The sequence below is a fragment of the Triticum aestivum genome, chromosome 4B (assembly GCF_018294505.1).
Source record: "Triticum aestivum cultivar Chinese Spring chromosome 4B, IWGSC CS RefSeq v2.1, whole genome shotgun sequence".
Classification (NCBI taxonomy): Eukaryota; Viridiplantae; Streptophyta; class Magnoliopsida; order Poales; family Poaceae; genus Triticum; species Triticum aestivum.
The window spans coordinates 79,336,712-79,480,890 of NC_057804.1; positions in this window are offsets into that span (position 1 = coordinate 79,336,712).

Here is a 144,179-nt window from a genome sequence, read left to right on the forward strand (position 1 = left end):
TCTCGATTCGTGCCAACCCAACAGACACTTTCGTAGATACCCGTACTGCACCTTTATAGCCACCCAGTTACATTGTGACGTTTGGTACACCCAAAGCATTCCTACGTTATCCGGGAGTTGCACAATCTCATGGTCTAAGGAAATGATACTTGACATTAGAAAAGCTTTAGCATATGAACTACACGATCTTTGTGCTAGGCTTAGGATTGGGTCTTGTCCATCACATCATTCTCCTAATGATGTGATCCCGTTATCAACGACATCCAATGTCCATGGTCAGGAAACCATAACCATCTATTGATCAACGAGCTAGTCAACTAGAGGCTTACTAGGGACATGGTGTTGTCTATGTACCCACACATGTATCCGGGTTTCCCATCAATACAATTATAGCATGGATAATAAACGATTATCATGAACAAGGAAATATAATAATAATAACTAATTTATTATTGCCTCTAGGGCATATTTCCAACAGTCTCCCACTTGCACTAGAGTCAATAATCTAGTTCACATCGCCATGTGATTAACACTCATAGGTCACATCTCCATGTTACCAACATCCAAAGAGTTTACTAGTGTCACTAAACTAGTTCACATCATCATGTGATTAAGACTCAATGAGTTCTGGGGTTTGATCATGTTTTGCTTGTGAGAGAGGTTTTAGTCAACGGGTCTGCAACATTCAGATCCGTATGTACTTTGCAAATCTCTAGGTCATATTGTAAATGCTGCTTCCACGCTCCACTTGGTGCTATTCCAAATGGTTGTTCCACTATACGTATCTGGTTTTCTACTCAGAGTCATTCGGATAGGTGTTAAAGCTTGCATCGACGCAACTCTTTACGTCGAAGTCTTTATCACCTCCATAACCGAGAAACATATCCTTATTTACTCCAAGGACAATTTTGACTGCTGTCCAATGATCCATTCCTGGATCACTCTTGTACCCCTTGCCAGACTCATGGCAAGGCACACTTCCGGTGCGGTACACAACACATCATACTATAGAGCCTATGTCTGAAGCATAGGGGACGACCTTCGTCCTTTCTCTCTCTTTTGCCGTGGTCGAGCTTTAACTCTTAACTTCATACCTTACAACTAAGGCAAGAACTCCTTCTTTGATTGATCCATCTTGCACACCTTCAAGATCATGTCAAGGTATTTGCTCATTTGAAAGTACCATTTAGCGTTTTTAATCTATCCTCATAGATCTTGATGCTCAATGTTCAAGTAGCTTAATCCAGGTCTTTCATTGAAAAACATTTTTCAAATAACCCTATATGCTTTCCAAAAATTCTACATCATTTCCGATCAACAATATGTCAACAACATATACTCATCAGAAATGCTATAGTGCTCCCACTCACTTCTTTGGAAATACAAGTTTCTCATAAACTTTGTATAAACCCAAAATCTTTGATCGTCTCATCAAAGCGTATATTCCAACTCCGAGATGCTTACTCCAGTCCTTAGAAGGATTGCTTGAGCTTCGCGCACTTGTTAGCATCTTTCAGGATTGACAAAACCTTCTCGTTGTATCACATACAACCTTTCCTCAAGAAAATTGTCGAGGAAACAATGTTTTGACATCCTATCTGCAAGATTTCATAAATAATGCAGTAACCGCTAATCCAAATCCAACAGACTCTTAGCATCGCTACGAGTGAGAAAGCCTCATTGTAGTCAACTCCTTGAACTTGTCGGAAATCATCTTAACGACAAGTCGAGCTTTCTTAATGGTGATACTTACCATCATTGTCCTTCTTCCTTTTAAAATCCATCTGTACCCAACAGCCTTACGACCATCAAGTGTTTCTTCCAAAGTCCACACTTTGTTTTCTTACATGGATCCTCTCTCGGATTTTATGCCTCTAGCCATTTGTCAGAATACAGGCCCACCATCACTTCTCCATAGCTCATAGGTTCATTTTTGTCTAGCAACATGACTTCCAAGATAGGATTTCATACCACTCTGAAGTAGTACGCATCCTTGTCGACCTACGAGGTTCGGTAGTGACTTGATCCGAATCATTATGATCACTATCATCAGCTTCCACTTCAATTGGTGTAGGTGCCACATGAACAACTTCCTGTGCCCTGCTACACACTGGTTGAAGTGATGGTTCATTAACCTCATCAAGTCTCCACCATCCTCCCACTCAATTCTTTCGAGACAAACTTTTCCTCGAGAAAGGACCCAATTCAAGAAACAGTCCCTATTGCTTTTGGATCTGAATTAGGAGGTATACCCAACTATTTTGGGTGTCCTATGAAGATGCATTTTATCCGCTTTGGGTTCGAGCTTATCAACCTGAAACTTTTTCACATAAGCGTCGCAGCCCCAAACTTTTAAGAAACGACAACTTAGGTTTCTCCAAACCATAGTTCAAACGGTGTCGTCTCAACGGAATTACGTGGTGCCCTATTAAAGTGAGTGCGGTTGTCTCTAATGCCTAACCCATGAACAATAGTGGTAATTCGATAAGAGACATCATGGTATGCAGCATATCCAATAGGGTGCAACTAGGATGTTCAGACACATCATCACACTATGGTGTTCCAGGCGGTATTAATTGTGAAACAATTTCCACAATGTCTTAATTGCGTGCCAAAGCTCGTAACTCAGATACTCATCTCTATGATCATATCATAGACATTTTATCCTCTTGTCACAATGACCTTCAACTTCACTCTGAAATTACTTGAACCATTCAATAATTCAGACTTGTGTTTCATCAAGTAAATATACTCATTATCTACTCAAATCATCCGTGAAGTAAGTACATAACGATATCCACTGCGTGCCTCAGCACTCATTGGACTGCACACATCAAAATGTATTACTTCCAACAAGTTGCTTTCTTGTTCCATTTTACTGAAAATGAGGCTTTCAATCATCTTGCCCATGTGGTATGATTTGCATATCTCAAGTGATTCAAAATCAAGTGAGTCCAAACGATCCATCTGCATGGAGTTTCTTCATGCGTATACACCAATAGACATGGTTCGCATGTCTCAAACTTTTCAAAAACGAGTGAGTTCAAAGACCCATCAACATGGAGCTTCTTCATGCGTTTTATTACCAATATGACTTACATGGCAGTGCCACAAGTAAGTGGTACTATCATTACTATCTTATATCTTTTGGCATGAAAACGTGTATCAATACGATCGAGATTTAATAAACCATTCTTTTAGGTGCAAGACCATTGAAGGTATTATTCAAATAAATAGAGTAACCATTATTCTCCTTAAATGAATAACCGTATTGCGATAGGCATAATCCAATCATGTCTATGCTCAACGCAAACACCAAATAACAATTGTTTAGGTTTAACACCAATCTCGATGGTAGAGAGAGCGTGCGATGCTTGATCACATCAATCTTGGAAGCACTTCCAACACTTATCGTCAGCTCACCTTTAGCTAGTCTCCGTTTATAGCTTTTATTTCGAGTTACTAACACTTAGCAACCGAACCGGTATCTAATACCCTGGTGCTACTAGGAGTACTAGTAAAGTACACATTAACATAATGTATATCCAATATACTTCTATCGACCTTGCCAGCCTTCTCATCTACTAAGTATCTAGGGTAATTCTGCTCCAGTGGCTGTTCCCCTTATTACAGAAGCACTTAGTCTTGGGTTTGGCTTCAACCTTGGGTTTCTTCACTAGAGCAGCTGATTTGCCGTTTCATGAAGTATCCCTTCTTGCCCTTGCCCTTCTTGAAACTAGTGGTTTCACCAACCATCAACAATTGATGCCCCTTCTTGATTTCTACTTTCGCGGTGTCAAACATCGCGAATATCTCAAGGATCATCTTATCTATCCCTGATATGTTATAGTTCATCATGAAGCTCTATCAGCTTGGTGGCAATGACTTTGAAGAAAAATCACTATCTCACCTGGAAGATCAACTCCCACTCGATTCAAGTGATTGTTGTACTCAGACAATCTGAGTACAAGCTCAACGGTTGAGCTTTTCTCCCTTAGTTTGCAGTCTAAGAAAATCGTCGGAGGTCTAATACCTCTTAACGTGGGCACGAGCCTGAAATCCCAATTTCAGCTCTTGGAACATCTCATATGTTCTGCGACATTTCAAAAATGTCTTCGGTGCCTCAATTCTAAACCATTTAACATTACCGAACTATCATGTAGTCACCAAAACGTGTATATCAGATGTTCGCAACATCCACAAACCACGTTCGAGGTCCAGCACACCGAGCGGTGCATTAAGGACATAAGTCTTCTACTGTCCGCATAATTGCTACTGTCAACTTTCAACTATTTTTTTCTCTAGGAACATATCTAAAATAGTAGAACTAAAGCACGAGCTATGACATAATTTGCAAAGGGCTTTTGACTATGTTCAGGATAATTAAGTTCATCTAATGAACTCCCACTCAGATAGACATCCCTCTAGTCATCTAAGTGTTTACATGATCCGAGTCAACTAGGCCATGTCCGATCATCACGTGAGACGGACTAGTCATCATCGGTGAACATCTTTATGTTGATCGTATCTACCATACGACTCATGCTTGACCTTTCGGTCTCTTGTGTTCCGAGGCCATGTCTGTACATGCTAGGCTCGTCAAGTCAACCTAAGTGTTTCGTGTGTGTAAATCTGGCTTACACCCGTTGTATGTGAACGTTAGAATCTATCACACCCGATCATCACGTGGTGCTTCGAAACGACGAACTTTCGCAATGGTGCACAGTTAGGGGGAACACTTTCTTGAAATTTTAATGAGGGATCATCTTATTTACTACCGTCATTCTAAGCAAATAAGATGCATAAACATGATAAACATCACATGCAATCAAAAAGTGACATGATATGGCCAACATCATTTTGCTCCTTTTGATCTCCATCTTCGGGGCTCCATGATCACCATCGTCACCGGCATGACACCATGATCTCCATCATCGTATCTCCATGAAGTTGTCTCGCCAACTATTACTTCTACTACTATGGCTAACGGTTTAGCAATAAAGTAAAGTAATTACATGGCGTTGTTCAGTGACACGCAGGTCATACAATAAATTAAGACAACTCCTTTGGCTCCTGCCAGTTGTCATACTCATCGACATGCAAGTCGTGATTCCTATTACAAGAACAGGATCAAACTCATACATCACATATCATTCATCACATTCTTTTTGGCCATATCACATCACATAGCATACCCTGCAAAAACAAGTTAGACGTCATCTAATTGTTGTTTGCATGTTTTACGTGGCTGCTATGGGTTTCTAGCAAGAATGTTTCTTACCTACGCGAAATCCACAACGTGATATGCCAATTGCTATTTACCCTTCATAAGGACCCTTTTCATCGAATCCGTCCAACTAAAGTGGGAGAGACTGGCACCCGCTAGCCACCTTATGCAACAAGTGCATGTCAGTCGGTGGAACCTATCTCATGTAAGTGTACGTGTAAGGTCGGTCCGGGCCGCTTCATCCCACAATACTGTCGAAACAAGATTGGACTAGTAACGGTAAGCATATTGAACAAAATCAACGCCCACAACTACTTTGTGTTCTACTTGTGCAAAGAATCTACGCAATAAACCTGGCTCATGATGCCACTGTTGGGGAACGTAGCAGAAATTCAAAATTTTCCTACGAGTCACCAAGATCTATCTATGGAGAAACTAGAAACGAGAGAGAGGAGAGTGCATCTACATACCCTTGTAGATCGCTAAGCGGAAGCGTTCAAGAGAACGGGGTTGAAGGAGTCGTACTCGTCATGATCCAAATCACCGGAGATCCTAGTGCCGAACGGACGGCACCTCCGCGTTCAACACACGTGCAGCCCGGTGACGTCTCCCATGCCTTGATCCAGCAAGGAGAGAGGGAGAGGTTGGCGAAGACTCCATCCAGCAGCAGCACAATGGCGTGGTGGTGATGGAGGAGCGTGGTAATCCAGCAGGGCTTCACCAAGCACCACGAGAGACGAGGAGAAAGAGAGGTAGGGCTGCGCCAGGGAGAGGTGGAAACTCTTGTGTTGGAAGCCCCAAATACCTCAAGTATATATAGGGGAGAGGGAGGGGGTGCGCCCCCCTTTAGGGTTCCCATCCCAAGGGGTGCGGCAGCCCTAGATCCCATCTAGGGTGCGGCCAAGGGGGGAGAGGGGGGAAACTTGCCCCCCAAGTAAGGTGGAGGCGCCCTCTCCCCAAACCCTAGGCGCCTTGGGCCTTGGTGGGGGGGCGCACCAGCCCACCTGGGGCTGGTCTCCTCCCACACTTGGCCCATGCAGCCCTCTGGGGCCGGTGGCCCCACCTGGTGGACCCCCGGGATCCTCCCGGTGGTCCCGGTACGTTACCGATAACACTCGAAACTTTTCCGGTGACCAAAACATGACTTCCCATATATAAATCTTTACCTCCAGATCATTCCGGAACTCCTCATGACGTCCGGGATCTCATCCGGGACTCCTAACAACATTCTATAACCAGGTATATCTATTCCCTATAACCCTAGCGTCATTGAACCTTAAGTGTGTAGACCCTACGGGTTCGGGAACCATGTAGACATGACCGAGACGTTCTCCGGTCAATAACCAACAGCGGGATCTGGATACCCATGTTGACCCCCACATGTTCCATGATGATCTCATCGGATGAACCACGATGTCAAGGACTCAATCAATCCGGTATACAATTCCCTTTGTCTAGCGGTATGGTACTTGCCCGAGATTCGATCGTCGGTATGTCGATACCTTGTTCAATCTCGTTACCGGCAAGTCTCTTTACTCGTTCCGTAACACATCATCCCGTGATCAACCCCTTGGTCACATTGTGCACATTATGATGATGTCCTACCGAGTGGGCCCAGAGATACCTCTCCGTCACACGGAGTGACAAATCCCAGTCTCGATTCGTGCCAACCCAACAGACACTTTCAGAGATACCCGTAGTGCACCTTTATAGCCACCCAGTTATGTTGTGACGTTTGGTACACCCAAAGCATTCCTACGGTATCCGGGAGTTGCACAATCTCATGGTCTAAGGAAATGATACTTGACATTAGAAAAGCTTTAGCATACGAACTACACGATCTTTGTGCTAGGCTTAGGATTGGGTCTTGTCCATCACATCATTCTCCTAATGATGTGATCCCGTTATCAACGACATCCAATGTCCATGGTCAGGAAACTGTAACCATCTATTAATCAACGAGCTAGTCAACTAGAGGCTTACTAGGGACATGGTGTTGTCTATGTACCCACACATGTATCTGAGTTTCCCATCAATACAATTATAGCATGGATAATAAACGATTATCATGAACAAGGAAATATAATAATAATAACTAATTTATTATTGCCTCTAGGGCATATTTCCAACACATAAAATGGCAGAAACAATAGACTCTACGGACAAAAGGACCTCTGGAAGCTTTGTAATAAAATGCTTCTTTCAAAGGAAGCCCCCATGTATGGTGGGATGTATACATTTAAAGATGCGTATCCCCAATGATGCAATTTATCCGGGCATACGAAAGAGGATAAAAAGAAAGAAAAAATGAAAAAAAACTAATTTTAAACCTAGACATAAGGGGGCTGAATTTATGCGTAAAATCTTCAAAGCCGGGCAGCGTTCCATGGCTTCGGCTCATGGCGATTATCCTCCGCCTTACGAAGGCGATAGGCTCCTCCAGTAAGGACTTCATCAATAATGAAGGGGCCCTCCCATTTGGGTTTGAGCTTATCCTTTTTCTTCTCCGGGAGGCGTAGGACAAGTTCTCCGACGTTATATGTTTTAGTCCGCACTTCTCTGCTTTGGTAACGCTTAGCCAGTTGTTGATAGAATGCGGAATGGGCCTTGGCTACATTGCGCTCCTCTTCCAGTCCATCTAGGTCATCCTGCCGATCAAGTTCGGCTTCTTTCTCTTCATACATGTGCACTCTAGGTGAGTCATGAATGATATCGCAGGGTAGTATGGCTTGAGCGTCGTACACCATAAAGAAAGGTGTGTATCCGGTCGTTCGATTGGGCGCCGTCCGGAGTCCCCAGAGTATGGAATCGAGTTCCTCAACCCATTGCTTATTCGATTCTCGTAAAGAGCGTTTGAGTCTTGGTTTAATACCACTCATGATCAGACCATTGGCCCGTTCGACTTGGCCATTTGTTTGGGGGGTGGTATACGGATGCATAGTCGAGTTTAATGCCCAACTTAGCGCACCAGGTTTTCACCTCATCAGCCGTGAAGTTAGAGCCATTGTCAGTGATGATACTGTGCGGGGGGTCCTACCATGTCAAGCCCCTAGACCGCAAAGGGCCAAGTAATGGGGCTTGTTCTTAATGCGGTGGGAGGCATGTGGCTCTGATTGGCAAAGAGTTGACAGTCCACACAACGTTGGACAAGGTCTTGAGCGTCAGCTCAAGACGTAGCCTAAAAAAACCTGTCCGGAATGCCTTGCTTACAAGGACGCGGGCTGCAACATGATGACCGCCCAGACCGACATGTATCTCTGCCAAGAGCTGCCATCCCTCATCTTCGGAGATACACCTTTGAATGACTCCGGTTGTACTTCTTTTATATAGTTCACCTTCGTGTACTTTGAAGGCTTTGGAGCGCCGGACTATGCATCACGCTTCATTTTGATCGTCGGGGAGCTATTGCCTATTAAGGTAGGACAAGTAAGGTTCGGTCCAAGGGGCGATAACCGCCATGATCTCATGAGCGGAGGGTGTTACCTTGATATCCGAACCCCCGACGTTGTCCGCATTGTGTTTGGCGGATGGGGGTGTGATTAGTTCTGCATTACCCTCGCCGCTCTCTCCTTGCTGTACCACAGATGGCTTAAAGAGCCGCTCCATGAAGGTGTTGGGTGGCACAGGGTCGCGTTTAGCGCCCATGCGAGCAAGGATGTCGGCTGCCTGATTACTTTCCCGGGCGACATGATGGAACTCAAGTCCATCGAACCGAGCTGACATTTTCAATATGGTGTTTCGGTATGCCATCATTTTTGGGTACTTCGCATCGAATTCTCCGTTGACCTGTGAAATTGTGAGGTTCGAATCCTCGTGTACCTGCAAGTGTTGTATGCCCATGGAGACGGCCATACGAAGACTGTGCAGTAGCGCCTCGTATTCGGCTGCATTATTAGAGTCCGTATACATGATTTGTAACACATAGCGGACTGTGTCCCCAGTGGGGGATGTGAGGATAATGCCAACCCCCAGCCCGGCCAGGATTTTGGAGCCATCGAAATACATGACCCAATTAGAATAGGAGACGTACTCTTTAGGGAGTTCGGCTTCCATCCATTTGGCTATGAAGTCGGCCAACACCTGTGATTTAATAGCCCGGCGTGGCTTGTATATGATTTCGAATGGTAATAGCTCAATGGCCCACTTTGCTATACGGCCCGTGGCGTCCCTGTTATTAATGATGTCATTTAGTGGCACCTTGGATGCCACAATGATCGAACACTCCTGAAAGTAGTGTCGAAGTTTGCGAGACGCCATAAAGACTGTGTAGGCTATCTTCTGATAGTGCGGCTATGTGGGTATCGTGATTTGCAAGGTGTAAGGACCTCTGATAAATAGTAAACGGGTTTTTGGGTGGGGAATTTATGTCCCTCCTCCCCTCGCTCGACGACGAGGACGACGCTTGCTACTTGGTTAGTTGCCAAAACATATAATAACATAGGTTGTCCAACGCTGGGTGCAGCCAAGATTGGGTTGCTTGTGAGAAGGGCCTTTATTTCTTCCAATTAGGTTGTGGCTACGTCCGTCCATTTGAAGCTATCAGTATGGCGCAGTAGTTTGTATAATGGCAATGCCTTTTCTCCTAATTTGGGGATAAATCGGCTTAAATCCGCCGCACACCCAGCTAATTTCTAGACCTGCTTTAGGTGTGTTGTCGTGGCCAATTGTGATAGAGCTCGGATTTTTGCTGGGTTCACCTCAATTCCTCTATGGGAAACAATGAACCCTAGCAACTTTCCAGCTGGAACTACGAAGACACATTTTTCTGGATTAAGCCGGATGTTGTATGTTCAGATATTGTCGAAGGTAAGGCGAAGATCATCCACCAGTGACTCGACGTGTTTTGTCTTAATGACCACGTCGTCCATGTATGCTTCGACTATTTTTCCTATTTGATTTTCCAGGCATGTTTGAATCATGCGTTGGTAGGTAGCCCCGACATTTTTAAGTCCAAAGGGCATAGTGTTGAAGCAGAAGGGACCGTAAGGGGTGATGAATGCGGTTGCAGCCTGGTCCGATTCCTTCATCTTGATTTGATGATATCCGGAATAGGCATTGAGGAAACACTACGAATTGTGTCCTGAAGTTGCATCGATAATTTTGTCAAGGCGGGGCAATGAGAAAGGATCTTTGGGCAAGCCTTGTTGAGGTCTTTGAAGTCGACACACATGCGCCATGATTTGTCCTTTTTAAGGACAATCACCAGATTGGCTAACCAATCTGGATGTTTGATTTCCCTAATGAACCCAGCCTCTAGCAACCTGGCTAGCTCTTCTCCCATTGCTTGACGCGTGGGTTCGGAGAATCTCTGTAGTGTCTGCTTTACGGGCTTAAACCCCTTGATTATATTGAGACTGTGTTCGGCCAGTCTTCATGGGATGTCAGGCATATGTGAAGGATGCCAGGCAAAGATATCCCAATTCTCGTGTAATAATGCCCATAGGGCAGCATCCACTGTCGGATCCAGCTGTGCCCCGATGGATGCTATTTTATTGGGGTCCGTCGGGTGCACTTGGAATTTTACTATTTCCTCAGCTGGTTTGAAAGAGGTGGACTTGGATCTCTTATCAATGATTACGTCATCCCTATCCACCGTAGCTCGTAGGGTGGTTAATTCTTCTACCGCTAGGGCTTCAGACAGTGCTTCGAGGGCCAAGGATGCGGTCTTGTTTTCGGCATAGAGAGCTTTGTCCGGGTCGCTTGAGATTGTAATGATTCCATTCACTACAAAAAAACACACTTCCGTGATGATACGTGTTTGTCACAGTAGGTCGCATTTTTTGTCATGCATGTACATCCATGACAATTTTATGACAAAATCAAGATAGTCATACCTGTGCTGTCGTAGAAGTGTTCCATGACATTACCAAAATTATCATCACGGAAGTGTCCACATCCATGACGATAAATCGCACGTCACAGAAGTGCTTTCGTCAAGGGTGACCGACACGTGGCATCCACCATAACGGAACGCCGTTAAGCTATCGGGTCGGGTTTTAGATCCGATAACCCGTTAACAGCCCCGACCAATGGGGATTTTCCACGTGTAAAATCATCATTGGCTGGAGGAAACACGTGTCGGCTCATCGTTGGGACAGATGTCATCCACTCATTGGACAGAAGGCGCCTATGATACGTCGACACGTGGCACGACCAATCAAGTTTAAATGGGCCGGCCCAACTAAAGGCCCACAAGATTTTGCGGCCCTTAATGGGCCGGCCCAGTTAAAGGCCCACGAGATTTTGCGGACTATAATGGGCTGGCCCAGCTAAAGGCCCACAAGATTTCACGGGCCATAATAGGCCGGCCCAGGTAAAGGCCCACAAGATTTTTGTGTGCCATAATGGGCCGGCCCAGGTAAAGGCCCACAAAATTCTTGCGGATCATAATGGGCCGGTCCAGCTAAAGGCCCACGAGATTGCATCGACATTAATGGGCTGGCCCAGCTGTAGGCCCACAAGATTTTGAGGACCCTAGTAGGCCGGCCCATTAACTGGCTGCCATGTTTTGGGCCAAATGCCGACCCATAATTGATCCGGTCCATTAATGGCCTGCCACGTTCCGGGCCTAATAATGGCCCATATAAGATCCGGCCCGTTAAAAGCCTCCCACTTTCTGGGCCAAATCACGGCCCAGATCAGGTCCGGCCCTTTAAGAGGCTTTGGGCTCAATTATGGCCCATATCAGATTCGGCCCGTTGACTGGACGCTATGCTTTTGGGCCCACTTGCTAAAGGCCCATTTAGTAATTCGGCCTGATATTAGTTTCGGCCTGTTAAGGGCCCATTTAACATTTCGGCCCTATATTAATTTCGGCCTGTTAAAAGCCCGTCATATAGTTGGGCCTAACTACGGCCCGGTTTGCATCCAGCCTGCTCGCAGCCGATATCTGATTGGGCCAAACAAGGACCGAGACAACTTTGGCCTGTTAAAAGCCCGTGAATTGATTCGCACAATCATGGGCCGGGGTCCATTTCGGGCTGCCGCCGGCCCGTGAGCTATTCGGCACGTTTCAGGCCCAGCCTACTTCTCAGCCTCCTAAAAGCCCATTGAGTTTTCTTGCGAAAAGAGGGCCGGGGGTTACTCGGCCTATTAAAGGCCCGAATCTACTAGTGGGCCAGTTTGACGGGGCCCATGATACGGATTATACATCGTGATTGCATGACGGCCTGATTATGTACCGTAATTTTACGGTTTGGCCGGTTTACTACGAAGACAGGACATATATACAGTAAAATAACTGCAGCATCGTGAATAAGAAAAAACCTAGACTATACAATAAAGAAATTACGGCATATTACATCCACTGGGCATCAAAGTTCGCCACTATGATAATAAAGCACAAGCAGACAGCATATTACATACACTGGGCATCAAAGATCGCCACCAGTGCAAATAAACATGCCGATAAAATAATATACAAAACCGACAACACTTCAATAGAGTTCAAGAAAGGTTAGCCCTGCTGGGGAGCTGCAGCGCAAGCAGCTGAGCAAGATGATGAGACTGCGCTTGTTCAACACTTATATCTTCCTCACTCTGAAAGATAAACAAGCAGACAGATGACAGGTTTCGCACATAAAAGTATCAGTGCTGACAATTCATCACATTTCTTACTGACGAATAAAGTGACACAGTTTAAAATTGCATTAACACAATATGGTATTGTTCAGGTCAAGACATGGCAGGAAATGACATTGTGAAGGAGTTGGCAGCTTCACGACACCACTGGATTACAGATCAAGAACTCATAAGTATCAATGGTTAGTGTGCTGTCAATTTATCCCATTTCAGATTGGCAAATAAAGAGACGGTTTAAATAATAGTAGAATGATATGACATTGTTCATAGTTAAGACATTGCAGAATATGACATTGTGCTGTAGTGGGTAGGTTCACCACACCACTGGATTACGGATGAAGAACAGAAGCATACATGCAGTGCAAAAGAAGATCACTTGCTCTGAATAGTTTAATTTACATGGTATGAAGAAGGAACTTGGTTGTACAACTGAAAACTTAAATTGAGAAGGACAAACTTTTGTTTATGAACTACATAATAAACTTTAAACATGCAATTTGATGCAAACACCAAAAATAAACAGCTGTTGCAGTCATGCCTAACCAAATATACACAACAAAGTTTGAAGGCTTGAGAAGGACAAACTTACATTACTGGTGAAGACAGGCTCTATAAAGCCCTTGTCCATGCTGATGGGGGGGGGCAATTCAAGAAGTTTAGCACAGAATCTTCTTCATAAGCATTGCCTTTATTCTACATTTTGTTAAGAGTAAATATAGATGTGATAATATACGAAAAAATGGAGAATATTTAAGATAAGATGAAGAGTGATGCTACATAACCAAGTAGCTATAAATGTATGTGCAGCGATACAGGCAAAAGGCACAGCCAAGAGCAATGCACAGCTAAACTTCTTCAGTACCAACCTTATGGTAAGAGTAAATATAGATCTGATGTGTAGAAAATGGAGGGCAAAGGAAAATAAGCTGCAGAGTGATGGTACATGAACAACTACCTGTCAATATAAGTACACTGATAAAGGACAACATGTACTTACAAGAACAATGCAGAGCTAAAAAAATTCATTGGCATTGGATATATTCTACACTAATGTAACCATTCATACAGATCAGATAATTTGGAGCGAACAATTGATAAGCAAGCTATCATGCATACTGCTGTCACATAATGAACCAGGTATGTATGCAAGTACAGTGATACAGGACAACAGGTACTAACAAGAGCAAAGCAGCGGGCAGCATATTTGCGATATCCTGTCGTTCTTTTCAAACCGGAATTCTTCTTCGAGCTGATTTCCTGCAAAAAAGATCCGTAAGGCACATGCGGAAAAGTAGAAGTTCAAATTGTCATGTGATTTCATAGACAGTACCTCATCCTGGGAACGAGACCAGTGCATAACAAGGTTTTTCCATTCAATGTCTTCTAAATTTAGCACAGGAGACTTCACCGGAAATTCGTTTATAGACTTGCCATCAAAGTGTGATTTCCTCAGGTAACACCGATACTGCTGCAATGCTTCCTTGAAAAGCACAAGCAAGCTTTGCTCGTCATGACTATCCAGATTGACCCTCACCTAGTTACAACAATGTAATGTAAATCATTGATGTGTTCGATCAGCAGAAAACAGGAAAATAATAACCATGAATAATAGCACTTACACGTAAGTTGGACAGGAAGATGTGAAAATGGTGTTTGTCTTCACTATAATCTTCCCATGATGGGAATATATGCACGTAGTCCCTAACAACATTGAAAGCATTGTCTTTTAAACTGGGAATAAATGGAATGGGGTTCCAATCTGCAGGAATTGGCCGTCTCTGCAGTTGGGATAGGTCTTCGGCCGGTGGACTTGCTGTACTTTTTGCTGGAGTGGGATTTTTCTGTGGTACGGCTGGTGCTATGGCAAATGAAATCGGTATACCTTTTGCTGGAGTGCAGGTCCTGTGTGGTGGGGCTAGTGGTGTGGCCAGTGAAGTATGGGTACAGTCTGCTGGAGTCGGTCCTATGTTTTGTGTCACTGGTTGTACAACCAATATAAGTGGGGCGCTGTCTGATTTCTCCGGCACCACCACGTTTTTCAAGGACTTTGCTGGTGCTCCTTCAGGTTCGGCAATCACCCTCTTCCTTTTTGATGTCTGATGCACAAGAACAACATTTGAGTGGAAAAACATGGTATGACGACAGATGGAATATGTATTGATAATGGATGGGCATGGCATCTCGAGTTATATGATGAGTAAACTAAGCAGATGGTGGTGCAACAAAGTAGAAGAAATGCAAGACAACATATGCAAGATACGCGCAATCAATAAAACCTTGCCAAATTAGAACAGGCACCTTGATGGGTGAACAGGACAGGCCATCTGCCTTTGACTCCTCGAGGTTAGAATAGTCATTAGGATGATATTCTGAACAAGAATCAACAGGTGGGGAGCGTACGAGTTTCATTGCTTCCAGAATGGCACTCAATGCCTTGGTGCCAATTTTGTAAGTCATTGCAGTGTTCCACAATATTCTTCTGATGCGCGGATTCTGATATTCACTGTAATTGCGTATAATATCTGAGAACCATGAAAACATAAATAGTTGTGAGATTATCTTTGTAATGCAGATGATATTCTAATATAGGGGCGCCCCTGTAAACACTTATGTGCTATCACTGGATTCTGATGAGAGAGCTCATGTGTGCTGTAATATCGTGCGTGCATTTATATAATCTGGCACAAGTACACAAAAAATAGGCTCCAGAAGTAAGGATAGCTGGCAGATGATAGGTTCATAATATACTGTATAGAGAGTTTATTGCCAAACCAAGATAACAAGAGCACACAACAACTAGGCAGATCATAGTGTACATAACAGGGGTACACCATAACCACGATATATAAATCGGGAAAGTGGAACTGGCTTGAAAATACGGTGTTGTATTGCCGCTAGTAATTGAAAGCCTATCGATCACGTACAGGCCAGCACTATCGAACATGGTAAAGAAGAGCAAGCAGATTTTGGATAATAAAATGTTGGTTGCGCAGTGCCCACACATGATGAACCAGAGCGCATTAAGAATGCAACTCCCAGCTGTCTCTCGACCATTTCAGGCGGTTGGATGAAGATCCTATGTCTCCTAACCCTTCTTCTTCCTCGTCTCTAATTCTTCCCATACAGAACACCGCACGGGCCGCCGGCCGGACCACCGGCCCCCACCGCCTGTGTTCCTCCGCCACCCCCACCCCCACCCGCGTCGAGTTTTCTTCGTTCGGCGAGGCCCCACAACCACCCGAGCCCCTTGGATCGCACCGGCGAACTCCGGCGAGCTCTGAAAAATCGACTGACCCAATTTTGAAATTTAGTCTACTGTGATTTAACTGGTGTGGAATATAAAAGGGGAAAACCATAAGCATTGGGAGTATAATGTTGAGCGTGCCATGGAGGATCTGAAGGTGCAAACCGAACAAAGGAAACTTCGCAACCAACACAAGAAATCAGAGTAAAGCAGTGGCGATCTATTTTCTTGCTACGATAAATAAGTTGAGCAGATACAAAAGAGTACCGCCTCTGGTGCGGCGCCGTGTACGCATCTGCTGAGAATTTGACGGTGCCGCGGTAGAGATGGCTGTCGGCGGCGTGGAAGCAGATCTAGGAGGGTAGACGATGGCGGTAGGCCGCGGTGGACGAGACGGTCATAGGAGCGGCGCCAGCAAGGTGGACGACAGCGGGGATGAAGCGAGAGGACGGGATGCAAGGATCCCGGTCCAAAGGCGTGGATGAGAGAGGTCGATCTCTTGTAATGGACGGCGGCGTTGGGGTATCAGCTCCGGCATGGTGGAGGAGGACGGCGGTGGATGGGGTGGCGGACCACGGTGGACGGAGGAGGGTGGGGTGGAGAGGGTGTTTTGGCACCCACGGAGTACGAATGGGGAAAAGGGAGGTAGAGAGGAAGGGGGGAACCATGTATTCAGGGCGCGCTTGTCTCAAATGCTAGGAAATTTACAAACTTAGCCCCGGTTTCAAATTTCTACTACATCACAGCAACATTAGTCGGTTGGGGATAGGACGGTAATCTCGCATACACCAAATATTTGTCGACGAGAGTTTGTTTTTGGCGCCCACCGTGTATGAATATGAATCGGGGATTGAGTCGATTTCGACCGAGAGCACACTGTGTTTTGGCGCCCACCGTGTATGAATCCGGGTGAGAGGTGGTTACGTCACGTTTGGGTGAAATTACAAACCTACCCCTATCGAAACCTATAGATATCCAGCAGATAGGCTTTGCGTGGCAGGGATAGGCAGTAGTGATTTCCATCTCGCAGATTTTGGTTTCGGGCGGTTACTGCGACTTTCCCCGCTTCGTTCAAATTTTGCACAGTGCACGTTTACCGTGCCAACTCAATTCGAATCCCGTTTGTATTCTACTATTTTTTTCCGGGCGGGATCCATTTTCAATTGGAATTACATTCTATATACATCATTTTTTATATATACTTTCAAAAGCACAACACCATTTATACATAAATATGGTTTACAAATGGCATGATCTCAGATTCATAAGGTTGTATCCATCAATTTGGATTTTCAAATATTTGAAACCACTTTATGTTGAAATCCAATGTATGCATTCCTCGCTAACTGTCTCCAATTAATGTGTGTTTCATGCGGGTTTTTTTAACTTCTCAAACATGTATAATGTGTTTCACACACGCAACATATAGTGTAATCCCGTTTAGACATTAATTGCATATAAACCATGCATTGTTTGTAATTGAAGAATCTATGGATCACCAATATTGATAAACTATATAACATTACACGTGTGCCCAAATTCAAATGAATATGCATGTTTGATACACCAATTTGCGTTATGATATTATCGATGTCGTGATCTCCAGTTTAAATATTTGAATCCCCTTTAATCCAGATATTCGTCTCATATAGCTATCACTCATGCTTATATAGGACTATCTCTCTGGACCTATACGCGTTCATCGTCTCTCAGGCATCTCTCGTGCTACCTGTATGTCGACAATGATCTTTTATCTTCGTAACACACTGACGGTACTCTCTCCCTCGACCTTCATCACTCTATCTCTCTCTAAGTATATCTCGCTCCCTGCTATGTGTCTCTAGCTATGATTCTCCATGTGGAATCTCTTTCTCTCACACAAACACAAAACTTTGTCTCCCGGGGTCTCATTTCTCTCAACTATTCCCATGTGTGCCACTCGCACACCCCTCATACAGAGATGTCTTTCGCTCCTTAGATATGAGAACCTACGACTCTTCCTCTTCAATATCTCTTTCTCACACACAAACACAAACTCTGTCTCCCAGGGTCTCATATTTCTCCATTGTTCTCTTGTATGTCGCTCAAACACACCCTCTCTCCCTAGAGATATCTTGCGTTCCCTCATATGTCTTTCTAGCTATCACTCTCGTTGTGAAATATCTTTCTCTCTCGCAGACACAAAACTCCGTCTCTCTGGATCTCATTTCTCTCTGATATCTGTTTGTATGTGACTCACATGCACCCTCTCTCTATCTCTCTCACACCCACACACATAACCCAGCCTTCTGATCCACTCGACTCCTATCTCCAGCGCACACTAGCTAGCATCTTTATCTTTCTATTTATCTGTTTCTCCATCAACCTTCTTTCTCGCCCTCACTCTTGATTCCTATCACGCACACTACATATGTTTCTCTCTACATGCAGTCAAGTGCCCTCTCACACACATATATAACTTCACCCTTTGAACCACCCGACGGTCATCTCCGACACCCAAACTAACGGATGTCTCTCTAGCTAGCATCTCCATCTCTGTATCTATCTGTAGTTTCTCCGTCAACATTTCTTTCTCGCACGGAGTCTTGCTTCCTATCACCCACACTATATATGTCTATCCATACATATGCATTTATAGGTTGATCTCTTTTTCACAATCGTTGCGCCTCACCCCCTCTGCTCGCCATAGATGCATGCTCCAGCCCACGCCACTATCTCTTAAAGACAAAAACACATGCTCAATTGTCGGGCCTTCTTCCCTGCATTCTCACATGCATGCATATTGTCATACCGATCCGTCTCTCCCATGTCGTTGATCTTAGGACTTATGTCTTCTTTCTTTTATCTCGATCATGCGCGCGCGCACACACACACATCCCACGTATACATGTATACCTCTCACACATGCACGTTCAAGGTCTCTATGTCTCCATACGTAGTTAATTACCCTCAATCCTAACGCCACATCGAATCGTTCTCCTCTTTTGTGCACATAACTTCCGCCTGGATGGGCAAAACACACACTCACACTTAACAATCTCCTTCTAGCTACCCCCCCCCCCCCGCGCGCCTCTCACTCTTCCCCTATATCCCCGAAACCAATAAGACCATCCCTTTGTTTAATTCCCGCCTACATGCACCATCGATATATAGTAGTCTTCCTTGGTGTCTCTCGAACAAACACGTTCTCTCGATGTCGACTCCTCTCACACGCACGCACCTTCTCTTCCCTCCCTACGGGCATTTTCTCTCTCGCACCCCATCGTTGGTGGCCTCTGCCATACACATCACCTCTCTATGATGAAGCCATGCACACTTAAATTACATCCGCCACAGGGGACCCCGCGACACACACACACACACACACACACGCACCAACACACACGCACGCACACACGCACCCCCCACACACACACTAAGACTCCATCTCTCTCTCTCTCTCTCTCTCACACACACACACACAAACACACACACACACACACACGCCCCCCCCACACACTTAGACTCTATCTCTCTCTCTCTCTCTCACACACACACAAACTAAGACTCCATCTCTCTCTCTCCTCTCTCTCTCTCTCTCTCACATACACACACACACACCACACACACACTAAGACTCCATCTCACACACACATGCTCTAGGGGGAGCATTTGTTCCTACCACCCTTCATGCAACCTTACCCGTATGATAAACAATCACCTTTATTTACTTACATAACATGGACAGATTCCACTTTACTTTAGTAGTCAGCAAACTTCTCATCTATACCCTTATAAAAAAACGAGTTGGCGATGATGGTGTGCCTGCCATCTTGTAATAAAGACCGTATGATCTATATCTGACGGATAGGAAGCAAACTATGATAATTTTACAAAAGATACCCGCACCTCTCTCCACATCATTATCTCCCACAACCTCATTGCTTAGCAATTAAAAAAGGAATAAGTCTCTGGAACAATCTAGCATGCATGGTGGCCGCTGCCTCCTGCCGGCGCCGTCCATCCCCATGCCTCCGCCCATTCCGACCACCAGTCACCACCACACTCCACTCCTCCTCGCCTTATCTCTCATCTTTCATTTTTTCGATGACATTCTCGAGATACCAGTTTTCCGATAAAATTCTCGAGATATCATTAGTTTTTACACATGGGATTACTCCTGCATGGGTCAATCACAACAGGTGTTTTGTAAAAAAATGCATATTGATGTTCCGTGCAATGCACGAGAATCTTGCTTGTAATTATATAACGCAAATCACGAGCAGGAAGTGACATTTTTTTGACACAACCACGTTAACATGGCCACGTAAATCACGAGCAGGAAGGAGAAGGGAAGCGGGCTGTGGAGTAACGTTTTTTACCACAATTTCTTAGGAAACTGAGTGCAATAATTGAGTAGTTTTGCAAACTACCATTACTACTACACCTGAAACGGTTCAAAACCTATACTCCCTTGCCAGCGCGCGCTTCCCGCGTGAAACGGTCAGCGTCGCCCTGGAGCGTCAGTGCCGCATTAATGCCCGGCCAGAGCGGAGGCGACCTCTCACTGGCGCCGGCTTTGAAGTGGCGCGACGGCCGAGAGAGCGCCGCTTCCCGGTGCACGCGACTGCTCCGCGTCGAGACTGGCCATAGGCCCTGTTTGGATCCATGGGTTAGAGTTAGTTTGAGCTAGTTGGGGCTCAAATAGCCCTAAAGTATCCAAGCATGAGGGTTTAAATTGGAGCAAGTTGCACCGAACCCACCAAAAAAAACTATCCCACCCAAGAGGTGCTAACTGGAGATAGTTCTCATTGGGACCACTGAAAAATCACTTTTCTCTCTCCATGAAGTGCATTTATTGTCAATCTAACCCTGTCACCCAAACACCTCTTTGGCTACAGTTAGTTCAGGGTTAGTCATGAGTTAGTCTAACCTCTAGCTAAGTTAGAGTATCAAACAGGAGCAGTATAGGACATGCAAGTTGCTCAAAGCATACAGGCAAATTCGTACGTGAAAGGATTTTTTTCTTTTTGAAAACGGAACGTGAAAGGAATTTTTTTAGAATGCTCTTGGCATGTCGCTAACATGTGATAGTTAACCGACCTCAATAGACGGCAGAAACGCCAGCCCGCCGCACTTTGATAGAGACGAGGAGGGAGAAGCGATACAGGCTGCTGGATTACTAGAGATAGGTGTCGCACGGAAGCCAAGAAATATGGTGATAGCGTGGGTTAGCCATGTACTAGTATGATGTAACTACACTGGGCTGCCGTGTTTCGTACTCTTCCAGTCCACTGTGGAGATGATTGGTTAATTTTATATCGCTGAATAATATTAAATATTATGAGTGCAGACGCTCCACCACGAGGTTCCTTGCTCCTTCTCGGTCGTCCGGAATCTATGTTCTTCCACTCTATTTTTTTACGTGAGCTTTGTTCATCCTTTTGCCAACACGCGAGACATCTAGCATCAAGGCGCACGTGTTATGCAACGATCGTTCCATCTATATGAAGAACACGTGGCACTGGAACTACGAGACGGACATGTACCCAGGAGTGGACGTACGAACCTGAGTAATGTAGCGCAGTAAGTGAAGTAGAAAGGCACAAATGGTATGAACATGCGTGGCATACAGGGTGTGTTTGGTTGCATTCTCGTCTCAACATAGTTGTTCCCTCTTCATGCATGCTCAACTCAACACCCCTCTTCAGGCATGCTCTCTTCATGCATGCTTCTAGTGTATTTGTGCTAAACTAGTGTCGACTCATGCACCCTCCATACACTCTACCAAACACCCAAAAGTAGGTCGAGAAGGGAACTCTTGGGCGACATTTGTCTCTTACTACGTACTACCACTAAATGTTGTACGTGCAATGCACGATGATGTTATGGAGTACGTGCCTAAGTACTATACTACTACTATATTAGTTGGAGGCACATATTAACTTTTATATTTGTTTATGTGTATGGCCCGAGACCTTCCAACTAGAGTGTCTTTCTCTCCAGGTCGCACTTTGTATCGTTCATACCACTAAGTACTACTACGTGTGGTCTCCGACCCAGAAGTGGAAGAAGTGGAGATGCTCTACCACGCTGTTTTTTTACGCTGGGCTCTACCACGCTGTTCATGTCCCACTCCTTTCACTGACGTGTGGGACATCTAGCACGTGCCATGTTTGGCACCCTTCGTCGTAAGAGTTGAAACGCTAGCATTCATCAGAAATAAAAAATAATTATAAATCAGCAGTGATACTATTTTTTGCGAACCAATCAGCAGTGATACTATACCATGCGGTTTCCTTGCTCCTCGATATCGGAAATAATACTTCCGTTCGCCAACATGTGGGACGTCGATCATCCTGGTCCACTTGCCATGCACGTAGAACTCCAAGGGAGAGTCACCCAGGTCATCGCACCGCAGTAACAATGACTAATGATGTCACATCCCTAGTCTGGTATGACTTAGACTAGCTAGCCATTTGTGCATCATATTTAAATTTCATTTAAATTTGAAATGAGGATTGGTGGAACCCTCAGAATCATTTTGAAAATGACCCAAATAAAAATTTCTCCAAAAGGGTCCAAGAAAATGCTCATGTTGCTCTCTGAAAATATTGGACAGAGATAAAAATCAAACCAATATTTTTAGGAGCTCATGGATATTTAATTTTGGCCATTTGGATTAATCCGATAATTATTTGCTTTGGATATATATTGTTATATATATGAAATATGGTCCAAAAATTATGCCATTTATAAAGGAGCTCTGGAATAATACCATTAGCCCCTGCAAAAATTGGCATAAGTAAATAAATTGATTTAGTATTATTACTAAATCAAAACAAATGTCAGAAAAATTAGAAAACAGAATAAAAGAGGGAAACCTTACCTGGGCTTCTTACCTGGCGCCTCTGGCCCAGCAAGGCAGCCCAGCCCACCACCGCCGTCGTCCTCCTGGCGCCAGTCGGCCAGGCGTGTGGCCGACACGCGCGCACGGGCGGAGCGCCACGCCACCAGCTCGCCTGCCTGCCTACCCCGCCAGCGCGACGCCGCGTTGCTTCTTCTCGGTGCCGCCCCGATCCCCTGGCCTCACCCCCCTCTCTCCCGAACTCTTCCCCCTCTTCTGCTCCCCCTCCCTCTCGAGCCCGAGCGCAGCCGCCGCCGCGCCACCGTAACGCCGCGGCCACCGTCTCCCCCTCGACCCCTCGCTGTGCCTGCGAGCTCCGCCTCGACCCCCTCTTCCTCTCCACCGAGCCACGAGGTCCCGGACGCGCTGCAACGCCGCCACCATCGCCGTTTCCGTCGCCGGCCACCGAAGATCGCCGCGGTCGATTCGCTGCCTCCGACGCCTCCCCGAGACCACCGAGCTGCTCATCGACCTCGCTGTGAGCTCCTCTTCCATTTCCCCTCCTCCCCGCGCTCGTTCCCGCACTCTAGCCGCCTTTCTCACCGGAGCCGATTGCTCCTCGCCGCCGGCCATGGCGCTGCCGTGGCCAGGGTCACCCCAGCTAGCGCCCGAGCATGTTACCAAGTTCGCCGCCCTCCCAGGAGCCCACAGAGCCCTTCCGTTTCCCCTCTAGTGCACCGCAGCGCCGCGTTCGACCTTGGTCGAACTCCGGCGGTCACCTAGGTCGACGCCGGCGCCGATTCCGGCCGCCTCGACCCCAACCGACTCCACAGGAAGACGCGGCGCCCTTCCAGCTATCCGTAGAGCCCCTCCTCCGTCCGTTTGGTCGCCGGAGCAAGAAACACGAAGGCCTCCGCCGCCTCGGCCTCGCCGGCGACTCTCCGCCGGCGGGTTAGGCCCTGTTGACCAGGGGTTTGACCCCCCTGGATCGATGACAGGTGGGGCCAGCCCCTGTTAATTAGTTTAGTTTTTCTAATTTTTTTAGCCACTCACTCACTGACATGCGGGCCCGACCCGGCTAATTAAACTAGGTTAGGTTTAAATTATATTAGGATTAGCCGTAGTCACTGACCAGTGGGCCCCACTGGTCAGGTTTGACCCGGACCAGCCCAGTTGACTCTGCTGACGTCGTGCTGACGTCATGCTGGCGCAATATATAATTTCTGGATTTAAATTAATTCAGGAAATTCCATAAATTGTTTTAAACTTCAAAAATTCATAACAATTCAACCGTAGCTCAGATTAAAATAATTTATATATGAAAAATTATCAGAAAAATGCAATCTTTCCATCTGTACTAGTTTCATGCATGACAAACCAACTTATACTTGCTGTATATGAGAAAACACGTTATGGCATATATAGGAGCTTAATTTGGAGATGCATTTGAACCTTTGGTTCAAATGGACTTCAAACCAAATGATTCTAGTTGCATTAGCTCAAACAACATCACATCTTCATGCCATGTTCATGCATCATATTGTTGCATATGTTTGTGTATTGATTGCCGGCACCGTTCCTTCTCGATAGGTCTTGCTCCGGAGACCGTTCCAGAGTACCTGTCTGTGAAGCAGTGCCTCCTCTGTTGATTTACCAGGCAAGCAAACCCCCTTGTTCATTTCGATAAAACCCTACTCTCTCGCTCCCGCTCTCAGTTATTGCATTAGGAAAACAACGATTCATCTGCTACTTTGTGCTGCGGTAGTTGAACCCATTCCTCTGCATGACCTGTCATTGCCAGAGTAAATAGTTGAAACCCACTAGCATGTGTAGGAGTTGATTGAAGCCACTGATGTGTTCCTACCATGCTATGCCTGCTATTGCTTAGAGTTGTGTCAGGTCTGATTCATTGGGAATGAATTGGAGTGTCACGATATGTTCTGATGCTGAGAGTGAAGTGTGTGAACACGATTTGGTAAAGGTAGCGATGAGAGGCCATGTAGGAGTACATGGTGGGTTGTCTCATTGGAACCGTCCTTAAGCACTGAGTTCTATGTATGTTATCCAATGACTCGATACTACCACACATTGGGTTCCGGTAACTCGACCCCTCTCGACTTATTAGCCAACTTGATCTCTGTCCAGGAGTCGCAACTAGTTTCTGGTGTTTGTAGGTAGTGTTAGTAGTCTACCAAGTGGCACCCGGCCAGGTGGGCTTGGGACAGACTAGGCACTAGTGGCACGGTGTACCAAGCGTAGATCCATCCGGCGAGGTGGGCTTGGGAACCCTGCACACATCGTTTGGGGCCGTGAGTGAAACCCCGGCCGGATCTCCTTGCGGATGGAACCCGAATAGGCGATAAACCTGGGCTAGAGTCTTGTGTGGTTAGTCAGGTCGTGGCCGACACCCTCGCCAGGCTTCCGCTTGAAGGTTGCCGAGATACATGACGTGTACATGGCGGTAAGTGGCGAGAGCGTGTGTGAAGAAGTACACCCCTGCAGGGTTAACATGATCTATTCAAATAGCCGGGTCCGCGGTTATGGACTTCTTGGATGCTTACATGGTACATAGACAACTTGAAGTGGATACCATAAAATGCTCAAGACAAGTGTGAGTGCTATGGATGGCCTTCTCGTAGGGAGACGGGGATGAATCCATAGTAGTGTATTGTATGATGATTAGTGGACTCGTGTACGTTGTTTCACCTCAAGAGTTTCTGGTAGTCGTAGAACAGGATAGCCACAGAGTCAAAGCTGGCTTGCTGCAACTAAACCCCACATTACCTCTTGATACAAATGCATGTATGATAGGATCTGATGTAAGTCTTGCTGAGTACCTTTGTACTCATGTTGCTTTATTTATGTTTTTGCAGCGGAGACTTCGGTCTTACTAGTGTTCTCATGGACTTCGACTAGTAGCTAGTACCTCAGCTACGATCTTGATCGGATGTTGTAGATAGTCAGGCTCTTCAGCCTTTTTCTTTTGTAGATGTCTATACCCAGACATGTAATGCTTCCGCTTGTTGCTTGTATGCTCTGTATGATGGGTCTTGTGACCCCTGTTTGCAATAATTGCTATGATGGCTCTTCTGAGCCTTTATCTATATGAGTTGTTGAGTTATGCTGTGATGCCATGTTGTACAGCACATACTTGCATGTTATGCGTACGTGTAATGTGTATTGCTATGTGTGGGATCTGACTATCTAGTTGTTTATCCTTAGTAGTCTCTCTTACCGGGAAATGTCTCCTAGTGCTTCCACTGAGCCCTGGTAGCTTGCTACTGCTCCGGAACACTTAGGCAGGCCGGCATGTGTCCCTCTTCGATCCTGTGTCTGTCCCTTCGGGGAAATGTCACGCGATGAATACCGGAGTCCTGTTAGCCTGCTACAGCCCGGTTCACCGGAGTCCTGTTAGCCCAGTGCTACAGCCTGGATTCACTCGTTGATGACCGACACGTTCGATGCTGGGTCATGGATGCCTGTCCCTGTAAGTTAGTGCCACTTTGGGTTTACGACTAGCCATGTCAGCTCGGGCTCTTTATCATATGGATGCTAGTGACACCATCATATACGTGTGCCAAAAGGCGCAAACGGTCCCGGGCAAAGGTAAGGCAACACCCGTGGGGATACCGTGCGTGAGGCCACAAAGTAATATGAGGTGTTACATGCTAGATCGATGTGGCATTGAGTCGGGGTCCTGACAAATGAGCCGTCAAATCACAGGCCCACTTCCCACTTTGAAGTTGCTCGGACGAAGGAACCATCATGACTTCGTTGAATTCCGCTTCTTGAAGAAAACTACTGTACTAGCAGTACTGCTAGCTACAGTATTTACTCCAGCAAAGGCCTCCTTTCGTTCATAGGATAGGCATATGAAAATCATTGGAAGTGAGATGACATGCATCTCAATTCCTATAGAGAAAGAGATGCCATTTGATGCATAGGATAGGAATTTTTCCATTTAGTCTAGGCTCATGTACTGGTAATTTGCTCAAAAAACTACAGTAGTAACTAGTAGTACTGGTACATGCTCGTACTCAGACACAGACACACACACTAACTACTAGTACTACTACTTCTCACATGCTGGCCAGACGCCGTCGTTCTCCTTCCCGGCTTTGTCGGTGACACCCCACCGTGCTGGGATCTTCGCCGACCTGTCCACAGCAGCGCGTGCATCCTTTTCTTTCTTTCGGTGTCGGGCTCTCTTTTCTTGAGTGTTTTCTGACTTTTCCGCTCCCTCTGTGCGTCTTTGGCCGCCTCTTGCTCTACCGCCCATTCGTCCTTGGCATCTTCAAATTCCTCCCACATAGTTGTGAGGTCGCGAGCGGCGATGAACTCGGCACAGCGGGATGCCATTGCTTCGCTACCATTTTGTGTGTGTTCGTGGGCGGTGAGGAACTCGGCGCGACGGGATGCCATCTCTGCCTTACCGGTTAGTGTGCGGCGTGGTGGCATGAACGACGCTTGGTGAGAGCTCTGGGGTGGAGTGGCCGGACAACCATATAATGCATTGGTTTGTCAAGAGCTCAAGGACAGAAGACAAAGCAAATTAGGATTCCCCTTCAATCCTGGTCATTTATTACCGAGTAAAATGCATTGGCGGTCATCGAACTTGTCTTGATAGCTCACTTTGATCATTGTATACGAGATATGGCGATTATACGGCCGCTGGCTCAGCGTATAGCTTCGTATTTGTATGGTTGACCAGTCAAACAGTCCGCATGCGCCTCATCAGCTCGTGTTCTTTATCTATCTACGCGGGCCTACCTGTGAATGGAGAAAGAAATACTGTAAAAACCAAAATTATGCGTATGTGGGGAATCAAACCATGGACTCGTCGCTGCAACGCACCCTCGTCAGCAAAATGAAAATGAAATACTTTGCATCAGACACTCACACTCACGCTATCAAAGCATGCTAATGCATGCACGTCGCCCTCTAAATCAAAGTCTTGCTCATGGCGCAACGCAAACGGTGAGCCCATCACCTGCGCGCCCCGGCGGTGCCTGACATTACTGTTTAGACGTTTGATGGAGCCTACATGAACGCCGAGCATGTATTCACCTAGCTCAACACCAATGGTCATACTCGGACCGCCTTGCTCATGTATATCGTCCATCACAACGACAATCTATAAAACAACCTAAGCTAGAGAGGGTACTATGGTAGTATGGTATGGAGTATGTACTATCGTGAGCGACCGATCTTAGTGCCACTGCACACTGAAACCCCTTCCATCGCTAGTGCGCGCTTCCCGCCTGAAACGGTCACCGTCTCTCTAGAATGTCAATGCCGCATTCACCGGACTTAACTGCAGGTGCAATTGGTGTGTCACTGACATGCGGCCAGACGCCCGTTGGGCCCACATGTCAGTAACCCAAACGCATCTGCAGTTAAGTCACTGAAGCAGCGTTCGCATTCATGCCCGACGAACCTACTCCAGCGCTAGTTGTCCATCCGTCTGCCGCGGCTCATTACCATTCGCCCGCTATATTAACTTGAGCCCCAGCTCCCAGCCATAGCCAAAGACCCACACTTATTCTCCTCCGGTCCCTTCCTTCTATCGGCACCACTTCAACCATGGCCTCCTGGCACTCCGAAGCTCTCTTGGACGTACTGTCGCAGGGAGCAGACGAGGGACATCGGAGGCTCCACTCCGGGCGGGCTCCAAAGCTCTCTTCGACGTACTATCGCAGGAGCAAACGAAGGAGATCACCGGCACCCCCCAGGCCGCCCTCCGCCGCCACGACCATGAAGCCAGCGCGCGTGCGCGGGCGCAACCGGCAGCAAGGAAGAGTAGTACATGGTAGGTGTCGGTGTCAAAACCGGCGGATCTCGGGTAGGGGGTCCCGAACTGTGCGTCTAGGCGGATGGTAACAGGAGACAAGGGACATGATGTTTTTACCCAGGTTCGGGCCCTCTCGATGGAGGTAAAAACCCTACTCCTGCTTGATTAATATTGATGATATGGATAGTACAAGAGTAGATCTACCAGGAGATCAGAGAGGCTAAACCCTAGAAGCTAGCCTATGGTATCATTGTTGTTCGTCCTACGGACTAAAACCCTCCGGTTTATATAGACACCGGAGAGGGCTAGGGTTAAAGAGAGCCGGTTACAATGGGAGGAGATCTACACATCCGTATCGCCAAGCTTGCCTTCCACGCCAAGGAAAGTCCCATCCGAACACGGGTCAAAGTCTTCAATCTTGTATCTACATAGTCCAGGAGTCCGGCCAAAGGTCATAGTCCGGCCATCCGGACACCCCCTAATCCAGGATTCCCTCTGTAGCCCCTGAACCAGGCTTCAATGACGACGAGTCCGGCGCGCAAATTGTCTTCGACATTGCAAGGCGGGTTCCTCCTCCGAATACTTCATAGAAGATGTTGAACACAAGGATAGTGTTCGGCTCTGCAAAATAAGTTCCACATATCACCGTAGAGAGAATAATATCTGTACAAATCTAATCTGCTGATGTATTCTGCAGCTTGACATCATGCCACATCCAAGACTTTATTCGAATCGTTTTACTGTTCCACCTCAGCACGTTTAGCGAGGCGGTTTCCTTGGCACGTCTTGTCAAAGACAAGATCATGTCCCCTTATTCTGGGATTCTCATCAATACGGGCATGGGTAACCCAACCGTGCCATTGGTAAGTCTCTTTAATCGAAAGTGAGTCCCAAACGGTCACGGGGAGGGCTCTTAGTGTTCAACCTCTTTATAAAGAGACCAAGGCTCGACTCCTTTCTTTCACTCCAATCAAATCCGCCTCTCGCCTCGAGTTCCAACACTCAAAGCTCCAGATTCAGGCGCTTCGAACCTTCGATGATGTCCGGCTCCGACCTCCAGGGCCGGTGGATGCCTTCCTCCGTCACGGAAGAAGACGTGCGAAAGCTGAGAGATGCCAGGTATCTAACCGGCGAAATCTCGCATAGGCTACCTGCTCAAGGGCAGGCTATTCCCAGTCCCAAGCCCGGTGAGAGCGTGGTGTTCACATCTCACTTCCTTCGGGGGCTAGGCTTCCCGATTGATCCCTTCGTGAGGGGGCTCATGTTTTATTACGGGCTGGAATTTCATGACTTAGCTCCGGAGTCCATCCTCCAAATCTCATCGTTAATCATCGTGTGTGAGGCCTTCCTCCATATTACTCCTCACTTCGGACTGTGGCTTAAGACCTTCAAGGTAGAACCAAAGATGATCGAGGGGCAACACGCTAAGTGCAGAGGTGCTATTATAAGCAAGATTGCCGACGCTCCATGGCCCGAGGGCTCTTTTCAAGAGGAGTTCGGCTTATGGCAACGAGAGTGGTTTTACATCACAGCTCCGAGGGGCACCACATGGGTGGCGTCGCCTGCTTTTCGCTCGGGCCCCCCCACCACGGCTAGCGTCATGGGTCAATGAAGGACTTAACTGGGGGCCGTCCAAGGACGTGCCCTTGTTGCAGGGCCGAGTCCGGGATCTCCTAGAAAGAGATATCACTCTGGCTGTAGTGACACAGGTTATGTTGATTCGCCGCATCCTGCCCTGCAAACGTCGCCCCCTCCGCCTGTGGGAGTTTAATCCGGAAGGACCGCGAGCCCTCCAGCACTTTGTGGGCATGACGCCCATGGAGATGTACAAATTGTTCTTCGGATCACAAGCAATGTGTCTGGATTCGTCCGAGGACGCAGGTCCGAGCTGCAATCGTCCGGATACTCAAGTAAGTAGTCCTGTACCCGGACACACCATCCATATATTATAAAATTGCCCTTTAAAGAGCCGTCCATTTAAACAGGAGTGGATAGCGAAAGCAAAGCTTATCAGGTGTCCGACCCCCCTCCCTGAAACTACGCCGGATCCCATGTTAATCAGGATGCTGGAAGTTGCGCCTTTGGAAGAAGGCGAAGAGGGGAACAAGGAAGGTACCGCCTCCCCGAAGGAGGCTATAAGGAAAGGAGGAACCGAGAATTCCTCTAACCAGGGGAAGAAGAGGACCGCCTCTGAAGACCCGGAGACCATGGTCTCAAAGCGGGGAAGGAAATCTTCGCCAGAGGGTCCGGCGCCGGGGGGTGCCCCGGTCGCATTGCGCCCTCAAGGGGATCAGCTCTCCACCGAGCCGTAAGTAAAGAAAGGAGTTTTGAAATGAAAAACATCCCTATTCTATTTCTGAGGAAGATAACCAAAATTTTACCTTGTAGTTCGGATCTCAGCCCTTCTTAGCAGAGCTCATCTTCAGGGGATCTTCGTCTGGAGATGATGGAGAGCGGAACGCCTCCCCCAGCTATACCATCTTGCGAGGCGGGCGACCCCGAGGTGTCGCCACAGAGGGTTTCTCCGAATTCGGCCTTCGAAAAAGGCCATAAGACGAGTCCGGCACCGTCCGGTGCGCGGTCGGAGGAGCTGAAGGATCTGCTCGGGCGAGCGTCTATCTCATAAGAACATCGTGCGTTGATGGATATGGTGATTGGAAGGATTTCATCCGCAGAGAGCGGGTTGTACGAGGCCGCCAAGAGTTTACTGACGGGTTTCGAGGTACGCGAAATGACGTACCTTCTGACAGCTCCGCATATATGAGATGCGCCCTGTATAGATAGTAGCCCCTGAGACTCTGTGTGTTGTCAAAAATGACGGCGCACAGAGAATCATAATCCCAGGTATAATATGTTGCCTTTCCTATGTAGGTGGCGAAGTGTTCCGTGGCTAGCCGGACTGACGAATTTGCCAGGCTAAAGCGGCAACTTGACGTGGCAGATGCCGACATCGCGCTTGTCAACAAGCGGCTGGACAAGGCACAAGGTATGTAATGTCTTCGAAGACTTCTAGTAAGAGGAGCTGGATGCCTGTACCTTATAACATATGTGCTTACTGCAGATGGTGCCGCTGCCATGGAAAACCTTCGGGCGGAACTTGCCCGAGCCAAGGAGCAGCCAGGAAAAGCGATGCGGCTGCTTTAAAGGCGGCTGAAGAGCTAAAAGCCGAACACGCTGCTCACTGCCAGAGCAAGAAGGAAATGGCCGAGATGGCTGTAAAATTGAAGAATGCTGCCGACCGTTGCAAGCTTCTTGAAAAATAAGATGGGGTGGCACAGAAGGACCTAGAGAAGGTCACTGCCGAGGCCAAGGATACTCGCTCTGCGATGAGAGCTTTGAAGGAGGAGCTACGTCAGGCCGGAGATATCACGGCTGGAAAGCCCTATATGCTGCGAATGAAGTTCGGGGATCCCAAACATGCTCCGTTGGACCGGAAGTGGAGTGCGGCGAACACTTATCTTGATTTGGCGGCGAGTGCCGCGGACGCGACCGAACACTTCCGTGATCAAAATGACCACGAAGTGGAAAATCTTTTTTGGTCGCAGTTCCACAATCCAGAGCGCCCACTTTCTGTATCCGATCGTGTGGCCGCATGGGCGGAGCTGAATAGGTTATCCGGACTCTCCATGAATCATGTTGTGAGTCATCTGTGGCCGAAAAGTCCCGAGCCGAAGAGTTATTTTAGCTTGGTGCAGCAGTTCCTCGGTGCGGTGCCGCAGATTGATGCAATGAAGAGGTCAGCGTGCATAGAGGGTGCGCAGATGGCTCTTGCCCGTGTCAAGACATACTGGGCGGAGATGAAGGCCACTGCTATTGCATCCCAAGATTCGGACGAGAGCCGAGTACCCGCCGAGCACTATTTTTAGGAAGTTCTGCAGGGTGCTTGTTTAATAGAGACGCAGTGCTCGAAGGATGTTATGTTCGAATAACATGTATTATTGTAAAATAATGTTTCGATGAAATATAAGAGCTTTTTATACTTGTGCCTTCAAGAATTTAGAGTGCCTCTTGTGCGGCCGTTAATGTATATGTGTATATAACCTGAAAGATGGCAGTCGTTGGCTTTAGCCCCCACGCATATAATGCGGGGGTGTTCGTAGAAGGCGCATTTTCACACTTGATCCAACGTCTTGGTCCTATAAAGGAGGTGATAGCGTAGCGAACTAGGAAAATGGACTATAATGCTTTATCACATTAACTTAGCCATAGGAGTTTGATAGTGGGGCTACTATATAGCCCCTAGGGGCACCGCGCTCACCCGAATTCGGGGCGCGTGTGTGCCTGACCGGGAAACGGCCCTTCGTTAATGCGGAGGAATCCTAAAGATTCTGGCAAGTCATCGAGTGGTTGACCAGTCTCACGCTATATCATGACAGTCAGTTTTCAGCTTTCTCTACTGAGGTGCTCGCCTGGCCGAACTGGGGCACAATCGCAGTAGTTCTCCTGGTGCCGCCTTAGCCGATAGAGCGGAACATAAGGCAGCAAAACACAGGAGCCGGGCAAACCAAGATTTGACCAAAGACATGATTCAGAGCTGATGCATATAAGGCCTAACTCATGACGCCGAACACTCCCTAAGGTATTCGGTCTTTATGAAAACGGGCTAAACAAAGCCCTGGGTAAGAAGCCCCTGGTGTTCAGGTACGCGCAAAATTCTGACGTGGCCACATGCCAAGACGCCAGCCTCCTCCTCGGTTATAGTAAGAAACCGGGGGATGTTATCAACAAGAGACAGTAAAAAAGGTTTACGCAGGGTCTTAATCTTAAAGGAATCCTTAGAATGGGTCCCTACTGCACGTCTGCGCCTGTGTCTCCGTTGTGCCGTATGCTGGACGGGTGTAGCACGGTGTTCATCTGTAAAAAAGAGGAACTTAGTTCAAAACAAGCGTGCGAAAAATCTACATTATTAAATAGACAAAGTATGATTCAAAAAATGGGTAGGATTGAGCTTTATTGTCTCGTGTTGTATACGCGCGGAGCCCCTTGTATAGGGGTATGTGGCTAGTAAGCCTTTGTATGTTTACGCCGGACTCGTCTAGCCATGTCCGGGGTCTGAACGACCTGTTTGGGTGCTTTGGCTAGCAAAGCTGGTTTAGTGTGCGGCTGTCAAGGCAGCCGCACAATCCTTCGCGCTCGAGGAACACTCGATATTTCCCTTTAATGAGATGATCCCTCGCGGACCGGGCATTTTAAGCGTAACGGATGCATAATGAGGTATTGCGTTAAAGCGGGCGAAAGCTTCCCGTCCCAGTAGTGCTTGATGGCTACTTTTGAATGGGGCGATGTGGAAGGTTAGCTTTTCGCGGCGGAAGTTGTCCGGGGAGCCGAACATAACTTCTAGCCGAAGAGAACCCGTACAATGGGTTTCTGGGCCTGGCATTACCCCTTGAAAGGAAGTGTTGCCGTGGCGATTTTTTTTGGGTTTATCCTCATTTTGTGGATGGGGTCCTGATATAGCAGGTTTAGACCACTGCCGCCGTCCATTAGGACTTGTGTAAAGTGGAGTCCGTCAATTATCGGATCTAATATCAAGGCAGTCCAACATGCGTTCCGGATACTTCTAGAGTAATCCTGATGGTCGAAGATAATTGGTTGTGACAACCAGTGATGGGACTCCGCTGGGGCAGGCCATATGGCGTGTGCCACTCTGTTTTTCCCTTTTGTCACGTGAAGTGAATTTACTGTTTTGACTTTTTGCGTGAACTTCTTTTGTTCTCCGGTGCTCTGCTTGTGGGGTTCGTCGTCCTCGCTTGGTATGTCGAGCCCCTTGTGTTCGATGTTGAGTTTGCCGGATTGCTTGAAGACCCAACAGTCCCTGTGGGTATGGTTTGCAGGCCTCCCAGGAGTACTGTGAATTTGGCATATTTTGTCCAAGATTTTGTTGAGGATAGATAGCTCGTCCCTGTTATCCTGTGGGGGCAGTTTTTTTGATTATGCCGAGGGCTTTTGAATCCGGCGTTGACTGCCATGCTCTTCGAACTGCCTCCCTTGGTCTGGCGCTGGTCCTTGCTACGTCTTGGTTTCCCGTTTCCATCCCTAGATTCGGATGTACTTGGGTCGCTGGTGCTGCTCCTTGCCAACCAGCTATCTTCTCCTGCGCAAAAGCAGGTCATGATGCTTGTTAATGCGGCCATTGTTCTTGGCTTTTCTTGGCCGAGGTGTCTGGCGAGCCATTCGTCTCGAACATTGTGTTTGAAAGCTGCTAAGGCTTCGGCGTCCGGACAGTCGACTATCTGGTTCTTTTTAGTAAGAAATCTGTTCCAGAGTTTCCAGGCTGACTCTCCGGGTTGTTGAGTTATATGACTTAGATCATCTGCATCCGGAGGTCGGACATAAGTTCCTTGAAAATTTGCCCGAAAAGCATCCTTGAGCTCTTCCCAACTTCCTATGGTGTTTTCGGGAAGGCTTTTAAGCCAATGCCGGGCTGGCCCTTTGAGCTTGAGGGGTAAATATTTTGTGGCGTGGAGGTCATCTCCTCTAGCCATGTGTATGTGGAGGATATAATCCTCAATCCAGACTCCAGGGTCTGTTGTTCCGTCGTATGCCTCTATGTTTATGGGCTTGAATCCTGCTGGAAATTCATGGTCTAGCACCTCATCGGTGAAACATAAGGGGTGTGCGGCGCCCCTTTATTTGGGTGTGCCGCGATGTTCGGATATTTGTTGCGTTGCATTGCTTACTAGAGCTTGCTTTCTTGGCCCATAGATAGATCTTGCTGGGCCGTCTTTTTGATGCGAATCCATGTGCGGATCGCGTGCCGGCTTGAGTGCGGCGCCCTTTGCCGCTCTATATTGGCCATGGGGTCGTCTATCCGGCCTGGTGGCTTCCTTATTCTTTGATTGCGGGGGCTCTAAGGCCTCCTCATCGAATTCCAGTAGTAATTTTTGCTTCGGATAGCTCTTTGTGTGGCGACTGTCACCGTAATTGTCTGCGGTGTTGAGTACTTTGCCCCATCTGATTCTGAGTGCATCTTCCGCTGTCTTGAGCTTCCGCTTCTGCTTTTTTAGGCTACGCGCAGTGGCGACGAGCCTTTTGTTGAGATCTCTCTGCTCCAGAAACTTGTCCGGCATGAGGTCGTCCGGACTATTATCTTCGCCGGGGACGGGTTGTTCGGTTTGTTTACACAAGTTTCCCTATTCGGCCGGTTTCTCAATGGCATGTTCGTCGTCCGCCGGTTTGCCCTGCTCTATGGCTGGGTCTCTGTCGAGGTGGGGTTTGGCGTGGCACTTACGCCGCCGCTTTGATTGCTTTTAGAGGGGACGATCCCTCGTTGCGCCCCTTTGTTCCTCGTCGTTGTTTCTTTTAGGTGTGTCCACCATGTATACATCATGAGATGTGGTGGCTTTCTAGTGCCCTACAGGTGCTGGTTCTTGGTCGTCTCCTTCATCGGCGTCCATACCGTCGATGTCTTCGGAGTCGAAGTCGAGCATGCGGTGAAATCATCTACAATGGCTACAAAGTGGGTGGTGGGTGGGCTTCGAATTTCTTCATCGTCCGCGTACCAACCTTGCTGACCGTAGTCCGGCCAGGGCTCTCCTGATAAAGAGAGAGACTTTAATGAATTTAGGATGTCGCCAAAGGGCGAGTGCTGAAAGATGTCCGCGGCGGTGAACTCCATGATCGGCGCCCAATTGGGTTCGATCGGCAGGGGAGCGGAAGGTTCGGAGTCCGGAAGGGAGTCCGGCACCTTGGAGTCACGAGCTTCGCAAAGGACAGGGCTGGTGTTCGGCTTGATCGCCGTAGAGATTGCAGCCCCCGAGGCGGTGTCCAGCCACCCGTCCTCGATCGGCGCAGTCGGCTCCGAGCAAAAGGTCGGAGCGGACACTGGGGCGGCCTCCAGGGCACTGTTCGGCGGCAGAGCTAGATCAAGCCTGTCGTGACAGTGCGGCGCGCCTGGTTGTGGCTCGAATCCGTCAAAGATTAAGTCTCCGCGGATGTCAGCCGTGTAATTTAAGCTTCCAAATCCTGATGGCCAGGGGCGTAGCTTTCGATCTGCTCCAGATGGCCAAGCGAATTGGCCCGCAATGCAAAGCCGCCGAATACGAAGATCTGTCCGGGGAGAAAAGTATCACCCTGGACCGCATCGTTGTTGATGATCGGAGGAGCCATCGGGCCTAAAACTGACAGCACAGAGGAACTCTCAATGAAAGCACCAATGTCGGTGTCAAAACCGGCGGAGCTCGGGTAGGGGGTCCCGAACTGTGCGTCTAGGCGGATAGTAACAGGAGACAAGGGACACGATGTTTTTACCCAGGTTCGGGCCCTCTCGATGGAGGTAAAACCCTACTCCTGCTTGATTAATATTTATGATATGGATAGTACAAGAGTAGATCTACCACGAGATCAGAGAGGCTAAACCCTAGAAGCTAGCCTATGTTATCATTGTTGTTCGTCCTACGGACTAAAACCCTCCGGTTTATATAGACATCGGAGAGGGCTAGGGTTACACAGAGTCGGTTACAATGGGAGGAGATCTACACATCCGTATCGCCAAGCTTGCCTTCCACGCCAAGGAAAGTCCCACCCGGACACAGGACGAAGTCTTCAATCTTGTATCTTCATAGTCCAGGAGTCCGGCCAAAGGTCATAGTCCGGCCATCCGGACACCCCCTAATCCGGGATTCCCTCAGTAGGTCTCCGCCGCTCTGGTCCCGGGAAGGCCACCGCTACTCCACTCAGTCGACGCCAAGCTTGGTGGGGTAAACATCGGCGGCCGATTAGCCGCTTGAAGGCAACGTGGAGGCAAAAATCTTCATAACCTTGTGCTCCGGCAGGAGGAGGAGGTTATCGAGGCGGATGAGGAGGAGGCAAAGGCAATGGCCAGCTTTCTTGGGTTCATGGCCGGACATGGTGGTCGGGCGCCGAGGATCGTGATTAGGTTTACAGTAGGTTTAGTACGGTTTGTGCGAAATATGTAATGAATTTCATCCAGTTTGTAGGAAAAGTTTTCGAAATGTAATGAATTTCATCTGGTTAATTTCATCCGATTAATTTGAAATTTGCTTTGTTTGCACGAATTTCGTCCGGTTAGTTCATATAGTTGTCGAAAGGTATGGGGGCAGCATCGGATAGCATCCATCAGTGTCCTCGGATAGATGCTGGTGTAAATTTGTGGGATAGCGCTGGAGATGCCCTAACTATCATGCTATAATCGCTAACAATCCTCCATTATTTGGCAGGGAACAATTATCCCTCGATCAAAATCAGATCCACGGTGTTTCACACTCCTCCCGCGTAAGAGTGTAAACTCTTGCTTACATAAAAATGGAGCAAGTGGACGGCACTGTAGCACGTCATATCACTCGAACTAGCCTGCCTAACGAGTGGGAAAGCACCGCCCTCGTCATTTTGTTATGGATTTCTATCGATCGATCACGCGAAAATGTTACGCTTCGCAAGTTCTAAAGCAAAAGGAGGCACACTTACGACTCGTACGCGTCGCAACCCCGACAGTCCAGCTCGCACAACGCTCACCAGAGGGGACACACGTTGTCTTGCAATTTCACTGACATGTGGGACCGTAATTGAATAAACCATCGATTCCTCAAAAAAGAATAAACCGTCGATAGCCGAAATCTAATCGCTCGGTGGGCGTCGGCTTAGAAGAGAGAAATGGGGGAGGGAGAAGAGATCGCCCGCCCGCCACGCACGGACTCCAAGAAATATATGGTGGTGAGGTGGGCCATGCTGGAGTGCGGACCGCTTCCGAAGCCCGCTGTCACCGCCCCGACCCCTCAAGACGCCAGCTGCCCGCTGCATGCACAACAAGTAGTCCCCGCTTATGTGGAGGAGAGAGAGGCATTGGTGAAGTCAAGGAGTAACAGTGGAGACAATAGCTTTCATCAAAAATAAACAATGAATACTCGTTGCTCGTCCTCTATATCGGAAAGAATACTTTCATTCGCCGACATGTGGGACGTCGACCATCCTGGTCCACCTGCCATGCACAAAATTATTCTGGTCTACCCCGGTCGTATCACAGGCCCAACCTTTCCCACTGTAAGTTGTTCGGATGAAGGAACCATCATGACTTCGTTGAATTCCGCTTCTTCAAGAAAACTTACTGTACCCACAATACTGCTACTACACGCGAAGACTGGACGACATTGTACCACATCATATCACTGAAACCCACTAGGCCAAACTAGCCCACCTAGGTCATCTATTTTGGAACTTAGGGAGTATGTCTCTGCACTGCTATGATTTTGTGTTGCATGTTCTCTGTACTTTTGCTATGATTTTCCTACCCTATGAACCAAATGAGGCCTGAATGTATGTCGACTATTGTCTGATCGATCGCTAAGCCTACAATTTTAGGAGCTAGGGCTATTGGTCGATCGACGAGGGATAAGTATAAGCGTACCACGAGCTCATCAGCCCCAACATTTCTCTTTGGTGAGTGTTTTGCAAGTACTATATCTCGCACATTAGCTAGCCTACTAACACCAAGAATCATCAAACAAGCCCTGCTGATATGATAAACAGTTCAAACTTACATCTAAGCATGCCATATATTACATCAAAAGCTGGTGAGGATACATCTGTTTCCATAACTCGGAGAGGGTTCGCATGATTCATCGCATGATTCACTATCAAATAAAAGTAGCAAGATCCGCCCACACAAGACAGTGCACTAGCCCTAAGATGGTTTGATAACACGCATCGTTCTGGTAATTAAACACAGGGCAATGCAAACTACCCTGAAGGATTAGTGCGTCCAACTATTTATTGTCATCGATCTCTCGGGCAATGACCACAGCACGAACAGCGGCATGGGGATCGATTTCTGGGGCAATGTCCACAGGACTGACCACGACATCGGAATCGATCTCTGGGGCGATGTCCACAGGATGGACAATGGCATCGGAATCGATCTCCGGGGCGATGCCAACAGGACGTGCCACGACATCGGAATCATCAAGGACAACCATCGGCACTTGCACAACCCTAACATATTAGCAAGTACATTGCAAATAATCAAAAAGCAAGCACATTGCAAGTAATCAAAAACCACAACTATGGTAATAAGCCATTATTTTTTACGTTGTGCAGCTCACCGGGGGATCTCATCCCTCCGGGGGCCATCTCCTCGTCCTCGATGGGGGCCATCACCTTGGTAGGGGAATACTGCTTCTCAACGGCGACTATCTCCTCAAACTCGGTCTTGAGCCTCACATAGGTGGCAATCAGAGTTCCTGGGGTAGGCACGGTGGGGCGCTTGCTATTCTTCCAACTTTCTTTGAGGAGTTCGTCCGCCAACGTTCTCAACTCTTTGGCCAGTGCTTGTTTCTTGGAGTTCTTCGTCTCCATGGGTTGGCCCGCCAACATGGTCAACTCGTTGGTCGGTGCTCGCTTCCTGGAGATCGCTGTCTCCAGTGGGTTGTCCGCCGGCAACTCTTTGCCTAGTGCTCCAGGATCCATCAATGAACTGACAAACAAAAAGCAATCGAAAGGAAACCACAATCGCAATGAAAACGGGAAAAGAATAGGATGTGAGAATCGGTTGGTGCTTCGCAAAAAGAAGATTATTGGAATGAAAATATAGCAGCATAACTGATTCTCCCACCTTTCCTTCGTCGGTAGAGAAGAAAAATGGCAGAAGTGAGTAGCCTGGAGTGAGGTTTTCTTCAAGAAAGGGAAGAAAGGGCTTGAACGAGCGTTCCAATGAAATGATGGTTGCTTCGTCCAGTCCAACTTGGAGGCCACCTTACCACTGCTGGTAAAGGTGTGGGTTTTGTGATATGACGGGTCATGACGGCCACACCGGGGTGACAGGTGAGTCTCGACTGTAGCACCTCGCTGTGATTTGGTGGATGGCACGCGGGCCCGGATGCTTTGAAATGTCCCGCATGTAGATAGAGCGGCTAGTCATATAGGAGTGCTCAATATTGTGCACCGCGACCAAGGCGGAGAGGAAAACGAGAGAACTACGTAATTAATGCATGATTTTAATTAGGGTAGTTTTGTAAAGTACGAGATACATTCCTCCAATAGCAAAATGCCTTGGTTCATGAGATTTGAGATTTGAGCCCTATAAACCGGAAGGGAGGGGGTACTGCACACGGTGTAGTCTAGTCACTTGTTTTTTTGAGCCGAAGTCTAGTCACTTGTTGAAATCTCTAGAAAGGCAAATACTCCTTTCCGGTTTACAGGTCTATACTACTCCCTCCGTCTAGGTGTGTAAGTCATCTTACGAAAACCAAATAGTCCCAAAACACTTAGGCGCGGTGCATTAACTTCTACCTTGTTTCTTGTTTCTTGACATACGTATCAACCAATAAGAGATGAGAGGTGTGCATGCTTTTAATGACTTGCAATGGCTAGTTCATTGCATGGAATGCTATTAATTAGCAAATAAACATTGGTGACCCCAGGAGGAAACGGTGCTAAGCGCGTGGACCTATGCAGAATGAGTATCAACCAATGGATAATGGAGTTTAATTGTTAAACAATAGCAATTTTGTCTCATGCAAGAGCCTGGCTAGTACTCCAAGGAACCGCACCACGCGAGCGTTCGCAACTGCCACGTTCGGTTTGCGCTTGGCTCTTCGCCTCTTCGAGAAGACGAACAATGATGTTACTCCTACTTCTACAGTATCGAATCCACTGCTGCATGTCCGTCCACCTCGTGCGGGAGGGATAGCGTGTAGCGAAAGCTTCTACTTACTGCTCCTGCCTTTGCGTCCATGACAGGTGGGCCCAACAGGTGGTTGGCCCACCTGTCATGCAGCCAAAGGCAGGTGCAGTTAAGGCACCGGAGCTCAGTCCGCGAGGGAGAGGGCGTCGTAGTAATCAAATTTCTCGGTCTTGTACGAGTTGACGCGACACATCAAAGCACTGCACTCGATAAAAGTCTTTTTACACATTTCAAATGGGCTACTTCGTATGTAGGAGTAGACATATTCTGCTTCGTATGTACTCCCTCCGTTCCAAAATATAAGTCTTTTTAGAGATTTCACTATGAACTACATACGAAACAAAATGAGTGAATCTACACTCTAAAATATGTCTATATACATCCGTATGTAGTTTGTAGTGGAATCCCTAAAAAGACTTACATTTAGGAACGGAGGGAGTAGTCAGTTGTTGCAATCTCTAAAAAGACTTATATTTGGAAACGGAGGGAGTACAACGCATGCATGCATGCCGTGACTTTCCTTTTGATACTTGCATGTGTTGATTTGATGCACCTTGCCAAATTTTGACTATAAATTTAACTAACCAAATTTTCATGCATGTCACAAAAAATCACGGGGCTGTTTGGATTGTGACTATGTTTGTCTTATGTTGCCACATTATTTTTCCCACACTTGCCACACTTGCCTAACCTGAGTTGCTCAAATTGTTAGACACACTTTGGCTTGCCTAAGGGAATCTTGCCACAATTTTTGTGTCTATGACATGTGGGGTTCACTGCTAATAAAAAAATTCTTGTCTTAGGTGTGGCTAATAAAAAAGACTTATATTTAGGAACGGAGGGAGTAGAAAATATAAATAATAATGCATGTTGGGGCAACCCACGTTTCCGCTAATTTTAGCCGTGGGCTTGTTCACAATTTTTACGAGGGGGTGGTTGTTCATTTAATGGAGGGACTTGTAGTACCAGACTTGAACGATACAAAGTGCGACCTGGCACACCGTAACACCAGTTGGAACAAGCGGGTAGCTATCTCAAAAAACAATCAACAACTAAAAAAACCGTGACCTGGCATGTAGTAGTACACAATTTTAAACGATTGTTTTGATGGAGTGAAAAAGGAAAACTACCCCACTACTTATATATAGGCCGGAGCCTCCGCGCTTGCTTGCTAGGGCTGCTCTATTCACACACTCTCATCCTCTCCAGATCTAAACAAGATAGGGGTAGTAACACTGTCTTTCTCCCTTCAAAAAACACTGGCTTTCTATCCTCACCGCTGGTTACAGATCCGGACGTATCCCCCTCCGCCGGTGAAGGGGAGGAGGGGCAGCGTTTAGGCCGTCGTCGACAGCGAGGGAGGAGACCCACTGCCGGCCGCACCGTTATCTCTGGCCGAGCGCCGGCGCGGGAGGTCCTCCGATCCCTTCGTCGTTGCCTGTGGGCGGATCCGGCCTCCCGCCGCCCACCTATCCACATCCCGACGACCTTCAGGTATATCTTCGTTCGAAACCGCCTTAGCTCTACTTCCCCAGCTCGCTACGTCGCTGCATGTGCATCATTTTCTACCTCTCAGCCCCTCTCGATCGGATGGTCCAACGTCACCTATTTTTTCTTCTATTGTTAGAGGTAAAGCTACTTCATGGAGTCGAATCTTGTACTCCCTCCGTCCGAAAATACTTGTCATTGAAATAAAGTGGGGGTGGGGGAATTTAGTATGTACATCGGACTTGGTACAAACAGGAAGGAAAGGGGATGAAAGTAGTACAGACTGGTCATCCAACCGGTCTCTTGGTCGAAAAGGGAAATATAGGGGTAACGCTGTACACAGTGGTATGACCAGGACTAGATTTGCTATCCACACATAGGAGTAGGTGGCTAGAGTGAACAAAAATGGGACCAACCCAGATATGTTTCTTGGATGTTTGTTTCTCGGGGCAACAAACTATGAATCACCACTTTATGCCCCTGTTTACGTACATGGTGCTGTACTGCTGGTGCACCCACTGTCCCATGCCCTTATACCAAATATTTAGGCTCCGGTCGGAATAAAGGGGCAGAAAACATAGGTCTTGATGAAAATAGAGGAATAGGAAAGGAATGTAGGTATAAAACTATGGAACAGCGAACCGGAGGAAACTCTCAAGAGAATGTGTTCGGATGGACTACGAAATGTACAGATTTGTTTTTTTAGAGTAGCATGCTTGGCAGTATGAGATGCTATTTGTTTATTCAGCTGCACAGTGACTACTCTTGTCCTCACCTCACGTACCACACATAGGTTGATTTTTTATTCCGGCAAACACAGCACAACAACCTGTCTAACGCATGGCAGCGAGCGCCTGCCTCGGGCTTCCGCCCAAAAAATGAGCAGCGCGTGGATGTTTCTAATCCGATGGAATCAGTACTACCAGACCAGCTTTCCTATGAAACACTATTCACCTTTAACGTGTTCCGAACAGTTGGAAGGGAAAGAATACCGTAGGAATTGTGTTCCTACGAAAATCCTGCACCAAACCTGTGAACCGAACGCAGCCTTAGTTGTTCTTAATATAATGTCCCTGGTAAAAATGAAGCCATGCCACTGTTTTTGCCTGTAATTGTTTGAGACTCTGACAAGTTTAGCCAAATGTTTTTGCCTGTAATTGTTTGAGACTCTGACTGTTTCCTCTGTGCCTTTTTGTGCAAACAGGGATATCCAATTCACCTGGTTGCTGTTGTGACCTTTTGGTGCACTGCACAAAACTCTTCTTAAAAGAAGTGACTTTTGTGCTGTTTAACTGGAATGTCAGATGGAACAGTTGGTTCATTTTGGTGGAACTGCACAAAGGGAGATCTGTGTTCCAATCCTCATCATCCATATTGGCGCCATAACCTTCCTTTAGGTAAGAATGATATTTAATGCATGTGTTCATCTCTATTTTCCGACTGCCATGAGAAAATAATGCTGTTTTTTACTAGTACACTTGTACTCCCTCACTGACAAAACCAATTCTGAATTAGAAGGCCAATCATGTACTTGGTTTCACCAACTGGTGAGGAGAAAGAGAAACAGAGCATGAAGAGGAAGAAGAAGAAGAATAAACAGTGCCAAGGCGATCTTGCTGAAGCCAGAGGCCTCAGTCGAGGCTATTCAAGGGCTCCGGCAACGACTACCTTACATGTGAGACGATCCTCCAGGGAGCCCTTCCACTTCTGCTGTCTCACTTAATTAATTAGGAGTACTTAAGTACCACTAATTTATTACTGCCTAATTTTCCTGTTGGAGTTAAACAAATCTTTAGTAGGACCCTATGCTGAATCATGTACGTGTGAATGTTTGTCTATGGAGGTGAATCATGTGGTGGAGCAGGGAGGGAATATTATTAGTGTCATGACATAATAGTGCTATTGTTTTGCATGTCAATTTATTGCCATTGGTTCAATGAGGCAATGTTTTGCGTATTGTCCATCATGAATTTGATGCTACTGTTTGAGTAATATGCTAATGTCTTCCTATCCTTTCTCACTAAGCTAATGAAGGTTTCACCTTGTTCCTACTTGTGCAAACAGGGATCATGTTGTGCCAATCATACATTTTAGTGGAACTACACAAGACAATACAATGAACTGTATCCCAGCCAGTGCTTTAACTCTGCTGGAAGTTCTTGATAATCTTTCGATATAATCTCAGCACTGGTAAACAAGAGTGATTTCAACCATACATTTGAAGTGCACAAAAATATATACTATTGTGTGATTCCAGTGAGTGCTTTATCATCTCTTATGGGACTACATGAATAAGCTTTTTTTCTCAGGTTGGTACGGGCCTAAGGCCTTCATCCATATTAGTTTGCTGTCATCTCTATTTGTATCGTGCTACTGTCATGAGAAACTCCTTTATCTTTGCACTTTTAAGTTTTGCAACCTATGATAAATGGCAATGCTTTGAGTGTTGAGTTGAGCTAATTGGCACTGATTAAATAAACTAATACCTCTCTTTAAGCAAGACTACTATGTTGCTAACTTTACCCATTAAGATAATGAGGGTGCTTCTATTTGTTAGTGTATGTTTCATCAACTAGTCCCACTATTACAGTAATCTCACTCTCTCAATATATGTGCCAACAGGGATGCTCGATTTTGGTGGAACTGCACAAAAACTTTGGGTGCTTCATTGCCTCGACAGCTTCCGTCCTTTCCTGTCAGTCGCTAATCTCCGCTTGCTTTCTTCCTTTGCTGTCAGTCGCTTGGCTTATCTCGGCTTCCAGTCAAAGGAAATAGTAATTGATATGCTACCTCACACAGGTTGGTACTGGTCTTTATCCTGATTATTGTGCCTGTCATATGTATTGGTAATTTGGTATTGTGCTACTGTTTGCCGATTTCATAAAGGAGTAATTTGGAGCCTGAACTCGCAGGCAAATCATTACATCGGGTGATTTCAGTAGAACTGCACAAAATGATCAGATGGACAGGTACTTATGCTGCTGCTATGTACTCCAAAGTTCACTCAGACAAGCATCGATGTTGACAAGAAGTGCCTATATTCATTCGAGTATCAACCGGCGTCAACCAATTGTCAAACTCCAAGTATTAGGAGAGTGAACGCCAAAAATATTGCTTGGTGCATAGCCCAGAAAAACGCAGTCCAGTCTTTGGTCCCAACTTGTGCCTTTTGGTTATCGGCACATATGGTAGCGAACTATATGGCATGGAGTCTAAAGATTCCAGACAAGTTGGTTGACGCGTATATTCATCTGGCACTTAATCAGTCTGCACGCCAAGGATGCTCCATTTCAGTTGAACTGCACAAAAAATTTGGGTGGTTCATTTTCTCAACCGCCTCCTTTCTCGTCTGCAATGTAGAATTTTGGCGAGATACAGGACCAAGATGAGCCAGTAAACTAGTTGGATGAAAGTAGTGGCCAAGTTGCTCAAACCTCCCTCGGCACGAGGCCACTATTTGAGGATAAACCTACAAGCAAAGTTCAGATTGTCTGTGCTGCCTCTTATGTACTCGAAAGTTTACTCGTACAAGAACTAATTTTAGCAAGAAGTACCTCTGATTGAACACCATTTACCAGTCTGTACCCTAGGTAATTAAAGTTCGTCCATGGATCATATTGGCTGTGATCTCAATCATTTGGATGCATAAACATACTGAACATGTGTATATCTGAATCTTTTTGTGAATTATGTATGAATATTGTCGTGTGATCTATCAATCATTTGGATGCATAGATATGCTGAGCTTGTGTATATATGAATCTTTTGAGTTGTTGATAGTGAATGTTGGCTATGAATATGAAGTGTCTTGTGAACCTGAGTTTGATATGAATTGCAACAGAACCAGTTATAACCCTTCTCCTCCTCTCAATCTGCGACTCCACTGCCGCGTTTTCCCATCTCCGAGTCGTTCCCGTCCGGGGCCTCGCCGTCGTCCACCGCCTCGCTGTGTTCGGTGCGGTGTGGTCAACAAACGAGAGTCATCGGAAGAGGACTGTACGTGGAGAGCCTGACGGCTGGGACCCACGAGGTCCATGGTCGCACGCAAGGAAAGTTCCTCCTTATTAAGCTGAAAAAAATGTTTCCTCCACCTGACAGCTGGGACCCACCGGCTGTATCTTCGCACGGAAGGAAGTGCCTCCTTGTTTTGCGAAAAAAATTATTCATCCCGTTGACAGCTGGGACCCGTCAGATTTGGTGACTGACTTGTGGGCCTGCTAAGCGGACGTGTACGCACGGCTTTGTCAACTTAATCAACAAATGATTCTAGCAGCTGGACCGTTGGATGTTAATCCAACAGCCGTGCTCCTTCTTCAACCTCTGTTCTTGCTCCTGTCTCCCGTGGGCGGCACCGCGGCTGTGCTGCCGCGCACCCGAACCAGTGAAGTTTCCCACTCCTCTCCATCTGCGACTCCACTGCCCCGTCTTCCCCATCTCCGGGTCGTTCCAGTCTGGGTGCGCTCGGCACGGTGTGGTCAACGTGGTCAACAACCGAGAGTCATCGGAAGATGACTGTACGTGAGAGGCTGACAGTGGGGACGCACCACGCCCATGGACGCATGCATGCAACGGAACGCGGCGAGGTCAACGTGGTCAAGGAACGACTTCCATCGGAAGTATACTGTACGTGGAGAGTCTCAGCTGGGTCCACGGCCGCAGCAAGTAAGTGCCTCCTTATTACGCGGAAAATAATGATTCCTCCAACTGACAGCAGGGACCCACTGGACGGGCCACCGTATTTTGCGAAAAAAAACGTTTGCCCCCTGACTGCTGGGACCCACCTGACGGGCCACCGTATTTCGCGAAAAAACGCCCCCCCCCCGCTGTCAGCTCGGACCCACCGGAAGTGCCTCCTTATTACGCACAAAAAAATGAATACTCCCCCTGCTAGCTGGGACCCACCTTGGTGGGAGGCTGACTTGTGGGCCTACTAAGTTGACGGGGACGAAGGGCTTTGTCAACTTAGTCAATATGAACGATTCTAGCTCCAGTGACCGTACGATGTCCATCCAACGGTCGTAGTGCTTCTTCAACCTCAGGTCTTCTTGCTCTAGCCGCCCAAACCAGTGCCGGTCGTGCCTCATGCTCCTGCCTCCCGTGGCCGGCTGTGCTGCCGCGGAGGACTCACCGCCCCCTACTATTCCCACCGCTGGCCAGGCCCTGCGGCGACGGCAGCCTCACACCGCAGCCGAACCAGTGAACCCTCGTACTCCTCTCCGCGCGGGCTTCCACTGCCGCGTCTTCCCCGGCTCCGCGTCGTCCCCTTCCTAGGCCTCGCCGTCGTCCACCGCCGTGGTGCTCTCCGCGCGGCGTGGTCAACGTGGTCAAGGAACGACTTCCATCGGAAGAGTACTGTACGTGGAGAGGCTGACAGCTGGGTCCACGGCCACAGCCCAGTTTTTTTGTGATTTGCCAAGTAAGTCGCTTTGTCAGGCCTGTTGGGCTGCAAATCTTTCAAGACGAGGAGAGCTTTCATTCGGCTGGCCGAGAAAATGGCCCATCAGTAATGAGAAATGGGTTGTACATTTTTAAAACACATCAAACCGGCAATTAGTTTCAAATATCTTTTTTTTCATTTCGAGATTTTAAATTACATTAATTTTTATGCGTGGAGAATTTGTTGGATTTTATATTGATATACATTTATTTTTAAAATCAGTTTGAATGTGAGTCGAAATTTCGGGATTAAAAACAGTTCGGACCGCACCGAAATATGCAAAATTTCGTATAATTTTTTAACCGTGGCCACAGTATGGGCTGTAATGCTAACAAAAAGAATATGGGCTCCAAAAAAACCTTAAGAATTAGCAAATGGGCTGTAAATTATTAGAAATAATGGCAGATGGGTTGTATGCTGTTTTCCACAGATTTGAGGCTTTCCTAAAAAAAGGTTGACGCACAAGCAGTGACTGTTGGATTGCCATCCAACGGCCGTCGTGCTTCTTCAATCTCTGCTCTTCCTGCTCCAGCCGCTCAAACAAGCGCCGGCGGGACTGCCTGCTCCCTCCTCCCCGCGGCCGGCTCTGCTGCCGCGCAGGCCTCACCGCCCCACCGTACTCCCATCGCTGGCCTAGCCATCCCTCTACTCACCCACACCTGCTGTTATTCTCCGGCGACGGCAGACGAACCAGTAAACCCTCGTACAGTCGTACTCCCCTCCGCGTGGGAAACAACTGCCGAGTCTTCCCTGCCTCCGTGTCGTTCCTTTCCTAGGCCTCGTCGTCGTCCACCGCCCTGGTGCTCTCGGTGCGGCCTGGTCAACGTTGACCTGGTCAACGTGGTCAACGACCGACATGCATCTGAAGTGGACTGTACGTGGAGAGGCCGACAGCTGGGTCCACGGCCGCACGCAAGGAAATGCCTCCTTATTACGTGCAAAATAATGATTCCTCCACCTGACATCAGGGACCCATCGAAAGGGCCTCTGTATTTCGCGAAAAAAACGTTACCGCCGCTGACAGCTCGGACCCACCAGCTATATCTTCGCACACAAGGAAGTGCCTCCTTATTACGCACAAAAAAATGAATACTCCGCCTGTTAGCTGGGACCCAGTATAGTGGCAGGCTGACTTGTGGGCCTACTAAGTTGATGGGGACGGAGGGCTTTGTCAACTTAGTCAATAATATGCACGATTCTAGCTCCAGTGACCGTACGATGTCCAACCAACGGACGTACTGCTTCTTCAACCTCTGGTCTTCTTGCTCCAGCCACCCAAACCAGCGCCGGTCGTGCCTCATGCTCCTGCCTCCCATGGCCGGCTGCAATGTGGCAGAGGCCTTACCTCCCCTACTACTCCCACCGCTGGCCAGGCCATCCCTCTACTCACCCACACCCCCTGTTATTCTGTGGCGACGACAGCCTCACCCTCGTACTCCTCTTTGCGTGGGCATCCACTGCTGCATCTTCCCCGGCTCCGCGTCGTCCCCTTCCTAGGCCTCGCCGTCGTCCACCTCCGTGGTGCTCTCGGCGTGGCGTTGTCAATGTGGATAACGACTGACTTCCATCGGAAGAGTACTGTGCGTGGAGAGCCTGACAGCTGGGTCCATGGCGGCTGCAAGGAAGTGCCTCCTTATTACACGCAAAATAATTATTCCTCCACCTAACAGCAGGGACCCACCGGACGGGCCACCAATATTTCGCGAAAAAAGCATTTCCCCCCTAACTGCTGGGACCCACCAGCTACATCTTCGCACGCAAGGAAGTGCGTCTGGGCAAAAAAAAACCCAAAATGATTCGCCCCCCTGACTGCTGGGACCCACCAGCTACATCTTCGCACGCAAGGAAGTGCCTGACAGTCAGGACCCACCTGGTTGAAGCATACATAGCGTTGTTGTAACGCCCCGGATTCGATGCGCCAGGTGTCTGCCAGTTATTCGCCGTCGTTGCCATGTCATTTGCTTGCGTGTTGCATTTTGCCATGTCATCATCTGCATTTCATCTCCATGTTTTTCAAAACTTGCATCCGTTCGGGTTCTCCCGGTTCTCTCCGTTGTCCGTTTGGAATCCGGACCATTCGCCCGCGCCCGCCGCCCCCTCTCAGACCTTGTTTCATGTGCGGGTGTTAAACTTTCTTGGAATGGCCCGAGGTTTGCCAAGCGGCGTTGGTATAGCATCGGTAGACCGCCTGTCAAGTTTTGTACCATTTGGAGTCCGTTTGATACTCCAACGGTTAATCGAGGGACCGAAAAGGCCTCGTGTGTGTTGCAGCCCAACACCCCTCCAAAGTGGCCCAAAACATATCCTAACCCCCTCCATGCTCTCGGACGTTCGATCATGATCGCGTGGCCAAAAACCGCTCCTCATTTGGACTCTCCTAGCTCCCAGAAACTATAAATAGGTCCTTCCCCTTCTTTTTCGCGGATGAATTCCCTAACCCTAGCTCCTTCCTCCCTCCGCGTCGCCGGACATGTCCGGACCGGGCCAGACACGTCCAGCCACCGCCGCCTCAGCCAATCGGACGCCGCCGCGTGTCCCTCTCTCTCTCCCATCGCCGCCGCGGCCCGTTGGGCCCAGGCGCGGCCCGCCCAGGCCCGCGCGCGCCGACCCCTGCCCCGCGGCCCCACGCCGCCGCCCCGCCTCTCCGCCGCCGCCGGCCGCGGCTCCGTGCCGCCCCGGCTCTCGCCGCCGTCCTGCCGTCGCACACCCGCCGCCGGATCTCCTCTGCCCCGCCGCCGGTCGCCCCCGACCGCGCCCGTCGCCGCCAACCGCCGCCCGGCTCCCTGCCGCGGACACCGACCGTGCCAGCTTGCTCCGCCGTCGCCGGATCTGGCACCCCTTGCCGGAGCCCCGCCGGACTCCGCCGCCGCCCCTCGGTTTCTCCGCCGCCGGAGCGCCTCATCCGCCGCCGCCTTCGTCCGGCGCCGCCGTGCGCCCGCGCCGCCCCGTCTCCTCGCCGGCGCCTCGCCCTCCCCTCGCCGGAGTCCGCCACCTCGCCGGAGGCCGCCGACCTCGCCGGAGTTCGGATCCATCCCGCCTGGACTAGATCCACCGGGAGACGAACCAAACGCCGCCCCGTCCCGGATCTGGTCATCCCCGAACCGTCCCGTCCAGCTTTCCACGAGGGTATATTTTGGCTAAGTCCCCGGAATATTTTGACATTATCATGCCATGTTCACCGCATCATATCTCTGCATTCGTAGCTCCGTTTCGTGCGTGTAATATGTCAAAAAGTTCGTTGTGAGATGCTCTACAATTCATTCCATTGCACCATGTTCTTTTGAGTTCATCTTGATGCCTGAATCATCGTTTCAAGAGTGCTATATAATGTTGTCTGCTGTCTGTTAACAGAACATGCTCATTTGTCATTTTTGACATGTTTGATGTGTGCATCCTATGAGGTTGATGTCTAGATGTGTTTTGAACTATGCCATGCATCTTTACAGTGGTGTATGCCATGTATTTTTGTGATCAATGTGGTGACTAGAACAAGCATGCAAACTAGGCTTTGTGATGTTGCTGATTTTAGTCCCTGTTCTGCTATTATTTTGATGCCATGTAAACATGATGCTACAGAGAGATCCAAGCATATTTTGAGATACTTCAGTAAGGATGTTTTGAACATATGGTTGTTCTCTATCCATTCATGCCCCTGTTTGCAATTATGGAGTAGTCTAGCATGTCATTTTCGTGCTCTACTTTTGCTCTAAAATGTTTCCTGGCAGATTGTTTACATGTTATTCAACTTTGCCAAGGTTGTTGTAGTTGATCCTTGCATGCTATGAACTTGTTCTTGCCTTGGTTAGCTTCATAAACATGTCTTCTTGCTGATGCTATGCTTATCTTGTCATGCAATGACTTGTGGGAGTGAATCAAGCTTGTTTAGTAGGGTACTTGGTGTTGCTGTTTTGCTAGGCTAAATCTGTTATTTCGTGATGCTATGTAAACCTGCTGCTACAAGTCATTCTACGCATAATCTGGAGATGTTCACTAAGGGTGTTTTGTTATACATGTCATGCCCTATCCATCCATGCCCCTGGTTGCATTTATGGCTTTGCTCTCAATTTGCTAAATAATGTTGCTGTCAGCCTGTTAACATTAAGTTCAGTTGTTGCCATGATTGTTGTTAGTGATCCATGCACCCTATGAACTTGCTCTTGCCATGCTTAGCTTCATAATCATGTCTTCTTACTGTTGGTTGCCTTGCCATACCATGTATTGCTCTGTGGTTAGTGGTACAAGCTCACCAACATGCCTACTTATCGTTGTTTCTGCCATGTATGAATCTGTCATATAACTTGCCATGTTTATATGGGTGCCATCATATTTTCTGATCCTTTTTGGCTCTTGTTCAGTAAGGGACTTTTGTTCTATGCATTTAGTAAGTTCATGCCATGCCTTTGTTTGCCATAATAAGTTCCTATAACATGTTGTTTGATAGCTCTAAACATTGCAACCTGATTTTATTTCTGCAAAGTCTGAAACTGTTATTATTTGCAATCTTGCCATGTGTGTTTGAGCATGTTCTAGTGATTTCTGGAGATAGCTCAGTGTTCATGTTTTGTTATGCTCTACCTGTACATCATGTCCATGCCTTTTGTTCTCATGTTGTGGTGCTGTAGCATATAGTTTTGATGCTTGCAATATGCCTAGTTGCTGTTTTGGACAGATTGTTGCTATAACTTGTTTCATGTGTGTGTTGAACCGTTGCTCCGTTTTGAGTGTGCTCTATATGGAACTTGCTTGTTTTTGCATATAGTTTCATATTATCATGTTGCATCCATGTTTTGAGGTGTTTTCTTGATGTTTGGGTGCATTTTACATCAATGCCATGTTTAACTTGTTTTGCTCATATCTTCTAGGCCGTAGCTCCGTACTAAATGAACTTTATATGTAACTTGACTAGAATCTCGTGTAGATCATCTTGGTGCATCTTAACTTGCTGTTTAACAACTTTAACATAAGTTTTATTCAGATCTGTACCAATTTCGAAATTTGCATATGAGGACTTACCGGAATTGTTATATGTTGTTCCCGGCCTCATTTAAACTTGCCTTGATGTGTTGCTCTTGTTTGCATCATCTCTTGCCATGAGTAGCTTCATGTAGCCTTGTCATGCATCATGCCTTGTTCATGTCTGGTGTGTTTACCATGTTGTGTGCTTCTTTTCGATAATTCCTGTTTCATTGCGATCGTGAGGATTCGTTCGTCTACACTTGGTTCGGCTTCATCCGTTCGTCTTCTTCATGGACTCGTTCTTCTTCCTTGCGGGATTTCAGGCAAGATGACCGCTACCCTGGATCTCACTACTATCATTGCTATGCTAGTTTATTCGTTCTATCGCTATGTTGCGCTACCTCTCACCTGTTTATCAAGCCTCCCCAAATTGCCATGAACCTCTAACCTTTGACACCATTCCTAGCAAACCGTTGCTTGGCTATGTTACCGCTTTGCTCAGCCCCTCTTATAGCGTTGTTAGTTGCAGGTGAAGTTGAAGATTGCTCCATGGTGGACAGGATTATGTTGGGATATCACAATATCAATTATATTATTAATGCATCTATATACTTGGTAAAGGGTGGAAGACTCGGCCTTATGCCTGGTGCTTTGTTCCACTCCTGCCGCCCTAGTTACCGTCATACCGGTGTTATGTTCCCGGATTTTGCGTTCCTTACGCGGTTGGGTGATTTATGGGACCCCCTTGACAGTTCGCTTTGAATAAAACTCCTCCAGCAAGGCCCAACCTTGGTTTTAGCATTTGCCTCACCACCACCTATTTTTCCCTTGGGAGTCGCTCTCTCGAGGGTCATCTTTATTCCGCCCCCCGGGCCAATGCTTCTCTAAGTGTTGGTCCGAAATAGAGGCACTTGCAGCGCCACCTCGGGGAAACTTGAGGTCTGGTTTTAGTTGTATGTAGTGTTCATCCGGTGTTGCCCTGAGAACGAGATATGTGCAGCTCCTATCGGGATGTCGGCGCATCGGGCGGTCTTGCTGGTCTTGTTTTACCATTGTCGAAATGTCTTGTAAACCGGGATTCCGAGTCTGATCGGGTCTTCCTGGGAGAAGGTATATCCTTCATTGATCGCAAGAGCTTATCATGGGCTAAGTTGGGACACCCCTGCACGGTATTATCTTTCGAAAGCCGTGCCCGCGGTTATGTGGTAGATGGGAATTTGTTAATGTCCGGTTGTAGATAACTTGACACCAGATCCAAATTAAAACGCATCAACCGTGTGTGTAGCTGTGATGGTCTCTTTTCGGCGGAGGCCGGGAAGTGAACACGATTTTGGGTTATGTTTGATGTAAGTAGGAGTTCAGGATCACTTCTTGATCATTGTTAGCTTCACGACCATTCCTTTTGCTCTCTTCTCGCTCTCATTTGCGTATGTTAGCCACCATATATGCTTAGTTGCTGCTGCAGCCTCACCACTTTACCCCTTCCTTTCCCATTGAGCTTTGCTAGTCTTGATACCCATGGTAATGGGATTGCTGAGTCCTCGTGGCTCATAGTTTACTACAACAACAGTTGCAGGTACAGGTTATGCGATGATCATGATGCGAGAGCGATGTTTGCTTATTTTGGAGTTCTTCTTCTGCTTCTTCTTCGATCAAGGGATAGGTTCCAGGTCGGCAGCCTGGGCTAACAGGGTGGATGTCGTTTGAGTTTCTGTTTGTGTTTCATCCGTAGTCGGATGATGCTCTTTTGTATTGTGATGTTGTATCCGTGTGGCATTGTATGCCCTTTGTATGTATCCCCATCTATTATGTAATGTTGATGTAATGATATCCACCTTGCAAAAGCGTTTCAATATGCGGTTCTATACTTGGTGGGACCTTCGAGTCTCTTTAGGATAGTATTGCATATTGGGCGTGACAAGTCATTCTGGTCGCGAAAGTGTATGTACATACTGGTCGATGTAGAGGCACGCACGTGTCATAGTAGAGGCGCGCACGTATCGATGTAGAGGCGCGCACATAGCATGTACACGTACGTACAGCGGCAAGGGTGCAATAAAGAAAATACGGCCACGTACGTACATACGGGCAGGGTCTCGAACACCTACTCGTGCATACGTACATGGCTGGGTCGGAACAGAGAAACAGCGTCATCGTCGTGTTCATGGGGAGCCAACGAAATGCTCGTGTTCATGGGGAGGCAACGGAATGCGTCGTGTTCATCGGGAGGCAACGGAACGCGTGGGAGCCAATCGGCTTGGATGGAACATGCGATGGAAACGAGGCCTGGCGTACCGCAGAACGTAGGAAACAGACCTCCTACGTTTGGAACGGGGTCCTGTTGATCGGGAGGGGTGTGGTGTACCGCAAAACGGAGGAAATGGACCTCCTACGGTCGAAACAGGGGTCCTGTTGATCAGGAGGGGTGTGGCGTACCACAAAACGGACGAAACGGACCTCCTATGGTCGAAACAGGGGTCCTGTTGATCGGGAGGGGTGTGGCGTACCACAAAACGGAGGAAACGAACCTCCTACGGTCGAAACGGGGGTCCTGTTCATCAGGAGGGGTGTGGCGTACCGGAAAATGGGACTCCACGAGATACTGTTCATCTCCACCGCCAACCTCCTCCAGCCTCCACGGGCTCCTGTTCATCCAGCCTCCACCGTGCGCTACTCCACCGGCTACTGTTCCACCACCTCTCCATCATCTACTGTTCATCCAGCCCTCCACACCACGGGGTCCTGTTCAACCACCCCTCCACGGCCACCCCTCCACGGGGTCCTGTTCAACCACCCCTCCATGATGAACCATGGATAGACCAAGCCTTTGGTTCATCTTCGGCCATAAAGGTTATTGCCATGTCGTTCCGTGGGCTCAGTTCGGTAACTTGATGGACCTCGGTGAGGTCGCGGAGCGCCCGTTTGCGCCGGTTGTTAGAGGAAAAAGTCTCAAAGACTGTCAGCACGTTGAGATTGACCTTCTCCGATGAATATCCTTCTGGGGTTGTGGTGAGGATTGACTCCCCACTTTTTGCTACCTGTCGGAGTACCCAGCATGCCCGGAGGCTATGGGTTGAGACTGTGTGCAGAGTAGTATGGACCGGGCAGGGTTTGTCCAATAGTTCGTCAAGAATGGACCTATGTCCCGTGAAGGTATTGTTCTTCCTGCCCGCAACCTGATTGTCGGGTGGCCCACTTGGGTATGTTCTTTTAGCTCGGACCGCAGTCTGCGTCGAGGTGGCGGGATCTAGTTGAGTTTTCTGGGCCCTCCATATGCTTTCCATCACACAGTACTTTTGTACGACCTGTGATAAATCCATGAAGCTCTGAATGTTGCGGCGGTCGACAGCGTTCAATATCCCTTCATCTGTGCAGTTACGGTGGAAGACCGAAACGATGTCCTCGTCCAAACAGTCCTTGATCTTGTTTTAAACAAGCATGAATCTGGCCCAAAAGTGGTGGACCATTTCATGGGGTTGCTGCCGTACATACATCAGGTCATATATATCTGGAGGACCTAAGTTGCTCGGAACTGTTATGGCTTCCGTGGTGACTGGTTTGGGTCCGTCTAAGCGCGAGGGCTCTTGTGACCATGCAGCTGAGTCAGAGTCGGGAGTAAAGTCCCTTCCGAAGGGGAAGTATTCGGCTCAGGAGATTCGGGGACCCAGACATACTTGGTCCTCAATATGGGGGGGGAGTCATCGGTGGCCGGTTCCTCTACTATCGCCACGAAGTGGGTGATTGGTGGGTGCTTGATTTCCCTCTGCTCGGGCTTGAGCCCGATCGGAGCATAGTCCGTTGAGATCCCCAGGGCAGTGATGCGATCTAGCAGTTCATTTAAAGACGAGACATCTGCCGGATCCAATTTTCCAGAGTACTTGAGGCCAATGCGAGGACGGTTTTCGGCAGCCGTGAGGGGAGTTGCGGGCTCGACGGCCGCGCGTGCCTTCATGGCAAAACTTCCGAACAAGAGGGTCTGCCCTGCAACCAGGCACCCTCCAGAAGTGATGTTGTTGTAGATGACTAGGTGAGCCATAGATCGGTTTTAGCAGACAGCACAATGAAGCTCTCAATGAAAGCACCAATGTCGGTGTCAAAACCGGCAGATCTCAGGTAGGGGGCCCAAGCTATGCGTCTAAGGATCAATGGTAACATGAGGCCAGGGGAAACAATGTTTACCCAGGTCCGAGCCCTCTTAAGGGAGGTAACACCCTACTCCTACTTGATTATGATTATCGAATAGGAAGATAACAAGAGATGATCTACCTCGAGATCGTATTGGCTAACCCTAGGCGGCTAGCCTATGAAGATTCCGATGATGACGAGTTGGTCTCTATGGTCTAATCCCTCCAGTTTATATACACACCGGAGGGGGCCTATAGATGGTACAAAGTCGGTTTATCAGGGAAAGAAACCTCCGGACTCTATTCTTGTTGTCCACGCGTCAAGAAGTCCCATCCAGACATGGTAGATGATCTTTGATGTGATCCTATGCGGCCCATGCAGCTCGGCCCAAACTCCTAGGCCGGACATCTGAGGACCCCCGAATCCAGGACTCCCTCACCCCTTCTAGCAAAGGCAAGCCTTGCACCCCCCGCAAGACCGCCACCGCACCAAAGCCGAAGAAGAGGCTGACGCCCGACAAGCGGGAAAGGGAGTCGGCCAAGAGAAAGGGTCGAAGGAACGCGGCGGACGCAAGGGACGAATCCAACGAGGATGCTTGAGATGGACGCGGAGAAGCAAGCGAAGATGCTAGAGATCGAGGCCACCAATGCCAAGACCAAGGCGAAAGAAGTGGCTCTCGCTAGCATGATGATGGGGGTGGAGTCCATGAAGGTGGATCTCAACACTGTGTCCCAAGAAAGAGGTCGTGGTTCGAGAAGATGCAGGTCAACATGCTCAAGTTTGATAAGGAGTGATCTATGGTAGCGAGCGCCATCCTTTTTTTATGTTGGAAAGTGTGCTGGCATGGCCACGGCCGCAATGGCATGGTCGAACTCAAGTTCCACCCCTTTTTTGTATGTTGGCTTGTGTGCCGGCCGCTGACAAGTGCTCTAGCATAAACTATGTGGTGTTTTTTTAAGCTGGCATGGTGCCGGCATGAACTTCGCGTGACAGTAATGCCCGCTGGCATGATCTATGGCCGTGGGTCTTTTTTGCGAAAATTGCATGCGGACATGAAATGGGTTGCCGCTGTTGGGTGCGCTGCCGACCCTAATCTTAAAGAGGGTGGTCGCCGAGCGGGCGGCTGACCCAAACGGATGAAAAGCGGACAAAGCGCGTGTCCATCTGGGTCACCCCGTTGGAGTTGCTCTAAACCAAACTCAAGCACGCGACCCCATCCTGTCCGGCAGCGTCCATTTAGGGCAAAACGGACAGACCCCACGGCCCAGCGCGCAATGGCTTGGACCCAGCTTGTCCGTTATGTGTCCGACCTGATCCATTTCTAGCAAAAACATGCGCCCGATTTGGGTCCAGGCGGACAGCAAACGGACGCACCGCTCGTCCGCATCGGGGCCGCGCAGCAGGCGGCCACCTACCTGCCCCCGCCCAACATAAATGCGCATGCGCGGTCGACCCCTTCTGTCATCCGCCCAGGAAAACGGGCGCCATCCTTCTTAAATGGGAAGTCGTGGACCGGTCGCAGTCCACACTCCAAAATCCAGTCTGCGCTGCCTCCTCGAAACCCGACACTCCCCAAACCCTAGATCTCCCTCTCCCCTTCCTCGAGCTCACCGGCCAGCCGCCAGTCAGCCATGGGGTGGTGGAACACCGGCCGCAAGGGGGCACACGACCATGAGGCTGGCTCGTCCTCAGGCTGCCGCCGCGGAGGCGTCAAAGATGAGCCCGCATCACCACCACGACACGCCCCACGGAGGGCCCCCACGCCGCCCGCATTCTCCATCGCCCTTACGGCCGCCGGCGAGTGCGACCGACACTACATACATGCATATGTTTACCGGCGTTATTGGGAGACGAGGACGCTCCCGTGGAGGGACGTTCACCTCCCCAATAACCAACATCTAGAAGGAAATATGCCCAAGAGGCAATAATAAAGTTATTATTTATTTCCTTAATTCATGATAAATGTTTATTATTCATGCTAGAATTGTATTAACCGGAAACTTAGTACATGTGTGAATACATAGACAAAACATATAGTCCCTAGTGTGCCTCTACTTGACTAGCTTAGCATTATACATAGACAAAACAAAGATGGTTATGTTTCCTAACCATATACATGTGTCTTCATTTGATGAACATGATCACATCATTAGGAGAATGATATGATGGACATGACCCATCCGTTAGCTTAGCATTATGATCATGACAGCTTCATTGCTACTGCTTTCTTCATGACTTATACATGTTCCTCAGACTATGAGATTATGCAACCGATTACCAGAGGAACACTTTGTGTGCTACCAAATGTCACAACATAAACGGGTGATTATAAAGGTGCTCTACAGGTGTCTCCGAAGGTGTTTGTTGGGTGGGCATAGATCGAGATTAGGATTTGTCACTCCGTGTTTCGGAGAGGTATCTCTAGGCCCTCTCGGTAATACTCATCACTATAAGCCTTGCAAGCATAGTGACTAATGATTTAGTTGCGGGATGAAGTATTACGGAACGAGTAAAGAGACTTACCGGTAACGAGATTGAACTAGGTATTGAGATACCGACGATCGAATCTCGGGCAAGTAACATACCGATGACAAAGGGAACAACATATGTTGTTATGCGGTTTGACCGATAAAGATCTTCGTAGAATATGTAGGAACCAATATGAGCATCCAGGTTCTGCTATTTGTTATTGACCGAAGACGTGTCTCGGTCATGTCTACATAGTTCTCGAACCCGTAGGGTTCGCACGCTTAACGTTCGATGACAATTGGTATTATGAGTTTATGTGATATGATGTACCGAAGGTTGTTCGGAGTCCCGGATGTGATCACGTACATGACGAGGAGTCTAGAAATAGCCGAGACATAAAGATTGATATATTGGACGGCTATGTTCGGACACCGGAAGCATTCCGGAGAAGTTTCGGATAAAACCAGAGTACCGGAGGGTTACCAGAACCCCTCGGGGGATTAATGGGCCTTAGTGGGCCTTAGTGGAGAAGAGAGAGGGCCGGCCGGAGGTGGAACCAGCCCCCCCTTTCCCAGTCCGAATTGGACAAGGGAAGGGGGTGCCCCCTCTCCTTCCTTTTCTTCTCTCCTCTTTCCCTTCTTCTCCTTCTTGGACTAGGAAAGGGGGGGAACCTACTCCTACTGGGAGTAGGAATCCTCCCTCTTGGCGCGCCCCTTGTGGCCGGCCGGCCTCCTCCTCCCGTCCTTTATATACGGGGGAGGGGGCACCCCATATACACACAAGTTGATCAAGTTGATCTTTTAGCCGTGTGCGGTGCCCCCCTCCACAGATTTCCACCTCGGTCATATCGTCGTAGTGCTTAGGCGAAGCTCTGCACCGGTAACTTCATCATCACCATCGACACGCCGTCATGCTGAGGAAACTCTCCCTCGACCTCAGCTGGATCTAGAGTTCGTGGGACGTCACCGAGCTGAACATGTGCAAATCGCGGAGGTGCCGTACCTTCGGTGCTAGATCAGTCGGATCATGAGGACGTATGAATACATTGACCATGTTGTCATAACGCTTCCGCTTTCGGTCTACGAGGGTACGTAGACAACACTCTCCCCTCTCATTGCTATGCATCACCTAGATAGATCTTGCGTGATCGTAGGATTTTTTTTTGAAATTACTGCGTTCCCCAACGGTAGCATCCGAGCCAGGTCTATGCGTAGATGTTATATGCATGAGTAGAACACAAAGAGTTGTGGGCGATAATGACTCATACTGCTTACCAGCATGTCATACTTTGATTCAGTGGTATTGTTGGATGAAGAGGCTCAGACCGACATTATGCATACGTTTACGCGAGACTGGTTCTACCGACGTGCTCCACACACATGTGGCTAGTGAGTGTCTATTTCTCAACCTTTAGTTGAATCGAGTGTGGCTACGCCCGGTCCTTGTTGAAGGTTAAAACAACACACTTGACAAAAAATCATTGTGGTTTTGATGCGTAGGTAAGAACAGTTCTTGCTAGAAGCCCGTAGCATCCACGTAAAACTTGCAACAACAAAGTAGAGGACGTCTAACTTGTTTTTGCAGGGCTTGCTGTTATGTGATATGGTCAATGCATGATGAGATATAAACTGTTGTATGAGATGATCATGTTTTGTAACAAAGTTATCAGCAACTGGCAGGAGCCATATGGTTGTCACTTTATTGTATGCAATGCAATCGCCATGTAATTGTTTTACTTTATCACTAAATGGTAGCGATAGTTGTAGTAACAATAGTTGGCAAGACAACATCGATGCTACGATGGAGATCAAGGTGTCGCGCCGGTGACGATGGAGATCATGACGATACTTCGGTGATGGAGATCATGAGCACAAGATGATGATGGCCATATCATGTCACATATTTTGATTGCTTGTGATGTTTATCTTTTATGCATCTTATTTTGCTTAGTACGGTAGTAGCATTATAAGATGACCCCTTACTAAATTTCAAGGTACAAGTGTTCTCCCTGAGTATGCACCGTTGCTACAGTTTGTTGTGCCGAGACACCACGTGATGATCGGGTGTGATAAGCTCTACGTTCACATATAACGGGTGCAAGCCAGTTTTGCACACGTAGAATACTCGGGTTAAACTTGACGAGCCTAACATATGCAAATATGGCCTCGGAACACTGAGACCGAAAGGTTGAGCATGAATCATATAGTAGATATGATCAACATAGTGATGTTCACCATTGAAAACTACTCCATCTCACGTGATGATCGGACATGGTTTAGTTGATTTGGATCACATGATCACTTAGATGATTAGAGGGATTTCTATCTAACTGGGAGTTCTTAAGTAATATGATTAATTTAACTTTAATATATAATGAACTTAGTACCTGATAGTATTTTGCATGTCTATGTTGTTGTAGATCAATGGCCCATGCTACCATTCCTTTGAATTTTAATGCGTTCCTAGAGAAAGCTAAGTTGAAATATGATGGCAGCAACTACACGGACTGGGTTTGTAACTTGAGGATTATCCTTATTGATGCACAGAAGAATTTCGTCCTGGAAGCACCGTTAGGTGTACCAACCGCGCTCGCAACTGCAGACATTGTGAATGCCTGGCAGACGCGTGTTGTTGACTACTCGATAGTTCAGTGTGCCATGCTTTACGACTTAGAATCGGGACTTCAAAGACGTTTTGAACGTCATGGAGCATATGAGATGTTCGAAGAGTTGAAGTTAATATTTCAAGAAAATGCCTGAGTTGAGAGATATGAAGTCTCCAACAAGTTCTACAACTGCAAAATGGAGGAGAATAGTTCTGTCAATGAACACATACTCAGAATGTCTGGGTACCATAACCACTTGACTCAACTAGGAGTTAATCTTCCTGATGATAGTATCATTAACAGAGTTCTTCAATCACTGCCACCAAGCTATAAAGGCTTCGTGATGAACTATAATATGCAAGGGATGAACAAGACTATTCCCGAGCTCTTCGCGATGCTAAACGTTGCGGAAGTAGAAATAAAAAAGGAGCATCAAGTGTTGATGGTCAACAAGACCACTAGTTTCAAGAAAAAGGGCAAAGGGAAGAAGGGGAACTTCAAGAAGAACGGAAAAAAGGTTGCTGCTCAAGAGAAGAAACTAAAGTCTAGACCTAAGCCTGAAACTGAGTGCTTCTACTACAAAGGGACTGGTCACTGGAAGCAGAACTACCCCAAGTATTTGGCGGATAAGAAGGATGGCAAAGTGAAAGGTATATTTGATATACATGTTATTGATGTGTAATTAACTAATGCTCGGAGTAGCGCCCGAGTATTTGATACTTGTTCTGTTGCTCATATTTGCAACTCGAAACAGGGGCTAGAGATTAAGCGAAGATTGGCTAAGGACAAGGTGACAATGCGCGTGGGAAATGATTCCAAGGTCGATGTGATCGCCGTCGGCACGCTACCTCCACATCTACCATCGAGATTAGTTTTAGACCTGAATAATTATTATTTGGTGCCAGTTTTGAGCATGAACATTATATCTGGATCTTTTTTAATGTGAGACGGTTATTCATTTAAATCAGAGAATAATGGTTGTTCTATTTATATGAGTAATATCTTTTATGGTCATGCACCCTTGTTGAGTGGTCTATTTTTATTGAATCTCGATAGTGATGATACACATATTCATAGTATTGAAGCCAAAAGATGCAAAGTTAATAATGATAGTGCTAATTATTTGTGGCACTGCCGTTTGGGTCATATCTGTGTAAAGCGCATGAAGAAACTCCATGCTGATGGACTTTTGGAATCACTTGATTATGAATCACTTGGTGCTTGCGAACCGTGCCTTATGGGCAAGATGACTAAAACTCCATTCTCCAGAACAATGGAACGAGCAACTGACTTGTTGGAAATAATACATACTAATGTATGCGGTCCAATGAGTATTGAGGCTCGTGGTGGGTATCGTTATTTTCTTACCTTCACAGATGATTTGAGCAAATATGGTTATATCTACTTAATGAAGCATAAGTCTGAAACATTTGAAAAGTTCAAAGAATTTCAGAGTGAAGTGGAAAATCATCATAACAAGAAAATAAAAATTCTATGATATGATCGTGGAGGAGAATATTTGAGTTACGAGTTTGTTCTTCATTTGAAACAACACGGGATAGTTTCACAATTAACGCCACCTAGAACACCACAACGAAATGGTGTGTCTGAACGTCGTAATCGTACTTTATTGGATATGGTGCGATCTATGATGTCTCTTACTGATTTACCGCTATCGTTTTGGGGTTATGCTTTAGAGATGGCTGCATTCACTTTAAATAGGTCACCATCAAAATCCGTTGAGACGACACCTTATGAACTATGGTTTTGCAAGAAATCAAAGTTGCCGTTTCTTAAAGTTTGGGGTTGCGATGCTTATGTGAAAAAGCTTCAACCTGATAAGCTTGAACCCAAATTGGAGAAGTGCATCTTCGTAGGATAATCAAAGGAAACTATTGGGTACACCTTCTATCACAGATCTGAAGGCAAAAATCTTTGTTGCTAAGAATGGATCCTTTCTAGAGAAGGAGTTTCTCTCGAAAGAAGTGAGTGGGAGGAAAGTGGAACTTGATGAGGTAGTTGTACCTTCTCCCTTATTGGAAAGTAGTTCATCATAGAGATTAGTTCCCGTGATTCCTACACCAATTAGTGAGGAAGCTAATGGTGAGGATCATGAAGCTTCAGATCAAGTTACTACTGAACCTTGTTGGTCTTCCAGAATAAGATCCGCACCAGAGTGGTACGGTAATCCTATTCTGGAAGTCATGTTACTAGACCATGATGAACCTACGAACTATGAGGAAGCAATGATGAGCCCAGATTCCACGAAATGGCTTGAGGCCATGAAATCTGAGATGGGATCCATGTATGAGGACAAAGTGTGGGCTTTGGTGGACTTGCTCGATGATCGGCAAGCCAAATAAAATAAATGTATCTTTAAGAAGAAGACCGACACAGACGGTAATTTTACTGTTTACAAAGCTTGACCTATTGCAAAAGGTTTTCAAGAAGTTCAAGGAGTTGACTACGATGAGACTTTCTCACTCGTAGCGATGCTTAAGTCTGTTCGAATCATGTTAGCAATTGCTGCATTTTATGATTATGAAATTTGGCAAATGGATGTCAAAACTGCATTCCTGAATGCATTTCTGGAAGAAGAGTTTTATATGATGCAACTAGAAGGTTTGTCGATCCAAAGGGTGCTAACAAAGTGTGCAAGCTCTAGTGATCCATTTATGGACTGGTGCAAGCCTCTCGGAGTTGGAATAAACGCTTTGATAGTGTGATCAAAGCATATGGTTTTATATAGACTTTTGGAGAAGCCTGTATTTACAAGAAAGTGAGTGGGAGCTCTGTAGCATTTCTAATATTATATGTGGATGACATATTGTTGATTGGAAATGATATAGAATTTCTGGATAACATAAAGGGATACCTGAAAAAGGGTTTTTCTATGAAAGACCTCGAAGAAGCTGCTTACATATTGGGCATCAAGATCTATAGAGATAGATCAAGACGCTTAATTGGACTTTCACAAAGCACATACCTTGATAAAGTTTTGAAGAAGTTCAAAATGGACCAGTCGAAGAAAGGGTTCTTGCCTGTGTTACAAGGTGTGAAGTTGAGTCAGACTCAATGCCCGACCATTGCAAAAGATAGAGAGAAAATGAAAGTCATTCCCTATGCTTCAGGCATAGGTTCTATCATGTATGCAATGATGTGTAGCAGACGTGATGTGTGCCTTGCTATAAGCATAGCAGGGAGGTACGAAAGTAATCCCGGAGTGGAGCACTAGACAACGGTCAAGAACATCCTGAAATACCTGAAAAGGACTAAGGATATGTTTCTTGTTTATGGAGGTGAAAGAGAGCTCGTCATAAACGGTTACGTTGATGCAAGCTTTGACACTGATCCGGATGACTCTAAGTCACAAACCGAATACATATTTTTATCGAATGGATGAGCTATCAGTTGGTGCAGTTCCAAGAAAAGCGTCGTGGCAGGATCTATGTGTGAAGAGGAGTACATTGCTGCTTCAGAAGCAGCGAATGAAGGAGTTTGGATGAAGGAGTTCATATCCGATCTAGGTGTCATACCTAGTGCATCGGGTCCAATGAAAATCTTTTGTGACAATACTGGTGCAATTGCCTTGGCAAAGGAATCCAGATTTCACAAGATAACCAAGCACATCAAGAGATGCTTCAATTCCATCCGTCATCAAGTGTCGGAAGGGGACATAGAGATTTGCAAGATACATACGGATTGGAATGTTGCAGACCCGTTGACTAAGCCTCTTCCACGAGGAAAACATGATCAACACCAAAGCTCCATAGGTGTTAGAATCATTACTATGTAATCTAGATTATTGCCTCTAGTGCATGTGGGAGAATGAAGGAACTATGCCCTAGAGGCAATAATAAATTTATTATTTATTTCCCTAAATCATGATAAATGTTTATTATTCATGCTAGAATTGTATTAACCGGAAACTTAGTACATGTGTGAATACATAGACAAAACATATAGTCCCTAGTGTGCCTCTACTTGACTAGCTCGTTAATCAAAGATGGTTATGTTCCTAACCATATACATGTGTTGTCATTTGATGAACGGGATCACATCATTAGGAGAATGATGTGATGGACATGACCCATCTGTTAGCTTAGCATTATGATCGTGTCAGTTTCATTGCTACTGCTTTCTTCATGACTTATACATGTTCCTCAGACTATGAGATTATGCAACTCTCGAATACCAGAGGAACACTTTGTGTCCTACCAAACATCACAACGTAAATGGGTGATTATAAAGGTGCTCTACAGGTGTCTCCGGAGGTGTTTGTTGGATTGACATAGATCAAGATTAGGATTTGTCACTCCGTGTTTCGGAGAGGTATCTCTGGGCCCTCTTGGTAATACTCATCACTATAAGCCTTGCAAGCATTGTGACTAATGAGTTAGTTGCGGGATGAAGTATTACAGAACGAGTAAAGATACTTACCGTAACGATATTCAACTAGGTATTGAGATACCGACGATCGAATCTCGGGAAAGTAACATACCAATGACCAAGGGAACAACGTATGTTGTTATGCGGTTTGAACGTTAAAGATCTTTGTAGAATATGTAGGAACCAATATGAGCATCCAAGTCCGCTATTGGTTATTGACCGGAGACATGTCTCGGTCATGTCTACATAGTTCTCGAACCCGTAGGGTCCGCACGCTTAACGTTTGATGATAATTGGTATTATGAGTTTATGTGATATGATGTACCGAAGGTTGTTCGGAGTCTCGAATGTGATCATGGACATGACGAGGAGTCTTGAAATAGTCTAGACATAAAGTTTAATATATTGGACGGCTATGTTCGGATACAAGAAGCGTTCCGGAGAAGTTTCGGATAAAACCGGAGTACCGGAGGGTTACTGGAACCCCCCGGGGGATTAATGGGCCTTAGTGGGCCTTAGTGGAGAAGAGAGAGGGCCGACCAGAGGTGGCACGAGCCCTCCCCCTTGCCCAGTCCGAATTGGACAAGGGAAGGGGGGCGCCCCCCTCTCCTTCCTTCTCTTCTCTACTCTTTCCCTTCTTCTAATTCTTGGACTAGAAAAGGGGGGAAACCTACTCCTACTGGGAGTAGGAATCCTCCCCCTTGGTGAGCCCCTTGTGGCCGGTCAGCCTCCTCCTCCCCTACTTTATATACGGGGGAGGGGGCACCCCATAGACACACAAGTTGATCAAGTTGATCTTCCAGACGTGTGCGGTGCCCCCTCCACAGATTTCCACCTCGGTCGTATCGTTGTAGTGCTTAGGCGAATCCCTGCGCCAGTAACTTCATCATCACCGTCAACACGCCTTCGTGCCGAAGAAACTCTCCCTCGACCTCAGCTGGATCTAGAGTTCGTGGGACGTCACCGAGCTGAACGTGTGCAGATCGTGGAGGTGTCGTACCTTCGGTGCTAGATCGGTCGGATCGTGAGGACATACGACTACATCAACCGCGTTGCCATAACGCTTCCGCTTTCGGTCTACGAGGGTATGTAGACAACACTATCCCCTCTCATTGCTATGCATCACCTAGATATATGTTGCGTGATCATAGGATTTTTTTTTAAATTACAGCGTTCCCCAACACATCTATCCACGGATCGGGTGCCGATCCCGCCGGTCCCGATGAGCGGTCGTGCCCGCCGCGAGGAGATAAAATGCCGCCACCGCCTCCTGCCAGACAACCTCTACTACGACCCTAGGTATGCCGCCGACTCCGACCTCTGGGACACGTGGTTTCGGTATGAGCACGACACGCAGAGAGTCCTTCCTTGTCAGCACCTCATCGGGGCCGCGACGGCCATGTGAGCACCGCGCGCGTGCTCCGAGCCCTCCCCACGTGCGCAGGCATACACGGGTGCAAGACATCACGTCGACGCCATTGCCCTCCCCATCGCCACCACAACCTCCTCGCATCACAGAGGAGGAGGAGCCATGGCTCCTTCAGCGTGTCATGGAAGACTCCATGAACACGCACGATGAGCGCCAATGGGAGGGCCTAGAGACCATGATTGCCCTCTCTACGGCCGGCGATGTGGCCGTCCTGGAGCTAGAGATGAGGGACGTCAAGGAGGAGGTGAGGGAGGAGGTGCTGGAGGAGCTGGCTATCGCCGCATTCTACCCAGGCTTGGTGGGCCAGCGGTGGAGCTGGTAATGCACGACCGCGGACATGGCCGACAACATGGGGGCCATGAACTGGTGCCCTACACCGTCACGGTCACGTGAGCGCAAGATATCGCCATGGGGTGAGGTGGTGCAGGCGCCTCCCACCTTCTAGGAACCTCCCACCTTCCAGGGACCGGACCACCTCTTGCCGTCGCCGCCCTACATCGACCTCACTAGCGATGACGACGACAACGGCGATGCGTGAGGAGACGAGGACAGGAACGGCATCAACGGACATGGCAGGAGCGCGCGGGCGATGCTTTTCTTTTGTTTTTTATTTTAATTATGTCTATGCAAACTGTGGAACGGGGCGCCCCGGGGCTGTATGTTTAATTATGTTTTTATGCTTACGTTTATTTTTGAATGTTTCGGCATTTTTTAGTTTTTGCAATTTTTTTAATCATGTCCACCCCGGGCATGATTTGGGGTGCGGTCGCGCGTTGGCTGCACCGACATGGCGACGGCCCAAACCAGACATGGGCAACCCCATTGCCGCCCCAAACAGATGAAAGCAGGCCAAAATGGACGTCCGTTTGGGGTCGTGCGCTGGAGTTGGCCTAACACAGGTAGATCCATGGATCTCAAGGTTTTCTCTTCAGACACCGGACAGTGGAGGGAGACACGCATCCGACCTCCGCAATCAATGATGCATCTTGTAGAAAATAGCCTCGAATCTAGGGAATTCTTGCTCATGTAGGCTTGATGCCTTGATGCCCCAGATCTCCTGAATCGCTGAATGACCCGTTTGAAAATAGGCGGCCACATAAGTTGGAGATAGACAAGACTGACCGCGACCTAAGCAGATCGTAGCTTCCTCGTCCCTTTCCCGCCCGCCATGTGCTACTCTAGCGCCGGCGTCCACCATCCCGCCGCTAGTCGCTCCAGCTACAGCGGCCATTCTCCCGCCTCTTGCCTCTCTGGCAACGGCGGTCACCTTTTTCCAATGCACTAGTGGGGTGCGGCCATCCAATCTGTTGCACCATGGCTACTAGTCCAATCTCCATCACCTCCTTGTTCTGTGGGGAGCAGCCAGTTGTCTATGGGCTCGACCTCTCGTTGACGTCCAAGGGCTCTGCTGCGGCAGAGGCGCCCGTGGGAGCATCGGCGGAGGGCCCTCTGGCGGCGTCTTTTCAGCGCATCTTGCCATGGCAGGAAGCACCAGCCTCTAAGCGGACCCTATGGAAGCGTCACAGGGAGGCTGGGCAGCCTGAGGTGGCCCCATGCTGTGTCTCGCCGAGTCGCAAAGAGCTTACGTCGGAGATGCAGGATTGGTGCTTCAAGTGTCTGGGGAAAGGTCACTTCTTGAAGGATTGCACAAACAAGGTGGTTTGCCTTTGCTACGGGTTGCCCGGTCATGTTGCCAGCCAGTGCAAGCGACTGCGTAGCCCTTCTCCCATGGAGGAGCTCCGGCAGGATGCCGCGACAAAGGTGGCTAGGTGGTCGGAGGGTCCGGGGAGAGGTGACGGCCCGAGCTCATCCAGGATGGGCGGTCTTGTGCCTGTTTGGCCATCTCCCTAGCCGTCATCGGGGGCGGCCTCGCCGGCGGCTTGGCCACGTCTGGCAGCCCCACGCCTGATGGTTGAGGAGAATCTGGAGATGGCACTGACAGAGCTGTGTGTGGTTCGGAGATCCAGGTGATGGTGAACCTTGAGGAGAGGCTGCAACACATCATGGTCATGTATGTGGGTGGTGACCGGTCAGAGCTCTCGCCGGAGTTGGTGTTGCTTGCGCTGTGGGAAAAGATGGGCATCACATCAGACAGAGTTTCAGTGCACAGGTTCCGTCCGGAGGATTTTCTAGTGGTCTTTGCTGGGAAGGAGGATCGCATCAGAGTGGGGCTGCGGACAGTGATTGAGTTCGAGGGGGACCGATTGGTGTTCCGACAATGGATCAGGCAGAATCAGGCGGTGTTCGTGGCGCTTCGGTCCAGGGTCTGCTTGGAGCTAGAAGGCATCCGCCCTCATGCTTGGGATCTGGAGGTGGTGGAGAGCTTGTTGGGCGGGTCATGCTTCATTGAATCGGTGGCGCCAAAGACCTCATCATGGTTGGACTTGGCGTCTTTCAAGCTTCTCGCATGGACGGCTGACCCTGAGATGATTCATACCCGTATGTGGCTGGTGGTTCCGGAACCGGAGGAGCAGAGGGAGGTGTTCCAGCCCAAGACATTGCATTACAAGGTGCTGATTTATCTCGACTCGGTCACCACCTTTCCGGATGGGGAGGAGCCGTGGTTTTTGGGTGGAGGCTCGTCGAAGAGCGGCCAGAGTGGCTTGCCGGAGTCAGACATGGACATGGGTGACAAAGCTAGCACTCGTCACTGCGTCTGGCAGGTTGGGGTCCGTGACGTTTGATACGTCCATTTTGCATCATGTTTACCTACTGTTATTTATATTGTTTTTATGCATAATAATGCTTTTTGGAGTAATTCTAATGCCTTTTATCTCATAATATGCAAGGTTCACACAAAGAGGGAGAATTTCGGCAGTTGGAAATCTGAACCTGAAAAAGCTACGTCAGGCCACCTATTCTGCATAACTCCAAAGGAGCTGAAACTTCACGAGGAATTTTTATGGAATAAATAAGAAATAATGGAGCAATAAACTACCGGAGGAGGGCACCTGGTGAGCACAAGACACCAGGGCGCGTCAGGGCCCCCAGGCGCGCCCTGGTGGGTTGTGCTCAGCCCATCCCACCTCTAGTGCCCTTCTTCTAGTATTTAAGTCATTTCAACCTAGAAAAAATAAAGGAGAGGACTTTTAGGACAAAGCGCCACCGTCTCGAGGCGGAACTTGGGCAGGAGCACTTTTGCCCTCCGGCGGAGCAATTCCGCCAGGGGAACTTCCCTCTCGGAGGGGGCAATCATCATAATCATCATCACCAACAACTCTCCCATCTTGGGGAGGGAAATATCCCACTACTGCAGGATGCTGCAAATGCGACACTACGACCAGAGACCCTTTCACAAAACTGTGTGTGATGCATTAATCGCAGATGGTTGTGTAAAAGAACCGTCAAAAAAGGTGCAAAACATTTGCGATGGTGGAGCCATCAAACACGGTTCAGATTTTAGTTACGTGTGTGATGCAGGGCACACGGTTAGTCCATTCAAACTATTTGCGATGAGGCAAAACAACAAAAATGGGCAGCCATATCAATGTGTGTGTGATATACAACATACAGTATGCTCCGATGAACTGTTTGCTATTAGGGAGTGCAACAGAAACGGTTAGCTAGATCAAGTTGTGTGTGATATACGGCATACAGTTCACTCAGACGAACTGTTTTCGATTATGGAACACAACAGAAATGGTTCAACTTAACAAGATGTGTGTGATATGTGTCATACAGTTCACATGGATGAACTCTTTGTGATGAGCCAAAAGAACAAAATTGAGACCTGTAAACAAGATGTGTTTGATACGTGGCAAACAGCCAACTTGGATGAACTGTTTGCAATGAGAAATTACAACACAGACGGTTAATACAGTAAGTTCGTGTGTGATTCTGTGTGTATAAAAATCTTTGAAAACTGCAAACTAGTTGCTTGCGGTTGCTAGGAGTATCACACACGATGCGTCTGCGAGTACTCAAGTGCGATGATTAGTAAGTTACACATACTTTTCCTTATGTTAACATGTGTGTGAATTTGCAATATGGATAGTTAATATGCAAAGGCCTTCTGGACATCGGGCACACACTTAAACTCAAAGAACTGTGTATGATACTAATACTTTCCATGAAAATTTAATAACTTGGCTAATAGCATTTGAGTAACATATATATAGTGGTTAACTATTTGACAACAGGAGGATCTTTGTGACACGGTTTTGACAACCATATGGTCCATATCTAGATACTTAACATAGTAAAAACTATCACATTTTAAGAGGCTAACAGCCAACAACCATATGGTCCATATCTACATACTTAACATAGTAACAGCTAGCACATTTTAAGAGGCTGAGGGCCAACAACCACAACTATCCACTAGAAGCAGCTTGATCACGGTGACTCGACATCTCATCAATGAAAAGGAAGAGCCCTCCTGTGCCTTGGTAGAGCATGAGTAGAACAGTGTCTCCAATTTTCCAATATGGATGCATTGCCACGACAAGCGAGAACTTGTTAATTTGAATGGTTCCATTTCTGAGGGAAATGCAGTACCTTGCAATCACTTTGGCGGTATTAGCAGGCACAAGTGTAATTCGACCACGTCGGGAAATTGAACTAGGAACTGCTACAACGGGCAATTTCTGTTGTAATGTAGAATAAAAGCAATTGTAACATATCATTGAAGACATATATAGTTTATGAGCATCAACATTAAAATAAGACTCTTTACCAATGTTTTGTGCACACAATTGGTCTTGTTTAATGTGTGCACCATAGGTATAATTAATCCCATCCAAAATACAACATTCATACATTGTGCTATCTCTGTCAGATTATCAACAAAGTTTATGACATGCTTCAAGTCCTTCCAGTGAAGTTTGGTACACTTCAAGTCCTTCAAGTCCTTCAACGTTCACTATGCATCCAACATATCCTGCTTAAAAGATGGAAAGGTATTATTTATTCCAAACATGGCAGAAATATATATAGTGCGCATAATTTGGTACATAGAATGTGTTACTGCCTAGGAACGGAGTTAGAAAATTAAATCACAATTGGTTGCTTAAATAGTGATCAATTAGTCAGAACAAATACCCCAATTTTTCTAAGTAATATGACAACATGGAGAAAGTTGAAAGGACACTAACCTCGACCAGACTTTGATCGGTTGATGATGTTGGGGAAGTAAACATCCATGTTAATTAGACCAGGCTGTGGTGCACGCACTAGAATTTTATTGCCAGCTTTTAGTTCATAGCACTTAGACATTTTTCTCCGAAGGTCCGCATTAAAATAAGAGTGACCATATTTATCAAGTTCTATGCTAACTGCCATTGTATGTCCATGTTGTGTTGTCAATATGACATCCTGGGAGTCATCAACAAAGTAAAGCCCAAGATTTCCTTCTACTCATGTTCTTGCAAATCAAGGGATGTACTGCTTGAAATGAAAATTAAGATCGTAAATTAGATATATTGAAATAACAGAGCAAGATGCAAATATGGGAGTAACTGATAGAACAGAACAATATATAGATGAAAGCAAAGTACAAAAATATATAATTAAAAAAGATAATGTAACAAAGATTTGATGCAAATATATAGATAATGTAGCAACAGACGGTATATGTTCACAAATTTAGGCCATGTTGACCGTGGTAGGTTGAGATTGAACATAGCGAGCACTCCCTGAAGTCATCCGAAATGGTGAGATAGAACTTCGTTTCTGACTGGTCGTGACCACACTTGCGATTTGTGCTTGCACTATGTACACATGAATGAACACCCACGAATCATAAAAATGATTCCACGGTGATTTCCGCTGGTTGATTAACAGCGACAGACGGACTGCGATAAGAGATGAGTGAATGTTTTGCTAAGTTGATTACCTTCTCCATGAGAAAAATTCCTAGCCCAATCTCGCAGGAAATCCCAGTCGACCAGAGTCTAAAATGTCGGTGCAGATAGGTGGCGGAAAGCGGTAGGGGCGAAATCCCGTGCTGTTTGGAGCGCGACCTCTGCCCTCCGACAATAGCACCGTCGAGCTTAGGGTGGCCGCCGTGATAGAATTGGATGAGGTGCAGAGTTGCAGAGGAGTCCGCGGCGAGTGGGTGGGACGAAGGGGGCGATGGTTTTCTTTTTTCCTTTTGCATGTGTGAGTGAACACACACGATTCGCAGAGGCGATGGAGATGAATCATGTGCGATAGTAAATCACCGAGATTCAATGGGAATCGAAATTTCCTTTGTCCTTTGTCCATGAGTTTTTTTCTACGATGAACATAAACCCTGTTAATCACAGTGTTCAAATTTGGCACTTTTCTGGGTTCATTTACAATATTTAGGGGATATGTCCATTTTCTAGGCATTAATGCACATACTTCAAATTCAAACAATCGGTGCTTGAAAGGTGGATGAGAACGGTCTGGAAAACCATGGTCATGCTATTTAGTAAATTCTCATGCCTTTTACAAGGAATGGGCAGATATTTCAAGGAAATGTGTTTACTAGGTACTATACAAAAATGAAATACATGCTTGGAAAACATGAACCCTGGTGTGGTGCCATGGTATGGCCTCACCATGCCCTGGTAAAAAATTGAGAATGTTTGTCTTATGTCGTCTCCACTCAAAAATCGAACCATCACCGAGGAAAATTCATGGTTTCAAGGGGAATTAGCAAGATTGAAGGGACTGGGAATCCAAATTTCCTTCCTAGCTTGCCATTCAGTTTTTTCTACAATCAACATGCCCCCTGGAATGCAATGTGCTCAAATTTGGCATCTTTCTGGGCTCATTTACCATATTAGGGGATTATGTGCATTTTCTAGGCATTAATCCACATAATTCAAATTCAAACAATCGGTGCATGAAAAGGTACGTGCACACGAACGGTCTGGAAAAACCATACTCGTGGTATTTAGTAAATTCTCAAGCCTTATACAGGGAATGGACAGAGATTTCAAGGGAATGCATGGCAATAGTCAACCAAAACGCGTTATTTACTAGGTTAACAACTAAAGAAGAATGAAATATGTGCTTGAAAAACATGATGCCTGGCATGGTGCCATCATGGTAGGGCCTCACCGTGCCCTGGTTAAAAGCTGAGAAGGTTCGATTAATGTAGTCATGCATGCCTTTCATAAATCGAACCATCACCGAGGAAGTTCCATGCTTTCGAGAGGGAAATCATCAAGATTGAAGGGGAATCCAAATTTCCGCCCTAGCTTGTCATTTAGTTTTTTCTACAATCAATATACCCCCTCGAATGCAACGTGCTCAAATTTGGCATCTTTCCGGGCTCATTTACCATATTAGGGGATTATGTGCATTTTCTAGGCATTAATCCACATAATTCAAATTCAAACAATCGGTGCATGAAAAGCTGCACACGAACGGTTTGGAAAACCATACTCGTGGTATTTAGTAAATTCTCAAGCCTTTTATAGGGAATGGGTAGGGATTTCAAGGGAATGCGTGGCAATATATAGTCAACCAAAACACGTCATTTACTGGGTTAGCAACTATAGAAAAATGAAATACGTGCTTGAAAAACATGACGCCTGGCATGATGCCATCATGGTATGGCCTCACCGTGCCCTGGTTAAAAGTTGAGAAGGTTTGATTAATGTCGTCATGCACGCCCTTAATAAATCGAACCATCACCGAGGAAGTTCCATGCTTTCAAGAGGGAAATCACCAAGATTGAAGGGGAATCCAAATTTCCGTCCTAGTTTGTCATTCAGTTTTTTCCAACGATCAACATACTACCTTAGCTGCAACGTGTTCAAATTTGACATTTTTCCGGGCTCATTTACCATATTTAGAGTTTTATTGGCATTTTCTAGGCATTAATGCACATAATTCAAATTCGAACAATCGGTGCATGAAAAGGTGCACAAGAAAGGCCTGGAAAATCATGCTCATGCTATTTAGTACATTCTCATGCCTTTTACAAGGAATGGGCAGATATTTCAAGGAAATGTGTGGCAATAGTCAACCATAAACGCGTCGTTACTGGGTTAACAACTATACAAAAATGAAATACATGCTTGGAAAACATGACGCCTGGCGTGGTGCCATGGTATGGCCACACTAAGCCCTGGTAAAAATTTGAGAATGTTTTCCTTATGTCGTCATGCATGCCTTTCATAAATCGAACCATCACCGAGGAAGTTTCATGGTTTCGAGGGGGAAATCACCAAGATTGAAGGGGGGTTCAAATTTCCTTTGTCCTTTGTCCATGAGTTTTTTTCTACGATGACATACACCCTGCAAAGCACCATGTTCAAATTTGACACTTTTCCGGGTTCATTTACCATATTTATGGGATTATGTCCATTTTCTAGGCATTAATGCACATAATTAGAGTTCAAACAATTGGTGCATGAAAGCGTGCACAAGAATGGCCTGGAAAATGATGCTCGTGCCATTTAGTAAATTCTCGTGCCTTTTACAAGGAATGGATAGATATTTTGATGAAATGTGTGGCAATAGTCAACCACAAACGTTTGTTTATTGGGTTTTCAACAATAGAAAAAATGAAATAAATGCTTGAAAAACATGATGCTTGGCATGGTTCCATGGTATGACCTCACCATGCCCTGGTAAAAATTTGAGAAGGTTTGGCTTATGTCGTCATGCGCACCCTACATAAATTGAACCATCATCATGGAAGCTCCATGCTTTCGAGAGGGAAATCACCAAGATTGAAGGGGAATCCAAATTTTCTTTGTTCTTTGCCCTGGAGTTTTTTTCTAGGAAGAACATACACCGTGCAAATCACCATGTTCAAATTTGGAATTTTCCGGGCTCATTTACCATATTTAGGGGATTATGTGCATTTTCTAGGCATTTGGCGCATGTAAATCCAATCCAGCTATAGCTGCACGGATGTGATGTGAGGGACGTGGATTGCTATTCGATCGCGGTGCATCCTACAGTGCACACGCGTGATCCGCGTGGCTGGGGTTCCGGCCAATCATAATGCAACACATAATAGCCTCAGCGCACATTGTTTTTGGAAGTGACAGAGATGAACCGTGTGCGATAATGAACGAGCAAAATTGTAAGGGAAGCCAAATTTCCTTTGTCGTTTTTCATTGAGCTCTTAAAAACCACCGCATAGTACGGCTGCCCGGCCCCTCTATCCGAGAGCTCTCTCCAAGCGTTGTTCATGGCACCGCGGTGCACAGTAATTGGTAAGGAAGCGATGGCATCCCGCCGCACCGCGTTTCTCCCCACCTGCGACCGCACACATCGTAAGGAAGTGATGGCATCTCGCCGCGCCGAGTCCATCGCCACCGGCGGCCACACAGTTACGTGGGCGGACTTTGAGGCTGCCATGGCAGAATGGATGGTGGATCTAGATGCGGCCAAAGCTGCACATGAGGATCGGAAAAGGCAGAAAGCAGTCAAGAAAAGAGAGTCCTGTTGTCGCAAGAAAGAAGAGGTCGCACGCCGTGGTGACGATAGCTTGGCGGAGATCTGATGTCGCTTGAAGCTACGACGGTATTTCCCCAAACAGGAAGGGATGATGTAGCACATCGGCGGTAGGTATTTCCCTCAGATATGAAACTAAGGTTATCGAACTATAGGAGAACCAAGCAACACAACGTAAACAGCCCCTGCAAACAAAGAACAACACCTCACAACGCAACGTGTTAAAGGGGTTGTCAATCCCTTTCAGGGTACGGTGCCTCAAGATAGGCAAATTACGTGAGGTAAATTTGTAGTAGATTGATACATCAAACACCAAATAAAATAAATAAGAATAAATTGCAGGAATGTATTTTTGTATTTTTGGTTTAATAGATCTGAAAATAAATGCAAGGAAAAAGTAGATCGCAAGGCAAATATATGAGAAAGAAGACCCAGGGGCCGTAGGTTTCACTAGTGGCTTCTCTCGAGAAAGATAGCAAACGGTGGGTAAATAAATTACTGTTGGGAAATTGATAGAACTTCAAATAATTATGATGATATCCAGGCAATGATCATTACATGGCCATCACGTCCAAGATTAGTAGACCGACTCCTGCTTGCATCTACTACTATTACTCCACACATCGACCACTATCCAACATGCATCTAGTGTATTAAGTTTATGGAAAATGGAGTAATGCAATAAGAACGATGACATGATGTAGACAAGATCCGTTTATCTATTGCGTAGATATATATCCCATATTTTTATCCTTAGTAGCAATGATACATACGTGTAAGTTCCCTTTCTGTCACTGGGATCAAGCACCGTAAGATCGAACCCACTACCAAGCACCACTTCCCATTGCAAGATAAATAGATCAAGTTGGCCAAACAAAACCCAAATATCGGAGAAGAAATACGAGGCTATAAGAGATCATGCATATAAGAGATCAAAGAAACTCAAATAACTTGCATGGATATAAAAACATATAACTGATCATAAACTCGAAGTTCATCGGGTCCCAGCAAACACATCACAAAAAGAGTTACATCATATGGATCTCCAAGAGACCATTGTATTGAGAATTCAGCGAGAGAGAGAGAAAGCCATCTAGCTACTAACTACGGACCCAAAGGTCTACAAAGAACTACTCGCGCATCATTGGAGAGGCACCAATGGAAGTGGTGAACCCCTCCGTGATGGTGTCTAGATTGGATCTGATGGTTCTGGACTCTGCGGCGGCTGGATGAATATTCCGTCGACTCCCCTAGGGTTTTTGGAATATTAGGGTATTTACAGAGCAAAGAGGCGGTCCGGGGGGCACCCGTGGTGGGCACAACCCACCAGGGCGCGCCTGGGCCTCCAGGCGCACCCTGGTGGGTTGTCCCCTCCTCGGGACTTCCCCCAGGTGCAACCAGGGCCCAACTTCTTCCTTTTGGTCCATAAAAAATAATCGTAAAGTTTCATGGCATTTGGACTCCGTCTGATATTGATTTCCTGCGATGTAAAAAACATGCAGAAAACAACAACTGGCACTTGGCACTATGTCAATAGGTTAGTACCAAAAAAATGATATAAAATGACTATAAAGTGATTATAAAACACCCAACATTGATAATAAAATAGCATGGAATAATAAAAAATTATAGATACGTTCGAGACGTATCTGCATCCCCAAGCTTAACTCCTGCTCGTCCTCAAGTAGGTAAGTGATAAAAACATAATTTTTGATGTGGAGTGCTGTTTATCATGTCATATCGTATTCTTTTCTTTATAGCATGGACATTTGGACTTTTATGTGATTCAAAGCAATAGTCTAGTTTTGAAATAATAATTTAGTTACTCAAGCATATCAACAAGCAACCATGTGTTTCAAAATATCAATGCTAAGACAAGTTATCCCTAGCCCATCATGCTCAAACATTGATCCATTCATGAAACACACTCGAATATTAGCTACACCCAATACTTAAGTACGATCACATTGCCTCCTAGTTGGTGCTTTTATAAGTGAGGATGGAGACTCAATTTCAAAAATAAAAATTGCATAAAGTAAAAGAAAGGCCCTTCGCAGAGGGAAGAAGGGATTTGTAGAGGTGCCAGAGCTCAAAGCGAAAAATTAGAGATAAAAACATTTGGGGCGGTGTATCCATCCCACCAACGAAAATGAGTCAGATTTCCCAACACTTTCCATGCTAGATATATCATAGGCGGTTCCCAAGCAGAAAATAAAGTTTATTTCTTTTTCCACCATACTTTCACTTTCCATGGCTAGCTGTATCCACGGTTGCCCTCCATACCAACACTTTCCAAAAAAATTATTATTTGACAACATAAAGTAAATTCATTTTTGCATTTCGGGACTGGGCATCCCTAAAACCTTTGCCTTACTCTCGTGCAATGACAAGTGAATAAACACTCATCGTGAGAATAACACATCGAGCATGGAAAATATTAGCCACCCGTTACCGTTCCGCGAGCGAAACAAACACACAAATGAGAAGTTTATTTTGAAAATTAGAGATGGCACATGCAAATTTGCTTAGAACGGCAAAAGAATACTGCATATAGGTAGATATAGTGGAATCATGTGGCAAAACTGGTTTATAGGATTTTGGATGCACAAGTAGAGGTCATACTTGGTGCAAAATGAAGGCTAGGAAAAAGATTGAGAAGCGACCAACCAAGAAACGAATAATCTCATAAGCAAGCATTAAGCATAATTAACACCAAACAATGCACCACAAGTAGGATATAATTTTCATTGCATGATTATTGACTTTTGTGCATGCATAGGGAATCACAAACCTTAACACCAATATTCTTACTAGAGCACAATTACTCATCAACATAACTCACATATCACATCATCATATCTCAAAACTATTACTAAGAATCAAGTTTATTTTGTCCAATGATCTTCATGACATATATTTTTTATTTATTTATCCTTCTTGGATATCTATCACTTTGGGACTAATTTTCATGTGTTGCTTTTCATAAGCTCAAACAAATTTAAGTGAAGATGATGAGCATAACATATTTTCTTTCTCTCAAAATAATTTATGTGAAGCAAGAGAGAATTTCTTCAAAATTTTACTAACTCTCAAATAAATCTAAGTGAAGCAAGAGAGAATTTCTTCAAAAATACTAAGCACACCGTGCTCAAAAAGATATAAGTGAAGCACTAGAGCAAGTCCATTGCTCATAAAAAATTTAAGTGAAGCATATAGAGCAATTCTAACAAGTCATGACATAATTTTTGCTCTCTCAAATAGGTGTGTCCAGCAAGTATTGATTACTTAAAACACAAAATAAAACAAGAAAATAAACATATCATACAATACGCTGCAAACAAAACACATATCATGTGATGAATAAAAATATAGCCTCGAGTAAAATACCGATGGTCGTTAGAAGAAAGAGGGGATGCCACTCGAGGGCATCCCCAAGATTAGTTGGTTTCTCATTCTTGGATAATAGCTTGGGATGCCGGGGCATCCCCAAGCTTAGGCTCTTCTATCCTTCTTTCATCCATCGTAAGATAACCCAAAACTTGAAAACTTCAATCACACAAAACTAAACAAAACCCTTGTGAGATCCATTAGTAAAAGAAAGCAAACCACTACTATAAGTGTTGTGTCAAACCAATTCTTATTTTGCTTTTTTATTATATATACTGTATTCCAACTTTTCTATGGCAAAAACTCATCAAAGAAAACGATAGAGCGATCAGAATAAGCACACAACACAATGAAAACAAAATCTGTCAAAACAGAACACTCTGTAGTAATCTGGAACTTTTGAATACTTCTGGAACTCCAAAAATTCTACCAAATTAGGATGACCAACATAATTTGTATATTAATCTACTAAAGAATTAAGGCAAAAGATATTTTCTGTGATATATGAAAATTATTTTCGTGAGCGCAAAGTTTCTGTCTTTTTCAGCAAGATCAAACAACTATCACCCCAGAAGATCCTAAAGGCTTTACTTGGCACAAACACTAATTAAAACACAAAAAACACAATCATACCAGTAGCATAGTTGTGTTAACACACAAGAATAGAAAGCGAAAAGCAAAAATAAATTTTATTCATTGGGTTGCCTCCAACAAGCGCTATAGTTTTATGCCCTTAGCTAGGCATAAAGTAAAGATCTAAGTTTTGTAATCTTTGGAGATAGATCCATAAGATGCCCTCATGATTGATTCATATGGTGGCTTAATTATTGTTCTAGTAAAGTGTTCCATACACTTCCTCAAAGAAAATTGGAACTTAATATTGCTTTCTTTAATATCAATCACTGCACCGATAGTGCGTAAAAATGGTCTACCAAGAATAATTGGACAAGATAGATTGCAATCAATATCAAGAACAATAAAATCTATGGGCACATAGTTTCTATTTGAAAGAATAGGAACATCATTAATTCTTCCCATAGGCTTTTTAATAGTAGAATCCGCCAAGTGCAAATTCAAAGAGCATTCTTCAAGATTGGTAAGGCCAAGCACATCACATAAAGATTTCGGAATTGTAGAAACACTAGCACCCAAGTCACACAAAGCAAAACACTCATAATTTTTAATCTTCACTTTGATAGTAGGTTCCCATTCATCATGCAATTTTCTAGGAATTGAAACTTCTAATTCCAATTTTTCTTCCAAAGCTTTCATCATAGCATCAACAATATGTTTAGTAAAAGCTTTATTTTGTTCATAGGCTTGGGGTGAATTTAGCATGGATTGCAACAAAGAAATACAATCAATCAAAGAGCAACTATCATAATTAAAGTCTTTGTAATCCAAAAGAGTGGGCACATCACTAGCTAAAGTTTTGACCTCTTCAAACTTACTTTTATCAATTTTCTCAACAAGATTTTTACCCTCCGAAATATCGAGACGCCTTCTACCTAAAGTTGACTCTTTTCCAGTCCATATTTCATCAATCTTCATTTTATTGAACAAGGAATCAGTATAAGAAACACCAATCATTTTAAGGTCTTCATCACTTTTGCGAAAGAAATCACTACAAAAGCTTTTTTCTAAAAATTCTCTTTTAGCTCTAAGCATAGTGGTCATTTTCTTACTTTCATCCATAGAAACATAAAGAGATTTAATTGATTCATCTACCTTAGGCACAAAAAATTTCATCTTGAGATTTTCCATATCATGAGCAATTCTATCAACACTTGTAGACAAATCATCAATCTTATGCAACTTTTCTTCTATGGAAGTGTTGAAAACCGTTTGTGTGTTGATAAATTCTTTAATATTATTCTCAAAATCGGAGGTATTCCTATTATTATTGTAAGATTGATTTCCATAGGAATTACCATAATTATTAGAGGAATTACTAGGAAAAGGCCTAAGATTAAAATTACCTCTATAAACATTGTTGTTGAAATTTTTGCGAGAAATAAAATTCACATCTATGGCATCACTATTTTTCTCAATAAAAGTAGACAAAGGCATATCATTAAAATCAATAGGAGCACTTTTACTAGCAACCAATTTCATAAGAGCATCAACTTTTTCACTCAAAGAAGAAATTTCTTCAACCGAATTAACCTTTTTACTAGTAGGAGCCCTTTCGACATGCCATTGTGAATAATTTTCCATAATATTATCAAGCAATTTGGTGGCTTCACCCAAGGTAATTTCCATAAAAGTACCACCTGCGGCGGAATCTAAAAGATTACGAGAAACAAAATTCAACCCTGCATAAATTTTTTGTATGATCATCCAAAGATTTAACCCATGAGTTGGGCAATTCCTTAGCATCATTTTCATCCTTTCCCAAGATTGTGCAACATGCTCATATTCAAGTTTCTTGAAATTCATGATCTGGGTTCTAAGGGAAATAATTTTTGTGGGAGGAAAATACTTAGTGATAAAAGAATCTTTGCACTTATTCCAAGAATCGATACTATTGCGAGGCAAAGAAGAGAACCAATTTTTTCCAGAATCACGCAAAGAAAACGAAAATAATTTCATCTGACCACATCATTGTCCACATCTTTTTTCTTTTGCATATCGCATAATTCCACGAAGGTATTAAGATGGGATGCGACATCCTCATTAGGAGTACCGGAAAATTGGTCTTTCATAACAAGATTCAGCAAAGCAATATTAATATCACAAGTCTCCGCACTAGTGGTGGGAGGAGCAAGCAGAGTGGCAATAAAATCATTGTTGTTGGTATTTAAGAAGTCACATAGTTTGGTGTTCTCTTGAGTCATGATGACCACACACAAGATTGCACTAAAAAACAGATCCGGCAAGAAAACGACGAACCAAAAAAGAGAGGCGAATAAATTGGCAAATTTTTGTGAAGTGGGGAAGAGGAAAACGAGAGGCAAATGGCGAATAATGTAAATTGCAAGGTGATGAGATTTGTGATTAGGAACCTAGTTACGTTGAAGATCCTCCTCGGCAATGGTGCTAGAAATTCCTTTTGATGTCGCTTGAAGCTATGTCGGTATTTCCCCAAAGAGGAAGGAATGATGCAGCACATCGGCGGTAGGTATATCCCTCAAATATGAAACCAAGGTTATCGAACCAGTAGGAGAACCAAGCAACAGAACGTAAACAGCCCCTGCACACAAAGAACAACACCTCGCAACCCGACGTGTTAAAGGGGTTGTCAATCCCTTTCGGGGTACGGCGCCTCAAGATAGGCAAAGGACATGAGGTAAATTTGTAGTAGATTGATAGATCGAACACCAAATAAAATAAATAATAATAACAGCAAGGTATTTTTATATTTTTGGTTTAATAGATCTGAAAATAAACGCAAGCAAAAAGTAGATCGCAAGGCAAATATATGAGAAAGAAGACACTGGGCCGTAGTTTTCAGTAGTGGCTTCTCTCAAGAAAGATAGCAAATGGTGGGTAAACAAATTATTGTTGGGCAATTGTTAGAACTTCAAATAATTTTGACGATATCCAGGCAATGATCATTACATAGGCATCACGTCCAAGATTAGTAGACTGACTCCTGCCTGCATCTACTACTATTACTCCACACATCGACCGCTATCCAGCATGCATCTAGTGTATTAAGTTTATGGAAAAATGGAGTAATGCAATAATAACGATGACATGATCTAGACAAGATCCGTTTATATATTGCGTAGATATAAATCCCATCTTTTTATCCTTAGTAGCAATGATACATACGTGTCGGTTCACTTTCTGTCATTGGGATCAAGCACCATAAGATTGAACCCACTACCGGGCACCTCTTCCCATTCCAAGATAAATAGATCAAGTTGGTCAAAAAAACCCCAAATATAGGAGAAGAAATACGAGGCTATAAGAGATCATTCATATAGGAGATCAAAGAAACTCAAATAACTTTCATGGATATAAAAACATATAACTGATCATAAACTCAAAGTTCATCGGATCCCAACAAACACACCGCAAAAAGAGTTACATCATATGGATCTCCAAGAGACTATTGTATTGAGAATTCAGCGAGAGAGAGAAAGCCATATAGCTACTAACTACGGACCCGAAGGTCTACAAAGAACTACTCACGCATCATCGGAGAGGCACCAATGGAAGTGGTGAACCCCTCCGTGATGGTGTCTAGATTGGATCTGATGGTTCTGGACTCTGCGGCGGCTAGATGAATACTTCGTCGACTCCCCTAGGGTTTCTGGAATATTAGGGTATTTGTAGAGCAAAGAGGCGGTCCGGGGGCACCCGAGGTGGGCACAATCCTCCAGGGCGCGCCTGGGCCTCCTGGCACGCCCTGGTGGGTTATCCCCTCCTCAGGACTCCCCCAGGTGCAACCAGGGCCCAACTTCTTCCTTTTGGTCCATAAAAAATCATCGTAAAGTTTCATGGCATTTGGACTCCGTCTGATATTGATTTCCTGTGATGTCAAAAACATGCAGAAAACAACAACTGGCACTTGGCACTATGTCAATAGGTTAGTACCAAAAAATGATATAAAATGACTATAAAATAATTATAAAACATCCAAGATTGATAATAAAACAACATGGAATAATCAAAAATTATAGATACGTTGGAGATGTATCAAAATCGAAGCATGTTGGGCTGCCGCCTACAAGGCCAAGAAGGAGAACATGGGCATCTGGCCAGCATGCCCTGATGGCAGCATGTGAGAAGTAGTTTAAGTTTGTAGTTTTAGAGAAAATTACTAGTAGTACTTTAAGTTTGTAGTATTAACGTACAATGTTGGTAAGAGCATCCTTTGAGGGCTTTGAGCGTTGATTAGCATGTGTGCTCGTGTGTTTTTTTTTGTGTTAATCATTAAAAGATCACAAAACACACGGTTTCTATGCCGTACCCGTGTGCGTTTTATGCGTTAATGATCCACAAGTCAGTTACCTATGCGATGGTTCCTAATAAATCAACTACACGTGTACATTTATTTGGAGACGGGATCTGCCAATTTTCTATTTTCTCGCACACGAGTATTTTACGCGCTTCATCTAAGTTGTGTGTTTCCCCGCCCAAGTTTCAAGTTTCGCAGCGAAATTTTCATTAGGCGTGTGATTTCAAAATTTATTCCTCCAACCACATCCCCACCTATCAAATTTCCTCAGTATCTCATATCCCACCTCCCCCCGGTGCCTCCCCTACCGGCAGCTAAAACCGCCACCATCGCAACCACAACTTGAACCACATCTACGTTATGCTCGGATCCAGTCAGGTAACCCACCGATCTCGATCATGGCCCCGCCCTGATTGCTTAAATGCCGCCTGCGAAACATCCTCATGCCTCCAAATCCCCACCGCCCTACCTCCAGAGCATCGCCGCGCAAGCCAAACCACATATCATGTGGAGGTCAAGGAGCTAAAGGCGGTCCATGGCACGATGGCCGTTGTGCCTGTTGACCCGGAGGAACGCCTCGCCTCCGTCGCGGCCGACATGGTGCAGGCTCTGGCCTAGAAGAAGTGCCCCGACGACTACCACCCAAGACTTAACAGGTATGATCTGACCAGCTAAATTTTACCAATACCACTTGGAATGGCTATGTTTTGTACATTTGATGTATTAAGCATGTTCGTGCCTTGTATATTTCAGTACTGCACACTGTGTGATGTTCAAGTATTAACTGTCCAGTTCAATTTCACCAATACTAGCAACAAACTTACAATACATGACTCAGGATATCACTAGAGATGCTGCCCATTTGCTATTTTTGGTGGATGCTAACCCTGTTGTACTTAACATGCCTATCCATGTACTTATGCAGGGTCATAACAGCGGATGTTGTTGTTTGCCGTCGAGGTTAGCTGCATCCCATGTCTTACAGTATTTCACATCATTTGTGCAATTGCAGTCTAATTTCTACCATTTACTCGTTGCCTATAGGTACACATGTCAGGGGCACTGATCCATGCTTCGACCCGGAGGAAGAGCTCGCCTCCGCCACCGCTGACTTTGGGCGTGCTCTGGCCAAGATGAAGTGCCCCAGCAACTACCTCTCAGGACTTACCAAGTATGAACTCACCAATTCAATCTTACCAATACCGGTTGCAATTAATGGCTATGTTTTGTACGGTCGATGTGTTAAGCATCTTGTAGTAAACATGCCCAACACGTTTTAGCTATTTTCCCTACCTTTTTATAGACAACTGGGCCATTATTTGCTCTAGCAGCACCTGTCTTGTGATGTTTAACTCTGCCAATTGCATTTTTATTTGTACCAGTTTAATGGCCATTAAGCCTGTTGCAATTAACAGTTGAATCCATTTTTAAATAGTTGTATTTCAATGGCTACAAACTTACAAAACATGACTTAGGATGATGTTAAGCTTGTTGCAATTAACAGTTGTATCCATTTTTTAATCTGTCCCTTTGCTACCATGCTACTCTCTGCAATGAAGATATACTAAAGATGCTGCCCATTTGCTATTTTTGGTGGATGCTAACCCTGTTGTACTTAACATGCCAATCCATGTACTTACGCAGGTCCATAACGGGTGATGCTGTTGTTTGCCGTCGAGGTTAGCTGCATCCCATGTCTTACAGTAGTTTACATCATTTGTGCAATTGCTATTTGGCTTCTAACATTGACTTGCTTCTTGTAGGTACACATGTCGGGGGCACTGATCCACGCTTTGACTCGGAGGAAGAGCTCGCCTCCGCCACCGCTGACTTTGGGCGGGCTCTGGACAAGATGAAGTGCTCCAGCAACTACCTCTCAGGACTTAGCAAGTATGAACTGACCAGTTCAATCTTACCAATACTGGTTGCAATTAATGGCTATGTTTGGTACGGTCGATGTCTTAAGCATCTTGTAGTAAACATTCCTAACACGTTTTAGCTATTTCCCTACCTTTTTATAGACAACTGGGCCATTATCTGCTCTGGCAGCACCTGCCTTGTGATGTTTAACTCTGCCAATTGCATTTTTATCAGTACCGGTTTCAATGGCCATTAAGCCTGTTGCAATTAATAGTTGTATCCATTTTTAAACAATTGTATTCGAATGGCTAAAAACTTACAAAACATGAATTAGGATGCTGTTAAGCCTGTTGCAATTAACAGTTGTTTCCATTTTTTAATCCGTACCTTCACTACCGTGCTACTCTTTAGCAATGAAGATATCACTACAGATGCTGCCGTTTTATTACCATTTGCTATTTTTGGTGGATGTTAACCCTGTTGTAGTTGACATTGGCTTTCCATGTACTTACACAGGGCTACAATGGGTGATGTTGTTGTTTGTCGTCGAGGTTAGCTGCATCCCATGTCTTATACACCATCTATTCCTAAATTTAAGTATTTTTAGAGATTCCAATATAGACTACATAAGGAGCAAAATGAGTGAATCTAGATTCTAATTTAAACTATATATATAATTCTATATACATTCGTATCTAGTTCATATTGAAATCTCTAAAAATACTTGTACTTAGGAATGTAGGTAGTTGTATTTTACATCATTTGTACAATCTTAGTTTAGCTTCTAACATTTACTAGTTGCTTGTAGGTACATATATGAGCGGTACTGATCCATGCTTCGATCCCTTTTGCGTATGGGGCAATGAGATATTCATGAACAAGCGTCAAGTGATGAAACTAAGAAAGATTGTTAGGCGAAAGAAATGGGTGATGGGAATTAAGCTCTTTATTTACACCTTGTCCAAGACAACAGTGAACTTTAGGATGGTAAGTAATGTGTTGCATTTTCCCCCTGCCCACAATAAGTTACTCTATTAGACCTCATGATCTGATATTTTTCTCTTTTTCATGGTTTCCGAAGCTATTTACTGATGATTACCTTGCAAACTACATGACCGGAGTGGAGGCAACTAAGGTTAAAGTATATAATTCATGCTACCATGATAATGCTCTAGAATTCTTCCTGAAGGCGGCGACGGATGGGCGGGCGATTGTCAAAAGGGGTTGGACAAAAGTTGTTCGTGCCAATGGCATGCAGGAAGGCACATTATGGGCATTCCGCTTCTTCAACACCATCGACAGTCAAAACAATTTACACTTGTCTCTTCACCTTTACCGCCTGTAAATATTGTGGTTCATCATAGTTAATTGCTGTCTAATCCTGTAACTACTAAACATATTGTACTGACAAATATATTTATGGATTCATTGTTGAACCATTGTGCTGAGAATTTGAATTGCACGTTTCATATTTCAAAATGTCTAATTCGAATAATAAATTACAACCAAAAAATATACAGGAGCGAATAAAATAATGTGCACACAGTAAGAAAGAAAACAACGTGTGTGATGAAAAAAGAAAACATACGGTTCTTTGACGTGAAACATTTGCGATGCCCGACGGCCGCACACACGGTTTCATCTCATATGCGTGTGCGATTCATGGTAATATGGCAAATGTTTCAAACTAGTGTGCGTGTGTGATAGGAATACCAATCGCACATAGTTATGAAAATGTACACATTAGCATTAGTAGAGGCACTACACATATTTAGCATCCTTGAATCATGTGCGATAACGTACCTATCACAAACATGTCGGCAGATTAAATGTTGATGTCCACCTTTTTCACACGACTATAGCAGCGTAATCGTTTGGGATGTCTCTCTGATCAGTAACGTAACATTGAGATGTAATGTGTGGGACTGGGGCGACTTCTCATACGTTTATTCTATGGCGAACGTCAGTAGCCGCTCGCCCATCCCCGACGATTTCTGGGTCGTGTGGGAAGGACGCCCCTATCACCCACACTCACTTGGCTACGGTTCCAAATGCCATCGCGGAAAGGGGTTAAAAACCGTTTGTATAGCACCTTACGGTACCAATGTCCATCAACATCTTCAACATCACCATCTCCTCTCAAACCCTAGTTCATCTCTTGTGTATAATCTTTGTACTAGAACTATAGATTGGTGCTTGTGGGTGACTAGTAGTGTTGATTACATCTTGTAGTTGATTACTATATGGTTTATTTGGTGGAATGTTATATGTTCGGATCCACTATGCTATTTAATACCCCTCTGATCTTGAGCATGATTATCATTTTTGAGTAGTTACTTTTGTTCTTGAGGTCACGGGAGAAATTGTTGCAAGTAATCATGTGAATTTTATATGTGTTTGATATTTTGATAGTATGTATGTTGTGATTCCCTTAGTGGTGTCATGTGAACATAAAATACATGACACTTCACCATACTTGGGCCTAAGGGAATGCATTGTGGAGTAGTTATTAGATGATGGGTTGCTAGAGTTACAGAAGCTTAAAAACTAGTTTATGCCCTATTTCGTAAGGGACTGATTTGGATCCAAAAGTTTAATGCAATGGTTAGAATTTATTCTTTATACTTTTCTCATAGTTGCGTATGCTTGCGAGGGGGTTAATCATAAGTAGGAGGTTTGTTCAAGTCAGAACAACACCTAAGCACCGGTCCACCGACATATCAAATTATCAAAGTAGCGAACACAAATCAACATGATGAAAGTGACTAGATGAAATTCCCATGTACCCTCAAGAACACTTTGCTTATCATAAGAGACCATTTTGGCCTGTCCCCTGCCTCAAAAGGATTGGACTACCTTGCTGAACTTTTGTTACCATTACCATTACTTGCTCATTACAAATTACCTTGCTATCAAACTACTCGTTACTTATAATTTCAGTGCTTGCAGACATTACCTTGCTGAAAACCGCTTGTCATTTCCTTCTGCTCCTCGTTGGGTTCAACACTCTTACTTATCAAAAGACTACGGTTGATCCCCTATACTTGTGGGTCATCAAGGCTCTTTTCTGGCGCCGTTGCCGGGGAGTGAAGCACTCTTGGTAAGTGGAAATCGGTAAGGAAAAAATATCACTACATGCTGAAATTTATTTTCACTTGTTACTATGGAGAACAATCCTTTGAGGGGTCTGTTCGGGGTATCTTCACCTCGACCAGAACCAAAATTACTTACTGAAAGTGCTAGTTATCGACTGAGGGGGGTGAATAGGCAATCTTTATGAAAGTCTTCAAAACACGAGGTCTTTGAAGACAAACTGTAAATCTGAACCTATATGATATGTAGCGGAAGATAAACTATACTAGACAAGCGATAGTCAAGCAAGCAGTATAGTGAACGCTCAAAGAATAACAACAGCTAGGTAGAAAGGATCATAATGGAAGACAGTACGAAGCCAAACAGTTACAAGTCTTCACACAGTGAAGTCAAATAGATCAGGCAAGCAAGCAACGACTTCACGAAGACAAAGTGAAAATTAAGGAGGGTAGAGGATAGAACCAATTGCTTGGTGAAGACAGGGATTTGGTAGACCAGTTCCAGTTGCTTTGACAATTCTACGTCTGGTTAGGGAGGCTAAGATTGAACTCAGAAGACTGTGTCTTCACCTTATTCCCCTAGAGCAAAGGACACCCAGTTCTTGCCCTATCACTCAGGTAAGTCTTCAAGGTAAGACTTCCAAACCTTCACAGACTCCGTTCACGGGCGGTCCACAATGACTCTTGGATCCTCAGAACGTGACGCCTAACCGACTGGAGGATGCATAGCCCTTAAATGTAACAAGTCTTCAGGTCACACGGACAGAAAGACTTCAGTGATGCCTAACACTCTTTGGATCTGGGCATTTTGGGATTTGTCCTTGCAAGGATCTCTCTCTCAAAGGCTTCGGAGGTGGGTTGCTCCCAAACGACAAAAGCCGTGCACTAACTCTAAGCAGCCACCAATTTATGGTGTAGGGGGTGGACTATTTATAGCCAGGAGGCAACCCGACCTGATATGTCCGAAATGACCCTGGGTCACTAAGGAACCAACACGTGTCCAACGGTCGGATTTCAAACACACGCGTCAGCTTGGCTTGGCCTACAAGAAAAGATGACTCATCCGACTCTGGATAAGATTTGCTCTCATTATCTTCACTCGAAGACATAGGATTCTGGTTGAGCATCACTTCAGTTATCTAACTTTGTTCACTTGGACCCCACTTAATAGTACGGTGGTTCCTATGACTCAAGAAAGAAGAAAAGGAAACTACAAAAGAAACTTTGTCTTCACACTCCATAGTATTCAAGTGAATGTCTTCATCGTCATTATCTTCAACGTGAATGTCTTCACGAACCACCATTGTCTTCAATGTCTTCATACATTTTTAGGGGTCATCTCTGGTAGGTAAACTGAATCAATGAGGGACAACTACTTGTGTTATCCTGCAATTCTCACAAACACATTAGTCCATCAACCACATTTGTCGTCAATACTCCAAAACCAACTAGGGGTGGTACTAGATGCACTTACAGTCTCCCCCTTTTTGGTGATTGATGACAAACTGGTTGAAGTATTCAACGGGATAAAAGTATGTGAAAGTTTAAGTACATATGCATTGTCTTCATAGGTTAAAATAGGCTCCCCCTGAAAATGTGCACATAAGTAGTTTGCCTTTGACTGCAAATGCACATGACAGGTTTTGCTTTGTGGAGATCTTCTTCAACCATGAAGACAATTCATCATGCATATATGAAAGTAATGAAGATAATGATATGCTTAATGAGTAATGGACATCTGCAGAATGACTTCATGCAGAATTTATCATCGCATCACAAGGTAGCAGCAAAAGGTAACAGACGACCAACAAGTTTAAGCGTTACAACTCAAACACCAAAAGTTTTAGGAACGAGAGTTGTAATACTTAGAAAAAAGTAATTAACCGACCCATATGGACCCGCTTGAAGACTATCAACTCATATGCTTCTCCCCCTTTTGTCAGTAAGGACCAAAAAGGTTTGAAGACATACATCATCTACTCGTTCCCAGGCGGAGAAGATGTTAGTGCAACAGGGTCGACGCTGGAGTTGGGCGGTGCAGATGGGCCTGGTGCAGAATCTTGATGCAGTGAAGCCATTGCTAGAGAAGTGGCATCATCCTATTCATCTATGACTCTTGCAACAACAATGGTAGCCGAAGATGAATACTCTGAATCCTCAATGGAAGGATTTGGATGCCATCTTGCTAATTGTGGAGGCCTGGAATCAAACTTGAAATGTTCAATGAAGCCATCTTCGTGAAGATCATCTTCAGAATAGAGCAGAGTGAGGCTCTTCCAGGACCGCCGACAGGCTTCATGCGCAACAAATGAATTCTTGGTGGCCAGATTGCGAATGCGATTGACATTAGTAAGAAGACTCTGCATTTAACACTTCAGCCAATCGTGATGCCTATCCTGCTTCTGGTGAAGTGGCACAAGAAGCTCTCGGTCGTTGAGAACACGAGGACGCTTTTGTGGCCTTTGAGCTATGGTGCTGGCAGTTGCATCTGTATCTGCATGATGTGACAGGCGTAGTTGGCCAGCCAGAGGACCATCAGGAGCAGGGGGACTGGGCACATGTACTCCATCAAATTGCTGTGTGAAGCTTTGAAATGCAACATTGGCTTCACGCAATGGCTTCTTGGCAGGCTCAGGGTAGATGGCTTCATATAACGTATCAACATCAGGTAAGAATACAACATGATTGCATGCTGAAGGTTGATAGTTGATAGATGAGTGAAGCTTGATCAACCGCATAACCCATGGAGCATAAAACTTTAGGCCAAAAATATCAATGCCCAAAGTAGCCAACTGTCAGATGAAGAAATCTTGCATACTGAACCTGATGCCACTGATGGTGTAGAAGACCAATGTCTTCATGGTGCCTTCGAGTTTGGCATCAGAAGAGTTTCCTTTGATTGGCCACAGAGTATGCCTCAGAATATTATAGATGGTGCGGGGCAAGTACTCGAGGTCTTTGACATAGAATTCCTTGGGATATTCAGCATCTATAGGCAAAGGCTTCATCATACTGAGCATCTGACTCATATTTAGCTCAGGCTTCTGGAAAATGCTCTACATTTCACTTGTATGAAGCTGACAACCTGGTTCATAGAGATCACCAGGAGTGGGTAGGGAAGCTAGCTCAATGATGTTTTGAGCTTTGGCTTCATGATGCATGTCGCCTGTCATCCACTCAAGGACCCAAGTCTTCGGATCCCTGTTGTAGCCTCTGATGTATAGGGTAGCATAGAACCGTAGAAGAAGCTCTTCATTCCAATGCTCTTTGTCAGTGATGAACGGAAGCATCACTCCTCAAAAGCAGCCCATAGCCGCTTCAAGGCATGGCAGCCCAGTAATGGCTTTGTAGTCAAGACGCTGATGTGGAAAAAATCCTGTCTTGATTGTACAATATGCAGGAGTAGTAGCTGTGTTGCTAATGGCTCCAGAACCTATAGAAGGTGATTTTTGGCTTCGAGTAGGGGTTCTTGGCGCTGTTAAAGAAGGTATTGTGCTCTCTGAAGCTTAGCACACTGAAAGATCCATGAGTTGTTATTGCACTAGGAAGCCTTGGCAGCCTGGGCTTTGGCTTCTGCGTGTGAGGCCTTTGTTGCACATGATAGTCATATTGAGGACCTGGAGTAGTGGGTTGAATCAGAATAGGCCACCTCATAGTAACAAGCTCACCACGGTTGTAGGCACGTTCCATGGTATGAGGCACTAGGGGAGGAACGGCTACATCAGAAGTGGTTCGTTGCACATTGGCTTCTGTGGCAGCATTGACTACAGGCTCCACATTCTCTTTAGCCATGATCTCATCGTTGGCTTCAGCAGTGATAGTGGTGGTTGCCGTAGTAGCTTCAATTTCAGTAGCTTCATGAGCAGGGGGTACAAACACGATCACATCCTCTTCTTGGAAAACTTGGTCACTTGTAGGGGGGATAGCTTCAAAATTTTCTTCTTGTACTTCATCGGCTGATGCAGCCAGAATATCTTCATCCACTTTGGCTTTAGATTCTTGAGTAGACGCAGAAGGGATGGCTTTAGGAAACACTTGACGTGCTACTGAGCTTTGTTGTTGCACATCCTCTTCAGGAATGCTAGACATGGAGACCTAGGGCCTAGGGTCTTTGCGAAGCCTCCGGAAGGAGGGTGACGCATGTGGTGAAGGGATGGTATAATCCATGTCGTCGGGAGTTTCTTGAGGTATCTCAAGCATCGGAGTGGTGACTTGAGCTATTGGAGTGCGGGGAATCACTTCATGCAGTGGAGAGTTAGGGTGGTGCTCTTCCCAAAATGCATCTTGTGTGACTGTGTGGGACCACTAATACTTATCAATTCACTACTCATTGGAGAAGGCGATGATACCGGATTGGGCTCGAGCTGAGGAAGGACTTCATCATCTTCAACATGGTCCTCATGACCAATGTCTTCAGCTACGGTGGAGTCACCAGCTGGAATCTCTTCAGACTCAGGAGCTTCTGTGGGAGCAGGCTCATGTACAACGAGACGACGCTCGCGGTTGGAGGAGGCAGGGAGTGCAACAGAAATGGGTTCAACATTCAATGGTTCTTGGGCAGTAGCATGCTCTTTGCGTGAAGACTTTGTCTTCAACTTCTTCTTGGAGGGAGCAGCATCAGAGGTGTCTTGGTACTTCCTCTTCTTGGCTTCAGCCTCAGCTAGCCTTGTCTTCTTTTGTTCAAATGCTGCTGAAGGGACATTTGGCTTCGAGCTAGTCATACTGGCAGGGAAGACAATGTTTGCCCTTTCCTGCCTTAGGGCATCGGGTTCAGCTTCAGTAGATTTCTTCTTCTTCTTGGCAGCAAGTCTGGGGTTAATGCCTGGCCGCCCAAGAGCCTTTCGCTTTTTAACCTCATTGTGAGCCTCGACGCACTTTTCATCATAAAACTTGAGCCGCTCACGAGAGCCTTTGGCTTCCTCACATTTCTTCCGAAACTAAGCTTTGCGGTCAATCATCGTCTGCTTGAATTTTTGGACCTCAGTGACGCTGAGCTTGGCCATATGCTTCTTGAACAGGGCTTCTCATAATCTATCTTGTTTTTTAGCTCAACAATCTTTTGAGCGATTGTAAGCTCCTTGGCAATGTTGCCTTCAAATGTGACGCTGATATCAATGGCAGCTGCAAGTCTTCAATGTTGAGCGAGGTGTCCTCAAACCACTCATCAATGAAGTTGTTCAGAATGTCTGCGTCGAAGAGAGGCAGATCCTTGAATATTTCAGCCTCTTGCTTTTTCTTGATCAACATTTCTAGAGCATCATCAGCAATGTCTTATTAACTTTACAAATCAACAACATTCTCTTCATTTCACAAAATGCTAGCAGGAGTAAGACCATACCCAGAAATCTTATTGGGCATCTTGATCTTCTTGGGGACACGGGATTGATCTTCAGACTGCACATTGGATTTAGGAGGTGTAGATTTCACAGGCTTCACACATGAAGCTTTTGGTGCAGTAGCAGGTTTTGAAGCCTTAGATTTTTTTCTTTGGATTTGAAGGCTCTTGAACATCTTCATGCTCTTCTTCAGCAGTAGCATCTTGGACAGTGGCCCGTTTGGCCGCAATGTGGGAAAGAATCCCATTGAAGTCATTGAAGGGGCCAATTCTATTCTCATTGGCTTCACGACTGTCATCTGGTCTTGGAACAGCAGGAACTGGGTTGAAGTCAAGCCCCAACTCATCATCACCAACAACTCTCCCATCTTGGGGAGGGATATCTTCATCAAAATCTTCACAACACCAACTCCTCTCAAACCCTAGTTCATCTCTTGTGCTCAATCTTTGGATCAAAACTATAGATTGGTGCTCGTGGGTGACTAGTAGTGTTGATTACATCTTGTAGTTGATTACTATATGGTTTATTTGGTGGAAGATTATATGTTCAGATCCATTATGCTATTTAATACCCCTCTTATATTGAGCACGTTTATCATTTGTGAGTAGTTACTTTCGTTCTTGAGGTCACGGGAGATATCATGTTGCAAGTATAATCATGTGAACTTGATATGTGTTCGATATTTTGATGGTATGTATGTTGCCATTCTCTTAGTGGTGTCATGTGAATGTTGACTACATGACACTTCACCATAATTGGGCCTAAGGGAATGCATTGTGGAGTAGTTATTAGATGATGGGTTGCGAGAGTGACAAAAGCTTAAACCCCAGTCTATGCACTATTCCATAAGGGACCGATTGGATCCAAAAGTTTAATGCTATGGTTAGAGTTTATTCTTAATACTTTTCTCGTAGTTGCGGATGCTTGCGAGAGGGTTAATCAAAAGTAAGAGGTTTGTTCAAGTAAGAACAGCACCTAAGCACCGGTCCACCCACATATCGAATTATCAAAGTACCGAACACGAATTAAACCAACATGATGAAGGTGACTAGACGAATTCCCGTGTACCCTCAAGAACACTTTGCTTATCATAAGAAACCATTTTGGCCTGTCCTTTGCCTCAAAAGGATTGGGCTACCTTGCTGCACTTTTGTTACTACTATTGTTACTTGCTCGTTACAAATTATCTTGCTACCAAACTACTCTGCTACTCACAATTTTAGCACTTACAGACATTACCTTGCTGAAAACCACTTGCCATTTCCTTCTGCTCCTCATTGGGTTCGACACTCTTACTTATCAAAAATGGCTACAATTGACCCCATATACTTGTGGGTCATCAAGGCAATTTTCTGGCGCCGTTGCCGGGGAGTGAAGCGCTCTTGGTAAGGAAACATTATTACTACATGCTGAAATCTATTGTCACTTGCTACTACGGAGAACAATCCTTTGAGGGGTTTGTTCGAGGTATCTTCACCTCGACCGAAACCACAATTAGTTACCCCTCAACCTACTGCACCTACTGAAAGTATTGAATACAAAATTCCTTCGGGTATGTTATAACAACTGCTAGCTAATCCTTATGCAGGAGATGGAACCGAACATCCTGATATGCACTTGATATAGGTGGATGAAATTTACGGATTATGTGAGCATGCAGGTTTGCCCGGAGATGAAGCTAAGAATAAGGTTTTCCCTTTATCTTTGAAGGTAAAAGCATTTACATGGTATAGGCTATGCGATGATATTGGATCTTGGAACTGGAACTATTTGAAATTGGAATTTCATCAGAAATTTTATCCTATGCATCTAGTTCATCATGATTGGAACTATATAATTTTTGGCCTCGTGAAGAAGAAAGTATCGCTCTAGCTTGGGGGAGGCTTAAGTAAATGTTATATTCATGCCCCAATCATGAGCTCTTGAGAGAAATTATTATTCAGAATTTTTATGCTCGGCTTTCTCGTAATGATCAATCCATGCTCGATACTTCTTGTACTGGTTCTTTTATGAAGAAGACTATTGAATTCCGGTGGGATCTGTTAGAAAGAATTAAACGCAACTCTGAATATTGGAAACTCGATGAAGGTAAAGACTCAGGTATTGAACTTAAGTTTGATTGTGTTAAATCTTTTATGAATACTGATGCTTTTCGAAAGTTTAGCACTAAATATGGACTTGACTCTCAGATAGTAGCTTCCTTTTGTGAATCTTTTGCTACTCATGTTGATCTCCCTAAGGAGAAGTGGTTTAAATATCACCCACCAATTAAAGAAGAAGTTAAAGAACCGGTAATTGATCTAGTTGTTCCCACAACTTATATTGAAAAACCACCTTTTCCTGTTAGGATGAAGGAACATGCTAAAGCTTCAACTGTGGTTAACAAAAGTTATGTTAGAACACCCAAACCATCTGAACAAATCAAAGTTGAACCTAGTGTTGCATTGGTTAAAGATCTCTTAGTGGATAATATTGATGGGCATGTTATTTACTTCTGCGGTGAAGCTTCTAGAATTGCTAAACCTAAAGGAAAAGATAAACATTGACTAGTTGTAGGCATGCCTGTTGTCTCAGTTAAGATAGGAGATCACTGTTATCATGGGTTATGTGACCTAGGTGCTAGTGCAAGTGATATTCCTTTCTCACTATATCAAGAAATTAAAGATGAAATAGCACCTGCTGAGATAGAAGACATAGATGTTACTATTAAACTTGCTAATATAGATACTATATCACCAATTGGGATTCTTAGAGATGTTGAAGTCTTGTGTGGGAAAATAAAATACCCTACTGATTTTCTTATTCTTAGCACCCCACAAGATGACTTTTATCCCATTATATTTGGTAGACCTTTCTTGAACACCGTCAATGCTAAAATAGATTGTGAGAAACAAACTGTCGGTGTTAGCTTTGGTGATGAATCTCGTGAGTTTAATTTTTCCAAGTTTAGTAAACAACCTCATAAAAAAGATTTGCCTAGTAAGGATGAAATTATTGGTCTTGCTTCTATTGTTGTGCCTCCTACCGATCCTTTGGAACAATATTTGCTAGACCATGAAAATGATTTGCATATGCGTGAAAGAAATTAAATAGATAGAATCTTTTTCGAACAACAAACTCTGCTTAAACATAATTTGCATATTGAAACTCTAGGAGGCCCTCTAATACGTTTCCAACGTATCTATAATTTATGAAGTATTCATGCTGTTATTTTATCATTCTTGGATGTTTTACAATCATTTTATAGCAACTTTATATCATTTTTTGGGACTAACCTATTGACCTAGTGCCCAGTGCCAGTTGCTATTTTTTGCTTGTTTTTTTACATCGCAGTAAATCAATACCAAATGGAGTCCAAACGCAACGAAACTCCACGCAGATGTTTTATGGACCAGAAGGAACCCAATGGGCCGGAGCTGCACCTCGGGGTGCCCCGAGGGGGGCACAACCCAGCAGGGCGCGCCAGGGCCCCCTGGCGCGCCCAGCTGGGTTGTGCCCACCTCGGTGGCCTCCCGCACCCCCACTTTACCCTATAAATTCACAAATATTCTGAAACCCATAGGGTTAACCTAGATCAGAAGTTCCGCTGCAGCAAGGCCTCTATATCCACGAGATCCAATCTAGACCCCATTCCGTCACCCTGCCGGAGGGAGAAATGATCACCAGTGGCCATCTTCATTATCCCGGCGGTCACCATGATGAGGAGGGAGTAGTCCACCCTCAGGGCTGAGGGTTTGTACCAGTAGCTATGTGTTTGATCTCTCTCTCTCTCTCTCTCTCTCGTGATCTATATCATGGGCTTTGTTAATATAGTCGGATCATATGATGTTTCTCCCCTCTATACTCTTGTTATGATGAATTGAATCTTTACCCTTCAAAGTTTTGTCTTGTCGGATTGAATATTCAGAGATAAGAACACATGATATATGTCTTGCAATATGAATACTTGAGGTGACAATGAGGTATCTTATTAATTCACTTGATATGTGTTATGGCATTCAACTCGCGGATTCCCGCGGTGATATTGGGGTAATCTATGCATAGGGGTTGATGCACGTTTTTCTCCGACGGAAACTTTGGGGTCTCTTTATAGTTCTTTGTGTGGATTGAGTATTATGAATATGAATTTGCTTTGGTGTTATTCTAGTGCGAACTCTAGGATAGATCTAATGGAAAAAATAGCTTTGTGTTATTTTAGTATGAACTCTTGAATAAATCAAACGGAAAGAATAGCTTTGAGGTGTTTTCGTGACCTACAAACAATTCCTATCTTTTGTTCTCCACTAATAGGAACTCAGGAGTGATTCTTTATTGCACTTTGAGGGATAATCATATGATCCAACTATGTTAGCATTGTTGAGAGGTTGCACTAGCGAAAGTATGAACCCTAGGCCGCATGTTTAAGCATTGCAACACCGTTTTTGTGCCCGTTTACTATTTTCTACCTTGCTGTTTTTATTTATTCAGATTATAAAAATATATTTCTACCATCCATATTACACTTTCATCACCATCTCTTTGCCGAACTAGTGCACCTATACAATTTGCCATTGTATTGGGTGTGTTGGGGACTCAAGAGACTGTTTGTATTTGGTTGCAGGTTCATTTGAGAGAGACCATCTTCATCCTACACCTCTCACGGATTGGTAAACCTTAGGTCATCCACTTGAGGGAAAATTGCTACTGTCCTACAAAACTCTGCGCTTGGAGGCCCAACACGTGCCTACAAGAATAAAGTTGCATAGTAGACATCACCCTCCTCCACCTAAAGGTGATCATGTGTTTGAACTAAAACAATTACCAGACACTTTGAAATATGCTTATCTTGATGAAAAGAAGATATATCCTGTTAGTATTAGTGCTAACCTTTCAGAACATGAAGAAGAAAGATTATTGAAAGTTCTAAGGAAGCACAGGGCTGCTATTGGATATACACTTGATGATCTTAAGGGCATTAGTCCCACTCTATGTCAGCACATGATTAATATGGAACCTGATGCTAAACCCATTGTTGATCACCAACGTCGGTTAAATCCGGAAATGATATAAGTGGTAAGAATGGAAATATTGGAACTTCTGGAAGCAGGTATAATCTATCCTATAGCTGATAGTAGATGGGTAAGTCATGTTCATTGTGTCCCTAATAATGGAGGTATTACTGTTGTTCCTAATGATAAGAACGAGCTTATTCCACAAAGAATTGTCATGGGCTATAGAATGGTAATTGATTATAGAAAATTAAATAAAGCTACTAGAAAAGATCATTACCCTCTACCTTTTATTGATCAAATGTTAGAAAACTATCTAAGCACACACATTTTTGCTTCCTTGATGGATACTCTGGCTTTCACAAATACCTATTTTACAATCTGATCAAGAAAAGACCACTTTTACTTGTCCTTTTGGAACATTTGCCTATATATATATGCCTTTCATTTTATGTAATGCACCTACTACCTTTCAAAGATGTATGAATGTTATATTCTCTGATTTTTGTGAAAAGATTGTTGAGGTTTTCATGGATGACTTTTCTATTTATGGGAAGTCTTTTGATGATTGTTTAAGCAATCTTGATCGAGTTTTGCAGAGATGTGAACAAACAAATCTTATCTTCAATTGGGAGAAGTGCCACTTTATGGTTAATGAAGGTATTGTCTTGGGCCATAAAATTTCCGAAAGAGGCATTGAGGTGGACAAAGCCAAGGTTGATGCAATTGAGAAAATGACATGTCCTAAAGTTATCAAAGGTATTCATGGTTTCCTTGGTCATGCTGGTTTCTATAGGAGGTTTATCAAAGACTTTTGTAAAATTTCTAGACCTCTTATTAATCTTTTGCAAAAGGATATTCCCTTTGTGTTTGATGATGATTGTATGGAAGCCTTTGAAACACTAAAGAAAGCCTTAATCATTGCACCTGTTGTTCAACCACTTGATTGGAACTTGCCTTTTGATATTATGTGTGATGCTAGTGATTATGTTGTTGGTACTGTTCTAGGACAAAGAGTTGATAGGAAACTAAATGTTATTCATTATGCTAGTAAAACTCTAGACAGTGCTCAACGAAACTATGCTACTACTAAAAAAGAATTCTTAGAAGTGGTGTTTGCTTGTGATAAATTCAGATCTTACATTCTTGAGTTAAAGTAATTGTTCACACCGATCATGTGGCTATAAAATATCTTATGGAAAAGAAAGATGCTAAACCTAGACTCATTAGGTGGGTTCTTCTGCTAAAAGAATTTGATTTGCATATTAATGATAGGAAAGGAGCAGAGAACCCCGTGGCTGATAACTTGTCTAGAGTTGAAAATATTCTTGATGACTTGATGACCCACAACCAATTAATGATAGCTTCCCTGATGAACAACTAGCTGCAATAAATGTTTCTCATAGTACACCTTGGTATGCTGACTATGCTAATTATATTGTTGCTAAATACATACCACCTAGCTTCACATACCAACAAAATAAAAAATTCTTCTATGATTTAAGACATTACTTTTGGGATGACCCACATCTTTATAAAGAAGGAGTAGATGGTATTATTAGAGATTGTGTACCTGATCATGAAGAGGAACAAATCCTATGGAAATGTCACTCCGAAGCTTATGGAAGACATCACGCGGGAGACAGAACCGCTCATAAGGTATTGCAATCTGGTTTTTATTGGCCTACTCTCTTCAAGCATGCCCGTAAGTTTGTCTCATCTTGTGATGAATGCCGAAGAATAGGTAATATCAGTAAGTGTCAAGAAATGCCTATGAATTATTCACTTGCTGTTGAACCATTTGATGTTTGGGGATTCGACTTTATGGGACCTTTTCCTTCCTCTAATGGGTATACACATATTTTGGTTGTTGTTGATTATGTTACTAAGTGGGTAGAAGCTATTCCAACTAGTAGTGCTGATCACAACACCTCTATTAAAATGCTTAAGGAAGTTATTTTTCCAAGGTTTGGAGTCCCTAGATGTCGGTATACTAGAGTGGGGGTACCCTAGTATCCCGAACTTGTGCACGGGCAGTTGCAGCACCCCGCAGCAAGGCTTGCCGGGTGACCGCCAAGGTCCTCCATGGTTCCTTTGGAGCCATTCAAGAACAAAGTATTCAAGCCAAGGAGACAAGGCCCCGGCAAGAGGAGCTTGCCGGGAAGGCCAACCAAGGCATCTCGAGGAACTTGCCGCGACGCGCCACACGTCCCGGCAAGGCCTGGTGAGCGACAAGCTTCCGGACACGACAAGACAACGACCGCAGCAAGGCGCTTGCCGCGGCAAGGTACCACCCTGTACCCATGCTCCAGCACATCCACCAACATGTCGCCCTGGGGCCTTTCCAGGGGCGCGTGGCAAGAGGCTGTGCAGCCAGCGGTGCGGGGTGGCAAGCGGCGCTGACAAGGTTGCCATCGTGGCGTGCGGTGGCGTCCCTGACGGTCCCTTTTTGCACTGTTTGGGCGACGTAGACGGGCATTTAATGCCTTTGTCCCCTGCCGTCAGGGTTAGGTAGGATACACTGTACAGGTAGTTGTACCAACCGCAACTCCTTTTCCATTTTTACCCTTGTCTACGTTGCCACCTGTCGGAGCCCTTTAGCATATAAAAGGTGTACTAGAGTAGGGGTACCCTAGTATCCTGAACATGTGCACGGGCAGTTGCAGCACCCCGCGGCAAGGCTTGCCGGGTGACCGCCAAGGTCCTCCATGGTTCCTTTGGAGCCATTCAAGAACAAAGTATTCAAGCCAAGGAGACAAGGCCCCGGCAAGAGGAGCTTGCCGGGAAGGCCAACCAAGGCATCTCGAGGAACTTGCCGCGACGTGCCACGCGTCCCGGCAAGGCCCGGTGAGCGACAAGCTTCCAGATGCGACAAGACAACGACTGCGGCAAGGCTCTTGCCGCGGCAAGGTACCACCCTGTACCCACGCTCCAGCACATCAACCAACGTGTCGCCCTGGGGCCTTTCCAGGGGCGCATGGCAAGAGGCTGTGCAGCCAGCGGTGCGGGGTGGCAAGCGGCGCTGACAAGGTTGCCATCGTGGCGTGTGGTGGCGTCCCAGACGTTCCCTTTTTGCACTGTTTGGGCGACGTAGACGGGCATTTAATGCCTTTGTCCCCTGCCGTCAGGGTTAGGTAGGATAAACTATACAGGTAGTTGTACCAACTGCAACTCTTTTTCCATTTTTACCCTTGTCTACGTTGCCACCTGTCAGTGACCCCTTTAGCATATAAAAGGAGGCCCATGCGCAACGTAGAGGGGGGTTCAGAGGTTCGAAGGCAGAAAACACTCACGCTCGGTCTCGTTAGCAGCTAGAGTGTACTATAGCACTCAGCGCTCTCGAGCAAGAACTCAATACACTCAGACATGCAGCAGTAGGGGTGTTATCTCTCCGGAGAGCTCCGAAGCTGTGTAAATCGCTCGTGTGCTTCGCCTCGATCTGCTCTTCGTGCGATCTCCGCCCCCTGCCGAACCGAAAGGGGCTCGGTCCGCCGGTCCCATAGGTGTTCGTGGATCAGTCATCCCCGACATCTTTGGCGTGCCAGGTAGGGGGCGTCGAGGTTGTGTGAACCTGATCCGACGTTCACATGAGCTAGATCTTCATCTTCTTCATCGACATGCCACCGAAGAAGAAGGCTTCGGAGGCAGCTGTTCCGGCCACGTCGATCCCACCACCACTGGAGCAAATGGGTGGTGGGGTAGACGCCGGCGGAAGAACGGGCATCGACGAGGGAGCCCACGGTGCTGCCAGGTCCAAGGACAGGGCTGCGCAGACCTCGGCGTCCGTTCATGCACCGCGCCCATCTCAGGAGGTGCAGGACCGACAGCGTCATGGTATTCGCAGTGCCATACGTTTGTTGGGCCAAGATCGAGCTGGTGGATCTCGGGGTGCTCAAGACCAGCATGCACGCCAACATGCTGGCACGAGCGAGGCACGGTCGCCTGGACGGGATACTGCTCCTTCTAACGTAGTTAGAAGTCCGAGCATATCCCGCTCCTCGCGCCGTTCGCCACTGCCGCCCACCACTAAAGCAGAAGCTTTGGCGCGAGCTCAACTGCTCCTAGATTACCCTCCAACGGCAGACAAGATCGATTCATGGAGGGCCACCATTCAGAGTCTCATTGGCTTCGCCAATGGCGACACTCCGCGGCAGCCGAGTGCATCGCTCCCGCGGCAGGACTGCCAGGCGCGAGCCGATGGCTACGAAACCGGTGGGGGTGCAACCACCATGCACTCTCCACCCCGAAGGCCAAGATCGCTGACTCGCCGGGTCCACCTCGATAGCGACTCCATCGCATCATCGGATCCACGGGCTCGTCGCGATCAGCGCCAAGTTCTTCACGAACGACAGCACGAAGACGCTCGAACTCGCATCGAGCGCCGAAGAGAAGCGCGGCGTCAATCAGACCAACGCGCTGGGCCCTCTGTCGACATGCATGCACCAGTGGAACCTGGCGACTTGCCGTACGCGGTAGGTTGCCCTGCGTTCACTCGTGAGCTGCGGCAAGTCCAGTGGCCCAGCACGAAGAATTTCAAGCCAGATGTACCAGAGAAGTACGACGGCAAGTCGCATCCGTCGGAGTTCCTCAGCATCTACACCATCACGGTGCAAGCTGCTGGGGGGCGGGACGACAAGATCCTGGCCAACTACTTCCCGCTGGTGCTCAAGCCCAATGTCAGATCCTGGCTCATGCACTTGCCGGACAACTCCATATCCTCCTGGGCAGATCTATGCCATCAGTTTATCGGCGCCTTTACAGGCGGCCACAAGCCCCATGGCCAAGAGAGCGACCTTCATCTGCTCGCCCAGAAGGAAGGAGAGCCCCTGTGCAAGTACATTCAGAGATTCAGCCGCGTACAGCACAACATCCCAGATGTCCACCCTATCGCGGTAATCAGCGCGTTCCATCAGAACGTGCGAAACCGCAGGATGCGGGAGGAGATGGCGATGTGCAAGATCAGAGACGTCAGTGAGCTATATGCCCTGGCCGACAAGTGTGCACGTGCTGAGGAAGGGAGGAGACTCCCCGGAGAGAATACAGGAGCAGTAGGATCTGATAGTGAGGAGGCTACCCCGGCAAAGAAAAACCGGCGGCGGAACAATAGGAAGAAAGGCAAAGATGTGCTAGTCGTTGAGCAGTCCAGCAACGGAAGTGGCGCCAAGAAAGCCAAAGCTGGTGGCTCTGGCAAGGAGATTGCCGCGGGCACCAGCTACTAGGCTGTGGCGGTCACTGACAAGCAGGACGGCACCAACAGGCAATACTGCAAGATCCACCGCACCAAGGGTCATGACCTCCAGAGCTGCAAGAAGGTCGAGCAGCTTGTCGAGCAGCAAAAGGCTGAATACGAGCGATGCGACAAGGAGAAGGCCCAGGAAGGTGCTGGAGGAGCCGGCAAGAAACGCCCCGGCCGGGGAGGACGCCGCGGCAAGGCCAAGCAGCGGCAAGGAGACAGACCTCCCCGCGGCCGCGACAAGGATGAAGATGACGACGACGATGAAGATATGGATGATGATGAGACCGATGAGCAGGAGTTCCAAAAAGCCACAGAGATCCTGTGCGTTGACGGCGGTGCTTCTCTGCATACTTCACACCGCCAGCTCAAGCAGTGGGTGCGGGAAGTCAATGCGGCAGAACCACCCATCGAGTCACGCAGGCCTCTGAAATGGTCCAGCACGCCTATCATCTTTGATATTGAGGACCACCCTGATCGCATAACTGGGTCGGGTGCTTGCCGATGTTGGTTTCACCAACTATCCGCAACCTCAAGGTCACTAAGATGCTAGTTGACGGCGGGGCCGGCTTGGACCTGGTCTCCTCCGCGGTACTCCAGAAACTCCAGATCACTGATGGCGAACTCGAAGAGACCGGCACGTTCCAAGGAATCAATCCGAGAAGGAGAAAGCCAAAGGGAAAGATCACGTTGCCGGTGACATTTGGCAGCGAGTTGAACTTCAGGACTGAGAGGGTCACTTTTGACGTTGCTGACTTTCCATTGCCTAACAATGGAATACTCGGCCATCCAGCACTCGCCAAATTCATGGCAGCCTCTCACTATGCATACAACATGCTGAAGATGCCAGGCCCGATAAGTGTCATCTCTGTGCCTGGCGACAAGAAGGATGCTCTTATCTGCGCCGACAAGATCTACTGGGAAGCAGCAGCCGCGACAGATCGCAAGTCACTTGCCGCTGAAGCTCCCGGGGCGAAGAAGAAGACCAAGTCCGGCAAGAGTTCTGACGCCCACTCCGGCAAGCGCACCTCTTCGGAGTGCTGCGCTACCGTCGAGGACGCACCATCGAGCTCCACCGGCAAGTGTAAGAAGGCAATGGCAGCTCCACCCGAGACCACGAAGGTGTCTGCCAAGGAGGATGGCACTGGTGGTACCTTTACCATCAGTGCCACTCTCGACCCTAAATAGGAAAGCGCGCTCGTTGCTTTCCTGCGGGCGAACGTCGACGTATTTGCGTGGCAACCGTCTGACTTCCCCGGTGTTCCCAGGAAAGTAATCGAGCACCATCTTGCCGTCTGTCCTCATGCGCGGCCCGTCAAGCAGAAAGTCAGGAAGCAGGCAGTGGAGCGCCAAGAATTCATCGCAGAAGAAATCAAGAAATTGGAAGCAGCAGGCCTTGTCAGAGGAGTGCTCCATCCTACGTGGTTGGCCAACCCTGTAGTCGTGCCCAAGGCAAACGGGAAATGGAGGCTTTGTATCGACTTTACCGATGTCAATAAAGCTTGTCCCAAAGACCCATTTCCCTTGCCGCACATCGACCAGATTGTCGACTCCACGGCCGGATGTCACTTGCTTTCATTTCTTGATGCATACTCAGGATACCATCAGATCTTCATGGCAGAAGAGGATGAGGAGAAGACCGCATTCATCACCCCATGCGGCACGTACTGTTTCATACGGATGCCTTTCGGTTTAAAGAATGCTGGGTCAACATTTGCAAGGGTAGTCCATGACGCTTTTGAGCCGCAAATACACAGAAATGTGGAAGCCTACATGGATGACATAGTGGTCAAGAGCAAGGACAAGGTGACTCTGATTCAAGATTTAGATGAAACCTTTGCAAATCTATGCAAGATCAACCTCAAGCTCAACCCCGAGAAGTGTGTGTTTGGAGTCCCCTCCGGCAAGATTCTCGGGTTCTTCGTGTCTCAACGAGGAATTGAAGCCAATTCTGACAAGATCAAGGCCATTGAGCAGATTGAAGCACCAAAGCGCGTCAAGGATGTACGAAGACTTGCCGGTTGCGTAGCTGCTCTCAGCAGGTTTATCTCTAGGTCCGCTGAGCGTGCCCTGCCTTTTTTCAAAATATTGAAAAAGGCAGGTCCAATGAAATGGACTCCGGAAGCGGAGGCTGCTCTGCAGGACTTAAAGAGATACCTGTCCTCCACTCCAATACTTGTCGCACCTAAGCCACAAGAGAAGTTGTTGCTATATATAGCGGCAACCAATCAAGTGGTTAGTGCTGCGTTAGTAGCAGAGAGGGAGGCGGATGATGAACCAGCAACCACGGCAGATGCATCCAGCGACAAGCAGGGGGCTTCACCGGCAAGCTCTGGTCCCAACAAAGATGGATCTGCGCAGGCGCATGAGAAGATGCAGAAAAAAATGGTGCAGCGCCCAGTTTACTTTGTCAGTTCCCTTCTGCAGGGGGCCAGGTCAAGGTACTCTGGTGTGCAGAAATTGCTTTTTGGCCTTCTCATGGCCTCGAGAAAGCTGCGCCATTACTTCCAAGCACATGAGATCACAGTCGTCACTCGTTTTCCGCTGAAGAGGATACTGCAGAATCCGGAAGCAACAGGCAGGATTGTCGAGTGGGCAGTGGAACTGTCAAGCTTTGGCGTCAAGTTTGAGAGCACTTAAACTATCCAAAGCAGAGCATTGGCGGAGTTCATAGCAGAATGGACGCCAACACAAGATGAAGAAATTACAGAAACGAGTATCCCCGTCAAGGAGGCAAGCAAAGAGTGGCTGATGTACTTTGATGGTGCCTTCTCGCTGCAAGGCGCCCGTGCGGGCGTGCTACTTGTTGCACCCACCGGAGAGCACCTCAAGTACGTAGTCCAGATGCACTTTGCCAAGGAGCAAGCAACGAACAATACTGTAGAGTATGAAGGTTTGCTTGCCGGTCTCAGGATCGCAGCCGACCTTGGGATCAAGAAGTTCATTGTCAGGGGTGACTCACAGCTTGTCGTCCGCCAAGTGAACAAGAATTATCAGAGTCCATTGGTGGAAGCTTACGTTGATGAAGTGAGAAAGCTAGAAGAGCACTTTGACGGCCTACAGATGGAACATGTTCCAAGAGCTCAGAACGACATTGCCGATGGCCTGTCAAAGTGCGCCGCACTTAAGTTACCTGTGGAACCAGGGATCTTTGTGCTCAAGCTGACTCAACCGTCCGTAACGCCATCAACTGGACATAGCAAGAAGAGGAAGTTGATTTCTGGTGACTACTTTCCGGCAGAGCTCCCCGAAGCCGCCGCCAAGAAGGTCCCCAAGATCAACACCAAGGGTGCTGAGGAGCAGTCTGCTCCGGCAAGACCTAGGGTTTGTTCCGTTGAAGCAGACACTCCCGACAAGTTTTGCTCCGGCAAGCTTGCCGGGGAACGTCAAGCTCCGGCTGAGCTGCAGGTTCTCGCCGTAGAAGCGGATGTTCCCGCAGCAGCAGGCGTGCCTTTTGTCCTTGTTGTCGAGCCGCAAGCTCCAGCATGCACTACTAGGAAAAGGGCTATAGATGGAAATGACACTAATGGCGCACCAGACATGTGGTGCGCCATTAGTATATACTAATGGCGCACCACCTTCTGATGCGCCATTAGTGTTGAAACTACTAATGGCGCACCCTGCCTACGGTGCGCCATTAGTACCAAATTTTTTTTTGGACTAGTGCGCCTGTCCAAACATACTAATGGCACACCGTGGGTGTGGTGCGCCATTACTAGTTAAACTAGTAATGGCGCACCATGCCACGGTGCGCCATTAGTAACCTTGGCCACCACTTCCACCGAATGCACCACCCCCCCCCCCCCCCCCCCGTGGATCGCCTTTTCAGTTAAAAAAAATAAAACAAAATGATAAAAATGTCAAAAAAATAAAAGAAAATAAGTTTCCCATGTGATATGTGGCCTAGTTGTTGGGAAAATTTGCAAATATGAATTTTGACTTCATTTGCAAAATCTCGCGAGAATTTGTAAAAATGGGCATAACTTTTGCATACTAACTCGGATGAAAAAGTTTTTTATATGAAAAATCATCTACTCGAAAAGTTACATCCAAATTTAACGGGGGAACCCCGTTAAACATTTCCAAAATCCTCAAAAACCTAACAAAAAAAAAGATACGGGGCTTTTAAGATCTAGAGAGGCAAAAAAAATCAAAAAAATTCAAACTTACTAATGGCGCACGTGACCATGGTGCGCCATTAGTATCTTCACGCCTTCAAAATTCAAAATAAATCAAAAAAATAAAAAAAACTTACTAATGGCGCACCTGCCCGTGGTGCGCCATTAGTATCTTCCCGCCTTCAAAATTCAAAATAAATCAAAAAAATAAAAAAAATTACTAATGGCGCACCTGCCCGCGGTGCGCCATTAGTATGCCGTATATATGGCAGGTCCTCTCCTCCTCTCTTCACTTCATTTCATCTTCCCTTCTCTCCTCCACCATACTTCTCCTCTCCGGTGACCTCCTCCTCCTCTCCGGCGACCTCCTCCTCCCTCCTCCCTCCTCCCCTCCCCTCCCCTCCCCTCATGGTTTCTTCTCCCTCCTCTCCGGTGAGCTCCTCCTCCCTCCTCTCCGGTGAGCTCCTCCTCCCTCCTCCTCCCTCCTCTCCCTCCTCCCTCCTCCCTCCTCTCCGGTGAGGCAAAAAATCCCCTCCTCTCCGGTGAGCTCCTCCTCCCTCGTCTCCGGTGAGCTCCTCCTCCCTCTTCTCCGGTGAGCTCCTCCTCCCTCCTCTCCGGTGAGCTTCTCCTCCCTCCTCTCCGGTGAGCTCCTCCTCCCTCCTCTCCCTCCTCCCTCCTCTCCGGTGAGGCAAAAAATCCCCTCCTCTCCGGTGAGCTCCTCCTCCCTCGTCTCCGGTGAGCTCCTCCTCCCTCCTCTCCGGTGAGCTCCTCCTCCCTCCTCTCCGGTGAGCTCCTCCTCCTCCTCTCCGGCGAACTCCTCCTCCTCCTCCTCTCCGGCGAACTCCTCTCCGGCAAAAGACCATGGCAACAAGATCCAAAACCAGGAACAAAATTTGAGAATATTGTCGTGCCAAAAAACAAGCAAAAAAACGAGCAAAAAATGGGCAAAAAATCTCAATCCAGATCTAGATTCAAAATGGCGCATCACTAATGGCGCATCACAGGAAAGTGCGCCATTAGTATGCCGCGGTTACTAATGGCGCATCCAGTTGTGGTGCGCCATTAGTATCCAAAGCACCTGGCCCCTGGGCGGCATACTAATGGCGCACCGTGGCCTATACTAATGGCGCACCAGTGGTGCGCCATTAGTATACCAGATACTAATGGCGCACCACTGGTGCGCCATTAGTAAAAATTACTAATGGCGTGCTGTTAGTGGCGCACCACAGATGCGCCATTAATGGCCATACTAGGTGCGCCATTACTAGGGGTTTTTCTAGTAGTGATGGGCACAACAGATTGTCCATTTCCTTCAGACAGGAGAACTTCCCGAAGAGTAAGAAGAAGCGGAAAGAGTATCCCGGCAGTCAAGTATGTACCAGTTTGTCGACAACACACTGTACAGAATAAGACTCAACAGCGTGAAATTGAAGTGTATTCACCGGGAAGACGGACAAAAGCTGTTGGCAGAGATACATGGAGGCATATGTGGTCACCACATTGGCGCAAGAGCACTTGCCGGCAAAGCGTTCCGGCAAGGTTTCTTTTGGCCGATAGCCCTCTAGGATGCAACTGCACAAGTAACCAAGTGTGAAGCGTGCCAGTTCCATTCCAAGCAGATACACCAGCCAGCTCAAGCTCTCCAGACGATCCCTTTATCCTGGCCATTTTCGGTCTGGGGGCTCAACATCCTCGGCCCCTTTCCCCGAGCTGTCGGGGGCTTTGAGTACTTGTACGTTGTGATCGACAAGTTCACAAAGTGGCCGGAAGTGGAAGCAGTGAGGAAGGTGACAGCACAGTCAGCAGTCAAGTTCTTCAGGTCGATTGTTTGCCGTTTCGGGACCCCTAACAGGATCATCACCGACAACAGCATGCAATTCACGAGCCGCACCTTCATGCAGTACGTCCAAGATCTTGGCGCCAAGGTCTGCTTCGCTTCTGTTGCTCATCCGAGAAGTAACGGTCAAGCGGAGAGGGCAAATGCTGAAGTGCTGCGCGGGCTCAAGACCAGGACTTTCGACAGGCTGCGCAAGTGCAGAAAGAACTGGATCGAGGAGCTGCCGATGGTTCTTTGGTCGATCAGGACGACGCCAAATCGAGCCACTGGCCAGACGCCTTTCGCTCTAGTCTATGTAGCAGAGGCAGTTCTCCCCACGGAACTCGTATACGGGTCACCTCGAGTGCTCGCTTACGATGAGCTTGAGCAAGAGCAGTTGCGACAAGATAACGCGCTGCTCCTTGAGGAGGACCATCTTCAGGCTGCTGTACGAGCTGCTCGATACCAGCAAGCTTTGCGCCGCTACCATAGCCGCAAAGTTAATGCCAGAAGTCTCGAGGAAGGCGACCTTGTTCTTCGGCGCGTTCAGTCCGCCAAGAATTCCAACAAGTTGACGCCGAAGTGGGAAGGCCCTTACCGGGTGAAACGAGTCACTAGGCCTGGCGCTGTCCGCCTTGAGACCGAAGATGGCATTCCGGTGAGCAACTCCTGGAACATTGAGCATCTTCGTAAGTTTTACCCGTAGGGCGCGGTTGCCGGAACCTGTTCCGGCAACCACCTTTCGTACAAGTCTTGCCGATGTTGCATGTAATCCTTCGTACGAAGCCGGGCGCAGATCCCGTGCATAAGTAAAGCTCAAGTGCTCCGCACATCTTGACAATTTCATGCTTTTTACTTTGCATATGTTATCTGACACTTTGTGCAGCACCTACCCCCGGTAAGCAATAACGAGCCATAAGGCTCCATATCTTTATTTTCTCTTGTTTCTCTTTCTCAAAGGAAGGAAGGTTCCCTCGCCCACAATTTTGCCGGGGGGAAAGGAGAAGATAATGGTATGGACCGAGCGTTGTGTTCGAGGAAGTTTTGCCTTACTGGGAAGCAAACGACAGAAAAGCTAAGTTGCTAAAGTTTGAGCAATCAGTTTTTAAATTGTCAAGTTATCTTCCTCGAACGACCGTGCTTTGTATGGAAAACCTGTGCGCGGAGGAACCAACTCGTGGCTAGTTGCGCCCTTACTTTGTTTCGAGTCCGCTCAACAACTTAAGTGAGCTGCGACTAGTTGCGACAAGGTTTCTTGTCGGTAGCGGCACTGCCAGCAGGCTGCTGACGTCCCGCACTCAGCGCTCGCGGCCAAGGTGCCTGCGCCGACAAGTTCCCTAAAAGCGTAGGGCAAAAACATACAAAGGAAGGAATCAAGTAAAGGAAATAACATAGCAATCGCTACCCAAAATAGAATCATGTTACAAGATAGCTTGTCGCAGCTCTAATAGATTGTTTTCATAACATGATCAACAGCGAGAAGAAAAAGAGAAAACGGGTTGCCTAATCTACGCGATCGCCCTCAACCATCTTGATCCCGCTCACCTTGTCCACAATGGGTGCGACAAGGGCCTTGAGCGCCTCCAGATCGGCATCCGGCGGAAAGGTCCTGAGGACGTTGGTGAGGTTGAGGCCTGGGTTGCGGAAGGCCACCTTCACCAGCACCTTTTGGAGAGCTCCCGCGCAGATCTTGCGTGACTCGTCGGCCAGCTGCTTTGGGATCTTCTCCCGGAGTCGCTAGAGGGCCGTCGCCACGCCCTTGAAGAACAAGCTGAGCTTGGCGCTGGGTTGGAGGTGCTCGTCGGAGGGATACCCGAGATCCTCCATCCCCAGCTGCGCCAACTCCCTGTCGATGGCTGCGGCAACATCCACGAGACCCTCGGTCCAGTGCTCCACAGCCTCCCTAAAGGTGTCCTGGGCGGCAGCAGCACTCGCCAGCAGCACCTCGTCGGCCTTGATCTTCTCCTTCAAGGCCACCTCCTGCTCCCTGGCGCCGTCCAGCATCTCGGTCAAGGTGGCCAGCTTCAATACAAGATCGGCGTTGGAGTCCTTGGCGGCGCTAAGCTCCTTGCTCCTCTCGGCGAGACGACCTTGCAGCTCGCCATGGGCGTGGGCGTCCTTCTCGTGCTCACGCTTGAGCGCGGCAAGCTCCTCGCCGCTCGCCTTGAGATCTGCCTCCAGCTGCGCCACCTTCGTCTCCAGCTCCTTCTTGGCGGCCTCGGCAGTTGCGGCAGCATCCTTTGCTTCCTTAAGGGCCCCGCCGAGTGTTTTCTCGCGCGCGGCAAGCTCCTCCTCGTGGCTGTCAAGATTGACCTTCCGCTGCGCCAACTCGCCTTCCCACGCGGACAGCTTCTCGGCAGCAAGCCGCTGCTGCTCTTCAACTTCGGCCTTCTCGAGGAGGAAGGTTGTGCGCTCCTCGGCGAGTTGCTCCCGCTCCTCTGCCAGGGACCGGAGAGTTTCCTGGTTCAGGACCCGGAGCTCCTCCGCGCGCTTCTCGATATCCACTCCCGCCTTCGCGACAAGCGCTTCTTGGGATGCCAGCTTGGCTTGGCGGGCGCGGTAGAGCGACAGCAGCTTCCGCAGCAGTTGCTCCTCCTCAGGCTCGCCGCTGCTGCTGCTCGGCGCGTCGACCAGCATCAGCCCAGCGGAGGCGAGCAGCTCTTCATCAAAGGTCTCTCCTTCGATCGGCGCCCTGGAGCTCAACGCCCAAGGGAGCTTGATGAAGACGCCATCGTCGGCCATCAAATAGGCGTCGGGCTGGGGCTCTTCGGAGCTTGACACTGTGGCAGCGGCGGAGGGACCGGCGGTCGGCGTAGCGCCTGGCGCTCCTGCGGCCTCGAGGCCGTCAGTGCGATCGCCGGACCCCTCGCCAGCTTCTGCGGCGGCAGCCTTGGCGGCCTCCCCACCGGCAAGATCATCAGCGCCGGCTTCTTCTTCGATGACATCGGCGTCGTCGGTATTGCCGCGCGCGTTCTCCTCGCTGGCGACCTCGGTTTCCATCAGCTCCGTGGCAGACGGACCTGACGACCAGAGAAGGAAGAAAAATCAAGCAGATATTCAAAAAGAAAATCAGAAGAAGAAGAACCTAAGGGAGGTTTCTCAAGCAAGAGGATTACCTGTGCTGTCCCTTGCCGGAGAACTGTCCCTTGCCGGAAGATTCTCCCTTGCCGGAGAACGATCCCTTGCCGGGGAATCCTCCCTTGGCGGCGTAGTCGAAGCAGATGGCATATCAGGAGCGGCTTCCGGGCACTCATGGTGAGGCTGTTCTGCTCCTACGCAAATCAATAGTCAGATGTCACCAAAGAAATAGCACCCACTCGCACCTAATAGTAGGAAGTAAACCATATACTTACGCTGGGGGCTGCGCTGGGGGCTGCTTCGGGGAATGGTTGCCGGGTCCGGCAAGATGGTCTCGGACTCACCCCCTGCTGTCGCGATGGGTTCGTCCTCGATGACAATCACCGGGACCTTGGCTCTCTTCGCCGCTCTCTGGGTCAGAGTCCTGAAAAGGAATGGGTTCAGAGTAAAGCAAATCAGATGCAAGACAAAACGGCAAGAATTGAAGAACTACAAGTACAGCAGAGAAACTTACTCTTCCTCTTCCTCGTCGGAGCTCAGCACGGAGAGGTCGAAGTCCGGCCCACCTTCGGCGCGGCAAGGCGGAGGAGTAGTTTCCCTTGGCCACTTGGCGGGAGCAGCAGCGGTAGTCCGGGAGGGCCCCGCTCCAGTTGCCGCAGCGGCGTGAGGTACTCCCGCGGTAACAGTGCTTGCCGCGGTGGAGTGCGTCGCGCGGCGCGGCGGCTGTTGACCCGTCTGCCGCCCCGCTACGTCCACGGTCTTGCGGAGACGCCTTCTTGGTGGAGCTGGGGGCTCCGCTTGCGGCGAGTCGCCCGCGCCCTCGGCGGGCTCGCTCGACTCCGCCTCAGGCTCGACAGGCTCTTCCTCGCCGGCAAGCTCCTCTCGCTCGGCAAGGCTTGCCACCTCTGCTACCTCTGCCTCCTCCATGGTGAATCCAAACTCACCCACGGCAGCGGCTGCCGCCGCCTCTTCTAGCCTAGTGGCGATGCGTTGCATCTCCGCATCGGTGGTGGTGCGAGTAAGGCTTTTCTGTTCATCCGAGCGGACCGGCACTTCTACCAAGCCGTCAAAGAACTCCTGCACGATGGCGTCTGCAGGCTCTTGCCAAGTAGGGACGATTTCATGCGAATCGCACAGCGGCATCATTGCACGGATGCGGTCGAGCGAGGAATTCTTGCACAGCGGAACGACACCCCTCGGCAGCGTGAAAGGATGTTGAGGATCGCGCTTGAACAGTTCCAGGAGCATCACGTCCAGTTCCAGGACGGTGAAGTTGAAGTTGAGGCCCGGGCGTAGCCTCATGATATCTGCCGCATTCTGGAACTCCCAGGCGGGTCTCCTCCTCTCCTGTAGGGGGGCGATGCGGCGGCGAAGAAAATCTGCGCCAACGGCACCAACGGTGAGCCCGGCAAGCCTAAGGCGAAGGATCCGGGTGACGGTAATCTTCAGCCTGTCGTCTTCCGGGGCCACATTGCTCCAATCGTTGCCGCGCACTACTGGGGTTTGGCGCTGGGCGGTAAATGGCTGCGGGTTCTCCTCGACGATCCAGCACCAGTCTGCTCTCCATTCATCCCACTTGCTGCGGAGCTCTCCCTCCAGATAAGCTTCCTTCTTGCCGGCTCTCGAGATCGAGGAGATTCCGCCGGATAAGGGCTCTCCTCTCTCTACTCGGGGCATAAAGAAGTGGCGGAAAAGGGCTACATTTGGATGGACTCCGACAAAGTTTTCGCAGAGATGTGCGAAAACTGCCATGGTCAGAACAGCATTGGGGGTGAAGTCAAGGAGGCGGAACCCGTAGGTGTTCATGATATCGCAGAAGAATTCAGAGAAAGGCGGGCAGAGCCCGCCGTAGAAGAACAACGCGAAGAAGGGATATCCGTTCGGAGCCGATCCCGAAGTGGCGGCTGGAAGTACCTTCATGCGTGGATGCGCTCGCGTCTCCATCGACCAGAAGAGGTAGTAATACTCCCTCAGCTCCTTCGCGGCGAGCTGAGGGGGGAAGATTGCCCGCTCCTTTCGCAGCGCCATGAGCCTCTGCGCCTCGGCCGTCTTCACAACCTTTGTGGCTTTAGGAGCCATGGCGGAGGTGGTGAGAGGGATCGATGGCGTTGGTGGTGCCGGTGGCGATGGGGGCGGAGCGCTGCACTCTTTCGACTTTGGAAAGAAGGGGGGAGCAGCGGAGGTTTTTGAGATTGGAAGTAGGAACCGGCGAGATGGACGAACTGCCCCTGTTTCCCCACGAGGGAGCGGGCGTTCCGTCTTTCCGAATAAAGAAACCACCCACGATCTCTCCCACGACGCCGCATTCAACGCGTGCCGTTCGGGGAGGGTGCGGTGGATGCGGAGTGAGATACGGCGTAACCCAGGCCGCGCGTGCCCGTGCCCTGTTTTGGGCCTGGCCCAACAGTGCTCGGCACCGTGTGTGGCCCAGGCCCGGGGGCTCCTGTCGGTGTACTATAGTAGGGGTACCCTAGTATCCCGAACTTGTGCACGGGCAGTTGCAGCACCCCGCGGCAAGGCTTGCCGGGTGACCGCCAAGGTCCTCCATGGTTCCTTTGGAGCCATTCAAGAACAAAGTATTCAAGCCAAGGAGACAAGGCCCCAGCAAGAGGAGCTTGCCGGGAAGGCCAACCAAGGCATCTCGAGGAACTTGCCGCGACGCGCCACGCGTCCCGGTAAGGCCCGGTGAGCGACAAGCTTCCGGACGCGACAAGACAACGACCGCGGCAAGGCGCTTGCCGCGGCAAGGTACCACCCTGTACCCACGCTCCAGCACATCCACCAACGTGTCGCCCTGGGGCCTTTCCAGGGGCGCGTGGCAAGAGGCTGTGCAGCCTGCGGTGTGGGGTGGCAAGCGGCGCTGACAAGGTTGCCATCGTGGCGTGCAGTGGCGTCCCTGACGGTCCCTTTTTGCACTGTTTGGGCGACGTAGACGGGCATTTAATGCCTTTGTCCCCTGCCGTCAGGGTTAGGTAGGATACACTATACAGGTAGTTGTACCAACCGCAACTCCTTTTCCATTTTTAGCCTTGTCTACGTTGCCACCTGTCGGTGACCCCTTTAGCATATAAAAGGAGGCCCATGCGCAACGTAGAGGGGGGTTTGGAGGTTCGAAGGCAGAAAACACTCACGCTCGGTCTCGTTAGCAGCTAGAGTGTACTGTAGCACTCAGCGCTCCCGAGCAAGAACTCAACACACTCAGACATGCAACAGTAGGGGTGTTATCTCTCCGGAGAGCTCCGAAGCTGGGTAAATCACTCGTGTGCTTCGCCTCGATCTGCTCTTCGTGCGATCTCCGCCCCCCGCCGAACCGAAAGGGGCTCGGTCCGCCGGTCCCATAGGTGTTCGTGGATCAGTCATCCCCGACACTAGATATTTAATGACTGATGGTGGTTCACACTTTATTCATGGTGCTTTCCGTAAGATGCTTGCTAAGTATGATGTTAATCATAGAATTGCATCACCTTATCATCCTCAGTCTAGTGGTCAAGTTGAACTTAGCAATAGAGAAATAAAACTAATCTTACAAAAGACTGTTAATAGGTCCCAGAAGAATTGGTCTAAGAAATTAGATGATGCATTTTGGGATTATAGAATAGCTTACAAAAATCCCATGGGTATGTCTCCATATAAAATGGTTTATGGAAAAGCTTGTTATTTACCTCTTGAGTTAGAACACAAAGCATTTTGGGCAATAAAAGAACTCAATTATTATTTCAAACTTGCTGGGGAAAAGAGGTTATTTGATATTATCTCATTAGATGAATGGAGAACCCAGGCTTATGAAAATGCTAAGTTATTCAAAGAAATAGTTAAAAGATAGCATGACAAAAGAATCCTAAAGCGTGAGTTCAAAGTCGGAGAATATGTTCTTTTGTACAACTCTCGTTTCAGATTCTTTGCAGGAAAACTCCTATCCAAATGGGAAGGACCCTATGTCATCAAGGAGGTCTATCGATCCGGAGCTATCAAAATAAATAATGCCGAAGGGACTAACCGAAGGTTGTCAATGGGCAACGAATAAAAGACTATATCTCAGGTACACCCATTAATGTTGAAAGCAATGTTATCCAAACTTTGACACCGGAAGAACACATAAAAGAGTCCTTCTGGAACACTCCAAAATCGTGAAAATAAGGAGGTACGTGATACGGTAAGTAAACAGACTCCAAAAAATCCGCAAAAATATTTTTTGTTAGTTTTGGAATATTTCGATAATTAGGAAAATAAGAAACTTCCAGGAAAGTGATCCTGGCCTGGCACGCTCAGGTGGGTTGTGCCCACCTCCGGTACTTTCCAATCTCCGTTTTTATTCCGTTCTCCTTGTTCCGTAAGATAAAAAAAATCTATACATACCTCCCGAACCTGTTAACCTCCGTATCGCGGAGAAATATCATGTTTTCTTTTCTCTCTGTTTTCTTGTCTGATCTGGAATAATGTGAGGCACTATAGCTGGACCCCCGAAGGTGAGAGCTATGTTGCTAACCTCATCGCAAACACCAAATCCTATGGGGATGTGAGGCACTATAGCTGGACCCCCGAAGAAGATGAAGATGACTCAGTTCCTCCCCGGTTCAAAAACGGAATCATGGAGGAGTTATGCAAGAGGATAATAAAACTCGAGATAGATAACAACGAGTTGAGGATAGATAATTTTATTCTCCGTCAGCAGCTGGAGGAAGCAAAGGGCAAACCCTCTACTTTTGCAATACCACCATCTACTTCATCACCACGATCTTCTTCATCACCACCAAAAGAAATCTGAGTATTGGGTATGGGCACTCCCCTTGGCCTTCGACAAGCTTGGGTGAGGTGCCCCGGTATCGTATCAATATCCACTATCTTTGGCTTTATTTTCTTAGTTCGATCAGTAGTTATCTTTTGCTATTAGATGAATAAAAGTTTAGTTCGATCCTTGCTTTTCGTGAGTTTTCTTAGTGCTCAATCCTTGTAATCATGTGCGAGATATAATGAAGTTTAGTTTAAGTTTTGCCTTCTTTACTCTTGCTGCAATAAAAAGAAAGAAAATAAAAGAAAAAGATCATATGCTAATCTTATGGTAAGTGATGACATTACACAAGGAAAACTATAAGTAGAAAATTTTATTGTAGATTGACAAACATAACATTGGTTAATGATGCAACACATGAAAGAATTAATAAGGGAAGAGAAGATTCACATATAAATATACTATCATGGAAATCTTTTGTGATTGTGACCACCCATCAAAATATTATATGCCAAAATTGTTGACGTTGGACAAGGAAGACAACTTCATGATTTATGTTTCTTCATATTCACATAGAAGTCATATTGTCATAGATCCTTCGACATGTGGTGTTGGCCCCTATCTTTGCTAGCCAAAAACTCCGCACTAAGTAGAGATACTACTTGTGCATCCAAAACCCTTAAACCCTATCTTCTTTGAGAGTCCACCATACCTACCTATGGATTGAGTAAGATCCTTCAACTAAGTTGTCATCGGTGCAAAAAGGCAATAAACATTGCTTATAAAAATGTGAAATCATTTAGTGTAAGGGAAAATTGATCGCTGTACGAACTTGTGATGGTGAAGAATAAAAGCCACATACTGCATAATAAAGGTTGCCATCACAAGGGGCAATATAACATGATGTTCTATTGCACTAAGGGGTTGAGTACACAAACAAAAAGTGCATGGCAACCTCTGCTTCCCTCTGCGAAGGGCCTATATTTTACTTTCATGTATTTACTTTTATGCAAGCGTCAAAGTTTTTCTCTCTATGCCTTTTATTTTTCTCCTTTGGCAAGCATCATGTGGTGAGGAAAGATCTGGGCACATATGTCTAGTTGAATATGGGTGGCATAAGCTATTATTGTTGACATCACCCTTGAGGTGAGTGTGTTGGGAGGCGAAACTATAAGCCCCTATCTTTCTTTGTGTCCGATAGAAATGTTTTGCTCTTGTGTACGCGGTGAGTGTTAGCAATCATATAAGACTAAATGATGGTTGATTACGTGGACTTGCCTAAAGGCTCCGATACATGACCCTTCTTAAAAAGATGATGAATTTGTAGTTGCAAAGTTGACTGAGAACATAGTTTGTTGGTTTCCAATAGAGTTTATGCTTTATACTTCATTATTGTGATGAATTGTCACTTGTTCATGAGAAGTCTATGATAAAAGTTCTATAATAAAAGTTTTATATTGAAGTTTGCTGCTGTTATAATAAGTCACATGATGCTGCCATGTCCGTATTATTTTTATCGACGCCTCTCTCTCTCTCTAAGCATATGGACACGTTTTTCGATTTCGGTTTTCGCTTGAGGACAAGCGAGGTCTAAGCTTGGAGGAGTTGATATGTCCATTGTGCATCATGTTTTCCTACTGTTATTTATGTTGTTTTATTGTATAATAATGCTTTTTGCAGTAATTCTAATGCCTTTTCTCTCATAATATGCAAGGTATGCACCAAGGGGGAGAATTCTAGCAACTGGAAATCTGGACCTAAAAAGCTACGTCAAGCTACCTATTCTGCACAGCTCCAAATGAGCTGAAACTCCCCAAGGATTTTTTATGGAATATTTAAGGAATATTGGAGCAAATGAGTACCAATGGAGGGCCACTAGGTGGGCACAACCCACCTGGGCGCACCAGGAGGTCCAGGCGCGCCCTGGTGGGTGCTGCCCTCCTTGGCCCACCTCCAGTGCCCATCTTCTGGTATATAAGTAATTTTCACATAGATAAAATAAGGAGAGGACATTCGGGACAAAGCGCCGCCGCCTCGAGGTGGAACTTGGGCAGGAGCACTTTTGCCCTCCGGTGGAGTGATTCCGTCAAGGGAACTTCCCTGATGGAGGGGGGGAATCATCGTCATCATCATCACCAACAACTCTCTCATCTTTGGGAGGGCTATCTTCATCAACATCTTCACAACACCAACTCCTCTCAAACCCTAGTTCATCTCTTGTGTTCAATCTTTGTATCAAAACTATAGATTGGTGCTCGTGGGTGACTAGTAGTGTTGATTACATCTTGTAGTTGATTAATATATGGTTTATTTGGTGGAAGATTATATGTCCAGATCCATTATGCTATTTAATACCCCTATGTTCTGGAGCATGTTTATCATTTGTGAGTAGTTACTTTCATTCTTGAGGTCACGGGAGAAATCATGTTGAAGGTAATCATGTGAACTTGATATGTGTTCGATATTTCGATGGTATGTATGTTGCCATTCTCTTAGTGGTGTCATGTGAACATCCACTACATGACACTTCACCATATTTGGGCCTAAGGGAATGCATTGTGGATTAGTTATTAGATGGTGGCTTGCGAGAGTGACAGAATCTTAAACCCCTGTTTATGCGCTATTCCGTAAGGGACCGATTGGATCCAAAAGTTTAATGCTATGGTTAGAATTTATTCTTAATACTTTTATCATAGTTGCGGATGCTTGCGAGTGGGTTAATCATAAGTAGGAGGTTTTTTCAAGTAAGAACGGCACCTAAGCACTGATCCACTGATAACTCACAAGTATAGGGGATCGCAACAGTTTCCGAGGGTAGAGTATTCAACCCAAATTTATTGATTCGACACAAGGGGAGCCAAAGAATATTCTCAAGTATTAGCAGCTGAGTTGTCAATTCAACCACACCTGGAAACTTAGTATCTGCAGCAAAGTGTTTAGTAGAAAAGTAATATGATAGTGGTGGTAACGGTAACAAAAGTAAAGACAGCAAAAGTAATGTTTTTGGTATTTTGTAGTGGTTGTAACACTAGCAACGGAAAAGTAAATAAGCGAGAACCAGTGTATGGAAAACTCGTAGGCACCAGATCAGTGATGGATAATTATGTCAGATGTGGTTCATCATGTAACAATCATAACATAGGGTGACACAGAACTAACTCCAGTTCATATATGTAATGTAGGCATGTATTCCGAATATAGTCATACGTGCTTATGGAAAAGAACTTGCATGACATCTTTTGTCCTACCCTCCCGTGGCAGCGGGGTCCTATTGGAAACTAAGGGATATTAAGGCCTCCTTTTAATAGAGAACCGGAACAAAGCATTAGCACATAGTGAATACATAAACTCCTCAAACTAAGGTCATCACCGGGAGTGGTCCCGATTATTGTCACTTTGGGGTTGCCGGATCATAACACATAGTAGGTGACTATAGACTTGCAAGATAGGATCATGAACTCACATATATTCATTAAAACATAATAGGTTCAGATCTGAAATCATGGCACTCGGGCCCTAGTGACAAGCATTAAGCATAGCAAAGTCATAGCAACATCAATCTCAGAACATAGTGGATACTAGGGATCAAGCCCTAACAAAACTAACTCGATTACATGATAAATCTCATCCAACCCATCACCGTCCAGCAAGCCTATGATGGAATTACTCACGCACGGCGGTGAGCATCATGAAATTGGTGATGGAGGATGGTTGATGATGATAACGGCGACGAATCCCCCTCTCCGGAGCCCCGAACGGACTCCAGATCAGCCCTCCCGAGAGAGATTAGGGCTTGGCGGCGGCTCCGTATCGTAAAACGTGATGATTTCTTCTCTCTGATTTTTTTCTCCCCGAAAGCCAATATATGGAGTTGGAGTTGGCGTTGGAGGGCCACCAGGCGGCTCACGAGGTAGGGGGCGCGCCCAGGGGGGCGCCCCCCACCCTCATGGACAGGGTGTGGGCCTCCTGGTCTTCATCTTTGGCGAGGACTTTTTATTGTTTTTTCTAAGGTGTTTCGTGGAGTTTCAGGTCATTCCGAGAACTTTTATTTTTTGCACATAAAACAACATCATGGCAATTCTGCTGAAAACAGCGTCAGTCCGGGTTAGTTCCATTCAAATCTTACAAGTTAGAGTCCAAAACAAGGGCAAAACTGTTTGGAAAAGTAGATACGACGGAGACGTATCAACTCCCCCAAGCTTAAACCCTTGCTTGTCCTCAAGCATTTCAGTTGACAAACTGAAAGAGAAAAAGAAAAACTTTTACAAACTTTGTTTGCTCTTGTTGTTGTAAACATGAAAAGCCAGCATTCAAGTTTCAGCAAATATTATGAACTAACCATACTCACAATAACACAAAGGTCTCACAATTACTCGTATCAATAGCATAATCAGCTAGCGAGCTATAATAACAAAACTCGGATGACAACACTTTCGCAAAATATTCAGAACATGATATAACAAAATGGTATCTTGCTAGCCCTTTCTGAGACCGCAAAACATAAATGCAGAGCACCTTTAAAGATCAAGGACTGACTAAACATTGTAGTTCATGGTAAAAGAGACCCAGTCAAGTCATACCCAATATAAACCAATAATAATGAATGCAAATGACAGTGTGCTCTCCAGCGGGTGCTTTTAATAAGAAGGGTGATGAATCAACATAAAAGTAAATAGATAGGCCCTTCATAGAGGGAGGCAGGGATTTGTAGAGGTGTCAGAGCTCGGTTTAAAAATAGAGATTGAATAACATTTTGAATGGCATACTTTTGCTGTCAACGCAACAACTAAGAGATGAAGATATCTTCCATGCTAAACAAATTATAGGCGGTTCCCAAACAGAATGGTAAAGTTTATACTCCCCTTCCTCCACAGGCATCAATCCATGGCTTGCTCGAAACAACGAGTGCCTCCAACATTCAACGGGTCCCAGGGGGAGTTTTGTTTGCAATTATTTGGATTTAGTTTGCATAAAGCATGGGACTGGGCATCCCGGTGACCAGCCATTTTCTCGTGAATGAGGAGCGGAGTCCACTCCTCTTGAGAATAACCGCCTAACATGGAAGATAAGGACAGCCCTAGTTGAAACATGAGCTACTCGAGCATACAAAACAGAATTTCATTTGAAGGTTTGGAGTTTGGCACATACAAATTTACTTGGAACGGCAGGTAAATACCGCATATAGGAAGGTATAGTGGACTCTTATGGAACAACTTTGGGGTTTAAGGAGTTTGGATGCACAAGCAGTATTCCCGCTTAGTACACGTGAAGGCTAGCAAAAGACTGGGAAGCGACCAACTGAGAGAGCGACAACAGTCGTAAACATGCATTAAAATTGATTCACACCGAATACAAGCACGAGTAGGATATAATCCACCATGAACATAAATATCATGAAGGCTATGTTGATTTGATTCAACTACATGCGTGAACATGTGCCAAGTCTAGTCACTCAATTCATTTAAAGGAGGATACCATCCCATCATACCACATCATAATCATTCTAATAGCCTGTTGGCACACAAGGTAAACCATTATAACTCATAGCTAATCAAGCATGGCACAAGTAACTATAATCTCTAAATGTCATTGCAAATATGTTTTCTTCATAATAGCTGACTCAGGAACGATGAATCATCATATTTACAAAAACAAGAGAGGTCGAATTCATACCAGCTTTTCTCATCCCAATAAGTCCATCATATATCATCATTATTGCCTTTCACTTGCACAACCGAACGAAGTGTATAATAATAAGAGTGCACGTGCATTGGACTAAACTGGAATCTGCAAACATTCAATAAACGGGAGAAGACAAGTAATATGGGCTCTATGTTAAATAAACAATCATGCATATAAGAGCCACTTCAACAATTTAATCATGGTCTTCTCCTACTGATCCCCAAAGAAAAGAAAAGAAATAAAAAACTATTTACACGGGAAAGCTCCCAACAAACAAAAGAAGAACAGGAAATATTTTTGGGTTTTCCTTTTTAAATTACTAGAAATAAACTACTACTAATTTTTTTTGTTTTTCTTAAGGTTTATTAAACACACAAGAAGAAAGCAGGAAAAAGAAAATAAACTAGCATGGATATTACAGTGAAAGAGTATGAACACCGACATCTAGCAATGAGTTTGTGTGAACATGAATGTAATGTCGGTGGGAAATACGTACTCCCCCAAGCTTAGGCTTTTGGCCTAAGTTGGACTATTGCCAGGGATGGCCTGGCGGATACCCGTAGGTGAAGCTGGGGTCATACTGCGACGAAGAAGGCTCCGGCTGCCACTTGCTGGCAACCTCCTCTGGATCCCAAGAATAAACAGATAGTCGTGGAGGCTCATCTTGTGGCTCCGGTTCCGGGGCTGGTGCAGGATTTAGATAGGCTTGGATGGCCGCCCACGGAACGATGTGAGGACCTACAGACAAGTTAAACAAAGAGGGAGCAGGCAAGGTAATAGTCTCAGGGTGATGTTTATCAAAGTACAATTTATATTTGAGCTCCCCTTCACGACTCTTAACAAGAAAGTCATGCGCTAGCATACTCCTATAATCTAAATAAGCACGGGGCAGCGATGTTTCCTCTTTCTCCTCATGCCTAAGAGGTATTTCAAAATGGTCAGCAAGAAGTGAAGCATAAATGCCTCCAAAGACAGGGCCCTTAGTACAGTTCAAACTTAACCGTCTAGCAATAATTCCACCCATACTAACAGAGTTATTGCGGTATAAACCATGGAACAAAATGATAACATCAGGAACACTAAGGTTTCCATAGTTTCCGCGACCTATCAAGCAACAACTAGCAAATAAGGTGAAGTAGCATAAAACAGGAAAATGTATGCTAGTGATTCTTGCATCAGAAACCTTCCTGGTTTCTCCCACCGTAATAGTGTTAATAAAAGCTTCTACTTCTTTATGGTGTGGTTCATCCAAGGTGCCCTCAAAGGGTATTTTACAAACCTCGCCAAATTCAGCTAGTGGCATCCTCTTAACAATGTCATATAAATGAAATTCTACCGATGGAGGTGAATTCTTAGGGAAAAAGTAGAAATTTTGCACAAAAGTATTTGTGAGTAAGAGATATTGATGACGTTGGTCGCGGAGGAAGTCGGTGAGGCCAACATTCTCAATTAATAAATAGAAATCTTCATAAATCCCAACTCTCCTCAAGAAGTCATTGGAAGGCCATTCACAAGGCCGGACCTCCGCGGTGCGAGGCAGATTAAATTTGGGCTTCTGTTCTTCTTCTTTTAGTTATTCCTTCGAGCTTCGGCTCGACGAGCCCCTCAAAAGTCTCTTCATTATTTCTGAAACAATCTGAAATTTTTAGTAACTTCAAATAAAAGTGAACCAACTTCAATAAAATTGATAGCAACAACTCCTACAAGTGCCTAGAGCCTATATAAAGCATTGGAACTACTTGGAACCATATAAATCTAACATGCAAGCTCAAGAACATGGTCACCTATGCAGCACAAATTTGCAATGAAAAGAGCACTAGAACAAAAACTAATTGGACCAATGGAGGAGTCACATACCAAGGAACAATCTCCCCAAGCAGTTTTGCGAGAGGTGCTTTGAACAAGGAGATCGAAAATCACAGTAACGAGGCTGGAACTCGTGCTTGAGTTGGTTTTTCGTGTTTGTGTGAGGCAGAGGAAGAAGATGGGTGCAGGGATAAGTGGAGGAGGGCCACCGTGGGCCCACGAGGCAGGGGGCGTACCCACGGGGGTAGGGCGTGCCCTCCACCCTCGTGGCCAGGTGACAGCTCCCCCCGCGGTGATTTTTGCACAGAAAATTCTCAAATAATCCCGAAAAAAATCATGTTAAATTGGCATGGCATTCTAAGGACTTATATTTTTGGGATATTTTTATATTGCACGGATAAGTCAGGAAACAGACAGAAAAATACCATTTTACTTTATTTCTACTAAATAACAGAAAATGTAAAAAGGGTACAGAAGGTTGTGCTTCTAGTTTCATCCATCTCATGTTCATCAAAATGAATCCACTAACAAGGTTGATCAAGTCTTGTTAACAAATTCATTCTGATTAACATGGAACCGGAGAAATTTTGAATAACACTATGTTACCTCAACGGGGATATGGACATCCCCAATAATATGTATATCATACTTTTTCTTGGCAGTAGGAAGAGGAAATTCAAAACCTCCAAATATAATCGATGGAATTTTTCCAATAGAGTTGATACTGTAAACTTGAGGTTGTTTCCTCGGAAAGTGCACCGTGTGCTCATTGCCGTTAACATAAAAAGTGACATTGCCTTTGTTGCAATCAATAACAGCCCCTGCAGTGTTAAGGAAAGGTATTCCAAGAATAATAGACATACTATCATCCTTGGGAATATCAAGAATAACAAAGTCCGTTAAAATAGTAACGTTTGCAACCACAACAGGCACATCCTCACAAATACCGACAAGTATGGCAGTTGATTTATCAGCCATTTGCAAAGATATTTCAGTAGGTGTCAACTTATTCAAGTCAAGTCTACGATATAAAGAGAGGGGCATAACACTAACACCGGCTCCAAGATCACATAAAGCAGTTTTAACATAATTTCTCTTAATGGAGCATGGTATAGTAGGTACTCCGGGATCTCCAAGTTTCTTTGGTATTCCACCCTTAAAAGTGTAATTAGCAAGCATGGTGGAAATTTCAGCTTCGGTATCTTTCTTTTATTAGTAATAATATCCTTCATATACTTAGCATAAGGATTTGTTTTGAGCACATCAGTTAATTGCATACGCAAAAAGATAGGTCTAATCATTTCAGCAAAGCGCTCAAAATCCTCATCATCCTTTTTCTTGGATGGTTTTGGAGGAAAAGGCATGGGTTTCTGCACCCATGGTTCCCTTTCTTTACCATGTTTCCTAGCAACGAAGTCTCTTTTATCATAACGCTGATTCCTTGATTGTGGGTTATCAAGATCAACAGCAAGTCCAACTTCTACATCCTTATCGTTACTAGGTTGAACATCAACATGAACATTATCATTAACATTATCACTAGGTTCATGTTCATCACGTGATTGTGTTTCAGCATCAGAAATAGAGAAATCATTTGGATTCTCAGGTGGCTCAGCAATAGGTTCACTAGAAGTTTGCAAAGTCCTATCATTTTTCTTTTTCTTCCTTTTAGAAGAACTAGGTACATCAATATATTTTCTCTGAGAATCTTGCTCGATTATCTTAGGGTGGCCTTCAGGATACAAAGGTTCCTGAGTCATTCTACCAGTTCTAGTGGCCACTCTAACAGCATAATCATTTTTCTTACTGTTCATTTCATCAAGCACTTCTTTTTGGGCTTTAAGTACTTGTTCTACTTGAGTGGTCACCATAGAAGCATGTTTGCTAACAAGTTTAAGTTCACCTCTAATATTATCCATATAATCACCCAAGCGTTTAATCATATAAGGATCTTGTTTTAATTGTCTACCAAAATAAGCATTAAAGTCATCTTGCTTAAACATAAAGTTATCAAACTCATCCAAGCACTGACTAGCAATTTTAGTAGGAGGGACTTCAGCTTTATCATATCTATAGAGAGAATTTACCTTTATTACCTGTGTCGGGATATCGGGAGGTTCTTCAGTAAATAAGTAATTTAGATCATATACTTCTTCAACAGGCGGTACATTAAGACCGTGTATTTCTTCGATAGGAGGTAAATTCTTAACATCTTCAGCTTTAATACCTTTTTCTTTCATAGATTTCTTTGCCTCTTGCATATCTTCGGGACTGAGAAATAGAACACCTCTCTTCTTCGGAGTTGGTTTAGGAATATGCTCAATAATTGGCTCAGAAATTGGCTCAGGAACTGGCTCGGGAGGTGCCCAATTATTTTCATTTGTCAACATATTGTTCAATAGAATTTTAGCTTCATCCGATGTTCTTTCCCTGAAAAGAGAACCAGCACAACTATCCAGGTAATCTCTGGAAGCATCGGTTAGTCCATTATAAAAGATATCAAGTATTTCAGGTTTCTTAAGAGGATGATGAGGCAAAGCATTAAGTAACTTGAGAAGCCTCCCCCAAGCTTGTGGTAGACTCTCTTCCTCAATTTGCACGAAGTTGTATATTTCCCTCAAAGCAGCTTGTTTCTTATGAGCAGGGAAATATTTAGCAGAAAAGTAATAGATCATATCCTAGGGACTTTGCACACAACCAGGATCAAGAGAATTAAACCATATCTTAGCATCACCCTTTAATGAGAACGGAAATATTTTGAGTAAATAAAGGTAGAGCGATCTCTCATTATTAGTAAACAGGGCAGCTATATCATTTAACTTAGTAAGATGTGCCACAACAGTTTCAGATTTATAGCCATAAAAAGGATCAGATTCAACCAAAGTAATTATATCTGGATCAACAGAAAAATCATAATAATCCTTATCGGGAACACAAATAGGTGAAGTAGCAAAAGCAGGGTCGGGCCTCATTCTATCTCTAAAAGATTCTTTACTCCATTTAACTAGGAGCCTCTTAAGTTCATATCTATCCTGGCAAGCAAAAATAGCTGCAGAAGATTCTACATTAAAAAGATAACCTTCAGGGATAGCAGGCATATTTTCATCATCACTCTCATCATCGTATTCGGGTGCAATAATTTCTCTTTCTCTAGACCTAGCAATTTGCTCATCAAGAAATTCACCAAGGGCACAGTAGTATCAAGCATAGAAGTGGTTTCAGCGTAAGTATCAGGCATAGCAGAAGTGGCATCATCAATAACATGCGACATATCAGAATTAATAGCAGTAGCAGGTTTAGGTGTCGCAAGCTTACTTATAACAGAAGGAGAATCTAGAGCAAGGCTAGATGGCAGTTCCTTACCTCCCCTCGTAGTTGAGGGCAAAATAGTAGTTCGATCATCTTTCAAGTTCTTCATAGTATCCAGCAGATATAAATCCCAAGTGACTCAAAGAATAGAGCTATGCTCCCCGGCAACGGCGCCAGAAAAAGGTCTTGATAACCCACAAGTATAGGGGACCGCAACAGTTTTCGAGGGTACAGTACTCAAACCAAATTTAATGATTCGACACAAGGGGAGCCAAAGAATATTCTCAAGTATTAGCAGCTGAGTTGTCAATTCAACCACACCTGGAAACTTAGTATCTGCAGCAAAGTGTTTAGTAGCAAAGTAATATGATAGTGGTGGTAACGGTAACAAAAGTAAAGACAGCAAAAGTAATGTTTTTGGTATTTTGTAGTGATTGTAACAGTAGCAACGGAAAAGTAAATAAGCGAGAACCAATATATGGAAAACTCGTAGGCACCGGATCAGTGATGGATAATTATGTCGGATGTGGTTCATCATGTAACAGTCATAACATAGGGTGACACAGAACTAGCTCCAGTTCATTAATGTAATGTAGGCATGTATTTCGAATATAGTCATACGTGCTTATGGAAAAGAACTTGCATGACATCTTTTGTCCTACCCTCCCGTGGCAGCGGGGTCCTATTGGAAACTAAGGGATATTAAGGCCTCCTTTTAATAGAGAACCGGAACAAAGCATTAGCACATAGTGAATACATGAACTCCTCAAACTAAGGTCATCACCGGGAGTGGTCCCGATTATTGTCACTTCGGGATTGCCGGATCATAACATATAGTAGGTGACTATAGACTTGCAAGACAGGATCAAGAACTCACATATATTCATGAAAACATCATAGCTTCAGATCTGAAATCATGGCACTCGGGCCCTAGTGACAAGCATTAAGCATAACAAAGTCATAGCAACATCAATCTCAGAACATAGTGGATACTAGGGATCAAACCCTAACAAAACTAACTCAATTACATGATAAATCTCATCCAACCTATCACCGTCGAGCAAGCCTACGATGGAATTACTCACGCACGGCGGTGAGCATCATGAAATTGGTGATGGAGGATGGTTGATGATGACGACGGTGATGAATCCCCCTCTTCGGAGCCCCAAACAGACTCCAGATCAGCCCTCCCGGGAGAGATTAGGGCTTGGCGGTGGCTCCGTATCGTAAAACGTGATGATTTCTTATCTCTGATTTTTTTCTCCCCGAAAGCCAATATATGGAGTTGGCGTCGGAGGGCCCCCAGGGGGCCCACGAGGTAGGGGGTACGCCCTCCACCCTCGTGGACAGGGTGTGGGCCCCCTGGTCTTCATCTTTGGCGAGGATTTTTTATTGTTTTTTCTAAGGTGTTCCATGGAGTTTCGGGTCATTCCGAGAACTTTTATTTTCTGCACATAAAACAACATCATGGCAATTCTGCTGAAAACAGCGTCAGTCCGGGTTAGTTCCATTCAAATCTTACAAGTTAGAGTCCAAAACAAGGGCAAAAGTGTTTGGAAAAGTAGATACGACAGATACGTATCATCCACCCACATATCGAATTATCAAAGTACCGAACACAAATTAAGCCAACATGATGAAAGTGACTAGATGAATTCCTGTGTACCCTCAAGAACACTTTGCTTATCGTAAGAAACCGTTTTGGCCTTTCCTTTGCCTCAAAAGGATTGGGCTACCTTGCTGCACTTTTTTACTACTATTATTACTTGCTCGTTACAAATTATTTTGCTACCAAACTACTCCGCTACTCACAATTTTAGCACTTGCAGACATTAGCTTGGTGAAAACCACTTGCCATTTCCTTCTGCTCCTTGTTGGGTTCGACACTCTTACTTATCGAAAAGGGCTACAATTTACCCCATATACTTGTGGGTCATCAGTAGACTGGATGGGTCGGCATCTTCTGGCCGAGGGCCTTGGACCATGCAAGGATAGAATTCCTATGCAATGGCTTCAGCCCTCGTCTTGGGGATAAGCTTCATGTAAAGAATATCGACCCAGGGTGGCCTCACAGTGTTTTTCTTCGCATATTCAGGGGTAACAAAATGATATTTAAACCATTCCTCTGCCCAGTGCCTGCGAATCCATTGAACTCTAGATTTTCGCTGAGTGTAAGATTCCTCTGTATCAGACTTGTACAACTCATACAGATCCAGGGGCTGGTCCAATGCAGTGTTGTTGTGGCGCTGTCTGCCACCCTTGTTTGAAGATTTTTTAGAAGCCATTGGTGTCAACCTGAAAGGCTTCACAATAGTATTTGACTTCAATCTGCTTGTCAGGCAAGAGTTGGCTTCAGGTGAGTCAATGTGATGCTATAAGAACTCTGCAAATAAATGCGGACTATGAGAACCAAGGGATTCCCCCATGGACATGTACCTGTGACAACATTAGAGATGCGAGGGAAGGGGAAGAGGTCATATGCATTGTCAGAAGATTTTGAAGATAAATTAGACTGAAGACATTGACCTCACAGTGCAAAGACATTCACTTATTTGAAGTGAGTTGGTTCCAGATTTGTACGAATCCATGAATAAGAACAAGTGAGGAATCTAACTAGTTGTGAGGCATAAGTGAATATACTTGCAAGTTATGAGATGCAGAAAAAGAAAGAAGTAGATCTGGAAGTGTAGAAACTACTTTTAGAAGAAGTTGACACATTCAATGGATCAAACAGGCGGTAAAAAGTGAGTTTTATTTACCGCACAAAGAACTACTTGACGAGGTGAAGAGGATGCCAAGCAGTCCAATCTCCTGCACCGTAACTTGGCGGCGGAAGACACCTACGACAGCGGCGGAGAAGACGATGCCCACGGCCGGCGTGAAGACGATGTCGAAGAAGTCGCAGCAGCTAAGTGCTTCGACTCCGGCGGCGACGGAAGCTAGCGGTGGCGCTAGGGTTTGAGCGAGTTGGTGAGGTGGAAGAGGAGATAATGACGGCAAGGGGAGAAGTATGTATAAGGAGGAGGGTGGCACAGTGTAATTATGCAGGTGCCCCTGGCGGTTCACATCTGGATGACACGTGGCAAGCATGCAACTTATTTAGAGTTGAGCCATGTTCCCACGCGCGCCTAGTTTGTCAGGTGGTTGTTCCGGCTTCTCTAGTTTTCAGGCAAAAAAGGATAAGTGTACTAAAAGTGATTTTAAATGTGTGTCTCTGTATCTTCAGCTGACAAGGACACAGTGAATACATTCGACACGTGTTAACATAATGCATATGAAGAGATATAGAGAATTTGAGGGTTAAGCACAAAAGGGGTTAGGGTCTGATCACATCACTTAGTTCAGAAAAACAGCAATGTTGAAGACATAGCTATAAGTGAATGTTGTAGAGGACATAACACATATAAGTATATATATATATATATATATATATATATATATATATAAATCAGTGAAGATCAAAACAACATTGAGAAGATAAACCATGAAGATAAATCAATGTTGAAGTCAAACCAAATATGAAGATTATGCAGTCATGACGCCAAATGAAAAACCTTCAAGAAAAGGTGGTGGTGGCGTTACCCACCGTATAGGAAATATTAGATCCAGACACAATGCACAATTATCGTGGCGCTCCGAAGTCAAATTCCACATTAATGTATTCACACTCAAAGGGTAAGTCTTCATTAATTGAAGATATACGTTACTTCGTGTGTTGCACATCTAAGTCATCAACATGCACAAGCGTTAGGATGTGTGTCCATTCACAGGACATTCTAGGATTCTAAGATATTTAGCTCACACCGCAGCTTGCAAAACCTTCAGTGTTGACGTGAATATATCTGCCAATTGCTCTTCAGTGTTGACGTGAATGATATCAATGTCTTCCTTCATGACATGATCTCTGAGAAAGTGATGACAAATCTCAATGTGCTTTGTCTTCGAGAGCTGAAATGGATTGTTGGCAATCTTGATGGCGCTTTCATTGTCATAGTAGAGTGGCACATGCTTCAAGTTGATGCCATAGTCCTTGAGAGTTTGCTTCATCCAGAGAAGCTGAGCACAACAAGATCCAGCAGCATGATACGTCTCCAACGTATCTATAATTTTTTATTGTTCCATGTTGTTATATTATCATTCTTGGATGTTTTACAATCATTTTATAATCATTTTATATCATCTTTGGAACTAACCTATTGACATAGTGCCCAGTGCCAGTTGCTGTTTTTTGCTTGTTTTTTACATCGCAGGAAATCAATACCAAACGGAGTCCAAACGCAGCGAAACTTTTTGTGGATTTTTTGGACCAGAAGACATCCAGTGGGTCAAGAAAATACTTGAGGGGGGCTCCGAGGGGAGCACAACCCACCAGGGTGCACCTAGGTGGGTTGTGCCCACCTCGGTGGCCTCCCGCACCACCTCTTTACTTTAAAAATACCCCAATATTCCAGAAACCCTAGGGGAGTCGACGAAAATCAATTCAAGCCGCCGCAAGTTCTAGAAACACCAGATCCAATCTAGACACCATCGCAGAGGGGTTCATCATGTCCATTGGTGCTTCTCCGATGATGTGTGAGTAGTTCTGTGTAGACCTATGGGTCCGTAGTTAGTAGCTAGATGGCTTCCTCTCTCTCTTGATTCTGAATACAATGGTCTCTTGGAGATCCATATGATGTATTTCTTTTTGCGGTATATTTGTTGGGATCCGATGAACTTTGAGTTTATGATCAGATCTATGTTTTTATCCATGAAAGTTATTTGAGTCTTCTTTGATCTTTTATCTGCATGATTGATTATAGCCTCGTACTTCTTCTCTGATATTTGGGTTTTGTTTGGACCACTTGATCTATTTATCTTGCAATGGGAAGAGATGCTTTGCGATGGGTTCGATCTTATGGTGCTTGATCTGAGTGATAGAAGGGGAAATGACACCTATGTATCGTTGCTATTAAGGATAAAAAGATGGGGTCTATTTCTACATAAATAGATCTTGTCTACATCATGTCATCGTTCTTATCGCATTACTCTGTTTTCCATGAACTTAATACACTAGATGCATGCTGGATAGTAGTCGATGTGTGGAGTAATAGTAGTAGATGCAGGCAGGAGTCGGTCTACTAATCTTGGATGTGATGCCTATATAATGATCATTGCCTGGATATCGTCATGATTATTTGAAGTTCTATCAATTGCCCAACAGTAATTGTTTTCCCACTGTTTGCTATTTTTCTCGACAGAAGCCACTACTGAAACCTACGGCCCCCAGGTCTCTTCTTTAATATATTTGCCTTCACGATCTACTTTTATTTGCTTTTATTTTCAGTTCTATTAAACCAAAAATACCATGCTTCACTTCATTTTATTTGCGATCTATTTATCCTATCTATCACAACTTTATCACGTCTTCTCGCCAATTTGAGGCACCGTTACCCGAAAGGGATTAACAAGCCCTTTAACACGTCGGGTTGCGAGTATTTGTTATTTGTGTGCAGGGGCTGTTTGCATTGTGTTGCTTGGTTCTCCTACTGGTTCGATAACCTTGGTATCATCACTGAGGGAAATACCTACCATTGTTGTACTGCATCATCCCTTCCTCTTTGGGGAAATACCGACGTAGTTCAAGCAGGCATCAAAAGGAATTTCTGGCGCCCTTGCCGGGGAGGATCTTCAACATCAACCAGGTTCCTACTCACAAATATCATCTCCTCACAATTTACATTATTTAACATTTGCCTCTCATTTCCTCTCCACCACTTCACAAAAAATTGCCGTTTTATTCGCCCTCTTTTTCGTTTGCCGTTTTCTCGTTAGATCTGTTTTTGAGTGCAATCTTGTTGCGTAGTCACCATGACTCAAGAGAACACCAAGTTGTGTGATTTCTCAAATACCAAAAACAATGATTTTATTAGCAGTCCAATTGCTCCTCCCGCCACTAATGCAGAGTCTTGTGATATTAATACTGCTTTGCTGAATCTTGTTATGAAAGATCAATTTGCTGGTACTCCTAATGACGTGCCGCGTCCCATCTTAACACATTCGTGGAATTATGCGATATGCAAAAGAAAAAAGATGTGGACAATGATGTTGTGAAGATGAAATTATTTCTGTTTTCTTTGCGAGATCATGCAAACATTTGGTTTTCTTGTTTGCCTCACAATAGTATTGATTCTTGGAACAAGTGCAAGGATTCTCTTATTACTAAGTAATTTCCGCCCGCAAAAATCATTTCCCTTAGAACCTAGATCATGAATTTCAAGCAACTTGAACATGAGGATGTTGCACAATCTTGGGAAAGGATGAAATTGATGCTGAGAAATTGATGCTGAGGAATTTTATTTCTCGTAATCTTTTGGATTCTGCCACGGGGGGGGGGGGGGGTGGTGGTAATTTTATGGAAATTACTTTGGGTGAAGCTACTAAATTGGTAGACAATATTATGGCCAATTACTCACAATGGCATACCAAAAGAGCTCCTACTAGTAAAAAAGTTAATTCGGTAGAAGAAATAAATTCTTTGAGTGAAAAAGTTGATGCTCTTATGAAGTTGGTTGCTAATAAAAGTGCTCCTATTGATTTTAATGATGTGCCTTTGTCTACTTTGATTGAGCAAAATAGTGATGCCATAGATGTGAATTTTATCTCGTGAAACAATTTCAATAACAATGCTTATAGAGGTAATTTTAATCCTAAGCCTTTTCCTAGTAATTCCTCTAATAATTATGGTAACTCCTATGGTAATCCTACTTATAATAATAATAGAAACACCTCTGATCTTGAGAATAATATTAAAGAATTTATTAATACTCAAAAAGTTTGCAATGGTTCGATAGAAGAAAATTTGAATAAAGTTGATGATATGTCGAGAAGTATTGATAGAATTTCTCATGATGTAGAAACTCTCAAGATGAAAATTTTTGTGCCTAAAGTTGCAGAATCAATTAAAGCTCTTTATGTTTCTATGGATGAAAGTAAGAAAAGAACCGCTAAGCTTAGAGCTAAAAGAGAATTTTTAGAAAGAGCGTTTTCTAGTGATTACTTTCATAAAAGTGATGAAGATCTTAAAATGATTGGTGTTTCTTCTATCAATTCTTTGTTTAGTAAAATTGAGTTTGGTGCAAAAGGGACTGGAGAAGAGTCAACTTTAGTTAGAAGGCATCCCTATGATTTGGAGGGTGAAAATCTTGTTGACAAATTGATAAAAGTGGGTTTGAAGATGTCAAGACTTTAACTAGTGATGTGCCCACTATTTTGGATTACAAAGACTTTAATTATGATAGTTGCTCTTTGGTTGATTGTATTTATTGTTGCAATCCATGATAAATTCACCCCATGCTTATGAACAAAATAAAGCTTTTACTAAACATATTGTTGATGCTATGATGAAAGCTTTTGAAGAAAAGTTGGAATTAGAAATTCAATTCCTAGAAAATTACATGATGAATGGGAACCTACCATCAAAGTCAAGATTAAAAATTATGAGTGTTTTGCTTTATGTGACTTGGGTGCTAGTGTTTCTACAATTCCGAAGTCTTTATGTGATGTGCTTGGTCTTACGATACTGAAGAATGCTCTTTAAATTTGCACTTGGAGGATTCTACTATTAAAAAGCCTATGGGAAGAATTAATGATGTTCTTATTCTTGCAAATAGGAATTATGTCCCCATATATTTTATTATTCTTGATATTGATTGCAATCCGTCTTGTCCAATTATACTTGGTAGACCATTTTTTACGTACTATTGGTGTCGTGATTGATATGAAAGAAGGCAATATTAAATTTCAATTTCCACTAAGGAAGGGTATGGAACACTTCCCTAGAACAAGAATTAGGCCACCATATGAATCAATCATGAGGGCATCATATGGATCTAGAACCAAAGATGACAACACTTAGATCCTACACATTATGCCTAGCGAGGGGTGTAAAACGATAGCGCTCGTTGGGAGGCAACCCAACCTGTATCATTTTGCTTTTTTGGTTTTCTTCTTGTTTTCAATAAAATACACAATTATGCCTCTGGTTAGATGTGTTTTTGTGGTCTAAATTAGTGTTTGTGCACAGCAAGGCCTTTGGGATGATTTGGGTGAGAGTTGATTTGATCTTGCTGAAAAACAGAAACTTTTTGCGCTCACGAAATTATTTTTAATTTTTGTCTGAAGAGTACTTTTGAGATGATTCTTTTTGAAGAAGATTAATAAACAAATTATTCATGTTCTTCTAATTTTTCAGAATGATTGGAGTTACAGAAGTATTGGAAGTAGTCAGATTGCTACAGTGTGTTCTGTTTTTGACAGATTCTGTTTTCTTTGCGTTGTGTGCTTGTTTTGATGATTCTATGGTTTTCTTTGAAGGTTTGTCCATAGAAAAGTTGGAATACAGTAGATATAATGCAAAAATAAAATATTAATAGGTTTTCAACAGTACTTATAGCAATGGTTTGCTTTCTTATACTAACGGATCTCACGAAGGTTTTGTTGAGTTTTGTGTGATTGAAGTTTTCAAGTTTTGAGTGATCTTACGATGGATGAAGGAATAAGGATTAACAAAAGGCCAAGCTTGGGGATGCCCGAGGCACCCCAAGATAATATTCAAGAATTAGCAAGCAACTAAGGTTGGGTATGCCCCCAAGTGGCATCCCCTCTTTCTTCTGACAACCATCGGTATTTTACTTGGAACTATATTTTTATTCGTCACATATTATGAGTTTTGCTTGGAGCGTCTTGTATAATATGAGTCTTTTATTGTTTTTTGTTTTCTTTTAAGTCTTGAATCCTTGCAGGATAGACCTTTTTGAGGGAGCCAAAAATTATGCTATGCTTGCTCCTATGCTTCACTTAAATTTTCAGAGCTATGGAATTGCTCTAGTGCTTCACTTATATCTTTTTTAGCACAGTGTGCTTTGTTATTTTTAAAGAAATGCTCTCATGCTTCACTTAGATTTATTTAGGAGTTAGTATTTTTTTTATAGAAATTCTCTCTTGCTTCAATTAGATTATTTTGAGAGAAAGAAAATTTATGCTCATGATCTTCACTTACACTTGTTTGAGCTTATCAAAAGCAACATATGAAAATAGTCCCAAAGTGATAGATATCCAAGGAGGATATAATAAAAACTTTCATGAAGATCATTGGACAAAATAAACTTGATTCTTAGTAATGGTTTTGAGATATGTGATATGATATCTGAGTCATGTTGATGAGTAACTATGCTTTAGTAAGAATATTGATGTTAAGGTTTGTGATTCCCTATGCAAGCACGGAAGTCAATAGTTATGCAATGAAATTTATATCCTACTTGTGGTGCATTATTCGGTGTTACTTATGCTTAATGCTTGCGTACAAGATTTTTTGTTTCTTGGTTGGTCGCTTCTCAATCTTTTTCGTAGCCTTCATTTTTGCACGAGGTATGATCACTACTTGTGCATGCAAAACCCTTTAAACCAGTTTTGCCATATGAGTCCAATATACCTACCTATATGCGGTATTTCCGTGCCGTTCTAAGCAAATTTGCATGTGCCATCTCTAGTTTTCAAAATAACTTTATCTTTTGCGTGCTCGTACCGCTCGCGAGGCGGTAAGGGGTGGCCAATATTTTCCATGTTAGATGTGTTATTCTCACAATGAGTGTTTATTCACTTCTCATTGCATAAGAGTACGACAAAGGTATTAGGGATGCCCAGTCCCGAAATGAAAAATGAATTTACTTTATGTTGTCAAATAATAAATTCCTTGGGAAGTGTTGGTATGGAGGGCACCCATGGATACGGTTAGCCATGGAAAGTGAAAGTAATGGTGGAAAAAGGGATAAAATTTATTTTCTGTTTGGGAACCGCCATGATGTATCTAGCATGGAAAGTGTTGGGAGCTCTAAGTCGTTTTTGTTGGTGGGAAAAGTATGCCTCCCAAAATGTTTTTATCTCTCAATTTTTGCTTTGAGCTCTGGCACCTCTACAAATTCCTATTTCCCTTTGTGAAGGGCCTTTCTTTTACTTTATGCAATTTTTATTTTGAATTTGAGTCTCCATCTTCTCTTATAAAGCACCAACTAAGGGGTACTATGATCGAATTTGAGCATTGGTTGTAGCTAATATTCGAGCGTATTTCATGAATGGATCAATGATTGAGCATAATGCACTAGGGATAACTTTCTTTAGTGTTGATATTTGGAAAGACATGGTTACTTGTTGGTATGCTTGAGTATTAAAGTATTCATGTCAATACTAGACTATTTCTCTGAACCATATAAAAGTCCAAATGGCCATGCTACAAAGAAATCAAAATATGATAAACATGTTAGGCACCATTCCACATCAAAAATTCTGTTTTTATGATTTACCTACTCGAGGACGTGCAGGAATTAAGCTTGGGGATGCTGATATGTCTCCAATGTATCTATAATTTTTGATTGTTCCATGCTGTTATATTATCATTCTTGGATGTTTTACAATCATTTTATATCATTTTTTGGTACTAACCTATTGACATAGCGCCCAGTGCCAGCTGTTGTTTTCTGCTTGTTTTTTACATCGCAGGAAATCAATACCAAACGGAGTTCAAACGCAGCGAAACTTTTTGTGGATTTCTTTGGACCAGAAGACATCCAGTGGGCCAACAAAGTACCTGAGGGGAGCTCCGAGGGGAGCACAACTCACAAGGGCGCGCCTGGAGGCCCAGGCGTGCCCAGGTGGGTTGTGCCCACCTCGGTGGCCTCCTGCACTGCCTCTTTGCTCTATAAATACCCCAATATTCCAGAAACCATAGGGGAGTCGACGAAAATCAATTCCAGCTGCCGCAAGTTCCATAAACACCAGATCCAATCTAGACACCATCACGGAGGGGTTCATCATGTCCATTGGTGCCTCTCCGATGATGCGTGAGTAGTTCTTTGTAGACCTACGGGTTCGTAGTTAGTAGCTAGATTGCTTCCTCTCTCTCTCTCTATCTTGATTCTCAATACAATGGTCTCTTGGAGATCCATATGATGTATGTCTTTTTGTAGTGTGTTTGTTGGGATCCGATGAACTTTGAGTTTATGATCAGACCTATGTTCTATCCATGAAAGTTATTTGGGTCTTCTTCGATCTCTTATATATGCATGTATAGCTTCGTATTTCTTTTCCAATATTTGGGTTTTGTTTGCCCAACTTGATCTATTTATCTTGCAATGGGAAGAGGTGCTTCGTGATGGGTTCGATCTTACGGTACTTGATCCCATTGACAAAAGGGGAAAAGACACCTATGTATCGTTGCTATTAAGGATAACAAGACGGGGTCTATTTCTACATAAATAGATCTTGTCTACATCATGTCATCATTCTTATTGCATTACTCCGATTTTCCGTGAACTTAATACACTAGATGCATGCTGGATAGCAGTCGATGTGTGGAGTAATAGTAGTAGATGCAGGCAGGAGTCGGTCTACTAATCTTGGACGTGATGCCTATATAATGATCATTGCCTGGATATCGTCATGATTATCTGAAGTTCTATCAATTGCCCAACAGTAATTGTTTTCCCACCGTTTTCTATTTCTCTTGAGAGAAGCCACTAGTGAAACCTACGACCCCCGGGTCTCTTCTTTAATATATTTGCCTTCGCGGTCTACTTTCATTTGCTTTTAGTTCCAGTTCTATTAAACCAAAAATACAAAAATACCTTGCTGCACTTCATTTTATTTGTGATCTATTTATCCTATCTATCACAACTTTATCACGTCTTCTCGCCAATTTGAGGCACCGTCACCCGAAAGGGATTGACAACCCCTTTAACACACCGGGTTGCGAGTATTTGTTATTTGTGTGCAGGGGTTGTTTACGTTGTGTTGCTTGGTTCTCCCACTGGTTCGATAACCTTGGTCTCATCACTGAGGGAAATACCTACCATCGTTGTGTTGCATCATCCCTTCCTCTTTGGGGAAATACCGATGTAGTTCAAGCAGGCATCACAACAATGTATTTAGATTCAGCACTGGAGAGAGATACACAGTTCTGCTTCTTTGAAGACCAACAGACAAGAGACCGTCCAAGAAAGTGACATGTGCCTGATGTGGACTTGCGATCAACCTTTTCACGAGCATAATTAGCATCTAAGAATCCAACTGGATCAGACGGTGAGCCCTTTGGATACCATAATCCTAGTGTTGGGGGTGTGAGCCAAATATTGAAGAATTCGCTTCACTGCGAGGTGATGCAATTCCTTTGGTGCCGCTTGGAATCGGGTACACATGCAACCATTAAGCATAATATCTATCCTAGATGCACATAACTACAATAAAGAACCAATCATGGAGTGGTATACATTTTGATCGAACTCTTTACCATTGTCGTCGGGGCCCAAATGGCTTTTGGTTGGCATTGGCGTCGTGAACCCTTTGCAGTCGTGCATTCCAAACTTCTTCAGGCAGTCTTTGAGGTATTTGTCTTGTGATATGAAGATGCCATTTCTCTGTTGACGAATTTGAAGACCAAGAAAGAATTTCAGCTCTCCCATCATGGATATCTGATATTGCTGTTGCATCATATGCCCGAACTCATCACTGTATCTCTTATCAGTGCAGCCGAAGAGAATGTCATCCACATAGATTTGGCACACAAACAGTTCACCATCACATGTCTTCATGAAGAGATTGGGATCTAGAGAACCAGGTTTGAAGCCTTTGCTCTTTAGGAAGTGTTTGAGTGTGTCATACCAAGCGCGAGGTGCTTATTTGAGGCCATACAGTGCCTTGTTGAGCTTGTATACCATATCAGGATGCTTTGGATCTTCAAAACCAGGAGGTTGAGCAACATAAACTTCTTCTTCGATTTTTCCATTGAGGAAGGCACTCTCCATATCCACTTGGTACAAAAGAATGTTATTGTGGTTAGCAAAGGCTATCAGTATACGAATGGCTTCAAGCCTAGCCACAGGAGCAAAGGTTTCATCGAAGTCAATTTTTCCCATTTGTGTGTAACCTTGGGCAACGAGGCAAGCTGTGTTTCTGATAACCTGACCATGCTCATCTTGCTTGTTGCGATAGATCCATTTGGTGCCAATAATATTGTACTTGCAAGGATCAGGACGTTTGACTAGCTCCCAGACATTATTCAACTCGAACTGTTGAAGCTCTTCTTCACAGCTTGAATCCACTCGGGTTCCTTGAAGGCTTCATCAACTTTCTTGGGTTCAGATATAGAGACAAAAGCAAAGTGTTCGCAAAAGTTTGCTAGTTGCGTAGCTCTTGAACGAGTAAGGGGACTGAAGGAAA